Raw genomic sequence first — 144,179 nt, forward strand, 5'->3', positions numbered from 1 at the left:
CTGTACTTGCTATCAAGGAGAACCTAAGTGTCCATCGACAGATGAATGGATAAAGAAGATGTGGCACATATATACAATGGAATGTTACTCAGCCATAAAAAGAAACGAAATTGAGTTATTTGTAGTAAGGTGGATGGACCGAGAGTCTGTCATACAGAGTGAAGTAAGTCAGAAACACAAAAACAAATACTGTATTCTAATGTGTATATATATATATATATATATATATATATATATATATATATATATATATATGGAATCTAAAAAAAAAAAATGGTACTGATGAACCTAGTTGCAGGGCAGGAATAAAGATGCAGACATAGAGAATGGACTTGAGGAGGACACAGGGTGGGAGGGGGAAGCTGGGGCAAAGTGAGAGTAGCATCGACATTTATACACTACTGAATGTAAAATACCTAGTGGGAAGCAGCAGCATAGCACAGGGAGATCAGCTTGGTGCTTTGCGATGACCTAGAAGGGTGGGATAGGGAGGGTGGGAGGAAGGCTCAAGAGGGAGGGAATATGGGGACATATGTATGGATATGGCTGATTCACTTTGGTGTACAACAGAAACACAGCACTGTGAAGCAATTATACTCCAATAAAGAGCTATTAAAAAATGAATACATTAAAAATTTGTGTACATACATTTGGGTGTATATATTTACACAAGCTATTTACTTATAAATACAGAATAAAAAGTTTGAAAAGACATGGCTTTAAATGTTAAAAATTTCTGAATATTTACATTATGGGCTTTTAAGATCTTTTTCCATTTTTTATAATTTGTAGACATTTAAAAATCACAAGCATGCTTCAATTAAAAAAATAATAAAAAAATTAAAGCATACACAGAGTCCACATTACAGAATTACAGGTTATAGTTGCTGAATGGAGTGTAGAATTCATTAAACAATATCTAGTTCAAGAAACTCTTCCCTTTTACAGAAGAGGAAATTAAGACCCAGAAGGAAAAATATCTACTACTCAGATTTATGACTCTCTCCCATCATTCTCCCACATAAACACCCAGGAAGGTGCTCAGCGCACTAGGAGATTGATGTAATTGGTTGATATTGATGTGGAGGAACCTGAGGGTGATCTCATTCCACTGTGGAACTGCGGTAGAAAATTTCACAGTGAGAACAGAAGCGGTTCAACTTTTCCCTCTGTACCAATTACGAAAGCCTCTGATTTACATTGATCAGGACATCTTTCTGGATGGCAAAGGAGTTGATAGAAATTGCTAATGTAAGATTTCCTCTGACTGGGAATGTATTTAATTACTCTTACCCTCACCAGCCATTGTTCAGTGTTCACTGAGGGAAACGTTTGCCCTAAAAACACATTTTATTTAGACCTTGTTAATTATTTTATATAATCTTGATTAGAGGGACTAGAGCTGAAGTTGATTATAAAAATACTAGATATGAATTGTTAATTTTTCTCCATAATTTTGCAGTGTAAAATAATGTGCTGTTCAGAAAGGAAGCACGTTGATAATGAGGAGTTTAAAAATTGTTTTCTAAAAGGGCAAAAATGCTCAGAGCAGAAGCTCAGATTCCAGTTGTAAGTTCAACACTGGGTTTGTGAAGCTTATTTTTGTGATCTCTTGATGATGGTGTAGCCAAAAAGGCGGGGGTCGGGGGGACAGACTGTTAGAGCTTCATGACTGTCAAAAGAATGTTAAACTTTTCAGCCTGAAATGGAGCATAACTCTTGCATTTTTTCCCGATTTCCCTGTTCAGTGGTTCACCAAGAAATAATCATAAGTTAGGGTAACCAGCAGTAGCATCTTCTGTTACCTTGCGTTGGCCAAGAACCAAAAGTCACATGATCCTGTGCATCCTTATCAAGGAGTTAACAGAGAGACAGAAAAGCCTTCTTTTTGCCTCAACTGCAATGGCACTGGACATCAGTGGAGTGTTTTGCACATAACAGGGAAAAAAATAATGATCGTGGGGGAGAAATAACTATCTACCATCATCTTTCTTGACGACAGCTTACTGCCCACAAAACTATTATTCAGAGACAGAAAGTTTTGTATTTATTAGGTAAATCAGAGCCAACCCAGGAGGTGTTTGACAGGAGACATTTAATTTCCTCCTCAGTAGGACATCTTATTCAACAGACGGTGGCTCAGCTGATCCTTTATCTACTACCTTCTGTGGAAAAGTGGTGTGAACTATATACTGATTGCATTGTCACCAGAGCACTGAACTTTGTTGTCCTCGGTTTGTTTTTCTTTCTTTCCTTTCTCTTTTTTAACCTTCTACAGAATGAGTTATCTCCTCAGCAGTGTGATTCACATGTTGTGCCCTTTACCTTTTGGGACATTATCTACTGTGCAAAAAATATTCCAGTATGAAAACTGTCGGGCTCAAAACATGGTTCAAATGCCATTGCTCTGAGGATAATTTTAAAATTTTCAGTATATCTCATTCTCTTGAAATTATGTGGCCCTGGAATATATAAGCACACTAGAAGCCATGATAGAGCTGAATGGGAAGTACAATTTAAGAAGTCTTCCCTATATATTTTACTATATGCCAATCATCTTTTCAATCAACATAATTATGCAATATAGTATAAAGAAACTTGGAATGGAAGACAAAAGACCTGAGTTCTAGTTTCAACTGTGATTCAGAATAGCTGTGCACCTTTGAACAACTGACTGTATTTAGTTTTCCACGTCTGCTATAACAGATTACCACAAACTTAGCCACCTAAAATAATACAAATTTATTATCTCATGGTTCTGTAGGTAATAAGTCCAGTAAGCTTGACTGGTTTCTCTGCTCTGGGTTCCACAAGGTTGAAATGAAGGTGCCAGGCAGCCAGGGCTCTCACCTGGATACTCTGGGGAAATATATGCTTCCAAGCTCATTTGTTCTTTGTAGAACGAATGTTTGCAGAATTTTGCTCCATGCAGTTGCAGGACTGATGTTTCCTTGCTAGCTGTCAGTCAGGGGTCATTCTCAGTTTCTAGAGGTCACCTACATTTCCTGACTCTGAGTCTCCTTTATTTTCAAAGCCAGCAACATGAGTCCCTCTCAGGTTCAAATGTCTCCTGCCTCTTCTGCTTGTGCAAGTCTCTGAATCTACCAGAGAAGGTTTTCTGCTTTTAAGAATTCTGATTAGATTGAAATAAAAATAATTCAGGATAATCAGGGATAATCAGGATAATCTCCCCATCTCAAGGTCCAACTTTAAACATATTTGCAAGAGGAGACCTTCAAGATGGTGGAGGAATAAGACGTGGCGATCACCTTCCTCTCCAAAAATACATCAGAAATACATCTACACGTGGAACAACTCCTACAGAACACCTACTGAACGCTGGCAGAAGACCTCAGACCCCCCAAAAGGCAAGAAAGTCCCCACGTACCTGGGTAGGGCAAAAGAAAAAAGAGTAAACAGAGACAAAAGAATAGGGACAGGACCTGCACCTCTGGGAGGGAGCTGTGAAGGAGGAAATGTTTCCACACATTAGAAGCCCCTTCTCTGGCAGAGACAAGGTTGGGCGTGGGGGAAGCTTCGGAGCCATGGAGGAGAGCGCACTAACAGGGGTGCAAAGGGCAAAGCGGAGAGATTCCCGCACAGAGAATCAGTGCCGACCAGCACTCACCAGCCCAAGAGGCTTGTCTGCTCACCCGCCGGGGCGGGCGGGGGCTGGGAGCTGAGGCTCGGGCTTCGGAGGTCAGACCCCAGCGAGAGGACTGGGGTTGGCTGCGAGAACACAGCCTGAAGGGGGCTAGTGCACCACAGCTATCCGGGAAGGAGTCCAGGAAAACATCTGGACCTACCGAAGAGGCAAAGGACCATTGTTTTGGGGTGTGCGAAGAGAGGGGATTCAGAGCGCCGCTTACAGGAGTTCCAGAGACGGGCGCGAGCCGCAGCTATCAGCGTGGACCCCAGAGACGGGCATGAGACGCTAAGGCAGCTGCTGTAGCCACCAAGAAGCCTGTGTGCAAGCACAGGGCACTATCCACACCTCCCCTCCCAGGAGTCTGTGCAGCCCGCCACTGCCAGGGTGCCGTGATCCAGGGACAACCTTCCCGGGAGAACACACGGCACGCCTCAGGCTGGTGCAATGTCACTGTGGCCTCTGCTGCCGCAGGCTCACCCCTCATCTGTACCCTTCCCTCCCACCAGCTTGAGTGAGTCAGAGCCCCCTAATCAGCTGCTCCTTTAACCCTGTCCTGTCTGGGTGGGAAGAGATGCCCTCAGGTGACCTACACGCAGAGGCGGCTCCAAATCCAAAGCTGAACCCCGGGAGCTGTGCAAACAAAGAAGAGAAAGGGAAATCTCTCCCAGCAGCCTCAGGACCAGCAGATGAAATCTCCACAATCAACTTGCTGTACCCTGCATCTCTGGAATACTTGAATAGACAATGAATCATCCCAAAATTGAGGTGGTGGACTTTGGGAGCAACTGCAGACTTGGGGTTTGCTTTCTGCATCTAATTTGTTTCTGGTTTTACATTTATCTTTTCCTTTTTTCTTAGTTTAGTATTTACAGTTTATTATCATTAGTAGATTTGATTATTGGTTTTGTACTCTCTTCCTTTTTTTAATATATAGATATATACATTTTCCCTTTTTCTCTTTTTGTTGAGTATGTGTATGCTTCCTTGTGTGACTTTGTACAGCCTTGCTTTTACCACTTGTCCTAGGGTTCTGTTTTGGTTTTTTTTTTTTTTTAGGATAGTTTTTAGTGCTTGTTATCATTGGTGGATTTGTTTTTTGGTTTGGTTGTTCTCTTCTTTTTGTCCTTCTTTTTTATTACTTTTTAATTTTTTTAATTTTTAATAATTAAAAAAATATTTTAATAACTTTATTTTGTTTTATTTTATTTCCTTCTTTCTTTCTTCTTTTCTCCCTTTTCTTCTGAGCCACGTGGCTGACAGGGTGTTGGAGCTCTGGCCAGGTGTCAGGCCTATGCCTCCTAGGTGGAAGAGCTAAGTTCAGGACATTAGTCCAACAGAAACCTCCCGGCTCCACATAATATCAAATGGCGAAAGCTCTCCCAGATCTCCATCTCAACACTAAGACCTAGCTCCACTCAATGACCAGCAAGCTCCAGTGCTGGACACCCCATGCCAAACAACTAGCAAGACAGAAACACAACCCCACCCACTAGCAGAGAGGTTACCTAAAATCATAATAAGGTCACAGACACCCCAAAACACACCACCAGACACGGTCCTGCCCACCAGAAAGACAAGATCCAGCCTCATCCACTAGAACACAGGTACCAGTCCCCTCCATCAGGAAGCCGACACAACCCACTGAAGCAACCTTAGCCACTGGGGGCAGACACCAAAAGAAAGGGAACTACAAACCTGCAGCCTGCGAAAAGGAGACCCCAAACACAGTAAGTTAAGCAAAAGGAGAAGACAGAGAAACACACAGCAGATGAAGGAGCAAGGTAAAAACCCACCAGACCAAACAAATGAAGAGGAAATAGGCAGTTTACCTGATAAAGAACTCAGAGTAACGATAGTAAAGATGATCCAAAATCTTGGAAATAGAATGCAGAAAATACAAAAAACGTTTATCAGGGACCTAGAAGAACTAAAGAGCAAACAAACAATGATGAAAAACACAGTAAATGAAATTAAAAATTCTCTAGAAGGAATCAACAGCAGAATAACTGAGGCAGAAGAACGGATAAGTGACCTGAAGACAAAATAGTGGAAGTAACTACTGTAGAGCAGAATAAAGAAAAAAGAATGAAAAGAATTGAGGACAGTCTCAGAGACATCTGGGACAACATTAAATGCACCAACTTTTGAATTATAGGGGTCCCAGAAGAGGAGAAAAATAAAGGGACTGAGAAAATATTTGAAGAGATTATAGTTGGAAACTTCCCTAATATGGGAAAGGAAATAGTCAATCAAGTCCAGGAAGTATAGAGAGTCCCATACAGGATAAATCCAAGGAGAAACATGCCAAGACACATGTTAATCAAACTATCAAAAATTAAATACAGAGAAAAAATATTAAAAGCAGCAAGGGAAAAACAACAGCTAACATGCAAGAGAATCCCCATAAGGTTAACAGCTGATCTTTCAGCAGAAACTCTGCAAGCCAGAAGGGAGTGGCAGGACATATTTAAAGTGATGAAAGGGAAAAACCTAAAACCAAGATTACCCAGAAAGGATCTCACCCTGATTCAATGGAGAAATTAAAACCTTTACAGACAAGCAAAAGCTAAGAGAATTCAGCACCACCAAACCAGCTTCACAACAAATGCTAAAGGAACTTCACTAGGCAGGAAACACAAGAGAAGGAAGACAAGACATAGACAAGACAAGACAAACACAAGACATAGACTGGCTGAATGGATACAAAAACAAGACCAGTATATATGCTGCCTGCAAATGACCCATTTCAGACCTAGGGACACATACAGACTGAAAGTGAGGGGATGGAAAAAGATATTCCATGCAAATGGGAATCAGAAGAAAGCTGGAGTAGCAATTCTCATATCAGACAAAATAGACTTTAAAATAAAGACTATTACAAAAGACAAGGAAGGGCACTACATAATGAACAAGGGATCAATCTAAGAAGACGATATAATAATTGTAAATATTTATGCACCCAACATAGAAGCACCTCAATACGTAAGGCAAAAGCTAACAGCCATAAAAGAGGAAATCAACAGTAACACAAGTATAGTAGGGGACTTTAACACCCCACTTTCACCAATGGACAGATCATCCAAAATGAAAATAAATAGGGAAACACAAGCTTTAAATGATGCATTAAACAAGATGGACTTAACAGATATTTATAGGACATTTCATCCAAAAAGTACAGAATACACTTTCTTCTCAAGTTCTCCTGGAACATTCTCCAGGAGAGATCATATCTTGGGTCACAAATCAAGCCTTGGTAAATTTAAGAAAATTAAAATCGTATCAAGTATATTTTCTGACCACAACGCTATGAAACTAGATATCAATCACAGGAAAAAATCAGTAAAAATTACAAACACACCGAGGCTAAACAATACACTACTAAATAACCAAGAGATCACTGAAGAAATCAAATAGGAAATCAAAAAATACCTAGAAACAAATGACAATGAAAACACGATGACCCAAAACCTATAGGATGCAGCAAAAGCCATTCTAAGAGGGAAGTTTATAGCAATACAATCCTACCTCAAAAAACAAGAATCATCTCAAATAAACAATCTAACCTCACACCTAAAGCAATTAGAGAAAGATGAAAAAAACCCACCAAGTTAGCAGAAGGAAAGAAATCATAAAGATCAGAAATAAATGAAAAAGACATTAAGGAAACAATAGGAAAGATCAATAAAACTAAAAGCTGGTTCTTTGAGAAGATAAACGAAATTGATAACCATTAGCCAGACTCATCAAGAAAAAAAGGGATAAGACTCAAATCAATAGAATTAGAAATGAAAACGAAGTAACAACTAACACTGCAGAAATACAAAGGATCATGAGAGACTACTACAAGCAACTATATGCCATTAAAATGGACAACCTGGAAGAAATGGACAAATTCTTAGAAAAGCACAACCTTCTGAGACTGAACCAGGAAGAAATAGAAAGTATAAACAGACCAAACATAAGCACTGAAATTGAGACTGTGATTAAAAATCTTCCAATGAACAAAAGCCCAGGACCAGATGGCTTCACAGGCGAATTCTATCAAACATTTAGAGAAGAGCTAACACCTATCCTTCTCAAACTCTTCCAAAATATAGCAGAGGGAGGAACACTCCCAAACTCATTCTATGAGGTCACCATCACCCTGATTCCAAAACCAGACAAAGATGTCACAAAGAAAGAAAAACAGTATCACTGATGAACATAGATGCAAAAATCCTCAACAAAATACTAGCAAACAGAATTCAACAGCACATTAAAAGGATCATACACCATGATCAAGTGGGGTTTATTCCAGGAATGCAAGGATTCTTCAATATATGCAAATCAATCAATGTGATAAACCATATTCACAAATTGAAGGAGAAAAAACATACGATCGAGCTTCCCTGGTGGCGCAGTGGTTGAGAGTCCACCTGCCGAAACAGGGGACACAGGTTCGTGCTCCAGTCCGGGAAGATCCCACATGCCGCGGAGTGGCTGGGCCCATGAGCTATGGCCGCTGAGCCTGCGTGTCCAGAGCCTGTGCTCCGCAACGGGAGAGGCCACAACAGTGAGAGGCCCATGTACCACAAAAAACAAAAAAAACCCAAAATAACATATGATCATCTCAATAGATGCAGAAAAAGCTTTTAAGAAAATTCAACACCTATTTATGATAAAAACCCTCCAGAAAACAGGCATAGACGGAACTCACCTCAACATAATAAAGGCCATATATGAAAAACCCACAGCCAACATCGTTCTCAATGGTGAAAAACTGAAACCATTTCCTCTAAGATCAGGAACAAGACAAGGTTGTCCACTCTCACTGCTATTATTTAACATAGTTTTGGAAGTTTTAGCCACAGCAATCAGAGAAGAAAAAGAAATTAAGGGAATCCAAATTGGAAAAGAAGAAGTAAAGCTGTCACTGTTTGCAGATGACATGATACTATACATAAAGAATCCTAAAGATGCTACCAGAAAACTACTAGAGCTAATCATTGAATCTGGTAAAGTAGCAGCATACAAAATTAATGCACAGAAATCTCTGGCATTCCTATACACTAATGATGAAAAGTGTGAAAGAGAAATTAAGGAAAGACTTCCATTTACCACTGCAACAAAAAGAACAAAATACCCAGGAATAAACCTACCTAAGGAGATGAAAGACCTCTATGCAGAAAACTCTAAGACACTGATGAAAGAAATTAAAGATGATACAAACAGATGGAGATATACACCATGTTCTTTGATTGGAAGAATCAACATTGTGAAAATAACTATACTACCCAAAGCAAACTACAGATTCAGTGCAATCCCTATGAAACTACCAATGGCATTTTTCGCAGAACTAGAACAAAAAATTTCACAATTTGTATGGAAAAGCAAGAGACCCCCAATAGCCAAAGCAATCTTGAGAAAGAAAAATGGAGCTGAAGGAATCAGGCTCCCTGACTTCAGACTATACTACAAAGCTACAGTAGTCAGACAGTATGGTACTGGCACAAAAACAGAAATATAGGTCAATGGAACAGGATAGAAAGCCCAGAGATAAACCCACGCACATATGGTCACCTTATTTTTGATAAAGGAGGCAAGAATATACAGTGGAGAAAAGACAGCCTCTTCAATAAGTGGTGCTGGGAAAACTGGACAGCTACATGGAAAACAATGAAATTAGACCACTCTCTAACACCATACACAAAAATAAACTCAAAATGGATTAAAGACCTAAATGTAAGGCCAGACACTATAAAACTCTTAGAAGAAACACAGGCAGAACACTCTATGACATAAATCACAGCAAGATCCTTTTTGATCCACCTCCTAGAGAAATGGAAATAAAAACAAAAATAAACAAATGGGACCTAATGAAACTTAAAAGATTTTGCACAGCAAAGGAAACCATAAACAAGACAAAAAGACAACCCTCAGAATGGGAGAAAAGATTTGCAAATGAAGCAACTGACAAAGATTAATCTCCAAAATTTACAAACAATCCATGCAGCTGAATATCAAAAAAACAAACAACTCAATTGAAAAATGGGCAGAAGACCTAAATAGACATTTCTCCAAAGAAGATATACAGTTTCCCAACAAACACATGAAAGGATGCTCAACATCACTAATTATTAGAGAAATGCAAATCAAAACTACAATGAGGTATCACCTCACACCAGTCAGAACGGCCATCATCAAAAAGTCTACAAACAACAATGCTGGAGAGGGTGTGGAGAAAAGGGAATCCTTTGCACTGTTGGTGGGAATGTAAATGGAGACAACCACTATGAAGAACAGTATGGAGGTTCCTTAAAAAACTAAAAATAGAACTACTGTATGATCCACAATCCCACTATGGGCCATATACCCTGAGAAAACCATAATTCAAAAAGAGTCATGTACCACAGTGTTCAGTGCAGCTCTATTTACAATAGACAGACATGGAATCAACTTAAATGTCCATCAACAGATGAATGCATAAAGAAGACATGGCACATATATACAATGGAATATTACTCACCCATAAAAAGAAACGAAATTGAATTTTTGTAGTGAGATGGATGGACCTAGAGTCTGTCATACAGAGTGAAGTAAGTCAGAGAAAAATAAATATCGTATGCTAACCCATATATATGGAATCTAAAAAAAAAAAAAAAGGTTCTCTAGAACCTAGGGGCAGGACAGGAATAAAGACGCAGATGTACAGAACAGATTTGAGGACATGGGGAGGAGGAAGGGTAAGCTGGGACGAAGTGAGAGAGTGGTATGGACATATATATACTACCAAACGTAAAATAGATAGCTAGTGGGAAGCAGCTGCATAGCACAGGGAGATCAGCTCAGTGTTTTGTGACCACCTAGAGGGGTGGGATAGGGAGGTTGGGAGGGAGATGCAAGAGGGAGGAGATATGGGGATATATGTATATGTATAGTTGATTCACTTAGTTATAAAGCAGAAACTAACACACCATTGTAAAGCAATTATACTCCAATAAAGACGTTAAAAAAATACATTTGCAAAGACCCCTTTTACTCTATACGGTAACCTATTCATAGGTTCTGAGGATTAAGGTGTAGACATTCTGGGGGGAGGCGTGTCATTATTCTGCCTATCTCTCACCTCTTTGGGCTGCCTCAGCTTCTTCACCTCTAGAAGGGGGCTGGATGAAATCAGTGTTCCTCAAAGTGTGTGGAAGCCACAATGTAAGTTTAGGTGGGACCAGAATCTGCATATGACATTAAATCACACTGAATCATACACCGAGATAGTATTCTCCTGTCAGTCTCTTTCAAGTCTTCATATTAAGATAGGGAAAATGTCTCTTCCGTGCTAGTACTTCTTTTAGACTGCTGTAATACTTGCTTATTTCCTTCCTCATTAGGGTGAGGTTTAGAAATAAAGAGAGATAGAGGAGAGAGAATGGAACTTAATCCACCTAGTTAAATTTAACAATGTGATTTTGCTATTATTGTATTCATTTAACTGCTACCTTCTGTTTATGGCAAGTTCACATTCGTTTTCCCTTTACAATACTCATAAAATTTTAATTTTAAAATCGATATACAGCATGTAAAAAATAAAATGAGTCAATTTAAAGAAAAATATCAAGTAAATAATAGCAGGCATACAGATAAGACCTATACTGTAAAGGTGGTACAGGAATGAAGGAAGATGCAGACATGCTGTACTAGATGGATGAATGCTTAAGTTCCTTCAAGCTCTGAAAGAGTCAATTTAAACAATAGGAAAATGGGCCAAACTTGAATAAGTACTACAAAAAGGGGCTCTCCACATGGCCAATGAACATATGAAAAGGAGCTTAGCTTTAATAATAATCAGGAAAATGTAAACTAGAACCACAATAAGACACCATTACACACCCAGCAAACTGACAAAATCAAAAGGTCTGACACTACCAAATGTGGCAAGATGTACATACACTACTATATATAAAATATATAACTAAGAAGAACCTGCTGTATAGTAGAGGGAACTCTACTCAATGCTCTGTAATGGCCTATATGGGAAAATAATCTAAAAAAAAGAAAAGAGTGAATATACGTATACGTGTAACTGATTCACTTTGCTGTATACCTGAAACTAACACAACACTGTAAATCAACTACACTCCAATAAAAGTTAAAAATATAATAGAATATATAGGAACGGGAACTCCCATGTACTGCTAAGGAGTGCAAAGTGATACTATGGGGAGAAATTGTAAAAGACTTTGATAAGAACCAAAAAGATTACTATCTAGTGTCCCCTTCCAGATTATTGCTGTCTTTCATTGTCTTTGAGCTATTTTACAGCTCTGTGAACTGCACAAACCTGATAGCAATACAAATGATTCTTCTTCATAGAAATGCAAATTGTGTCCAGTTGAATGGCATTAATGATTACCCAATGTATATTGACCAATTTTGCATCTATTTGTCAAATCTTTTCAGCATTTTTGATGCTTATATATTTGTGTGTTCTTTGGATTCTTCTTTGAACTGACTGTGACACTCAGTTTCCTTCATTGATTAATGAGTTAAATAAAATCTTTCATATGTAATAATTTTATATTTGTATGAGGATCATGGTTTTATGTTAAAAAATATCTTTTAACAGTAAAAACTAGAACATAGTTGAATATTAACAGGTAAAGATATGCATAGCCCAGAAACTCCACTCTCTGTATATCCTAGAAAAACTCTTTCACACATTCGACAGAAGGCACATACGAGAGTACTCAGAGAGATTATTTATAAAAGTCTAGAAAAACCCAAATGTTTCTCCACAGAAGCAATCAATAAATTATGATATATTCATATGATGGAAAGCTATAAAATAAAAATAAATGAAGTACAACTATACACAACATGGATGAATAAAGAACATATGTAGTAAGAGAATTCAGACCCAAAAGAATATATACTTATAATTCCATTTATGTAAGCTGCAAGAGGCAATGCTAAACTATAAAGTCTAGGGATGCACGCTTAGTGGCAAAACTATGAAGAAAAGCAAGGTAATGGGCATCACAGAGGTTAGGATAGTGGATACCTCTTTGATGGGCTGATGTGCGGTCTTGGTAACATTATATCTTGGAAGCCAGGTGGTAGATACTTAGATGTTTCCTTTACTATTACTCTTTAAAATGTACATGAACATTTTATACTTTCCTAAATATATAACATATGCTTTACCAAAAAAATCAAACTCAATCAATCTATTATTCCAGGTCTTTTGGATAAGAAAATTGCTAACTGAAATGTTAGAACAAATGACCTCAGAGACCATCCTTTGAATCCTGAAGCTAGTATTTGATAATTATTCCTTCCTGGTGATAATTTACATTACAAGGCCTGACCATAAGTTCTGGCCCCAAATAACCTGTAATGCAGAAGGTCTCATAAACACCACTATCCCTACTCTCTCTTCCATATTAAATTGTGGGATGAAGGACAAAGTAACAGGAAGCCCCAGGAGCAAGTAGTGGCTTCAGTCTATGCCCATTCTGGAGGAGGATGAAAGCATCTCTGCAAGTTCTTTTATCAAGAAAGAATAAAAAAAAAAAAAATAGGGGGATAAAGGAAAAGGGAAGAGAAACTCTGGGTTCCAATTTGTTTTGGAGACCAGATTTTGAACATACTCTACTGCTTGAGATAATTAACTTATTCTATGACAGCAAAGGATATGCTAGATTCTTCCCTTCACTCTGCCTCTCTACTTTTCAATTCCCATTAGTTTTGGATATTGTTTACTAAAATATCAATAGATTTTGATCTTCGATATGAATGCATTTTGTAACCTGTAATGTATAACACAAATGGTACAACACAGTACCTGGTACCATGAATGTACCTGTTCAAATCCACCAACCCTCATTTGGGTAGTTACATGAAAGAAATGGTTTTGACTAATGAAATTTGGGCAAACTTCGATTTTAAAAAGGCATCAATATTACCACTAAGCCCGTATATTCATAAATATCCCTAAATATACACCTAGGTAGAATGTAAAGAAGGATCTTTTAACTTTTAACACCTAAAAGGTAAATCAAATTGCTGTGGATGTTAATAATAAATCATACAGAGCAGAACTCTAGCTCTGTTTCAGCCCAACCCTTGATAGAAACTACAAATTTCCTGTAATCTAGAATTTCCATTACTGCTTTAGTTTAGACTACACTAGAAAAATTAATAAACAATCTGCAGGATAAATGAACAGCTCTACTTGAAAAATCACAAAGTAGAAGGTCACTATAATGAGATTATAGCTAGAACAAAGAACAGTCTCGATAAATGGTCGTTTATCACCCCATAGAAATAACATCCTAAAGGAACAATCACCAAATTCTAAAACTGCTTAATTATTCAGAACAATTCCTTAATAAGGGTGCCTAGAAACCTTAAACCTCATGACAATGAACTCTATTTTGTCTCAGAGAATCCCTAATATTTGTTCAAAGAGATCTTTCTTTAGCTGTGTCATATGCTGCTATAATTACTACTATTGATTCCATGACAAGTATGGTTACTACTACTAATTTGCTACAGCTCTCATTTGTCAAGCACTAAGTGTACTCTAAGCTTTATATGTGAAGGTTTGAACAAAGTAGATGAGCCATTTAAAGCCAGCATCACCTCCTAGGCAGAGTTAGCTGCTGATGGTTGCATGTAAGTTGAAAACTGATGAATAGTTAAAAGCACCCTTGAAATTTCTTTAAATCACCCATTTAATGTAGGTGATATTTCTGTCTACTGAACCATCTCTTAAAAAGTCAACAAAGGCAGTTTTCCCTGCAGCATTGGAGCTAATCACTCTTCTGTTACACGAAGTAGTAGGATAGTTTGGGGGGGCCATATGTCCAAGTTAAATGTGAACAGGATATGATTCTTTTTAACATCCTATACTGTTTGGTAAGTAGTGATAAATCCACCCTTTCTCTCTCTTCAAGTTGGATTCTCTGCATAATATAATTCTTGTTTGGAATCAATTAATTTATATTTTAGGGAATTTGCAAGCTTAAATGTATGTGTTTGAAATGAAAGAGTATTCACATCTTTTGAGGACCCACTGGCTTTCTCATGCAAGGTCGGATAGCTTATTTACGACTCAAGTCAAGATCTCAGGTATTAATTTGGTTGGCTGGAGACCCTGGGATTTAAGCCAGTGATTACTGAGTCTTTAAATGACTGGCTGCCTGTGTGTAACTCCCCAGCTCAGTACTGTCTTATTTATTTATTTTTAAACACACCTCAACAAGACAATAAATCTTACAGAGAAGACTCTGTAAAGAGAGAAATCACACCCATTAGAACATTTAGAATATTGACTGCCATTCCCATCTCAATGTTCTCATAATAATTATATAGTGATTTTGAAAAGGTACAAGATCATGTATGCTTTGCAGACCATGACTTTGCATACATTTCAGTCCAGGAAGAACCTCCAAGTTCTGTCTTACTCAAAACTAACAGGAGAGAAAAGCCTTGAGTTCTGCACATAAAAAAAAGAAAAGAAAAGAAAAGCAAAACCCACAATACAAAGTTCTCTCTTCTTTCCAAGTTGCTGGTTTTGCTTGTGTGGCTTCCTCTTGGTCTCAGTTTTGACCAAGGACTTTCTCCAAACTACTGCTCTTTGAAGCATTCTCCTGTTGAATAACACTCAGAGCAATTTAGATTTGTGGAGCAATTTTAACTTTTTCAAACACTTCTGCAGCAGCGCCCATCTTACCCTCCCAATGGCCAAATATGACTTTCCTTATTTTATCAATGCAAAACATATTTAGATGAAGAGATCAAGTGTCATATTTATAGTGTAGATATTCCATATCCGACAGGAATCAGAACCCAAATCTAGCTTCTAATTCTGCGTTCCTTCAACCAAGCTGAGCCCTGGTACAGATTGGTTGCAACGTTCTTCTCTGAGTTTCTGAAGTTATCAAGAAAAATCTTATGAGAACTATTTTGCTATGCTCCAGATTCACATGTCCAACAGCCTACCTGACCTCTACTTGGTGAATAAACATCTTACGTTTTTGCAAAAACTTTTCCTCTACCCTCTTAGATTCAGTGCTGGGAGACTTGTGAATTACACTGACAACAGACAGATTAACAGGAGAAAAGGCACACAAATTTACTAGTTTTAATTTTATATGCACAGGCACATCAGAGAAAGTGAGTACCCAAAAGAGTGGTGAGATTTGAGAGCTAACGGGGAAAGGGAGGAACAGAGGGGCATTTGTGGAAGAACAAATGATTTCTTAGAAGGAAGGGGAGAAAGGGACCTTATGGTAACACAAATGACTTTTTTGGGAAGATAAGTGGACCATTAGGAGAATAGGTGGGAGATAGGATAGTGATAGCTTGTGACAATGTCTGTCTGGGTGTGATGCTGACTTCTTTCCCAAAGAGAAGATTAGAGTTGCTCCTGAGGAGGGGATTTATGACAACTGAGTTCTTTTGGGACACTCTGCTTTCAGGCAGATAAGGGATTTCAGAAACTCAAATGCTTTCAGTACCAAATAATTCTTATGCCGAAGTGACATATTTTGGCCTGGTATATCATGATCCCTTTCACAGCTTTTATAAATACAGGTTTATTGAGGTTTAACTAACTCACTGCACATATTGAAAGCATGTAAGGTGATGAATTTTAGCCTGTGTATACATGTATGAAGTCAACGCCACAATTAAGATACTGAACTTATCCATAACCCCCCGAAGTTTCCCTGTGACCTGTTATAATCCATCTTATATCCCCCTAACAGGAATTTTCATTTGAAGCTCCAAGCCTTAGCTATCCCTATTGTAGCGGACTGTATTACCATTCACACTGTTTTTAAACCTGATGCCCTGCTCCTCCATATAGGGTACCTATCAGCAAGCCCCAGACACTCTGCACCCATCCACTTCTCATCTCTCTGGTCGCCTCCCTAGTCCAAGCCACTGGGTCTACACTGTGGATGCATAACTGGCCTGCACGCTTCCATTCTTGCTTGCCATAATCCATTATTAATACAGCAATGAAATGATCTGTTCAACAACAAACCCAATCGAGTCACTCCCGTGCTTGAAACCCTCTAATAGCGTGTCACTGTCTTTGGAATAAAACGCTTATTTGTCATCATAACAGATAAGGTGGGTGGTCATCAACGGCTACCAACCCCTCTGATGCTACCCCTTCCCACTCCACTACCCTCCCCTGCATCCACCTCCCCAGCCCGACCCCAACTGCCGGCACTCACTCCACTCTAACGTTTTCAGCTTTCTCTCAGTTTCTAGAATAAGAAAAACGTATTCCTGCCTCTGTGCCTTTGTACCTATTCCTGTCTCTGCCTGCAACACTCATTCTTCAGTTTTACATGACTGGCTCCTTCCTGTCATTCACATTTCAGCTCAAACGTCATCTCTTTGGAAGAGCCCTCTTAGACCTCATTATCTCTACTTCTCATCTCCAAGTCATCCCCCTATTCTATTTCTTCACAGAACTTCTGGGATTTGGAATTCCTTATTTATATTTTTACAGGTTTATTATCTGGCTCTTCCACCGGGATGTGAACTCCTGGAGAGCGACTGTTCACTCCACTCTTCCCCACTAGAACCTTCTAAGCTTTTCATTCATTATCTCATTCCATCTCCATGATGCCCCTATGAGAGAGGACCATAATCATCATTGTTTCAAATTCAGGAAACTGAGACTTGGAGAATTTAAGCAATTTTCTCAAAATCGTACAGCTAAGAAACAGAGAACCCAAGTAGCCTGGCTCCAGAGTCTTCACTTCAGCCTCTCTGCACGTTGCCCAAGCTAATGAATTTCTTGCCTCACTCTTACAGGTACTAAACAAGACTCATAACATCCTGATTGTGTAGTTCTGTACAAGTGGCAGACTTAACCTAATTTGGCTTTTTCATCTGAAAAATAGGAGTAATGTCAAATGTAACTCAGAGGATAATCATGAGGTTCAATACTGATCGGCTAATGTGTAGGTTAAATGCCAGTAGGCCTGTGGTCCTCAAAGTCTGATCTCTGGACCAGCAGCAACAGTATCACTTGGGAGGTTGTAAAGAATGCAATTTTTCAGTCTGATACCAGACCTAGTGAATCAGAAATTCTAGGGGTGAGGCGCAGCAATCAGTGTTGTAAACATTCTTCCAGGCAACTGTACGCACACTAAACTTGGAGAATTATGGGTAAGAAAATCTTTTAGTTAGTGTCTGGCATAAAATAAGTGAAAATAATGAGGGTTATTGTTAATACAACCAGGTAAATAGTCCTATGGTGTTTCACTAGGTACATAACCGAGGTTTTAGCAGGAAAATTTCTTGTTACACAGGATTGTTCCTCACTTTTCAATTTTTAGCATCCTTGGACCCTGGGCCCTAAAATCCTCCAAATTTTGTAACAAACAAAATATGCCTCCCCTGCATTTCCAAAAACTACCTGTTGTGGGCGAGGGACTCAGTTCCATCCCCAGCTAAGAACCATAACTCACTCATCAGAATGGTCCTCTGATATGCTTTCTTGTTCAGATTACAAACGGACTTCTGTGAAAGGGAGATGTTGGGTACGCATTAGAAGAAATTTGAGTGGCAAAGCAACACTGACATTTTGGATCCTCTGAATTGCCTATTTATCAGACTCTGCAGGGAATACAAAGATGAATTAGAAATGGTTTCTGCCCTCAGGAGTTTCAACATAATTGGACGAGTTAAAGTAATTGCAAAAACAATTATATCACACGGAATAGTGGAAGTCTCTAAGAGATGCCAACCGATATTGGAATTCTGAAAGAGTAACCACAAACTGTATAGGGAACTAGGATAGATTGCTAGATGAAGTCAGTATTTGAGATGATAAATAAGTGCCTTTGGCTAAAAAGAATTTAGATTTCCTCAGCTTAAGTGGAAGTGAATAATGACACTATGTCAATTTTTATGGATAAGAATAGACATATGTATGAGCGTGAAAGAGAAAGTGAGAGACACAATTAGGAGTGAAGCAAGTATGAGTAAAAAAAAAAAAAAAATCCTTTCAGAACTAATGATCCACTGTTTCCCAATACAAACCAAGTGACAAAGTTTTCAAAAATGTGAGCACCATCGCAACAATTCTACCAGCTCTCTGCAAATTCTTATCAATAGAGATCTCCATGTCTGCTCGTCAATCAGTGAGAAGTTTCAAAGCCTTAAAACAAATGCTGCCTCCCTCATCAGAGATGGAAGCAGATGTTCCTATAGAATTCTAGACGTGTTGACAGACAAGCCCAAATATTTTCAACTTTCAAAATTCTCATGTTGTCCCTAGTTCTGGTGTCACTGCAGAAATCCCAGGGAAGAGGTGGTAGGAGGTGAGCAATGAAGACAACCTGCGATGCTCATTTGGGACGTTGGGGTCTCCTTAAAGCTGGTATGGCAAAAATCTTGAGTGCCACACTAATCAATTATTAATGGCTATCTGGAAAGGACTGTGAGGCCACAGTTAGCAAGAAAGAATGCCATAAATAACTAGCAATGTCTACCATGAAAAAGTGTTAACTTGTGATAGGGAACAAAGTTCCCATATAGTTTCTATGCAGTGGTAAAAATGTCTTATGCTATTTTGGAGGGAATATTACTTAATCAACAGGATAACTGAATCTGTATTAAATTGGAGGCACTTGATACTGGAATTTTGCTGAAGTATTTGATTTCTATTTAGACACACAGATCTTTGAAACATAGTCTTCCATCCTAATAGCATGTTCTCTTCTCCATTTTGACTCAGACCAGCAGTAATAAGCTGTACTTTATCTGTTAGTTCATTCATTCATTCAGCCTGTCCTTCACTGTCCTGGTTATCTACTCCTGTGTAACAGATCACACCCAAACTTGGTGGTTTGAATTAATAATAGTCATGTTACTACTTCTCCTAGTTTCTAAGGCTCAGGATATTTACAAAGGCTCTGCTGGGTGGTTTTGGCTCAGGGTCTCTCATACGGTTTCAAGTCAGATGGTGGCTAGAGTTGGGAGAGTATAGAGCTGAAGCAGCTGGAGGATAGATGGGCACCTCACTCTCTTCATATAGTTTCCGGGCCTCTCCCTGTGGGTTAATTTGGACTCCAAAGGCAAGATGTATCACCTTGTATGACCTAGCCGCTGAAGTTACGCAGTATCACTGCCACCATATCCTACTGGTGATAAAGCCAAAGAAAAGCATCCCCCACCTCCCCAAGATTGAAGAGGTGGAGACTAACTCTCTACCTCTTGATGAAGATGTGACTAGGGTTTAGGAGAACATGTGGCATGGAGGATATTATTGTCATAATGTTTGGAAAATATGATCAGCCATAGTCACAAATATTTACTGAGAACCTACTATGCATCAGGCTACACACATACTGGGAATACAGTGAAGAAGACAGACGACCTCCTGTGAGGTTTATGCTCTACTGAGGGTAAGTGAAGAGATGAATAGTAAGTAAACAAACAAGGAAGCTAATTTGGGATAGTGATAAGTGATATGAAGAATATTTAAAAATTAGAGTAACTGAGTTTGGGGGAGCTTTTTTAGAGAAAGCTGGTCAGGACAGGGCTCTCTTAATCAGAGAACTTAATGATAAGAAGGAACCAGTCACACGGACATCTGGGGGGAACCGAATTCTAGACAGGTGGAAGAGCAAATGCATAGCACGTGAAGTAGCAAGGAGTCTGGCATGTTTGAGGAACAGCAAAAGGCAGGAGCACAGTGAGCAAGGAGGAAGGTGGCACAGGATGAAGTCTGCGAAGCAGGCTGGGGACAGGTCATGGAGAGCTTCAAGGCCAAGAGAAGAAGCACGGATTTTGTCCCAGTCTTCATGAAAGTTCCACGAGGGGAGGCACTTACCCTACTTATTCACTTTTTGGCACCACAAGACCCAGAATTCTAACATAGCTGGCATTCAGCGGAGATCTGCTGGACTGTGAATGAATCAAGAACACCAGACCTCAAGTCATCACCCACACTCAACCCAAGGCCAGCTCCACGTGGCGGGGACATTTTCTAAGGTGACAGAGTGGTTGAGATCTTGCGTCAAGTCTTTAGCTCAAGACTGCCTGGGCTACTCAACTGAATCTATTACCACCTAAACGAACATGCACAAGAGAGAGCTAATTATAATGTGTCTTGCCCTGTTCCTGAAGAATTAAATGTTTTATTGTGATGTTACAACTTGAATTTATTATCCTTTGCTGGGGAACAAAATTAAACATAATGAGGGCTGTTAGTCTCCTCACAGTTCTGCCTGTATCCTGTACCTTATATCATTTTTACCACTTTGATTAACGGGTTTAATTTACTTTGACTAGCGTACGTAGCAATCAGTGGGGGTGTGTGTGAGACTATCAAAATCCCTTTAATTAGACTAATAATGCCAAATCTACATGAGTTAACAAGGGTGCACCGTTAATTAGCTTTTGTAGGTGGGTTCTGGAAAGGTAGCAGAGTAGCTCTGAAATAGCCTCGGTGATACCAGGAGATCTATTAAGTTGACAAACAGAGTGTGACATTACATACTGCCTCAAGAAGAAGAACCTTTGGTATCTCAAGGTGTAGAGAATTGCACATGACAGATGGACACATCCTTAACTTGTTGTGTGGGATGACCTCCATTTACCACTCCAGGTCCACTGTTTTACCCTCTTCCCTCTACTCTCTGCCCCAGGGCCGTGCTGCATGGACCGGATCAGTGGGGCTCCCAGGCACTCTGCCTGTTGGTTAGATTCAGTTAATGGAAGCTCAGCAGGAGATCAGGGTATTTATTCCTTGGCTTCCCTCCTTTGAGATCACTAGAGGTGGTTGTGTCCCTGGACCTACAACCACTTTACCTCAAGACAACTCTCCTTACTCAACGCTCTCCCTCTGTGTTCTGCTAACATCTTTCTACTTTTGTCCCCTTCAGATCTAGAAGAGGTAATAGCTCTCCCTCCACTACTCGGCCCAGGTCTAGCACCACCTCTGTGGCTCTCCCACACGGTAGCCTCACCTTTGTAAATAGTTCCTTTGAAAATGGACCCTCCCTGAAATAGCCTGCTTTGAGCGCACTGTTTCTTGTTGGAACTCTAATTGCTGCCCTCTTACTAATGCTAGTGTTTGATTTTTTATAATTGTGTACAAGTTTCATGAAAATTGACTACATCATTTAAACAGGTTTCTGTATTCTGTTTTTAAGATGAAATAGGATTACATTTAAACGATTATGCATTTTCATATTGTCAATATTTCTCTACTGTCAATATTTGTTTTGAAAAACAATCAAGAGTATTTTGGGTGGAGGGTGGGTGGAATACCATCTTTAATAGCTGAAAGAGTGCTTCTAAAAATAAACCATTTTTTAAAATTAAAATTTTCCAAGATATATGAAATAAATATCATAATTCAATCACCACCAAGTTTGCTCCTGGGTCAATATTTTAAAAATAGCACACCAGTTATTCTCTAAGAGAGGAGTGCACAGGCTTCAATGTTTATGTGAAGAAGTAGATATTAGAAAGTTATATTCATACAAAAATCCATGTACATTATACACATGCATTTATAAAAAGTGTTCTTTAAGGTTTTCAAAATTCCAATTATTTGAGTAGGAAAAGGTGATGAAGCTTCATAGCACCAAATTCTGGAAGTTAGTCATAAATTTCTTTTTACGTTTGCCAGAGTAAAGCTGGCACGTGGGTCTCTGCGGGAAGAGTCCTTAGGCCTTGGTCTCCTTTGCTTAACTTTCCACTGTCATGCCCACAACCTTCTGCTCCAGATAAGAGGTTCCTCCTCTGAGACAGCGTGTTCCTCCTGTCTCAGCTGCAGGGGTGATGGAGCCTGCTAGTCTACCCAGTACTCAGTCTCCCCTTAACACTTTGCTGACAGATTTTACTGGGATTGGAATCGAAGCTGGCCGCATAATGAGTTTTGGCCACTGACATGTAAGCAGAAGTTGTTGGGTAGGGTTTCTGGAAAATATACTTTAAGCATATGTCTTTTTCCCCTTGTCTTCCTATTTCTCACCTGGAAATCAAATGTAATGGCTGGAGCTCCAAGAACCATTTTAGAATCATTACCCTGAGAATGGATATCATATTCTAAAATAAAAGGGGGCAGAAAACAGGAAAAATGCTAGGACATTAATGAAGTCATGGACCTAGAGCAGCCGCCCTGGGTGATTCACCACTGGCTATGTTAACAGCTCTCCTGTAGAGCCCACTGTTACTTGTACCTTAATGAAATTTCTAAATAATACCCAGAGGAAACTACTCTGGGTACCATTTGTGTCATCCTCGAGACTGGCTTATTTTATGAGTAAGAGAAGTTTCTGAACTGTAGGCTTAAGCAAGCTTTCACTCCTGAAATGGGGTTAGAATATAGACCCAGCTTTGCTCTTCTATCTGAGCTTTTGTACTAACCACACTAGAAAATTCACCAATTCTCAGCATTCCCCTGTAAATTTCTGTGCCTAGATCTTTCTCCAAGTTCTTGATATACTTTTTCACCCTAATGCTTCTTTCATATGATTTATAATTTTTTCAATAGTCTTACTAAATATGACATACTATGTTGGATTCTTTACAGACTAATATGTGTAATTCTACTTCTTTTTAAAGTAGAAATTCACAATCTTCCCTGCTAGATTGTGAATCCGTGAGTGCAGCGACCATGTGTATTTTCTTTCCCAGGCACCTAGTACAGCTGCCTCAATAGACATACGTTGAGACAATGAATGATCAAAAGAATAGGGCAATGAACAAATAAAATAAGTTAGAAAGACTTTTTAAAAGTTGAAGCAATGAGGGAAACTATAAAATACAGTTTAATTTTGACTAAGGGAGGGTGGTAGGGAAGGGGCTACCAACTGCATCCTGTGTGTTGTGGGGTAAAGAAGTTAGGAGTTTGGGGACCACGAGACAATGTCTGTGAGCTCTATTTTGTCTTGTTCCAGAAGCCAAACTGTGACAAAGACCGCAAACAGGCGGAATGGCCTCAACAACCCCAAACGACCTCTAAATTCTGGACAAGAGTATTTAGGCCCATCACGACAAGAACAACAAAAACATTTTTAGTCACTCTTCAATTAACAAATAACTCCAATCAGTATGTAGTAACAGTGGGGAAATGCAGGCAACAGTAACTCATTTCACAAGTGCGCCCACTACCTTGGCCCCTCTGGCCCCTCTGCTGAGATGTGCTAATTCTCTTCAATCTGACGCTCCCAACCCAGGACCCAGGCACACCTGGAGAGTGTCTCCTGGGTTTGACAGTTGTACCTTTAAGCATCCTGGTTTCTATAAGCATTCTGCCTTCTGGTTTCTCGTTCCACTGGCTCACTTATAATAAGTATTATGTAATCATTTGACCCTGAGCCAAGGACACAGGCCCGCAGAGGCCGTGGCTGATGTGGGAACAAAGCTTTCAGCTTTGTGACGCCGAGTGTGCTGGGCTAAGCAGCACCCTGGGACCTACACAGGGCTGGTGTTACTCATGTGCAGTTGTTCTGTTATTGGGTTGGCCAAAAGGTTTGTTCGTTTTTTTCCGTAAGATGGCTCTAGTAGAACTTAGTTGTCTTTAACTTCATTCGAAACTTGTTAGATTGTACGTGACGGCTGTCAAATCACCGTACATTTAAAAAAAAGACTTTTCAAAATTGGTGAATTTTTGTGTAGCCATTTTAATACTGAAGATGGAAGAAAAAAAGCAATATTTTGGGCATATTATGCTTTATTATTTCAAGAAAGGTAAAAATGCAGCTGAAATGCAAAAAAAGATTTGTGCAGTGTATGGAAAAGGTGCTGAGACTGACTGAACGTGTCAGAAGTGGTTTGCAAAGTTTCGTGCTGGAGATTTCTTGCTGGACGATGCTCCACAGTTGAGTAGACCAGTTGAAGTTGACAGCAATCAAATTGAGACATTCATTGAGAACAATCAACGTCATACCACGTGGGAGGTAGCCAACATACTCAAAAATATTCAAATCAAGCATTGAAAATCATTTGCACCAGCTCGGGTATGTGAATTGCTTTGAATGTTTGGGTTCCACGTAAGTTAAGTGAAGAAAACCTTCTTGACCGTATTTCCACATGCAACTCTCTACTAAAATGTAATGAAAACGTTCTGTTTTTAAAACAAATTGTGACGGGAGATGAAAAGTGGATACTGTACAATAATGTGGAATGGAAGAGATTGTGGGGCAAGCGAAATGAAACACCACCAATCACACCAAAGGCCAGTCTTCATCCAAAGAAGGTGATGTTGTGTATATGGTGGGATTGGAAGGGATTCCTCTATTATGAGCTCCTTCTGGAAAACCAAATGATTAATTCCAACAAGTACTGATCCCAGTTAGACCAACTGAAAGCAGGACTCGAAGAAAAGTATCCAGAATTAGTCAACAGAAAATGCATAATCTTCCATCAAGATAACACAAGACTGCATGTTTCTTTGATGACCAGGCAAACACTGTTACAGCTTGACTGGGAAGTTCTGATTCATTCACCGTATTCACCAGACGTTGCACCTTCGGATTTCCATTTATTTCAGTCTTTACAAAATTATCTTAATAGAAAAAAATTCAGTTCACTGGAAGACTGTAAAAAGCACCTGGAACAGTTCTTTGCTCAAAAAGATAAAAAGTTTTGGTAAGATGGAATTACGAAGTTGCCTGAAAAATGGCAGAAGGTAGTGGAACAAAAGGGTGAATATGTTGTTCAATAAAGTTCTTGGTGAAAATGAAAAATGTGTCCTTTATTTTTACTTAAAAACCGAAGGCACTTTTTGGCCAACCCAATATACTCTTTTCCTAAGAGACGAACCAAGCTTTGCAGATGAAGCAGTTATTTCCACGCCCCCAGTTCCACATGAGCTTGTTTATAACATACTACCAAAATGTGTTTCACATGGAATCCTGAGCTTTGTGGAGCTTACATGGTGATGGATGTATTCCTCTTGTCTGGAGTTCTGAGCCACTCTGTGATTTGAGTGAATCTGCTTTGCTCTCAGATAATAAAATCAACTCTACAATTGGTCAGATTTTCTTTTCTTACAGGAGTAACTTTGCTTATATTCATTCTTTTGTGCCTGATACCAGGCAATGAGTAGACCGGCTATAGCGGGCTGGCAGTAAAACAGACAGTGAAGTGTAAAGGACACTGAATTAAAAGCAAGGATGCCTCTGTTCTGGGGCTTCCTCCACCATCACCCAGGTTTCTGATGCTGAGAGAATGCTCGAGCAACTCTCCCTTGGGGAAACTTCCCCTGACCTCACCACTTCCTTCCCTACCCCCAGTCTGGGTTTCATACTTCTCCTCTCTGCTTCTGTATTATCCTGAGCTTTACTTGATGAAGATTTGCTTCAGATAAGATAGCAAACAGAGTAACAAACTTTTGACCTTGGAACAACTTTAAAGCGCATACATACTGGAAGGTAGAATGAGGAGGTGATGAGAAATACTCCCTTTTGGGGATGTTTTATATCCTCATTCTTTGAATTTGCTCATCAACAAGTATGTTTTGTTCATTCAAAAGTTTGATCCTTTAGATCCGTTTAGCATATATTTGAAAGGAACAAGATTGGTAACTGTATTTTAATAAAGTGTTTAAATACTTAAACATGTTAACATTTTATTAATAAACATTAGAGTGTATTCTACTCTAGGTCCAGGTTATTATAACTATTTTTGTTGCTTTAAAATAGACTAGGACTTCAAAAGAAAACCTTGAGGAACTTTAAGTCCTGTTTTTCAACTTGTTTTACAAAGAAAAATAGATTTCATTTGCATAATCCACTAGTCATATTTAATTATACATACATACGTTCTGAAGAACATATTTGCCTTGAGCCAGGGAAAACAAAATCCTAACACAGTTCATATTGAATGCGTGCATCCTAGAACACTGCACAGAGTTTGACATATGCATTGGAATTATTCATACTGCTTCTATGCTTTGGAGGACAAACATCTTGAAGATAAACTCAGAACTTTAGCAAGTCAAATCTAGATTTTTTTTTGTTCAATAACTGAAAGCAGAGGGGTAAATAATCCAAAACAGCAGATAATCTAGAAGAACTTAAATTTAACTGTAAAATATGTTAAATATCTAACCCATTCCAGAGGCAGCTAATGATGGTTCACCTAAATTTATAGTGAAATTAAATACTTTTAAGTGAGGGGCAAGCTATGGTATCAGGTAAGAATGAGTTTGCAGTAAGATACACAGGCAAAGTAGATTCAAAATTCAGATATAATTCTGTTGCTTTTTAACTTCCTGGCAAGCCTATTGTTTTAAAGAACCACACTTTTCACACTATTCTCAGAGGACAGGTCTGTTTTGTTTGTTTCAGATGTAAGTGACTCAAATGTTAAACAGTCACAAAATACAGTCAAATGCTAGCTTTTATTTTATCAGTTCACATCTACAATTTGCCCACCAATATATTTCAACCAAATTTGACAATATGAACTTGTCCTAAATGACCTACAGTTTCCCAACTTTGTGTTAAACAATTTTCTTTGCTAGACACACTTTCTCTGCTCTTGTCACAGGATTCAACTCAGGAGGGTGTCGTAGAAATGGCTTCTGAGGTTTGGAGTCTGATAGAAATTAAAAAAAAACAAAACAGTGATAATAGTCAATAATAATTGAGCCCTTCCTCTATGACAGTCATCGTGGTAAGTGCCCAACATATGTCCTCCCATGACACTTTGCACTGTGTTAAGGTTTGGAAACTGTCAGAAATATTTAAGGCCCTACGGAGCAAAGGCAAACTGAGCTTGTGTCTTGAAACACCAGAAAGTACACTACACTCTTATATTCTGGGAAATCAAAGCCTCAGAGCAAGGCAGAGAGAAAGAGAAATAATAATGTTAAGAAAAAGAGTTAGGCACATCATTTACTTTAAGTAAATAAATAAGGTGCAATTTATGAGCTATCCCTATCTTCCACATTCGCCTTGCTTTGTGACTTCATGCCAGTACTAAAAGCTTGTTTTACAAAACTTGGAGTCAACACAAGCCTTGAAATTAAGGGAAACACATTTCAGAAGCATTAAGCCTAGCTCTGAGGTGCAACAACTGACAATAAAGTCTTTGTTTCTTTATACTGGACACTGGAAAACACAACAAATAAGATCTGTAACTGATAAGCAAAGACAGAACATAGTCACTAAATTTTACTAGAGACCATTGCAACTTGTTCTACCTTTATTGTCACAGTGTTTTGCTTATTCTTTCACCATGAATGCCTTTCTGCGTTGTAGGTATACTTGCATGCTTGTCTTAATCTCCCTACTAAACTCTAAGCAATTGAAAATAAGGGATGGATTTATTTCTCCCTAAGAAAAACAATGCCACAGCAGTTAGCCCAGTGCCCCACACATGACTGAATCTCAATAACTACTTATTGAATTGAATTTCGCCTGCAGATCATGAAGACACAAACACACTTAACAGTCATTTAAGAAATGGTGTAGCCCAATGGTCTACAGCAAACTGCCTGGGTTCAAATCCTGGCTGTGACACTTACAAGCCATTTAATCTTGGACAAGTCTCTCTTTGCCTCATTGTCCTCAAAAGTAAAATTGTACTAACGACAGTGAGTCTTTAAAATGTCAGTATATAGGCCACAACAGTGAGAGGCCCGCGTACCCCCCCCCAAAAAAAAGTCAGTATATAAATAATACCTCAAACAGTGCCTGGCATGCATATAGTTATTATTATTACTATTACATTATTTCTAATTTAATCGTTCATGAAAACTACATTGGGTTGAGGTTCCAAAGGAAGAGGAAATAATAAAAATGTTTCATGCTTCACGAAGGATATTGTTTGCAAGGGATCACAAACTTTTAAATCTTCCTCTTCCTTTTGCTCATGGTAAAATATGGGGAACCCCCTATGGAAATGCCATCTCCTATTCTCTACAAAGAGAGCTCCATCCCCCGCAAATACTCATTACTCATGCATATTAAACAGACAGAACTTATGCAAAAAGGGACAAAGTATGTTTTACTTCTCAAGATGACTGTCTGAATTTTTGTTGGGCTTTATTTCTGATTTCACTTTAGTTTGGCTTCCAAGATCCAGGAATGTTTTGTGGTTGGTGCCTGATAAAGGATAGAAAACAAATCCAGTGGGTAACCTATCTCATCAGAGAGCAGAAAATTATGACAATTTAAGAAGGCATCAGCCTAGCTGATTAACAGTCTACAAATTACTATTTATCTTTCTAGTGCTGATTAGTAATAAGATGCTAGCCTCACTTTCAAAAGCCCAAGGTGTTCCACAAACAGGTCAATATTGACTTTCTTATCAAGACTTCCTTCCCTCTTCCACCCTTCTCTCTCCTCATCTCACATCTTACTACACTTCTTAACATCTGTGAGGATGCCCAAAGGGGCCAAGTTCACCCTTTTTCTCTAACTCCTCCTTGAATAAAGCCCTTGTCTAGCTTAAACACTTCATTTACCATAAATATTCCTCAGTGGAGCTTTTAACACACTGTGTTCAATCTTTAGCAGATCAAGCAGACCAAAAAATAAGGATACAGAAGAAAGGAGAAATAATAGATAATTCTGGTTTTATAGCTATGCATTAACATTTATTCCCTAGAGAGACTACACATTTTTCACTAGGCCACAAAGAACAGCTCAACAAAACCTTCCAATGACTGTCAGATTAGCAGAGAGGAAAGTAGGTGACAAGCTCCAGGCTGAGTAAATTCTGAGAGGGCCCACCCATGTCAGGGTAGAGGAAAGTTCCTCACAACAGGGCCAGGGCGAGTGAGAGTGAGCATGGGGCACAGCTAATACATTTTGCGGAGGATGGACACCTACAAAATGGCACCATCATTTGCTTACCTTCCCTATGGGTCTGAGGACAAAGACATGTTTCAGTTGCAAAGTTCCTGTTTTCTCTACCATCTTTTCATCTTAGTCTTAATAAATATTGTATCAATATATTACTTTAAAAATTGTTAAAGGGCGTCCCTGGTGACGCAGTGGTTGAGAGTCCGCCTGCCGATGCAGGGGACGAGGGTTCGTGCCCCGGTCCGGGAAGATCCCACGTGCCGCGGAGCGGCTGGGCCCATGAGCCATGGCCGCTGAGCCTGCGCGTCCGGAGCCTGTGCTCCGCAACGGGAGAGGCCACAACAGTGGGAGGCCCGCGTACCACAAAAAAAAAAAAAAAAAAAAATTGTTAAGAGGTGACAGTTTGGACAAATTTGCTCTAGTGGAGCTCCTGGTCCACCACCCCTTCCACTTCCAGCCATGCATCTGGGTCACTTCTAAGAGCTTTGAAAGGAGAGGAAGAGGGTAAAACATAGCTAAGAACTGAGCTGGCCGACCAATGGAAATGAAATTTTGCTGAATAAAGATATTTGGTTATTATAGGCCATTCAAATACTTCCTCTCAACACTGGAAACATGATGATGATTTAAATCTGATTTTGCCCTCAGTGTGGTATAGAAGAAAAGAGAGAAAGTGAGAAAAACAAATAAATAGAGTCCAATCCAGAAGTGGTTACAGAAATAGTACAGGACCAGGAAGGGAATGTCAATTAGTGGGGAAGTAAGAGGTGGGGAAAGGGGTTATGTGGGATACAGAAAAGAGGCAACTTCTTGGCTGGTCCAGGAAGAGAAGGGTGAACAAGAAGGCAGTCCTGACTGAGGGCATAGCCTTGGCTAAGTTTTGGTAACAAGAAACAACACAGTCTGTGGACAGCTTGGGGAGCTCTAAGGACCTCCAAAGTGAGTAATCCAGTGACTAGTAATATTTTTATTAAAATAGTAATACATTTAAAATATATTTAATATATTTTTATAAAAATAGTAATATTTTATATTATAATATATTAATATTCAAAAGTGATGTTTATCCTAATGCTTCCTTGACACTCCAGAGGAAACAACCTAAACCTTTTCTCTTAACACATCTCAGTAAAAGCATCTAAGATTTTTTTCCAAACTCAATGGTAGAAACACCACATATTTACCAAAACTCTTCAAGCTTACTTAAGAGAGGAAGCATTTGTTTTCCTCTGTTTACCATAACATTCCTAGTTGTGTTCATTTTAGCTCATGAAAAGAAACATCTTATGATTATAAAAGTAATACTTACTGGGAAAACACAGCAAAGCATTTAGAAAAAAACCCCAATACAGTCAGTCACAACTTCATCACCCAAAGATAGCCACTCTTAATATCATGGTATATATCTTCCAACGCTTTTTCTGTATATATATAATGTATATTTTAAAAAGAACTTTAAATCATAAACAAAATTAAACATATACATTTAAGAACCTGCTATGTCTCATTGTCATCGAATTTTCTTCTACAATATTATTAATTTTGCACGGTGTTCCACAGTATAGATATTCTACTTTTAACCTGTTCACTATCTTTGACCATTTTTTGCCTAATTAGAACTTCTCTGGCCTTCCTCTTCTTGTATGCAAAGCCCCTCAGGGTCTACTCATGTAGGGTTGTCTGGGCCCCCTCCGTCTGAAACCTAATAAATTAGTCCACCTAACTGAGCTTGCTGAAGGTAAATCTGGAGCTGGGCAGCTTTCACTGTATAACAAGCAGTGTCTGTGAGAAAAGAGGATCTATTTGGCATTATATGATTTATTGACTAGTATGTCTTATGGTGGGAAAACCCCTCCCTATTCCCCTATTCTCCCTTTTCTCTAAATGCTCTCTGACTGGGCATGGAGCTCCTTCGATCTGAGTTTTATTATGTGATAGCTGCTGGCTTTTCTAAACTAGAAATGCCTGTGACCCAGCAGTCAGATAACCATTGTCCTGTGGAAACTTTAAGGAAAAAAACTCAGGTTATATGAAGAGCAGTGTGAAGCAATACTTGGCTATAAGAATTCTCTTACAAGCTGAGGTCCAAAATGCTATACTGAGTTAAATAACCTGATCAGAGTTAAGTAATTAATAACGACTAAGAGAGAGACTGGCTAGAGAGATGTTATTTCAGCCCATTCAGAAATGAGATGAAATGTCACTCATAGGAAAAATACCCTTATATTAATTATCCAAATAAAAGAAGGAAAAAAAATAGATGAAGTTGGAAGAGTATGCTAGAAAAAGGGGATATATAATTTTAAACAAAACATGTTACACAATGGGATCTGATGAAAGGGAGCAGGTGTAAATTGTGTGAGCAGTTCTGGGCTTCTTGGTTAGACCAAGGATCTGCAAACTCTTCCTCGTAAGAGCTAGACAGTAAATATTTTAGGTTTGGCAGGTCAGACAGTCTCTCTCACTACACTACTCAACTCTGTTGTTGTAATAAAAAATAGGTGTGTCTATGTTCCAATAAAACTTTATTTATAATAAAATCTGATGGCAAGCTGGAGATTGCCCACAGGCCATACTTTTTTAGACCTTTGGTTGAAATGATCAAAATGGATGCAGCTCTCAACCTTCAGTTCCTTTCTCTATAAAATTAAAATGAACAACGATACTTTCCCAGTTTTGGTCGTTAGAAGGATTAAATAACAATTGTAAAGATCCCAACCTAGTGCCTGGCCCAAGATCTACACTCAAATGTTAACCCCTCGCCCTGCCCGCCTCCCAACCTTCTTCAAGTCAGGGGTCATTATCCACAAAGGAGAATTGCCTCAGATAATCACGCATACAAATTAAAGAGAGAAAAGCAGGTAGAAAAGAACGAGATGATTTTGGTTGTGGTTATTGATTTTGGTTGTGGTTCTTCTATACACACAGCTTGGGACAAATCATTGAAAAGCACTGTCTTGCAAACAGAAAAAACAGAGCAAAGTACAACAGCAAAACCAAATTGAATCCCGCTGATATAACGTAATTTCCATGACAATAAGCTCATTTTCCTCCTTGTCTTTTTTGAGGTTTTCAACCTTTTAAAAATACTTTTAAGAAATGAAAATCAAATTAAAAAGTAGAAGCAGAAACTTATTGGTACAGATGAGTTGTACTTCACTAAAAGTGTAAAACAGTTTATTTAAGATTATTAATTTCAGTCAGGATGACATCTTAAGTTTGACTGGAAGTGGAGTCACGGTGGTTTAACTTCAGAAGTTCTCAGCTGACTCTCTACAGAGCACTACTACAGATTTTCTGAAGCATTTCTAAATGAGATAATTTTACTTTACACGGGGTTTCTTCTAAAAATTATTGTCTTTCTGTACATCTAATTAAAGTAAAGACATAATAAAGAATTTACCATTTTAATTAGGGCATAGATCTTAAAGCAATTATGGCATCATTAATAATTCTTTAACAGACTTTCTTGCACTACATGAATGAAAAATTTTTACACCATGAAGAATCAATACACATTACTCATTTACATTAACAAAGCTACACACACAATCTCAGTCTTCATTAAATTATTTCTCCTGTAAACTAGAGGAGTTTTGGAGAGTCCTGAGCTATTAATAACCTAGTGGAACTTCACTTAAAAGGGAGAAATCTTATCCATGACTAGGTACTGGTATCAGCGTCATTTAAATGCAGAACTAAATAATAGCAACATGTTAGTGAGTGGAAACAGACTGATAAATTCTGTAAGGAGAACTAAATGAGGAAAGATAGCTACCATCAACGTATTATAATATAAAAGATTCAATACTCTATTTGAAAAGTCAACATCTTAAATTTCTTTCATAATGTTGTGACTAAGGTTCTCCCACCACCACTCTGTCCCTCCTGCCACTCCCTCACCCAACACACACATTTGGGCTCCCTTTCAGACAAATGGGCATCTAGAGGACATGAAGACCAGTGACCTTACAATACAATCATGAGGGCATCTCAGGTAGTATTTTCAGAATTTATTATTTTCTATAATTTCATCTAATACTATAGGAAAATCTGGAAAGGACAAAAAACAAAACCAAAAATACTCCAGATAATTTTTCGTTTTTTTCTTTATTTTGTAAAAAGAAGGCTATGTTGTTATAAAAAGTCATTAAGAGGGGAAAAAATATATGGCAATTTTAATTTTAGCCACATTATCCCCAATTGATAATGTGGAGGCCGATGTGGACTCCTCTACATAAAGTCGGAAGGCCCAAGGTCACACAGTGTCCAATTCCCCTGGGGAAGAACTGTGTAAGGGATTGAATGAGCAAACGCGTAACTGCACCAGTGACTTTGGGTCTTTGTTCTGTCTGACTTGTTTCTTGAGCCCATCAAAGTGACAGACGATGGAAAGGATGTTAACACAAGCTCTTGTTGGGTCATTTAGTAAAGCTCTCAGTTAGCATGGCCGGTTGTGATGAATGGTAAGCAATGATAACGAAATTAAGACCATTAGTAAAACCAACAAGCCATCAAACCAGACTGTGAACTTATGGATAAATGAGCTGTTCCTGGGGCCTTGTGATAAACTTGCTCCCTGAGCCTTACAAGAATTTAGAGAGAATTTGTGAATTGTTTACCAGATTTTCAAGATTTTGTAGTTACTTATCTTAATTCTCACAACTAGGCCAGGAAGAACCCTACTGGGGTGGAGGTGAGTGGATGGGTCTACAGCCACCTGGAAAGCTCTGCCTGTGGTTATCCTCCCAATATCTATTCTCCAGTTCTTTCCAAGTGAGAGGACCCATGAATTCTAGATGAGCTCATAGCTGAGTACAGCCTGGTGTGTAACTTCTGTCCAATAATATGTATGGAGAAATCTCAGGAGGTATCTTCCTTAAAAGCAACCAGAGCACACCCTTTATTCTCTTCTTGTTTGTCCCACCTTCCTTCCTGCTTCTAGAGTGTGGATGCGATGGCTGTGGCTGAAGCAGCCATCTGGAAACCTATACTGACTGTGGAAATGGAGGCAATACACACAGTGAATCAAGATAAAAGAGACTGGTCCGTGAGAAATACAGCAGGAGGAGAGGTTTTGCAGAGCCCTTACTGCTATTGTAGCCTGGCTGCTAAGTGAACGAGTTCATGGGTCTGCTGCAGCAAGAGAGGGTTTGCATTTGGATTCTGCAAAAATCCTCACAATAACCACGGTCTGCAGCATCAGCGATGTATTTTCACTTATGATGGACTTTTGAAACTATTGTCAAATTTTCCCATTCCTTCCCTTATAGGTTCTGAGGTTTTTTTGCTAAGGCCTTTTCAATATTTACTGAAAATAAAATTATCCATAATTTTTCTCAGAACTGTTTGGTTTTCTTTTTTAATATTTAAAATTTTTATCCCCCTGAAATGAATAGTATTGGAGTTGTCTATACAGCAGAGTACATGTGTAATTTATGTACAATGATCCTCAAGTAAACATTTTTCAGTACCCCTCCCCACCCTGGCTACTATAGTCAATTTTTTTATTCTCCGAAGGACATGAATTTACACTTCACAGAAGAAACAAAAATAATCGATAAACCTATGGAAATGTTTATATATTTATTAGCAGTGCTAATAAAAATGTTTTACTTATTAAATTAGACAAAATTTAAAAAAACAACCGTGCTGACTTGGGTACGCTGAGACAGGTATTCTCTTATCCTGATGGTGGGAGTGTGAATTACTTTCTGAAAAGCAATTTGGCAATATATTGCCAAACCTTAAAAAAGTTAATAGTCTCTAATCTAGTAATTTCACTTTAGGAAATCTACCCTATGGAATTAGTAGTTTGGTATTTTGACAAAGAAGTTCAAGGATATTCATCTCAAAATTATTCTTGGTGTGAAATATTACTAAAAAAAATAAATGTCTCACAACAGAAAATTGATTAAATTATGCCATACTTATCCCTGGGATGTTATACAGCTATTATGATGGTGTTTTTGAAGAATTTTTGATAAAATGGGGCAGTGGTTACAATATAATGATGAGTTAAAAAATAGCATATATACTTTCATCGTCAGTAGGCAGAGAAAAATGACTCAAAGGAAATACACTACATTATCAGTTACTTCTTGGGAGGTGAAATTATGGTTAATATTTATTTTCTGCTTTGTATTTTCCTGCATTTTCAATTTTTCCACAATGACAATGGATTTTTATTTTAATTATAAAGAAAGATTAAAATATAAATATGATTCTGGGTCTCAAAGCGAACAAAACAGGAAGCAGCATTACTTACAAAAAATCGACTTAACCAAGATATTTCCTCTCTGTGTCTGCTACATGTAACATTAGTACTGTTTGGCTGCCAAATCCAGCATTATTTCTCTCATTAATAACTTGATGAATATGAAACAAGTTATAAACTAATTATATAAAACTCAATACTGCCTAATAGACATAAAAATAACATCAACACAGAAATGCATCTATTTGTGCGCTGGCAACCTTGATGATCAAACTGCCTGGAAAAATGAAGCTCCTGTCATTTAAATATACCAAATCTCACCAGAAACTTAGTCACTTCATCATCGGGCAATACGGTCTCTTGGTTGGTTAAGTACTAAACGATCATTAAACTTACTGAGCACAGACTGGTTTTACCTAAAGGGGTCTGAAAGTTCAGTAACTCAAGAACACAACAACAATATTGACATTCTGGTCATCTAGAATTGGATTGATGGCCTCAGTAAAGAGTGACACAACCTTGGAAAGCATAACAGTCTATTGATATGGTTGAGTACAGAATAAAATAATAGTTTATTCTGATTAATTATAGATTTCAAATCGCTATGAAATCCCAGCAAATTAATTTAAAGTGACCTTAAAGCATGCCTAAAGATTTATTTACAAAAGTATTCCATCTAGCAATATTTATACTGATGAAAATAGGAGAAAATTGATCTAACAATTGACCTTTTTAAATATAAATTATGTTTTTATATAATGAAATCTTATGCCATCATTAAAAAAGATGTTGTCAAGCAATACTGAGTGAAATGAAAAAATGGAAACATATATTAAGTAAAGATTGAAATCTTTATACATATAATATACATATATAAATATATGTATATGTAATTTTCCCATTCCTTTCTCTTTATATATAAATCCATGTATTTGTACACACATACATAAAACAAAATTTTGCTCCCAAACATCATCTCTAGGTAATAGTATCATAATTTTACTTTCTTCCTTTTTATTTTTTCCTGTTTCCAATTTACTTGCAACAAAAAAGATGACCCTAAAGTCTTCTTAGTCTTCTCAGCCATGAACCCATTAAATAAATTATATTAATAATAAAAACACACTTTAGTATGAATTAAACCATTGTAACTGAGGCTAAATCTCAGTAATTCTGAAATAGTTATTTATACAAGTGGGGACAAAAAGCAATTTTGAAACTCCTAGCAGTTTTTCTGTTAGTGATAGTGTACTGTTCTTCCATAGAGAGAAAGGGGAATATCAGCCCTTCAAAGAGACTTTTGATTATGCAAAAGCAAAACCTTACCAGAGCGGCCAGGACTTGAAGTGAGATTAGGAGGAATTAAACTCTTCTGCATGACACTGCAAAGGTTTGTTTTTACTCCGTGTCTACTTGTCCCTCTGAGGTTCTGTTTCACTGAGAGGTAAGCACAGAACGTGGAGGAGGGGATGGTGAGGGAGAAAAGTTCCTCTTTCCTAGTTGGATGGAACGGGGCGATGGGTGGAGGACACTTAGATTCCAAGTATGCAGAACACAATCAAAGGCATTATTATCAGTGGGAGAGATGATCAGAAAATTCCTGGTAAAGCCTTGGCTTTCCACCTTCCAGAGCTTCCAGCCTATTTTGAAATGTAAGACACGTAATAACTCCTTGTCAAGGAATATTAATGAGCTAAGGTTGCAGAGGCCTGATGTTACAGAAATAACCTGGGGGATTAAAAGTCACTTAGAGTTAGAGGGCAAGGCAGAAAAATGTTTGTCTGTTTCTTCCTCATCATCTAACATTATCTCCTAAATGAGGTAGGAAAGTGTTTAGCTGCAAGTAATAGAAAACCGAATTAAGAGTGGCTTAGGCAGGACAGACATATAGTATTCCATGGAACAACAGGGAACTGCTGACACTGGTCTAGCTATTCAATGATGTGACCAGAAACTCAGTCTCTTCCTCTCTTTCCATTCTGTCATCCACAGCATGCTGGAGTTTTGGCCTTGAATTTGCTGCCTCAGAATTAAATTACAAGGTGGCTGCCAGACCCTGACATTATACTTGCTTCCAAAGACAGAATAAAAGGAAAAGAGCCAACTGCATTTGTATCTTTTAGTAAGAGCAAAAACTTTCCCAGGAAGTCCATCCTTACCAACAGCAATTTTCTATTAGATCTGTCACGCAGACGCCCCTGGCTGAAAGAATGGCTGAGAACGTATTTCAATTTTTCTAACCCTTTAGGGAGGTGGGCCAGGGATAGTGGCCTTCAAAGTGATTCTTTATAGCTAAACAAGGTCTCTCCCACTTCTCCTTGTGGCTTTTGCATTTACATGACAATTTTTCTATCATTTCTGGTTGTTCCTTTGGTTGCTCCGCACAATTGTTATAGAATGTCTCTATTTTTCCATTTTTGTCTGATAGGTCCAGGCATATAAACACATAAACCGTGCTAACTTGGAATCTTTAAACACAATGAAAAATTTACTGATGATTTTGTAAGTCAGAAAGTGCAAAAGGGCAGACAAAGCCCCTGGACAAGATAACATCAAAAACATTTCTTTCTGTCTTGGTGATGGGAGGATCAGAGGATGGAGCACTGCCCAATTACAACATCTGGCCAATATTATCTTTTATCTGCATCTCTTGTTTTATTTACCTTAGGACACTAAGAGGATACACCTGCTAGAGAGATGATTCCTGGTGCTGGAAACAGTGACTACTCAAGGATTAGTCTATAACCAGTGTTTCTCAAAGTTTTTCCTTATTGTCCCCCTGAGAACCTTTTTAGATATTTTTTTCCGAATTGTCTCCTCCATAAAATTTTAATAGAAAAATATACTGATTATCTGTTTATGTTCTGTATGTGTACCTGTACGTTATACACAAAGAGGGCAAGATTTTTTACCCGCCCCCCTGAACTGTGAATCAACTTTTGCTCCCTTGAGGATAATATTGTTCCCACCAAGAATGCATGTTTATGTCAAAAAGAATTCTTTTTAGGAGAGGTGAATAGAGGGAATTAAGGGAATTATCTGAACTGACTCTTGGAGGATGGAAAGAACTTCACAAACAGAGACAGAAGGGAAAGAATTAGATGCATGGGAATGCAGGAATAAAGCTGAGGAGGTAGGAGTTGTTAGAAGTGGGTAGCTCAGCTGGTGTCACAGGTTTGGATGGGCAATAAAGAGAAACCATCCTCAAAGCTGTGGAAACTCTCAGGTTGTATACTCGGGAATCTTAATGCCAGGCTTCAGAGTATAAACTGTGACAAGTGGTGAATTCACTAAAGGGAAGGGAAATCATCAAGCAGTCACGGTTTGGCTGACGATTTCCAACTTGACTGGTCTCCACACCTTTGTTTTTTTACTTCTCAAAATAACTGCTTCCAAGTTAGAACAAGAGAGTCTACCTTAATAATCCTTACTAGTGCAGACCAGTATCATTCTTAGTCCCTACTGGGCAAAAAGAATTTAACTTGTACGGATAAACAATGACTGGATATCTACTGAAGCGGTATTTGAAGACATAAGAGTGTTGCAAAAAATGACTGAGTCAGGAAAAGTCTGTATAAATTATCAAATGGTAACCCCTCCCCTAAGCTTCTTACCACAAGGCAAACACCTAGAAGCTTAGACGTGAACAAAGTTGCTTTGTGTTGTACATTTCTTCTCTAATGGTCATAACTAATTTTGACACAAATACACAAGAGGTTAAAGAGGAATGGCACCATGCTGGTGAGAAGACCAACCCATTTTTGGCTAATACACTGGAGAAATACACCTAAGCCATCCACCCATGTGAAAGCAATCTTTCTAATACCTCCAAGGTCAGGAAGACCTCTGCCATAAACAAACTAAAAAGCTGTTGAATGAATGCAAATACACCAGGTTCACATTATACATTTAAGTTAACCAACATTTCAGACAAAATTATGTAATAAAAATGAAAGTGAAACTCAAAGACCTCTTTCATTTGCTTTCTCTAATATCATTTCATCCCCCTTAGATTAACCCCCACTTTGAGAAACACACACACACACTCACAGAAGAGGATAATTTCAAGAGGTGTGCATTAAAAAGAAAAGTGAAATCTATCTTGGGAGGGGTCAATTAACACATTACAGATAGATAAATTCATTTTGTCTTTGGGGTATTAGATCAATAAATCAAAAAAGAGGAAATCTAAGTAGTTATTTCCCCAACAAATTTATGGCTCTGGACATTACAAAGAAATTTAGAGTTTATCCTATTGTATTGATTGCTCCTTTTTTCTTTAGTGAGGGAAACAAATCTGCATAAGGACTGTGCCATTCAAAGTTCAGAGGCACCCAACTCCTCCTTTCTGAATAGAGGAAACCATTAAATGAGCTGCAGTATCCTTTTACTCCCTGACCAGAATGCAAGACTTGTCAATAGGGGTACAAGTTAAAATTTCTTAAGTTTAAAAAGGGATTTCCCTAAATTCAATTTGGTATCTTGGAGTGGATCCCAGATAAAAGATACTAGCAGAAAAAGTGGTGAAATCCTTATCAAGTCTGTAGTTTAGTTAATATTAATGTAGCAAAGTTAATGTCTTATTTTGATAAATGTACTTTATACAGGTAAGATGTTACCATTTTAGGAGAAACTGAATTAAAGCTATGTAGGAACCTATGTATTATTCTCACAACTTTTTCTGTAAATCTAAAATTACGCCCAAATAAAAAGTTTATCTAAAAAAAAAAAAAAGAAAGACTTCTCTCCAGTTTCCCAGTCCTAGAAGTTCTCCTTAGTATTCCCCAGAGAGAACCATCTCTTCTGGTGACCCTAACACATCAGGAATTATTTTGCTCTTCTTGTATACAGAATCATTCAATAAATGTTTACTGCATTTAGTTCTACAAATGGCAGAGCAAAGTTGCTCTGGACTTAGAATTGGAAGTCCTGGATTTGGATTGTCATGAGCTGCGAGATCCTGTGCACATCATTTAACCTCTTAGTGGCTCTCCCTCTCCACTTTAAATCCTCTGAGGGCAGGAACTCTCCTGTGCCTATCTCTGTAGCTTCAGTAAGCCCACCCGGAGGAAAGGGCGTCAAGAAGGGGTTCCAGAGTCAAACTCAGTTTACATTTCCAGCTCCCCCACTAACCAGGCATGTTACTTTGGGGCAAAGCATTTAACATTTCTGAGTCTCTGTTTCCTCATATGTAACATGAGCTTTTGGGATCATTAAATGAGGGGACAAACATAGTGAAGGGTAGCCTGTTTCTTCTATAGAACAGAACCATTCATGTGGAATATTTTTTTATTTTTAACTTTGCAACACTCTTCTAGTACCTATCATGTGCGGGACCCCCTTCTAGGTGGTTTTCAAATAGTTACTCCTTTTATCATCCTGACAACCTTACGAAGTAAGTATTATTATTATTTTCCTGTTTTACAGATGACGAGATGGAGGTGCTGGGAAGTTAACATACTTGCCAGCCCGTAAAGCTACTAAGTGGGGATCTGCACCCACACAGCCGGCTCCAGGATGTGCAGTCCTCAGACACGAGCTGTCATAGAACATGCTCTATATGGAGATGCGGAGGATCAGATACTGTCTTGCCTTCTTCACTGGCAAGCTCCTGAGCGTGCCCAGCAGGCTCTCGAACGCATACGGACAGACTGAATGAAAGCACAGCAGCCCCCCCAAGGACAGGAGCTGAGTTGAGTATCTGCCAGTCTCTCTCTCAGCATCCCCAGCACTGTAGGGGAAGGGAATCGACATTCATCAAGGCTCTCCTACGTTCTAATCCACTGTGTTTCAAATGTTAGGTTCCCATTCAAGTCTCAAAACCAACCTATAAGGTGAACCACCATATTTCCTTTTTCCACCTGGAGAAATCAGAATACACAGAGAGAGTACTTAACTTCTCAAAGCCATACAGCTAATCAGAAATGCAGCCAGGACCAGAATCCCAGGATTCCTGCTTTCAAAGATCAGGCTTTTTCCAATATACTTGCAGCCTCCCAAATGAGATCATTCCTGGGTCTCTGTTTTGTCATAGAGTAGTTCTTTCCCTCTGCTTAAATACCATCTCAGAGCGACTTTCTCTGACCTCCCCACGTAAACTGTACCCCATTCACTTGCCATCCTGTTTCTCTGCTTTATTCTTTGTTGTATTAATATTTGACATCATATTACATTGGTTTGTTTACCTTCTGTCCCCCAACTGAACTGATGAACTGGTAGGTTCTAAGAAGGCAGCGAATTGTCTGTCTTGGTCACATTGTATCCCAGAGCCTAGAATAGTACCTGATGCAGAGTACATACTCAAAAAAAAAAAAACCAACTGCTGAATAAATGAGATAATAAATAGATATGTAGGAGATACCAGTAATAGTTTGTTATTATCCTTATTATGATTAGTAGTATCACCTTTTATCAGTTAGGTAACTCAGTTAAGACAAAGGTTTATTTCACAAGAAAAAACTGATGGGAGACTGAGGGAACAATGTTGGTTTCAATCAGATCAAAGCACAAATTCCAAACAACACCATTAATAACTAGGAGACCGCACACTTGGGACAAGGATGTCCTCCGAGCACAGAACAGCTAGCACCACTGAGTCGCCAAACACAGCCCGTTTTCATTGTTCCTAAATCCTCCTTAGCTCACGAATACCCCTCTGTTGCTGATCATAAATGTTCTTAATTCATCTCTCATTTTTCCATCAGGAAACAATTGGCCTTGGTTTATTTTTATCACTTTATTTCCATGTTCTCGGCAAGACTGAAGCATTGATTTTCCTAAAAGATGGTGTCAATAGGCTCAATAAACCACAACGAGCATGTATCTTAGTGCCACTTGTTCAGCCCTAGCCTGAGGCAGTTCGTGCTGCAGGTGGACAGCCTCTGCTGAAATCCACCCAGCTCCAGGGATTCTGAAGGTAGCAGGAAGGCACCTCTGCTTATAAATTTTGAGTGAGCTCAAGCACTTTGATGACCCAGATAACATGCCAAACACTGCACAACTGAGAACTATGTGGGGAATCTGGAAGCCTCAAATCATAAAGTCATATTTGAAAAGTATCTCGAAATAAAGCCCACGCTAGGCACAGAATATGTGGGAGAGGGAGCCAGGGGCGGGGGTCATGCAAAGGGTTAGCTCCTTTGTTGGAATCCTGTTCTGAGTGATGGGGTAAATTGGAACAAGCCATTTCCCTGGAGTGTCTTACCTTTCATCTGCTTTCAGAAGCTTCTAGTTCCATCGTGTCCAATGCAGGCAGCGAAAGGGGGCCAGAGTGCTCACTGCTTAATAGCAGAGCTCCTTGGGCCTTGCGAACAGGTTGTCTGAACAACGTGAACGTGGTCTCTCTTCCTGCTGTCTCCAGACTCCAGTGCCACCTAGGCAAGCAGGTTTGCCATCTTGAAAATACACAGGCCAGAGCAGCCCCTCTCACTTCAGTCACCTGCGGTGTGTGTCCTAGCTTACTACAACATGAACCGCTGAGCCCGACTCTGGCAAAATCAAGCAGAGTTGCTGCTAAAAGCACACACCTGGGAGCAATAGAGAGCCACACCCCCCCGCCCTTCCCCCCGCCCCTCCCCCCCCACCTCCCCGGAGCTCCTAATCACTCCACTCACCCTGGTTCCAGCTCTAGAAGTGCAGTAGACTCAGCTGGTGAGCTTTTGAAAACTGTAGATTCACCTGCTTCACTTCAGACCTACTGGTGAAGAGATGGGGCCAGGGAGAGCATTAATTAGGGTCCGAGAATCCATGTTTTTAAATGCTCCCAATGGATTTTAATAGGCCCCTCAGCGGACGTATGTCTGAGAACCATTTCTTCAAAATGCCAATGGTTCTCAAACGTGGCTGCACATTACCTGAATTATCTGAGAAGCTTTTAAACAATATTGATGCCTGTCTCTCGCTCTAGATTAGGGTTTCTGTATGGCGGGGGCTCAACTCGGGTCCCTACCCAGTGATGGCCAAGCATTCTCCCCTCCCAAGCAAAAATGTCTCCAGACGTTGCCAAACGTCCCGAGAGATAAAATCCCCTGCCGTTCCTCCCCTGGTGGTAATGACTTGTCATCTTATGTTTTCCAGCACGTTTTCATGTGCAGTCTTTTCTTACCTCATTTTCCTTACATCCATCCATGCCCTTATAATCCCTGGTCAGGTTGATATGTGTAGCTTCAGAATACATGGGCACATGTGTTTTAGAAAAATACTGAGTCCATAGCGTGAGCTCTAGGCCAGCTGGCCTGTATATCTTATGTTACATGTTCACAGCCAATATTTGCGTTTGCATTGACTTAAACAATTCACAGAAGGGGATGGGCAACTGATAATATATTACTAATGAGGTTAGCAATTAAAAAAAAAACAAATTAATAGGACCCAGAACATTTTTTTCTCTACCATTTTGGCAAAATGGACTCACTCATTAAGTATCTTATGAGTGTTTACAATGGGCCAGGGAGGGAGCAACACAAACAAGGTTGTTGCGACGATGCAGCTTATTCTCTAGAAGGGGATAGAAAAACAGTGTGCAGGATTACACACCAGGCAAGATAATTTTACATAATCTTAAGTGCCATGAAAGAAACAAAAGAGGGTGACACGGGTGGAGAACCTGGGGCAGCAGTAGACTACTGTAGGGCATCAGAGAAGGCACGGCGGACGTGACTTTGAGCGTAAAACCGGTGCTGTCACCCTCTGCTGGTGACACGAAAATTGGTGTAGTCTTTTAGGAAGGTAATTTGTCAATATATATCAGGGGGTATAATAATGTTCATATTATCCAATCATTTAACAAATATGAGACATCTCTGAAAATATGCCCTATCGATATCACTGCTGGGACAGTAACCACTATGAAATAACCCAATACTACAAAAACTTCATAATATTTATAAAATTATCAGCTGCTGAACTGTCAACAAAAGGGGATGGTTGGATGAATTCTGACAGATATACTAAAATGCTGAGGATGCTTAGGATATAATGTAAAAATGTTATATAAGTTGTAGAATGCTGAAGATACAGTCAAAAAAAATAAACAAAAGTTACAAATGTGTCTATACATATTGATTGTATGTAAGACTAGACAGGTAAGAAAGATGGAAAGGAAATTCAACAAAATAATAACAATCATTGTACCGGAGGGGGCTTTTATTAGGGATTTTTTCCCCCTGCTTTTCCAAGTTTTCTGATTCACTGTTCAAACAAATTTCTAAAATAATGCTTCTGACTTTTGATCCTGACTTTTCCTCAATTTTTAACCTATGCAATCCAAGTCTGATTCCTCTTTTGAGGGTCGCCTCAAATGCTACATCCAATCAGCCTCATCTGACTGCCTTGACCCCAGTAATAATTCATTGTTTTCTGTCCATTGCTCCAAAGAACATTTTTGCCTTTCTGTTATGGGCTAAGTTTTTTGTCCCCTCCAAATTCCTATGTTGAAGCCCCTAACCCCCTAGTGCCTCAGAATGTGACAGTATTTGGAGATAGGGCCTTTAAAGCAGTGATTGAGTTTAAAGGAAGCTGTGAGGGCAGGCCCTAATCCAATCAGACTCATGTCCTTATAAGAGGAGGAAATCTGGATGCACAAAGAGACACCAGGGATGTGAGCACAGAGGAAAGACCACGTGAGGACACAGTGAGAAGGTGGCCATCTGTAAGCCAAAGAGAGAGGCCTCAGAAAAAAACAACCCTGCCAACACCTTGATCTTGGACTTGTCTCCAGAGCTGTGAGGAAATAAATTTCTGTTGGTTAAGCACCCAGCCTGTGAAATTTTGTTATAGCAGCTCTAGCTGACTATTACCTTCTTACTGTAGTTCTAACAGAATTACCACTAGCAGTGTGCTTATCTTTCTCTTCCACTAGCTAATTTGCTGATCGAGCAATGGGCTCTGTCTTACTTGCCTTTAGGGTAACTTCAGTGTCTTTTACAGTTCCTTGCACGTGGTAGTCATTCAATAAATGTTGGCCAAAATGAATTATCTGAACTTTTTTCCCTTAACTAATCTCGGGACAAAGTGTCTACAGAATTTTAATAAGCAGTGTCAAAGAATACGAACTTTCAGTTATAAGGTGATTAAGTTCTGGGGATCTAATGTATAGCATGGTGATTATAGTTAATAATACTGTACTATAAACTTCAAAATTTCTAAGAGAGTAGATCTTAAATGTTCTCACCACAAAAAATGAAACAGTAATTGTGTGAGTTACATGATGGAGGTGTTGGCTAACATTACAGTGGTGATCATTTTGCACACCTTAAACTTACACAATGTTGTATGTCAATTGTATTTCAGTAAAGCTGGAGGGAAAAAAATTTAAACAAGCAAAAAACTAATTAAAAAAGAAAAAAGTCAGCTCAAAGGGGAAATTGATATGTTATAAAAAAAACAGCAACAACAACAAATAAGCAGTTGGTAGAGATTCTCTATGAAATATGGACTTATTTCTACTCCAAAATAAGCACCTGTTATGCTTCAAAAACTAGTCAGCTCACTACAAAAAACTCCAAATTTTTGTGGTGAGTTTCAGGAGCATCAAATTCTCTTTCCAATGTCTATATTAGCACCATAGATGCATTTTCAAAGGGATAATTTGGCAAATAATTTGCTCTTTCATACACTGAAATCTCACTTTTGAGTATGTTCTAAATTTTGACAAACTTTCAAATATTATGTGTATATGATACACATACAAAGGTGTGCCTTTATATTTTCCAAGTGTGTACCTCAATTCAAATAATGGTCTATGAGCTCAGTATTTTAAAATATTTTAGGTCCTTGCATTTCAAAGTTTGGTCTGTGAACCAAAAGCTTTATCATCACTGCATTTGTTAGAAATGCAGAATTTCAGACTCCACTCTGACCTACTGAATCACAGCTTGCTTTTTAAGGAGATCTCCAGATGATTAGTATGCTCATTAAAGTTTGAGAAGCACTGCTCTAAAATATGGGCTCTCAAGATTAAATGACACGTTCAACTTCTCTATCTTTTCTATTTATCGGATAGATTAAAGGATTAGACTTTCCCATAGTTAGAACCAAAGCTATTGTAAAATTCTTCATGGTCTTTGTTTCCTATTTAGGCAAAGGTAAGGACAATCAGTCAGAGTCATTTTGAATTTAGGAAGTATATCTAGTTTAGTTTTTCTGTATTTACCTCTAACTTGGAGACAGTGTCCTAGGTAGGGGGATGGATGGCATAAAGAAATCCAGTGTCCTTTAAATAAATCACAAAGTCAATAAAGAAATAGGTAAAGGTTCAAAGGTTCTTCAGAATCTTCCTGAAAAGACTTAAAGCCAACCTGAACATGACAGTACAATTTTAAAATAATAGGCAAGTCCTGAGTTTCAAGGGTAACAGTGAAGGTGATTGCCAGAAGTCACTCTTCTTGAACCTGAGATTAGTCAAACGCATTTTAAAGAAGGTTTTGTGCTCTAATAGTAATTGTAAATAAATATTCACATGGATGTGAACAAACATCTCTGTGATACATAGACACAAAATATTGACTCCTTTTCCCCTACCTTCAGGCACTGATTTCACAGAAGAATTCAACTGTATTTATTATGGCTCATGTACAAACATAATGGTAAAAATGCTTTATGGGTATAAACACATTGCTTCCCAGGGGCTCAAACTGCTTTCTAGACATTATCTCATTAATTGCTCCCTTAAATCTTTCTCATTGATTTTTGTATTTTTTGAACCAACAAGTTCACTATTGTTTGCATATGAAAGGAAGAGTTCACTTCAGTTAGAAATTGAGGTCTTAAGCATTTTTGTAACTGTGATGTTATGTCTTAACTGACAAGGAGTTACTGGGAACTTTTCAATGGGAACCACATTTTGAAACCAACCCCAGCACCGTGGCTAGACCAGAAGCCTTGAAAGGTACTGCTTCTGCTTCCTGGAGAGACTCCGACATGTGTGAGTCTCTCATGAAAGCAAACTTGGGCACCAAGAGGCCAGGCTGCAAATGTTTACTTTACTGAATTGTTGATTCTGGGAAAGGTCTCCCTTTTTGCATATTGCTGTATTTTAAAAATCAGTTAGAGACCAAATGGTAGAATTAGAAAAATACCGACTTTTGATCTACAAATGAAATAACTGATTTGGATAACAGACATCCTTGGACAAAACTACTAGATGAAAGGTACTAGATAAAACTACTAGATGACCAAGGGTCAGATCGCAGAAACTCTGTGAAAGGAAGGTGGTCTGAGGCCTGGAGATAAACAGGAATACAGAGCAGCTTGAGGCAACTGTTCAGGTGCAGTGAGGCCCCAGGGGGTGGGGGCAGAATGGTCACCTGAGTCCTGTAGATCTTGAACATAAAAGACAAACATTTATGTTTAATGACATTAACAACAAACACTCCAACTCGGCAATGCCACCCCTTAGGAATTTCTTCTGGTTGAATAAAGGTAGAAACAGCCCAAATATCCAACCATAGGAGATTTGCTTTAAAACGGCATTAGATCCATACAATGGATCACACTCCAACTATTAAAAACATAGGACTATATTTACTGACTTTAAATGATGTCCATTAAATATTTAAGTGAAAAAACATGAAGTTAACTACCAAATGCATGCTAAATTCTATTTTTATATAAAATGGCTTATTTTCACAGAGAACATCCTGAAAGAATTTATACTGAAAGACAATAGCTGTTGCTAGGGGATACTGTTTCTTGTGTTCTATATTTTCCTTTGCTTATTCAATTTTCTACTTTTCTAAAATGTATTCCTTATATACTTTAGAAAAGGTACACAATTGTCTCTTGTGGCAAATCTACACATTTAAAGAAGAAATAGTGCATCCTAAGTGACAACAGGAGAGCTGGGCTTCAGGAAATAAAGGAGTGGGTTCTAATGTCAACTTTTCTTTCAGGTACCAAAGTGTATAAAGCAAGGTTTCCCCAACTGCTTCCATGGGATGTGAAGAAATTTATTTTGAAGGTGAAGGAGGTATGTCTCTGTTCAAAAAATACTAGAAAAGAACTGAGGAAAATAAGTTTAAATTGGTTTCTTCACTGCAGAATTTCTCAGAACCTGAGAAATTAATATATTCTCTGAATATGTTAATATATTAGGATTTATAGTTGTAATAAATTTCAAGACAAAGAAATACTTTTTGATCATAGAAACGTTTTCTTTCTCACACACATTAATAACTCATTGGGACACAGTTTGGGAATCCCAAGAAAAGACTGAGGCAGGTGTTACGTGAAGCAGTGATTCTTTTTAGATTCAGCTTCTTCATTTGTAAAATGAGAGCAGTATAATCTGACTTTATATTAAGAAAGCAGAAAACTTCCATTTCTGTAAGGCCTTCCAATTTCTGAAGCAACTTTTTTTTTTTTTTTTTTTTTGCATATGCTATCTTAGGTGATGTTTCAAAAGCAATCTTTCTAAAAGGGCTTTGGAAATCTGAAGGTAACATGAGGTAAAAATGTTTAATAATAGTGACAACACTAATGATATACTGTCATCTAATCCAGAGGTCAGTAAATCATTTCTGGGAAGAGCCAGATCACTGATATTTTAGGCTCTATGGGCACGCAGTCTCTGTCACAACTACTCAGCTCTTCTGCAGCAGCATGAAAATACATAGTTGTATGCAATGTGTAAGGCAGTCAGCGTGGCCATGTTTTACAGAGACTGTGTTTTTATTAAAACTGTCAGTGGGCTAGACTTGGCCCATGGGCTGGAGTTTGCCAATCCCTCATAATCCACTTTGGGGAGACACCGAGAACTTGTTTTTCTCATGGGACTCATGGGATCCGAGCATTGTTTATATTTCCAGAGAGAGATAAAGATTCTTTTATCAAGTCTACTTTGGAATAAATGTACATCTGTTCTGCCATCCCCTTTAAAAGAAGAAAATGGGGGGGGACCCCAAATGGTGATGAGGAACATGGGGACGTGTCCGCTAATTTAGACCTAATGAAACCAAATTAAGGCTGTTTTTCTGATTAAAATTAGGAATGTTCGATAATTCATGCTGGTAATTTGGAGAAGGACAACTCTCTATGTTTATTTCTAACATCATTACTTACCATTTGTGAAGGGAAAGATACATAAAAATTGTCATCTCAAGTAATTAAAAGCTCCTAGAGGGAAAAAAAAGATACAGAATTTTGGAGAAGTGCTTTAGTCTGTGTTGACATGTACTAATTTTAAGTGTTAGATTGAATTAATTAAATATGGGCTATTTAGCCAAATTAGTCAAAAATGTCGAAACCCTTTTTTAGTTTCAACACGTTTAAGTTTTAACTTTCTAAAACCTTAAGTGCAGACTCACAGCTTGTAAACACATATCTTCAGACTGAAATTCCCTCTGGCTCTAACCTGGCGTTGCTTAGATGATACTTGATTTATGTGTTTCTGTGATAAAGCCAGTTGATGTGCTCGGTGGAAATACCAGGTTTTGGTTGAGACAAATAGAACAACCATTTCACATTCACCAATGTGTACAGTTTAAACATTCCTGACAGAAGAAGTTGAGCTGTAGTACCCATTCTATTTCATTAACATGAATAAACTCACTCATATAAGTTAATTTTAAGGACTTCAACATTCATTTGGCTACGGTAGAAAGCCTAACTACCCATTCTACTGTTCAGGGCCCTCCATAACCAGGCTGGGGCTTTTCAACACTTTTACCCCCTCCCTACAGCAAGCTCTGTGAGGCAGCCCATCACTGGTCCCCGCATATGCCATGCTGTCTGACCTCTTTGCCCTTCTTCCTCTCCTGTGCTTGTCATGCTCTAAGCATCCTTCCGTTCCAACTCAAATTCTTCCCCTAAGAAATCTTCATGGATGACCCCAGCCCAAAGTGAGTGTTTCCTCACGTGAATTCCTAAAGTATTTACTCTTGCTATGGGTCATTTGTCACATAACAGATATCACCTTTGAGGTTTTGTTCTGTTTTGTTTTTATTAAAAACTGTATATGTTTAATATATATAATTTGGTGAGTTTGGACATAGGCATAGTATTTGGGAACTATGCAATGATAGTATCCATGTGGTGTTAGCATCACTACAGTCAAGGTAATGTTCGCACCCATCACCTCTAAAATCTCCCTGTGTCTTTGTGTGTGTGTGTGGATGTGCCTGTGCGTGAGGATATGTGTATGTGTGTGTGTATGTGTGTGTGTGTAAGAACACTTAACAGGTAGTTTACCTGCTTAACAAATTGGCAGGTTCACGACACTGGTTGTTAACTGTGGGCACAATGTCATGCTCAGATCTCAAGAAATTATTCAGCTTGTATAACTGAAGCTTTATACCCTTGGAATAAAAACTTCCCATTTCCCCCTCCCCCCAGCCCCTGACAACCAGCATTCTATTCTCTGTTTCTATGAGTTTGATTATTTTAGATACCTTGTATAAGTGAAATCATACAGTATTTGTCCTCTGAGAACGGTTTATTTCTCTTAACATAATGTCCTCCAGGTTCATCCATGTTGTTGTAAAGGGTAGAGTTTCCTTCTTTTTAAGGCTGAATAATATTTTATTGTATGTACTTACCACATTTTCTTAATCTGTTCTTCTGTTGATGGACGTTTGGATTACTTCCATATCTTGGCTATTGTGAATAATGCTGCAATGAACATGGGGGTGACAGTGTCACATCTCTAAGTTCCTAGAGGCAGGTACAATCACTTTTAAGCTTGTATCCTCAGGATCTAGCATATTACCTGCATCTTATGGCCATTTTCTCAATAACTATTTGTTGTCAAGACAGCTAGGTGAATGAACAGGTCATCAACCCAGCAAGGTTGTAAGGGCCAAAAGTGGCAATTAATATATAGTGATTGGGATGGTTACTTTTATATCAACTTGACTGGGCTAGGAGATGCTGCTAAAACATTATTTCTGGGAGTGGCTATGAGGGTGTTTCTGGACGAGATTAGCATTTGATTCAGCAGACTGAGTAAAGAGATGTGTCCTCCCCAGTGTAGGCAGGCATCATCCAACCCATTGGGGGCCTGAATAGAACAAAAAGGCAAAGAAAGGGTGAATTCCCTCTTTCTTCTTGAGCTGGGACATCCATCTTCTCTTGTCCTCAGAAATCAGAGCTCCTGGTTCTCAGGCTTTCAGACTCTGGGACTTAAACCAGCAGCCCCTCCGTCCTCAGGCCTTCGACCTAGGATTGGGAATTACGTCACTGACTCTCCTAGTTATGGAGCCTATGAACTTGGACTGAATTGACCACTAACCTTCCTAGTTCTCCAGGTTGCAGATGGCACGTTGTGGGATTAGTTGGCCTTTATAACTGTGTGAGCCAATTTCTATAATAAACTTCCTCTTACATACATCTATATATATCCTATTGGTTTTGTTTCTCTGGAGAGCCCTGGCTAGTAGTGATTTAGTTGAGTTTTATACTTATTAAATGATAGTGCCATCTCATGATTTTAAATTCTAAAAGTGAATTAAAGATATATACATTGGATATCAGTGAAATGAGAATTCCAAACTAAAGGTCCAAGATTTAGATAATCTATACTGAAAAAATGATACATGGAACAAGAATTTTAAAAAGTGATAAATAACCCAACACTTTAAGTTTATAGAGCATTAGAACATTTCCAATAAAAAATCATTAAAGATAAAGAAATTATACTATACAAAGTTTTGTAAGAACAATCGTTTAAATTTTTTTTAAAAAGTTCAAATCTACAAATGAAAATCAGTTGGAGTAGGGAAGCACCTGTCCAGATATTTTGGCAAGAAAAGTTGCTATCAAGGGGGACTTATGAGCAGTGAGGGGCATGGCAGAAGTGAGGAGAGCAAAGTACGCCATGACCAATGATTCACACTAACCAGTAATGACACTGTTTTCTACTTTATCTTTACCCTCATCATTGGTCTAAAAATTGTCACCTAGATGAATCCGGTGGAAGGAAAAACTGTATTTGTAAGCATAGCATTATGGTACTGCATTTTTCTTTTCCATAAGGAATTTTTTTTTTTTTTAACCAGGAGAAATTCTATTGCTAGGTTTTCATTTAATTTTACAATTGACAGAATTTTTGAACATTTTCCACTTCTTATTCTTTATCAAAATGGATTAAAAAACTGGGAAACAAGAAGTTTCATCCCACACTGAAATAACCTGAAATAATTTACTGATTTTGCCTTTTGCTGAAGCCTTTCAAAGGACCACACAATCGAATCATGGTTTAACTTAAGCCTCAGATGTTTCATATGACTATAAACCACCACACTTGTTCAACTTCTCACCTTGTAGAGTTCTGTACTGCAGAACTGCACAAATGCATACATAAAAATAAAAGCAAGTAATTACAACATGAATACAAATAAGGTTTGCGGTCTTATGGATAAGGTAGCTGAGATGATCTTATATTGGAGACACCTGTTTTGCTCTTCTGAGGCTGCATGATAAATACACAAAACCTGTGTCCTTGCTTCTGAAAAAAATCAAAAATAGAACATCCTACAGAGATAATATGAACCAGGGTGGGAGATATATGCTTGAGTTCACTGCTTTGCTTTATCAAGACAGAAAGGCAGAGTTTCTTAACATTTTTATCCTTCCTAAACTCACTGAAATGCAGGCCTAGAAACAACTAGAAATTGTTTAATTTGTAAGCAATTGGTGAGCTCTGCTTTGGCATGTATTTTTCCCTCTTAATGTCTCTTCCCCAAGAATCAAAAGAGGAGAAAGTTTAAAACCCTGAGAAGGATAATGCAGTGAGTGGGGAAGGGCAGGCTGGCACAGTGATAATTAATAATTTAATAATTTAAATGTGCTCTCCCAAACTGAGCACCTGATAGGCTGCCCGGGCTCCATCAGCATAGAGGCAGGTGTGAGCCAGGGAAGACAATTCTAGGAGGTTGACTGAGTCCCTCTGGGGAAATCCTGATCAAAGGAATGATTAAGGGGGGTTTCAAGGGGTCAAACTGAAGTCCTTTGTTCTTTTTATTACAGAAAAATCACCCAATTTGGACATTTTTGTTAGAATATACATTAGCAATTAAATATGTATTTGCCTAGCTGAGCAGAAACTATAATTTTCTCTTAATCTTCTAAATTCAGCTTTCTGGCAGATTTAAATCAGAGGATGTCACTAAATATAAGTGTAAGTTCCATTTGAGCGTCATGAGTGAGTCTGTCCAGATTGTCCCGCCCTCCCCAGGAGCTGGCACAAGGCTTGGTACAGAATATGTTCTCATGTTCAATTGATACATTCATATATTGCTTGATACATTCATGCAATACATTCAGAAATAAGCTTTAAAGCTGGAAGGAACTTTAGATAAAAATAATTCGGTCTAATCCCCCACATTTTGCAAAACTGAGGGCCAGAGAAGCTCAAAAGTATACACATAAAAACTTGTGCATTATCAAACGTGCAGATAAAATAAAAGGGGAAATGTGAAGTCAGGTTTTCTCCCATCAAGATTAGTGCTCTTTCACTACCTTATACATCCCAGAGATGAGAATTTGAAAACGTCCCTTTATGTACCAAACGCCTACACCATGTTAAATCTTCTAAAATGCCCCACATTCTCAAATAAATGATTTCCTTAACTTCTGGTCAGTGGATTCCGGATTCAAATCACACTCTCTCCAAAATCAAGGTCAAGGTCAGAGGACCAAGAATTGCAGCTGCATACAGGGACTTCTGAATCTCAGGTCCGGAGTCTGGATCTTCAACTATCTGAGCTAATGTTGAAGTGTCAACATTAGCACATTTGAAGTAATGGAAAGAGCTTACACCTTGTTAGCACTAGTATCACTATCAGAGTGCCAGGACCATTATTTTATGGTTGTAGATGATGAGTTTTGTATTTTACTGATTGATTGATTCATTCATTCATTTATTCAGCTTCTGTTGTAATCTAGCACTGGATGCAGTAGGAAAGGTAGATAAGAAAGCTAATATGTAATAAAAATTTATAATCAAGTGAGAGAAGGCTTCATAATCCAGTGACGGTTCCAAGGAGGTAGTATCCCTAAAGGTCAGGATCTGTAGCATGAAAGGTTCATGGGAAGGTCACCAGACAGAGACGTGGATGACAAGTCAGGGCACTCAGGCACATGTAGGGAATGGAGCCCAAGAGCTCCCCCACTTTGTAGGCATGGTGAACATGACACACAAACCCTGTCCTGCTGGGGAGCAGCCCCCTGTTCATACTGGCTAGAAGAGGACTTAGGAGAGGAAGGAGGAGGGATTAGGGTGGGTGTGGCAGTAGGCGCCAGATGGTGCAGGGTCTGCAGTGGCACACCAAGAAGTTAGACTTTTCTTCTTTTTTAGTAGTCAATATGAAGCCACTGAAAGGAGTAGCATGACCCTAGGAAGCTCCTCCTGGCAACCCCTTGAAAGCTGGAGTCTAGGAAGGAGTTAAGACAGGGCAGGGACACCTAGACAAAAAAAATCAGGCCAACTATTTCAGTAAGATCTGCTGCTCCAAAAAGATCAGAAGTGCCTTGATGCCAGGGCTTATGTCATACTCAACAATGTACCAAATGTCTGGCATATAATAGGTGCTCCATAGATATTTTATCAAATAAATGAGCACAGAACTTTATTTCAGGTGTCCCTCTAGAAGGAGTATTTTTTCATGAGGTCACGCAGGCTGAAAGCTTCATACCCTCTTTTGAACTATAAATTAGATTTTTAATCATTCTAAGGGAAAAAACAGGGCCAAAATGAAAGCAAAAGGTATATTAATTTCTCTAATGAAGCATAGCTGTTAGCAACAGTCCCCTAAATATGGTGCATGGAAGGAGGTGACAAATTTCCTCCAGGAAGGAAGGGGCAGTAGGTTTTACTTAGATAAGAAAGATAGTCCTACAAAGACTTAGACTCCAAAGATAGTCACTTGGGTGGTTCTGGTAACATTGAGGCTTTGCTGTCATCATGGTTAGAGGCTGAGCAATCATTGCTCCTGTCAATCTAGCCATCAAGATGGTCTAGGAGGTCTCAAGCGCTAATTCAGTGCTGCAGGAGTGTAATCAGAGTGTCTGTGGCTCATCAGCTGCTCAGGGACAGGTGTGGGATGCTCCAGCTACTGGTTTTTAAACCAGAGCCTAGCCAGTGCTTGGAGAGAACTAACGTAAAGGGACAGGAAAATAATACTAATAGAAGTTACTCTTTCCTGAATGCTGACCATGTCTAAGGTACTGTGCTTAACATCTTAAAGGCATTATCTCACTTAGGCCCCCCAAAAACCTCTATGAGGTTGGGACCATTATTATTCGCAGTTTACAAATGGGCCAACTGAGGCTCACAGAAGTTAAATAATTTGCCCAAGGTCACATAGCTGGGAAGCGGCAAAACCAAAGCTTGGATCCACTCCCAGATATCTGCCCCTGAAGCCCATCCTCTTTAACCACGAATGCAGACTGGACTTAGCAAATAGTAATGATGTGCTTCATTTTGGTAGCACTTGACTTCTCGCTTTGGGCCCCTGTCTTTTTTTCACTGAAATCAGTAATAACCTTGTGAGCTGGGTAAAGCATGGGTCATGGTCACCTTTTGACAAATTAAGGAACTAGTGCTAGATAATATGGCATAGACCTGAAGAGGGCTAGCAAGAGAATTGCTTGGGTTCAAGTCATAGCTGTGTTACTTCCTGGCTATATGACCTTGAAAAAAGTTGCTTAGCCCCTTCTGAGCCCGAGTTTCCTTATGGTTTAGAGGATTAAATGTGACAATGCATGCACAAACCCAAAACAGCTACTATTTATTGATTGCTCAATAAATGTTAGGTATTCATAGTATTTCCCCCAAACAATTAGCTGATGGTAAGTGTAGAGTCAAATAGTTTCAATTCAACTCCATCCAATGCTACTGATTTCAGCTACTGATTATTGGACAACCAGCAGGTGACAGTGTCCCAGGTACGTGTATTTTGATTCCTAGGTCTGTGTAAATTAATTACACTTAACATATCCATCTCCGAAACCCACCTTGAGTTGAGGTGAGCAGCCCATGACATTAACACCTTACATAACTCTGGGTGGCATTTACTGTTCTCCAAATAACGCTTCTTCCTTTTTGCTGTTTCTCTCTACCACTGACCTCTTCTTAGACAATGTGGAACTTTCCACCCTCTCTCCTTCCTTTTGCCTTTGGAATCTATGACTTAGGGCACCACTGGCACTCGGAAGCCCATGGGACATTGCTTCGCCCCGCTCATAGCCCCTAAAATAAGAAGCCAGTGACCCCAGTAATTTTCATTTCAAGGAGTGCAGCTGTTTGAAAGCTGCACGATGGAAAAAGCTCTAAGATGGCCATCCATGTGGGAATGGGAGTAGACTGCAACTAAGAAATGAGTCAGAGCCAGCGTGGCAGTCTCCCACCTGATGTGAGGCATGAAACACAGCATTTAAAACCATCACTGAGATCTATAGCCAGGCTCTTCGGTGGCCTCCTTCTGGCTGATAGGCTTTCAGTTGAGCGCTCTGGTTCATGCAAGTTTGTTTAAGATAAATAATTCATTAAGGGTACTTAGCACCACCCTTGAATAACTTTTCACTTCCACCTGCTCAGAAGCATTTGATGGACTGACTGCATGTCATAGGAAGATCACTCTTGAAATCTGTTATTATCACACTTTATGGCCAAGGATGGGCCACTAGCTACTCATGGTTTCATTCTCTTTACTCCTTGGTTGTCCCCTTCAGATATCTGTAAAAATATGTATTCTTGGCAGGTTCTTACCACTCTGTGTGTAGTTTCAAACAGAGTTGAAGACAATGAGAGCATCTCTGAATTAACCACATTTCCATCCACCATCATTATGTCAGGAAGCAGGAACTAATACTCATTGTTTATTCCATTAAAATAGGGAGAGGGAGATTAAAAAGGTAGAGCATAAATTCAGCACTGCTCCTAAGTACTTTGGTTTGAGTTGACATGAGCAAGAAAACGATCTCCTTGGAATCTAGGAGGCGGCCCCAGAATATTTGTCATTCCCGATGCCCAAGGATGACATAACAGTCAATTTAGAGGTGATTTATGGCACTCCTGGCAGGACTGATAAGGAGTAGCTGCACAGTAAGGGTTATTTGGGGGAGGCATTTTTAGTGCTCTAACCTGCCCCAAATATCCTTTTCTTAGCACACTTTGATGATTTTTTTTCAGTATGACAATACGAGACCCTTTAAAACAATCTGTCAAACTAAGCTAGAAGACAAACATAACTTCATGCCCTGAAAAACTTTATGTTCTGGGTCAGCCATAAGCCATTACTACTAATGGAACCCTGACTGTGGTACTTTTCCAGCTGGTCATTGTATTTCAACCTAGATACAGGTCAGATGTGTAAAAAGTAAGTGAAAGCAATACAACGGTCGTTATTAGCTATTTTTTTTTTAAACACCTTTATTGGAGTACAATTGCTTTACAACAGTGTGTTAATATCTGCTTTATAACAAAGTGAATCAGTTATACATATACATATGTCCCCACATCTCTTCCCTCTTGCGTCTCCCTCCCTCCCACCCTCCCTATCCCACCCCTCTAGGTGGTCACAAAGCACCAAGCTGATCTCCCTGTGCTATGCGACTGCTTCCCACTAGCTATCTACCTTACGTTTGGTAGTGTATATATGTCCATGCCTCTCTCTTGCTTTGTCACAACTTACCCTTCCCCCTCCCCATATCCTCAAGTCCGTTCTCTAGTAGGTCTGTGTCTTTATTCCTGTCTTGCCCCTGGGTTCTTCATGACCTTTTTTTCCCTTTACATTCCATATATATATGTTAGCATACAGTATTTGTTTTTCTCTTTCTGACTTACCTCACTGTGTATGACAGACTCTAGGTCCATCCACCTCACTACAAATAACTCAATTTTGTTTCTTTTTATAGCTGAGTAATATTCCATTGTATATATGTGCCACATCTTCTTTATTCATTCATCTGATAATGGGCACTTAGGTTGTTTCAATCTCCAGGCAATTGTAAATAGAGCTGCAATGAACATTTTTGTACATGACTCTTTTTGAATTATGGTTTTCTCAGGGTATATGCCCAGTAGTGGGATTGCTGGGTCAGATAGTAGTTCCATTTTTAGTTTTTTAAGGAACCTCCATACTGTTCTCCATAGTGGCTGTATCAATTTACATTCCCACCAACACTGCGAGAGGGTTCCCTTTTCTCCACACCCTCTCCAGCATTTATTGTTTCTAGATTTTTTGATATGGCCATTCTGACTGGTGTGAGATGATATCTCACTGTAGTTTTGATTTGCATTTCTCTAATGATTTATGATGTTGAGCATTCTTTCATGTGTTTGTTGGCAATCTGTATCTCTTCTTTGGAGAAATGTCTATTTAGGTCTTCTGTCCATTTTTGGATTGGGTTGTTTGTTCTTCTGATATTGAGCTGTATGAGCTGCTTGTAAATTTTGGAGACTAATCCTTTGTCAGTTGCTTCGTTTGAAAATATTTGCTCCCATTATGAGGGTTGTCTTTTGGTCTTGTTTATGGTTTCCTTTGATGTGCAAAAGCTTTTAAGTTTCATTAGGTCCCATTTGTTTATTTTTGTTTTTATTTCCATTTCTCTAGGTGGGAGGTCAAAAAGGATCTTGCTGTGATTTATGTCATAGAGTGTTCTGCCTGTGTTTTCCTCTAAGAGTTTGATAGTATCTGGCCTTACATTTAGGTCTTTAATCCATTTGGAGTTTATTTTTGTGTATGGCGTTAGGGAGTATTCTAATTTCATACTTTTAATGTAGCTGTCCAGTTTTCCCAGCACCACTTATTGAAGAGTCTGTCTTTTCTCCACTGTATATTCTTGCCTCCTTTATCAAAAATAAGGTGACCATATGCATGTGGGTTTATCTCTGGGCTTTCTATCCTGTTCCATTGATCTACATTTCTGTTTTTGTGCCAGTACCATACTGTCTTGATGACTGTAGCTTTGTAGTATAGTCTGAAGTCATGGAGCCTGATTCTTCTAGCTCCGTTTTTCTTTCTCAAGATTGCTTTGGCTATTCAGGGTCTTTTGCGTTTGAATACAAATTGTGAACTTTTTTGTCCTAGTTCTGTGAAAAATGCCAGTGGTAGTTTGATAGGGATTGCACTGAATCTGTAGATTGCTTTGGGTAGTATAGTCATTTTCACAATGTTGATTCTTCCATTCCAAGAACATGGTATATCTCTCTGTCTATTTGTATCATCTTTAATTTCTTTCATCAGTGTCTTATAATTTTCTGCATACAGGTCTTTCATCTCTTTAGGTAGGTTTATTCCTAGATATTTTACTCTTTTTGTTGCAATGGTAAATGGGAGTGTTTTCTTGATTTCACTTTCAGATTTTTCATCATTAGTGTATAGGAATGCCAGAGATTTCTGTGCATTAATTTTGTATCCTGCTACTTTACCAAATTCATTGATTAGCTCTAGTAGTTTTCTGGTAGCATCTTTAGGATTCTCTATGTATAGTATTAAGTCATCTGCAAACAATGACAGCTTTACTTCTTCTTTTCTGACTTGGATTCATTTTATTTCTTTTTCTTCTCTGATTGCTGTGGCTAAAACTTCCAAAACTATGTGGAATAATAGTGGTGAGAGTAGGCAACCTTGTCTTGTTCCTGATCTTAGTGGAAATGGTTTCAGTTTTTCACCATTGAGGACAATGTTGGCTGTGGGTTTGTCATATATGGCCTTTATTATGTTGAGGAAAGTTCCCTCTATGCCTACTTTCTGCAGGGTTTTTATCATAAATTAGTGTTGAATTTTGTTGAAAGCTTTCTCTGCATCGATTGAGATGATCATATGGTTTTTCTCCTTCAATTTGTTAATATGGTGTATCACATTGATTTGCGTATATTGAAGAATCCTTGCATTCCTGGAATAAACCCCACTTGATCATGGTGTATGAACCTTTTAATGTGCTGTTGGATTCTGTTTGCTAGTATTTTGTTGAGGATTTTTGTATCTATGTTCATCAGTGATATTGGCCTGTAGTTTTCTTTCTTTGTGAAAGCTTTGTCTGGTTTTGGTATCAGGGTGATGGCGGCCTGGTAGAATGAGTTTGGGAGTGTTTCTCCCTCTGCTATATTTTGGAAGAGTTTGAGAAGGATAGGTGTTACTTCTTCTCTAAATGTTTGATAGAATTCGCCTGTGAAGCCATCTGGTCCTGGGCTTTTGTTTGTTGGAAGATGTTTATTCACAGTTTCAATTTCAGTCCTTGTGATTGGTCTGTTCATATTTTCTGTTTCTTCCTGATTCAGTCTTGGCAGGTTGTGCATTTCTAAGAATTTGTCCATTTCTTCCAAGTTGTCCATTTTATTGGCATAGAGTTGCTTGTAGTAATCTCTCATGATCCTTCGTATTTCTGAAGTATCAGTTGTTACTTCTCCTTTTTCATTTCTAATTCTATTGATTTGAGTCTTCTCTCTTTTTTTCTTGATAAGTCTGGCTAATGGTTTATCAATTTTGTTTATCTTCTGAAAGAACCAGCTTTTAGTTTTATTGATCTTTGCTATCATTTTCTTCATTTCATTTTCATTTATTTCTGATCTGATCTTTATGACTTCATTCCTTCTGCTAACTTTGGGGGGTTTTGTTCTTCTTTCTCTAATTGCTTTAGGTGTAAGGTTAGGTTGTTTATTTGAGATATTTCTTGTTTCTTAAGGTAGGATTGTATTGCTATAAACTTCCCTCTTAGAATGTCTTTTGATGCATCCCATAGGTTTTGGGTTGTCGTGTTTTCACTGTCATTTGTTTCTAAGTATTTTTGATTTCCTCTTTGATTTCTTCAATGATCTCTTGGTTATTAAGTAGTGTGTTGTTTAGCCTCCATGTGTTTGTATATTTTACAGAGTTTTTCCTGTAATTGATGTCTAGTCTCATAGCGTTGTGGTCAGAAAAGATACTTGATACGATTTCAATTTTCTTAAATTTACCAAGGCTTGATTTGTGACCCAAGATATGATCTATCCTGGAGAATGTTCCATGAGCCCTTGAGAAGAATGTGTACTCTGTTGTTTTTGGATGGAATGTCCTATAAATATCAATTAAGTCCATCTTGTTTAATGTATCATTTAAAGCTTGTGTTTCCTTATTTATTTTCATTTTGGATGATCTGTCCATTGTTGAAAGTGTGGTGTTAAAGTCCCCTACTATGATTGTGTTACTGTCGATTTCCCTTTTTATGGCTGTTAGCCTTATGTATTGAGGTGCTCCTATGTTGGGTGCATACATATTTACAATTGTTATATCTTCTTCTTGGATTGATCCCTTGATCATTATGTAGTGTCCTTCTTTGTCTCTTGTAATAGTCTTTATTTTAAAGTCTATTTTCTCTGATATGAGAATTGCTACTCCAGCTTTCTTTTGATTTCCATTTGCATGGAATATCATTTTCCATCCCCTCACTTTCAGTCTGTATGTGTCCCTATGTCTGAAGTGGGTCTCTTGTAGACAGCATATATATGGGTCTTGTTTTTGTATCCATTCAGCCAGTCTATGTCTTTTGGTTGGAGCATTTAATCCATTTACATTTAAGGTAATTATCAATATGTATGTTCCTATTCCCATTTTCTTAATTGTTTTGAGTTTGTTATTGTAGGTCTTTTCCTTCTCTTGTGTCTCCTGCCTAGAGAAGTTCCTTTAGCATTTGTTGTAAATCTGGTTTGGTGGTGCTGAATTCTCTTAGCTTTTGCTTGTCTGTAAAGGTTTTAATTTCTCCATCGAGTCTGAATGAGATCCTTGCTGGGTAGAGTAATCTTGGTTTTAGGTTTTTCTCCTTCATCACTTAAATATGTCCTGTCACTTCTGGCTTGCAGAGTTTCTGCTGAAAGATCAGCTGTTAACCTTATGGGGATTCCCTTGTGTGTTATTTTTCCCTTGCTGCTTTTAATATGTTTTCTTTGTATTTAATTTTTGATAGTTTGATTAATATGTGTATTGGCGTGTTTCTCCTTGGATTTATCTTGTATGGTACTCTCTGCACTTCCTGGACTTGATTGACTATATCCTTTCCCATATTAGGGAAGTTTTCAACTATAATCTCTTCAAATATTTTCTCAGTCCCTTTCTTTTTCTCTTCCTCTTCTGGGACCCCTATAATTCGAATGTTGGTGCGTTTAATGTTGTTGCAGAGGTCTCTGAGACTGTCCTCAGTTTTTTTCATTCTTTTTTCTTTATTCTGCTCTGCAGCAGTTACTTCCACTATTTTATCTTCTAGGTCACTTATCTGTTCTTCTGCTATTGATCTCTCCTAGAGAATTTTTAATTTCATTTATTGTGTTGTTCATCATTGTTTGTTTGCTCTTTAGTTCTTCTACGTCCCTGTTAAATGTTTTTTTAATTTTCTCTATTCTATTTCCAAGATTTTGGATCATCTTTTTTTTTTTTTTTTTTGCGGTACGCGGGCCTCTCACTGCTGTGGCCTCTCCCGCTGTCCAGACGCGCAGACTCAGCGGCCATGGCTCACGGGCCCAGCCACTCCGCGGCACGTGGGATCTTCCCGGACCGGGGCACGAACCCGTGTCCCCTGCATCGGCAGGCGGACTCTCAACCACTGCGCCACCAGGGAAGCCCCCTGGATCATCTTTACTGTCATTATTCTGAATTCTTTTTCAGGTAGACTGCATATTTCCTCTTCATTTGTTAGGTCTGGTGGGTTTTTACCTTGCTCCTTCATCTGCTGTGTGTTTTTCTGTGTTCTCATTTTGCTTAACTTACTGTGTTTGGGGTCTCCTTTTTGCAGGCTGCAGGTTCGTAGTTCCCATTGTTTTTGGTGTCTGTTCCCTAGCTATTGTTTATAATGAACATTCACTTAAGAAGTTCAACAGAGTGTGCATCTATACTATTCCTTCCATTAACTCCAAATGGTAGATTCTCTTACTATCTCCATTTCACCTCTGTTTCCTCATCTATAAGAAAATTTAAAATATAGTTGTACCAGAAGCAGAAATAATACCAATTAAAACAATAATAACGATCACCTTTTACCTAGTATTTACAAGGAGCTGGCGCTCTGAGAAACCTCTCATCTCTCAGTTCATTATTTTTTTAACCTTGACAACCCTGAAGTATGTATCATTATCATTATCTTCCTTTTTCAGACAAGAAGATGAGGAGTTGGGGAGGTCAAGCACCTTGCTGAAGAGCACACAGCTTATTAAGTTGAAGAAAGGACCTGAACGCAGGTCTGGGAGACCCTGTCGATAAAACCAGACATTTGCTTGCCTAGAAGGGCCCTCAAGAAAAACTTCTCATCACAGTGTGGATGGCAGAAACCACAGCAAAGGAGATGCCACACTGAATGCAGATTTTAGTTACTGAAAAAGAAAGCTGCTGATTAAATCCACTAAAATATGAGGAATCCTAATGTCAAGGTGAGTGGCCTGGCAGTTTCCCTGCCCCATGGTCAGCACCTGAGTTAAGGGCAGTTTGGCCTTTGCTGAAAGGTGGAAGTTGGCACCTGCCATGGGCCTCAGTCTTAAAGGGTCATATACTGGGTGCTGATTTTGCCCTTTAAAGGAATTTTATCATCCCACGTAGAATGAAATAAGCCTTTTCTGAGTTAGAGAAGGACATTTTTTTCTGGCTGGTTTGACTGCGTTCCTTCATGCAAAGCTGTCAGTTATTAACTACTTAGTAACTGCCAGTCACTGTACCTAGAAACACTCTGTAGACATGATCTCAGTTAATCTTCAGGATGGCTTGAGGAGATAGATTTTCTTATTACTCCCATGTTTGCCTTTCTTTCAGGCCCCTCACCTGTTTTTCTAAAGATTTTCAAAGGTTATAGAGGAAACTTTAAAAATTCTATTGCTTGTGTGAACTGAGCACACAGACTCTTTATTGCTCTCAGCCTCCCAGATGAGGTGGGGCTCTTGGAAAGGGTTCACTGAGCACAGGCTGGTAGAGAGAATAACTAGGTAAGTAGCAACACTTAAAGCTAGACTCTTCTTTTGACTGGTACCCAAGCCAAGAGTTGTTTTCACTGAGTGAGATCACTTAGAAAACACCGGAAAACTGAATTTGGTCAATCCTGTTTGGGGGTATGGTCCCCATCTCAACCCTTCCTGATATCATCTGATCTGTTTTCAGAATGCGGTGAGGACTTTGGGGTCATAAGCCCTAATTTAAATGTCAGTTCAGTCAGTGAAATCTTCTTACCCCCCTCATCTTCTTATCTTCAACTTCCTCATCTGTGAAATGGGATTACTGTAGTCATGACAACAGACATTTTTTGAGTGCTTATTGTATGCCAGATACTAAGTGGTTTACATGTATTATCTCATTTAAATATTACAACAATCTGATGAAGGAGGAACTATAGGGACTTCCCTGGTGGTCCAGTGGGTAAGACTCCGTGCTCCCAATGCAGGGGACCCGGGTTCGATCCCTGGTCGGGGAACTAGATCCCACACGCTGCAACTAAGAGTCCACATGCCAAAGATAAAGATCCTGAGTATCGCAACTAAGACCCGGCACAGGCAAAATAAATAAATAAAATAAATAAATGTTAAAAAAGGAGGAACTATTATTGCCCTGCATTATAAAAGAAGAGACAGAGGTATGGTGATGAAGTAACTTACTAAGTTTACACAGCTAAAGAGTTGTAGCATTGGGATTCAAAACCCAGTGGAATGAATCTACAGTTCACCACATGTCCATTACCCCTGGGGTCCTCCAACCTGAGTGTGCATCGCAATCACCTGGAAAACAGATTTCCAGGTAACTGTACAGTGAGAAGCCCAGGGCTCTGTACCCAGGGTCAGTGCTGCAAACGTGATGATGGCAGTGGAGTCAAGGGTTTGCAACTAAGGACAGCAGTTTATCAGAATCGCAGAAATAAATGTGAATTCAATTCAAAAAGCAGACATGTTAGTATTTAAAGCAGTGGCTTGCCTAATGTACAAAAATAGACCTAAATGAGTTTTTCTTACTATCAGTAAACTTGGGCTGTAATATATACTTATGAATCTGTTGGTCTGGAATATTTCATACTGAATGAGCAAATCTGGCCTATGACCAGTGGCCTCATATACAGAGCAGGCTTATTTTTGCCTTGAGGAATAAATATGATTTTTGACACCAAGCTTCACCACTAATAACTGGGATATTAATCTAATTCTACTGAGATATCCTTTCAACTGAGATAGGGCTAGTGACAGATCATGTGTGAATTATGAGGATCTATGTACATTTCTATAAAGACTCCCTCCTCAACTCATCTCACCGGCAGACTAAAAAGCAGATTTCCAACAAGAACACTTCCTACAGCTGTGACTCATACTAACAGTATTACCAGCTCTCATGTATTGAGTACTTACTCTGCACCAGGCATTGCCTTAAGCACTTTACATCTCATCTAATCCTAACTATAACCATAAGAGGTAGTTACTGGGATGATTAATCCCCATTTTACAGATCAGAAAATTGAGGCAGAGAGAAGTTAACACACAGGTAATAAACGTCAGAACTAGAATTTGACTGAGGCTGAAAGTCCCTGGAACTCATCATTTCCACCATTTCACTGACTCTCAGAAGTTTTCACTACCCTCTTGATGAGAAATGCTATATTTTAGTGAGAAATGTTACATGGATGGTGGATTAGTAACAATAACAACAACAACATTCATAGTTAACATTTATTGTACTCCTATACCCCTCCCGATGTGCCAGGCAGTTTATCAATTAATACTTTATCAAATTGATACCCCCATCTTACAGATAAGGAATGTAAGGTTTTCAGAAATTAAATAGCTAGAAATTGGCAGAGCTGGCACTCAAACCCAGGTCTGCTTGAAGTAAAAAATAATACATACAGAAAGTTTAGCTCCCAAGGTCATCCAAAGTGGGGCAGCATTCCTGCCGTATCTACACAGTACTATACATTGGAAATGGAATGGATAGATTCCACATTTTTGCTCCTTTCCCCAGGTGAAAGCACTTTAGAAACCACTTTTTTTTTTTAGCTCGCTGACTGTAAGAACATGTTTTAGTTGAGTGACCTTTGGCATGGTATTCATGAGTAGGGGCATTTTTGCATTGCATACTATATGCACAATTTGCCCTCTTGGTCATGTACCACAATGTTCACTGCAGCTCTATTTACAATAGCCAGGACATGGAAGCAACCTAAGTGTCCGTCGACAGATGAATAGATAAAGAAGATGTGGCACATGTATACAATGGAATATTACTCAGCCATAAAAAGAAACGAAATTGAATTATTTGTAGTGAGGTGGATGGACCTAGAGACTGTCATACGGAGTGAAGTAAGTCAGAAAGAGAAAAACAAATACCATATGCTAACACATATATATGGAATCTAAAAAAAAAAATTGGTTCTGAAGAACCTAGGGGCAGGACAGGAATAAAGACGCAGACGTAGAGAATGGACTTGAGGACACGGGGAGGGGGAAGGGTAAGCTGGGACGAAGTGAGAGAGTGGCATGGACATATATACACTATCAAATGTAAAACAGATAGCTAGTGGGAAGCAGCTGCATAGCACAGGGAGATCAGCTCGGTGCTCTGTGACCACCTAGAGGGGTGAGATAGGGAGGGAGGGAGGGAGACGCAAGAGGGAGGAGATATGGGGATATATGTATATGTATAGCTGATTCACTTTGTTATAAAGCAGAAACTAACACGCTGTTGTAAAGCAGTTATACTCCAATAAAGATGTTAAAAAAGAAAAAATTTGCCCTCTTGGAACTAAATGGCATCTTTCAAATGTCCAAATAGGTGAGGACCAAATGCAGAAAACCAAAGGTTTTCAATTAAAAAACGTTTTTCTTATCTTTCTCTGCTTCCAATCTTGCATAACACTCTTCTGGGGTATCGCCAGACCTCAGCCATCTTCTTTGAGCTCTCCAGAAGCATACACTCCAGCAGGTATGTGTTAACACCCTCTCCCCTAACCCAGTTTGCTTACCACCTCTGATTAGATCAGAGATGACATCTGACTCAAGGTGAGCCAATCAGGACTCTCTCCTAGGAATTCTGAATTAGCTCCATGGTAGAAAAGAAAATAGGAAAATTCAGAAGTTTTGTCCATGGATACAATGGAGTGGGACAAGCCAGTCCACAGAAAGAGAAGAAGCAGATGTGCAAAATGAAGTAAAAGTAAGAGAACTTGCAGCTCCAGAGGAAGAGCAAGATGGCTGTTCACTTCCTAGTTCCAATTCGTCCCTCTGCCTCAGGTACATTCCTGGCCTTGAGAGACATCTCAGGGTCTTTATGATTAAAGCCCCTCACTTCTCCTTTCAAAAATGTAATCTAGCTTAAGTGGGTCTTGTATTACTTAGAACTAAAACGGTCTTAACTTGGACACAATCGAAATAGATTTATGCGCAATTAGTTCCAAATTAAAGCAAGCATAATTCCCTAACATTTGCTCGAAGGGAAAACAGTTTCATTGCTTTTTCTCCTACTTAAAAGGACCTTCTTCAAGTTGTAGTGCCTTGCTTCCCTAACGTAAAAAGCTGAACAAAGATTCTAGGTGTGGGATCCTTAGAACTAGACCCTGAGACAAGGATTTGAGTGGAAGTAGTTTCCCTGGGAGGTGATTCTAGGAAGCACTGTAGGGGAGGTGGAAGTGAGACAGGGAAGGGAAGGAAGGCAACAAAGGGTGTGTTGTCAAACTGTTATTATCATGGGGAAGTGAAGCTTAACCCTCTGGGAGAACTCTGGGGGGGTCAGCATAGACCCCACGTCTCAGAGCCATCCCACACAAGGATGCGGAGCTGGGGTATCCATAAGTCAACTACCATTAGAAACTCATTGAGGACTACTGGTGCATTTCCAGCTGCTGGGTGGTGGCCAGAAAATCTCTCAGGGGAAGAAATGCAGGTGCAGGGAGTTGGAAGACCTGGAGGTATGCAATCAAGTTGTAAAAGCAAGTGGATACGGGTGGGACACCCATAGCATCTGCCGCTGGCTTATGTGGAAAAATAATACAGCTGGGAAGGATTTTAAAGTATATGCTCAATAACAAGTTTGTTCTCATCCACTTACGGGAAGGGAATGATGAAGGATGACTACCATTTGATATAGTTTTCAGCATTTTGTTCCTTGCCAATTCTCTGTTTGCAAAGAGTTATTTTTCCATTAACAAGTGGGACTGGGCAAGAGATGTGGGCTGTGAGGTCCTGTTTAAATGGTCTCTGATGAAAACATTTTGGACTCACACTTGGGCTGGAGGAAATCATTCCAAGTGTCCGCCTGCACCACCTCCTCTTTCAGGCCTCCCAGCTGAAGGAAGGGTGACCAGTTGAAGAATCATCCCCCCACAGACGGTAAAAATATGTATTCAAAGAGGCCACAGACAAGGCTGCAAATCTTGCTGTGCTTTGTACATACGCTGAGTAGTAGAGGGTTGAAGAGGCTGGTGGTGGAAGCCAGTGGTTGGAAGCCCAGGGAATGGCAATTTTTCTTTCCTAACTTTCCCCTTGAGGAAATATTGCAAAAAGCTCCTTGCTTGCTACTTACAGGGCCTTGGCAAGAAGGGGGAAGTGGGCATGCAGGGCTCAGCAATCATCCTGGAGAAAGGAAGGGGAGGCTCATATAGACTTTATCCACTGTGCTGAGCTTGACTCACTGAGTGGGTGTCGGGCCGCCCGGAAGTGTGGATGCCACCTCTCTGCCCAGGAGCTTGCTCTTTGCTTTTCTCTGCTGCTCCACATCTCACCTCCTTTCAGACTCCACCAAAGACCCATGTCTTCAGATCCCCCCAGCCTCCCTGCCCCACCTTCTGCTCCCCGGTGGTTCTTCTTGTGTGTGTGCTCACATAGCATCTGACCTGGATGCTGTTCTCTATGTGGGTTTTCCAATGTGTATGCCTAGTGCCTCTGCTAGTGAACAGATAGTTTGGGCAGGGATGGAAGTAAGCAAAGCTAAAAGTATAGAGAAGAGAATAAAACAATGTATTATTTGTTACCCACTTTCTGTGGTTCAATATTCTACAGTAATAGCATTGTGGTCAAGTGTGGATCTGAAGCCACATTTCCTGGACTTGTGTGTCAGCTCTGCCTGTGATGCTTAGAGCTCTTTGCTGTATAACCTGGGCCCCAGTGCCTCGCACAGCTTACGGTCAGTAAATACTGGCTGAATGGATGGAAGAATGAGTAATAGGATGAATGAATGAAGGGGAACATGATGTCCCGTAAACGCTGAGAATTCAAGGAGCAGGCCTACCTGTAACATTTGCGGGGCCTGGGACAGGAGAACAACTGGAGGCCCACACGTGGCTTCATCCCACACTATAAAGGGACCTTTCATAAACGTGTTTGGACATCCCATCCTGTATGTTCAAGCTCTCTTCTCATCTCTAGTAAAAAGCAACCCCTAAGCTATCAGCTAGGTCTAGTGGGATGTGGTCTGGGAAAAAGACCTGGGGAAGAGGACCAAACAGGACCTGAAGGTGGACTCAGGGTCATTTGGGCAGAAAACCTGGAATTCCAGGTTCTCAGAAGAGGCAAGAGCACGGAATGTGCACATCCCTTTGCCCTGCAGATTCCCTACCTATGCAGCGGTTCACCCAGATTAGGGTCAGAGTGGTGACCCCACAACAGGTGCGTTCACTTTGCGAACATTCATCAGTCTGTACGCCTAGAATTAGTGCATTTTTTTTGTAGGTGTTCTTCTTTGACGAAATTTTAATGAAGTTAAGTAGGTATATAGACAGCAAAAATAAATGAAAAATGTTAACGATAGTGGAATCTAGGTATTTAATGTAAGCATGTACCTTGTATTAGTCTTTCAATTTCTGTATGGGCTTGATTTTTTAATAATAAAAAGCTGGAAAAATTACAACAGTGGTAAGTACTATAAAGGCAAGGTCAGTGATGCTATGAGACCTCATAACAGGGGCATGGAACCTTAGTGTGAATTAGGAAAAGGCTCTGGCTCCAGTGTGTTTGCCCTGTGGACTCACAGTGTCACAAGTAAACTTGTAAGAATTAGAAAAAGGCATACCTTCTGCCAGGCAGACCAGTCCACGCCAGGGCACCTGGATTGGGAGGCAGGCGCCCTAGCATCGTGAACAAAATCCACCATCATGAACAGCGTCAAGTGGGACAGGACTTGATGAGAGGTTAATTCGGTGAGAAGGAGGAGAAGGAACTTCCCCGGCAAAGGGGTCGCCATAGAGCAAGGTCCTGAGGTGGGAGCGATCATGATCCAGGACTCTCTACTCTCAAGAAAACATGCAGGAGCTTGGTGTGACCCAAGGCTGGAAAGATAGGCAGGGAAAAGAAGATCTGTGAAATGGAAGCACTGAAACTATCCAGGGCCAGGGAGACATGTGAAATCCCTAACCCTAACCCCAACTGGGCTCTGCAGTTGGCTAACTATGATTTGGGGCTTAACCTGTTTAAGCCTCAGCTTCCTCATCTACAAAATAAAAACCATCTATATTAGAGGGTTAAGTGAGATTTGGCAAGTAAATACACGGAACACAATATTTAATAAGTGTTCATAGCATTTCTTCTTCATGTTTATCTCTTCTAGCATTTACCTGGTCATCATTACCATCACCACTGTGTCATGGTAGCTAATACTTACAGCCCATACGATGCACCAGGTACTCATGTAAGCACTTCCTATGTACTAACTCATTCAATCCTCACAACAGCCTTTTATGATATAGGTCCTATTATTGTCCCCATTTTACAGATGAGGAAACTGAGACATGTGGAGTAACTCGGCCAAGAAAGATCACAAAAAAAGCAGCTGAGCCAGGATTTAACTAGGCGACTGGCCTCTAGACTCTGTATGCTTAAAACACTGTGCCGTATTGCTTCCTTCACAAATAAACAAGAGGGGAAAATGCACACATTTAAAAGGCCAGACGCCCCCAAATTTTCCATTCTACGTCATACCAGCTCTAAGATACAGTCTTGGGGCATGAAGCGCCACCATATTACTAAGTTTGCTATGAACACTTTTCTATTTACAAATCCCAGGGGCTAAGATGCTGCTTTGGACCTTTTTCTATCCATTCCAACCATTTCCTCAAACTTGAAGCAAACCTGAGTTGGGAGGAAAATGAAATATGCTCTCTGGAGTGGCAGCATCAATTTTTAACCACCTCTGGCACAGAGTGGTAGAGTTGCAAAGCCTAGGGAAACGTGGATTGGTCATGGGCTCCTTGTATGACACAGGGTTGTGAAATTAGTCCAGGGTTTCAAAAAGTGAAGCGATCTGTTTTCTTTTTTTTTCTCCTCCCAATCTGAAGGCGCCATTCAATGTATCTTACTGCTGGAGCTCAAATGAAACGGAATGATTTTCTTAATTTTGGGCTCTGTCAAGTCAGGGACCAGTTGGAAGATAGAAACATCACTGGCTAATTGAAAAGAAACATTTTAATGTAAAAAGTGTAAACTAGGAGAAGATCATTAACTACAAAAAAAAGGGTAAAGAGATTCTAAGAGGCCCAGAAGCAGGAGGTGCAAAGAGTGGCTCCTCACTCTGGGCTGAGGAAGCGTGGGCAGCGAGGAAGAAGAAGGGGCTGGTGGAAGAAGAAGGCCCGGCAGCCCCAGCCTCCCTCACAGGCAGGGAGAGCAGCACATCCCCCAATGTGGAGGATGCCAAGAAGGGCTGGAGGGACTGGGGATCAAAAAAGAAAGAAAAAAGGCCAGATGCCCCCAAAGTGCACACAAGGCAATGTCTCCGCCCACAAGGCAAAATGCAAACCCCTTTGAAGAGGGTGCACCTACCAGAAAGCGTGCAGTCGGCTGATGGAGAAGAAACTTGCCAGAGGGCAGAGATCTGTACTGGCCTCTGGAAGTGGCCTGCCACTGTCAGGTCTGGGCAGTCAGGGGTGAGAGCCTTGGCCTGGGGGCTCCACTGGAGCTGGTCTGTACACATCACTCAGGTTCCACACTGCATAATAAATAATAGGAGACTGAAACTCTGAAGGGAGGTCTTCCTGCCTCTAGAGCCTTGAAGGATCATTCTACTGTTCAGTTTTGACAAAAGCTAACATTCTGCTGGTCAGCAAAGGGAAATGTTTACAGGGTCTAGCACCAGTATCACAAAGCAGCGCAAAGAAGGGGGATTTGCAGCCAAGGGATAAAGAATTGTATCATACATGAGGCAGTTAGACTGGGTCCTTTTGAGAGTATGTATATCTATTTCTGTCTCTTTAGAAGAAATGCAGGAGTCCAACAGTTATACAGATGCTGCGTGCCAATTTCTTCCTTTGCCACCATTGTGCTCAAATCTCACAACTCGTGTGTGTGTGTGTGTGTGTGTGTGTGTGTGTGTGTGTTTGTAACTGATGTTCTAGGGAGGTGCTCTGCCAATTCTATGAAGCAAAGACTTTGTTTCACTCATCATTACACCCTAGTGCTTAGTATATGGCTCTGCATGCAGGAGATACTCCATGAGTATTTACTGAATGAATGGGTGAATGAATGAATAAGGGAATGCTATACCCTTAACTTACTCTGTGGAATATACTGTGCTATATTCTTGAGTAATTCAAGGAGGTTACACCCATCCCAATTTTGAAAATCAATGGAGGAATGAAGTGTTGGCTGATTATGCAGAGTTGGGAACTTGGGGCTTCACGGGCCAGGACCTTGGGAGTTATCACAGCCTCTCAGCCGGACTGCAACCATCACCAGCCTGGCCTGGCAAAGTGCCTCCTGGAGTATGGCTCATGGATACTCTTCCCTCAGCTCATCTCATAGCTGTTTTCTTCTCATCTTTAAGGTCTGACTGAAACATTACTGCTCCAGAAAGGCCTTCCTCTGACCACCTTATCGTAAGTGGCCTCCTCACCCTGCCCCTCAAATTATTTTTTATCATAATGATCTCCAAACTTTGCTATCCATTACAGTTACCTGGGGACCTTTTACAAATCCTGATTATAATAAAATCCCAAGACAATGTGGCCCTGGACATAAGGATACATATAGGGATACATGGAACAGAATTGATAATCTGGAAATAAACTGTTAAATGTATGATCAATTGATTTTAGACAAAGGTGGAAAGATAAGTCAATGGGGAATGGATTTTTTTTTCAATAAATAGTGCTGGGATGATTGGATGTCCACACCCAAAAAGATGATTTAGACCCTTACCTCATACCATACACAACAATTTACTCAAATGGATCACAAACTTAAATGCAAGAGCTAAAACTATAGAACTTTTAGATAAAAACATAGAAAAAAATCTTTGTAATCTTGGCTTAGGTAAAGAGTTTTAAGAAACCAAAAGCATGCTCTATAAAGGAAAAAACTGAGAAATTGGACTGCTTCAAAATTAAAAGCTTTGTACTTCAAAAGATATTGTTAAGAAAATGAAAAAAGAAGCCACAAACTGGGAGAAAACATTTCAAAAGTACATATCTGATAAAGGACTTATATCCAGAATATATAAAGAACAATGAGAAGACAAATAACCCAGTTAAAAACAGGCAAAAGATAGGAACAGACATTTCACCAAATAAGATATATATACATTAGCTCTCTCTATATATATGGCTAATCATCACAGGAAAAGATGCTCAACATCATTAGGCATTGGGGAAATGCAAACAAAAGCCACAATGTGATACTACTTCACACACACAAGGACGGCTATAATCACCGAGACAGTAACAAGCGTTGGTGGGGATGTGAAGAAACTAGAATCCTCATACATTGCTGGTGAGAATGTAAAATCGTACAGCCACTTTAAAAACGGTTTGATGTTTTCTTAAAAAGCTAAACATAGAGTTACCACATAACCCAGTAAATACCCTCTTAGATATCCCCAAAGAAAGGAAAATATACACCCATGTAAAGACTTATATGTGAACATTTAAAGCAACATTATTTACCAAAAAGTGGAGCCAGCTCTGATGTCAGTCAACTGGTAAATAGATAGACGAAATATAGTATAGCCATATAAGAGAAGCAATTGAGCAACAAAAAGAAATGACGCACTGATACGTGCTACAACATGGCCAAACCTCAAAAACATTATGGTAAATGAGAAAAGCCAGGCACAAAAGACCGTATATTGTATGATTTCATTTATATGCAATGTCCATAAAAGGGAAATTGATACAGAAAGAAAGTAGAACAGTGTTTGCCTAGGGGCTGAGGGTAGGAATAAGGATTGACTGCAAATACAATGGATGTTTGGGGATGACGGGAAATATTCTAAACTTGTATTGTGGTGATGTTGGCAAAACTGTAGCTATACTAAAAATCATTTCCTTGCATACTTAAAATGGAGAATAAAATGAATGGATTTTATGATATATAAATTACCCCTCAATAAAGCTGTTTTATAAAATTCCCAATGTCCAGGACACTCTGAGTCAAATTAAATGAAAATTAGTGGAGTGAGATTAGGCATCAGTAAAGTTTTAACTTCCTCAGGTAACTCCAGTGTGCAGACAGAGTTAATCATCAGTGGTCTATCACCATGCTACTCAATGTGTGGCCCAAGGACCAGCAGCATGGGCACCACCAGCATCTAATGCTGGTTAGAAATGCAGAATCTCAGGCCTCGCCCCAGACCTCCTGGATCAGAATCTGCATTGAAATAAGATCCCTACGTGATGGAGATGTCCATTAAAGTCTGAGAATCACTGCTCTATCACAATGCATTTATCATAATCTTGATTGTTTTATGTATTTCTTAACTTCTTTGATGTACCTCCAGGACAGTTGCTACAACTCCACACAGAATGCCATGTGAATAGAGTCTCAAACCCAGGTCTCACAAGGCAGTGTCCCTGTCTATCTTGCTCACTGCTGCTTTTCCATGCCAAGCAGAATTCTTGTCACATAGCTGGTACGAAATCGCACGTTTGTGGAATGAATAAGCAATTATTACCCTCTACCCCATCCCCCTTTTCTAACTATTGAGCTCCTACTAATATTGAAAACACAGATGAAAGTTGCCCTTCACTAGCTCCCCAGGAGAAGCCTGTTTCCCCCTCTCGGTGACCATGCTCATCCTCTGCTCACCCACCAGGACAGCAGGGAGAGCACTCAGCCTCCCCCTCCCCACCCCCATCCCCAACTGAGTGGGCATCATTCACCCATGGAGGCATCAAACAATTGCAGTTTTCTGCACAAATTAACCAGTTAATACGTAGAAAGTATTCTATTGTTATGAGGGTGCTACTTAATAATATTTTGTGTCTACCTTATGAGGACACACTGGTGAACAAAAACAGAATGACCCCTTGTCCTCTTTGGGAGTTACACTTCACCATGGGAAAGAGACCCTAAGCAAGCGTGAAGATGTTGGCCATCTTTGTATGTTAACAAATGTCAACCTTCTCCTTTCTTAGGTTCACCCACCTAGTTTTCTTTGCTTTTGGTATGCTTCCTAGGGAGAGTCAACGCTTCCTGGTAAGGCAAGACCCAGGGCCAAATGCAGGCCCCCAAATACACAATCTCATAATCTAACTTGCGCACCCTCCCTACTGCATGGAGGCTGACTGTCTTAGTCTGGATTCTCCTAAAGCAGAGGCTGAGAGGAGAATTCCAGTGTAAATAATTTATCAAATAATTTATTTGGGAGGTACCAGGAAACACCAAAGGGGAGCAGGTAAGTGAGGCACAAAAGGAGTGAAGCACATAAAACAATGCGCTATCAGAAATCAAGTCAGACGGGACTGTGGACACTTGGAACACAGCCCCACTGGGAACTATAGGAAGACTACGGAACAAGCTTGAGAGAACTGTCCCAACAAAGGCGCAAAGAAGCCGGAGTGTTTTCCACTGACCTCCCATTTGTTACCGGCTGCAGGCTGCTTCTGGAACCAGTAACTCTCCAGCATTTCAGATTTGCCAAGGGTGGCGGGGAAAACAGAGATTGGCAGGTGTTTAAAATAAGCAGCTTTCCATAGATAGAGTGCATGCCGAGACGTTCAGAGAATATTGGGGAGCAGGCGAATGACAGATTCTTTACCCTGAGAACTAGGGTGTGAATGGACACTTTCAAGTTAGCGACTCACTGGGGCTAACTTGGAGGACCGAGGTATTCATATTCAGAAAGGCCTGGTGAATTGCAGAAAAACAACCTTGCCTGAGAGGCCCAGTCAGTGGCTGGCAGCACGGAGAAAAAGCAAATTGAGTTAAATGGAAATGACATCTCATTTACCTTGCCCTCCGCTCTGAGGGCCACCTTCAGGCCCTCCAAGGAAACATCCAGGGACCACCGGCCTTGACCTTTGTTCTTAGGCTAATGTTACAAGCTTGTGGATGTAGCTCCAAAGCTTATCTGGAATGTTCGCTTGGCACGTGTAGTGTTTGGGGGAGGAAGAGGCAAAATGGGCACTCTGGGGCCCCACAGGGAGTCCAGGACCCAGCCCACGAATAAGGCCGTGACTAAGTATAACTGAAAGATCGAAGTCAGCCAAGCTGTCCTCTCATTTCAATGTGGCAGTCTTCCCAGCTAAGGTCTTTGGTGGCAAATCAAATATTCTATTACATTATTTTCCAATTTCAGGCATTTCCCCAGCTGGACTCTCAAGTGGTATATTTTCCAAAAGTTCAGAAACATTGTCCTGCTCACCAGCTGCCTTGATGGCCTGACATATTGGACACTGACTCTGGGACCAAAACATGTGTGGTCCAAGGACACCATCCTGCTGCCGGCTTATGGCACCGGAGAGATGGTGGAAACACAAACCTCTCAATCCAGCAAACACTGTGACCCCATGCAAACGCCCTCTCCAGGCTTGCTGGGTTTTATTCAGCACTTGTTAGGTGAATGTAGATTAGATCCACCCTAAAAACTTCACTATCTTCCATTATCCAATGAGTAAGATGACAATTTGGCCTTTTCCAATATGGTTATGCAGCATCTGTAAGATATCGCAGGTACTCACATGCAGCGTTTTAGTACCAATTTGACCTGATTAGGTGTGTTGCCAACAATTGGACCTTGAATCCTAAGCAGGTGGTTTGTTCTTCACTCTTGCTGTGTCTCCAGCTCTCCTGTGAATCATTGCCTAAATTTTGGGGGACCACATCTAAGAATAATTCACGTTCTTTAAAGAGAGCAAAGAGGAAGGGGCACAGCTGGAGCCAGAATTCTGCAGCTGTCTCAGGAGCTAGCCTGGAATAGTGGAAAGGAACTCGAGGCAAAGATTCCACACCCATTAGGCAGTGTGATGAAAAGTGATTAGCATTTAGCACAACCATGGCAGCCTTTAAATTCAAACAAGCCCCTGCTCCCAGCTCCCCGTAAACTTGCTCAGTTTCAGCTCTTCCTGATGCTGATGTCACTAATTGGTGACACAACTCATTTCCGAGTTCTCCCACCTCCATTTCCTACAGCCCCTGGATTTGATCCTGGAGGGATGGATTGGTGTGTGAGGCTGAACGGAAACCAATGAAAGTGAGACAGGAGAGGGGCACAGGAAGCAATGAAGATGGAGTTGTAGCTAATCCCCTTGAATCCTGAGGACATTTAAGGCAATCTGGACCGCTATAGGCCTGGGAATTTTGTGACTGAGGCAGTGCTTCTTCCGACGGATTGGTTGGGTTGAAAGGAAGTGCTTGTGTGTTGGTTGACACCAGACCAGTGCTGTTTTTATTCTGATGAACAAGGCATGGTTATTAATCACTGAACCAAGGCATTGTGGAGTAAAAAGCTTGGTCTATTCTCATTCTCAACATAGGAACCACCTTTACCACACTCAGGAGGTGGCGAGCCACCACCGCTGCTTTAGTCAAGGGCAGGAAGCTCAGCTACCTTCAGGGGCAAGGAAGGTTAAGATCAATGAGTGAAATGGAACTGAGTCTAGAACAACAGGGAGAAGTGGGGTCTGAGGAAAACTGAAAAACACGTGTTTCATTGAATGGGAGCAGCAGTATCTCCAGTCAATTGTTGAAATGCAGAATGGAGGTACCCTGTGTGTGTGTGTGTGAGTGTGTGTGTGTGTGTGTGTGTGTGTGTATGAGAGAGAGAGAGAGAGAGAGAAAGAAGGGGGGGTGGAGAGAGAATGCACAATCATCTCAATTAAAAATTTTTTAGAAACACCAAACTTAAAGAAAATACTGAATGAGCAGAAAACAGCCATCCATATATAAGTGATGGTCCACCGGCCACTGGTTTACAGCCCTGGCTTAAGCAGATAACAGGGATCACATCGCATAAAGCAACCCGCTGCATATATCAGCTTCCTTCATCTCTTTACAAATTTCTTGTACTCATTCATCTTTTTAACTCATTGAAAAATTTGTATTAAGCACTTCCTATGCTCTAGGCATAGTCTTCTCCGCTAAGGGTTACAAGGAATCCCTGGGGATAAACCAGGGAATAAGACAAGCTTTCTCATGGACAGTTCATTGTACCTGTTGGAGGATAATTCCCTCGTCCTGAAAGTCTTCTCTTTCTAGATCCAACAGCCCATTTTCTCCAACCCTTCCTAAAGTATTAGGGTTTTCTTTGCATTTCCAGTTGGTTAGTATCCTTCGGAAAATGTGGCAAATCAGTGTAAAGTACTAGTTATGGAGCCCCCTTCTGAATGTGTTACAATTCACAAATGTTCTTGAATACTTTGCTGAACATACGTGAATGTATCGCCGTTCAGTATGCCTCCCGCCATCTAGGGCTTATCTGGACTGTGCAGCAGGCACACATCTTCATTTGTAGGAATCTTGAGACACAGAGTGCTCCATGGACGTCTCTGCGCGCAGCAACTACAGTCTGTTTTCATATCATTCATAACTTAATGGAGCACAGGATACGCTCAGCCTGGCTTGTTTGCTTTCTTGCGCCTGCATTTCCAAAGGTCACAGATTTCATGCCAAAGTGCCACATGATACAAGTATTTCCAGGAACACGTGAGGAAAATAACATTAATTGCCTGAGACTCTAATTGGCTTTAGGACAGTAGCCAGGCCAGTGGCTGGGAAAAGACACCCCAGAACAGCTGTCAAATACAAACCTGGCAGAAAGGCATCAAATGCCAAGAGCCCTTCCTGCATGACACTGACATTCCACAGGCCCACACAGACCCAGCGATGAGAAAAAATCTCCCTCCATGTGGTGATTTTCAAACTCACTTAATTTCAAGTGGTTTCCATGGAACACGCCAAACATGCCCCATTTCGGCTCTGGCTGGCAGTTAGCTACACTTAGAGAAGCAAAACCCCAAACCTACTAGTCATTAGCTGAGTGTTTACGAATGTACACAATGATTAGGCCACAATTACATTATTTCTCCAGACTTTGCTAGGCATTGATTTTTGTAATTAGAGATGATCTGGAGAGAACCAAATGTAAATCAACAACCTCGATCTGCCAAGAACAACATGCTTTAGCAATCATACAGACATCCTCGAACGGCTGTCCTATTTCTCTCCTATCTGAATATTCATTAGAGATTGGGCATGAGCTCTGTCCCTTATGGTAGGCTTTCACCTCTTGATTAGATATGAGATGAAAAAGCACAGGCCTGTAAGAACTGTGAATGTTGGGGGTTAGTCATCCCCCGTCAGGGTTTGTCTTCCTGGAGGAAAACCAGGTTGAGAACTGGGAGATCAGGATCTGAATCTTGAATCCTACTGCTTAACTGTGACCAAGTACCTGAACCATGAAAACGATTTTCAGGGAGATTCAAGTGCACATATAGAAGTGACCTGAAAAATATGAAGCACTACACAAAAGTATTAAGCTGCTATCATTATTGCAGTTCTGGTTCCCAGAAACCCCTATTCTAAAATCTTAACGAATAGTTTCAACAGTCTCCCACCATGTTCTTTCTTCTTTTAAAACTGGAACTACAAGATCAGTTACCCAAATTCAATTTCACTCTCTTTCACAGGGTGCAAACTACAGATCCATGGGCTAGATTGAGCCCACAGATATTTTGACTTGCAATGTTGTGTTTGTTTCTTTTTCCTTTTTTTGCGGTACGCGGGCCTCTCACTGTTGCAGCCTCTCCCGTTGCGGAGCACAGGCTCCGGACGCACAGGCTCAGCGGCCATGGCTCACAGGCCCAGCCGCTCCGCAGCATGTGGGATCTTCCCGGACCGGGGCACGAACCCGTGTCCCCTGCATCGGCAGGCAGACTCTCAACCACTGCGCCACCAGGGAAGCCCGTTGTGTTTGTTTTGTTTTTTAAATTGCCATGCTTGTCAGCATTTTATATATGGGATTTTTCAGATTGATATTTTCACTGGGTATTTTCATATGTAAGTTCAAATTTCCTAGTTCTGAGGAAAAATGGGAAGATTTGGCAATATTGGCTTGGATTCCCTATAGCTGCAATTGCTAGAGCCAAGGGGTGGCTGCCCAGGGGGTGTGTACTCTCCATGGCCCCATGGTCCCCACCTGACCTGCCTGCCTCACTTACGTCTTCTGTCTAAATCCCATAGACATGTGGATGTCAACTCCTGCTTTTCCCTTTATTTTCAGAGACAAATAGCTCTTTAAAATATTAAAAGAGAGAAAAGCAAGAATACAGTGATGCAATGAGACTGAATAACCAACTTATTGGATATTAATAAATATTAATAAGAGCAGAGATATCAAACGGCTGCTATGAGAAGCAGTAGAGCAAAGTGGTTAAAAGTCTAAATAAATTACTGAAGCAAGGTCGAATCGTGGCTCCTGCCCTTACTAGCTTAGGAGAGTTATTTAAGCTCAGTTTCCTCCTCTGGAATATGAGAATAATAATTATCATTTTTAGAATTCATTTAAATAGCAAGGATTTACTAAGCACCCACTATGTTCTAGAGACTTGTGTAGGCACTGATGATGCAACAGTAATCCAAACAAAATCTGTATTCATGTGGTTTACATTAAATGAGTGAATCCATGTTAAGCATGTAGAACACTGTCTGGCACAATAATAAATTCTCAGTACGTGTTAGCTATTATTATCGTTATTATTCACAATATGCTGTCTGCTCAAAGGGATCCTTAAATCAGGAATGATAAACCTGTTTAAGCTTGGATTTTATTTCCTGATAATAGCTACCAGAAATAAATACAGTGTTAAGAATGAGTCTGAGGCCTTGTCTAAGCTCAGCAGAAAGGGGTGCAGGGATTGACTATGGATGTCTGACTTGGGCTGATGTGTGCGGAAATCTGCCTGGAGGTTTTGCCATCCTGGGTTAAAGAATCCCTAATTTCTATAAATTAAATTTCTATAAATGTAAGTGTCTCTAAATTTCTGCCTCTCTCGTCTGTGTTGACAGTCTTTCTGAGACTTCTTGTTCAGGGAGAGACAAAAATTCAAGAAAACTTTTCCAAGTTTTCTCTTTTCAGCAGGCAGCTCACAAGGGCAAGGCCATGCTCTTCTGCTCTTGCAGATGTGCTGAGAACATGCAAAGCTCAAAGGGCTACCAGCCTGCGATTAGGGAGGATTTGAAGATGTCTGTTCCAATAATCAGCTCTAAAGCTGAACCTCTCAGAGCTACAGACCCAATTCAAGAGAACTGAGATACCGGCTCGGGGAGGGTACATTTCTCTTCAATAAAATATTTAAAAGTAAAGAAAGAAGGAAAAGAACATTCCCCTTATCAAACCACAAAACCCAAGAGTTAGCCCTTGGCAGGCCTAGAGGCTGAACCCCTTTGACACAGTGCCTCTGCCCTCACTGACGGCTCAGGTACATCTATTCTCATGCAATTCCAGACTAGGCAACAGTGAAAAGTCACTGCAGGTTTCCTCCTTCCCAAACAAGCCCATATGTACACTTTGCAAACTCCTGAGGGGCAAAAAAGGAAATGAAACCTCTCCCAACAATATTAAATGTGAACCTACCGTACTTCCCTGAAGCTTGCACCTGCCGCCCGAGCCCAGGGCTCCTCTCTGTTGTCAGTCAGAATCACACATGGCAGCCAAGTTCACAGGAACAAAGACTTCGTAGTCACGGGCTGCTGATGGGAGAGGTCACCGCGTAATGAAAGAGACGGATGTCTGGGCCTCCAGGTTAAAGGTGAACAGACAAGGTGGTATCCTGTTATTACCAGACATGGGCAGTAACGTTGGAGGGCGACCCTGCACGGCAGCTCAGATGTGGTCTCCTGGATCACCTCCCCTGACACCAGGGATGCGGGGTGTTTGAAAATGATTCTTGCCAGGCTGCTCACCCATACATCCATTATAATTCCAGAGCATCCCTATTGTTCCTGTTGGGGTAGAACAAAACCAGTGTTATGCCCAGGTGGGGATACTGGCCGTATTCCTATACAACCTTATTTATAAAAACAGGTGGTAGGCTGTATTTGGCCTATGGGCCATAGTTTGTATCCCCTGATCTAGTGCAATAAATCACTGATGAACCTGCATTGAGTATAAAATAAGTATGTTCATTTCCTTGCTGCATCTCAACAAGGACTAAAAACAATAGTAACGTGTGGGGATTAGAAATCAGAACAGCAGGGAGGGAGCTAGGTCCTAGAAGAGGGCCCAGGGCACTCCTAGGATTGGCAATGTTCCGTTTCTTAGTCTGGGTGCTGCTTACACAGTAAATTACTTTGTGAAATTTCATCAGGCCACCCACTTAAATCTGAGTACTCTTCTGCACGCATGTTATATTTATTTATTTTTTAAATAATATCTTAAATATATATAATATTTATATATAAATTTTATTTACATAAATAAAATAAATAAGGGCTAAAGAGAGAAAGCCAAGCATCCCTGCCTGCTAGCTTTGAGCTCCTGTAATGACAGCTGATGAAAATAATAATTCTCCACCAATTCCGAGTATAGACCTAGAGGATCAGCCATACCACCTGCTGGCAAACAGAAGCTAAAGTGTGGCTGTTTAGTCTGTCCATTCCACAGATAAAGTATGCTGATTATGAAATGACCTTTGAAAACAAAGAGACCTGGTTTCTTCGGCCTCTATGAGCCTCTGATTTTTCATCCCTAAAATAATTGCGTCTATCCCACAGCTCTGTTGTGAAGGTTGAACTAGATAATGGATATGAAATGCCTGGTATTAGTTAAAGCCCATGGTTAGTACCCAATGAACGTCAGCTAACTGAAAAAAGAGCATAATGTAAAGGAGGTGTGTTGGGTCTCCTTCATTTCCCCCCTCATCCCTTCTCCATCCATCTCTGCCCCCGTCCTGAGGTCACCCAGCCTGGGCCATGTCACTGGGCCCACTTGCCTTTTCTGGCTTCCAGTATGAGAGTGGAGGCATGAGAGAGAGTCAGGTCAGGGCATTTGTTTCTCCCAGTTCCTCCAAGCAGCATTCTTCAACAAAATGGGTATAAAGCATCCCTTTCTGCACAGCTGCTTCGTCTTCAAGTCCCCAGAAATGCTCCTCCCCTTGCTTCCTCAGGCCATTGGGAGGTAACTGCTCCCTGCTGATGTTAATTCTGGGGTACCGGAGTATTCCTGTGGTTTCCCCCACAATATTTCCACATCTTTGTCCTCTGTTTCCAGGACTCTGACTAAAGCATCAACCACACATTAGGAAAGCGAATTCAAATACGAGCAAGGCAGGAACATTTCTGAAAATAGTAAATTGTGCTTCCTTTTGGCACACCTATGGGACTTGGACAAACAAGGGCTATTTTTCTTTAGGCCCACCCAGCACACAAAGGTTATAAGGCTTTGGTTGTCAAATCCGGGCTTTCTTGCTTCGGTAGTTCATTAAGTCTGAGTTTGTTTTTCAGAAACGAAAAGAGCAGTTACCAGCTAACCTAGACACACCATTTATTTGGGCGAGGATGCTCAGGGAGGTAGGCTGGGGCTGGGAGCCGTCTGGCTTGCAGGCAGTAGTGACAGGGGGTTCTGAGGGGGCCTGGGAGCTCACCGCACTCCCAAGAACAATACATCTGGGGAGTAGCTGTGGATGCCAAAGGCCTGAAACATCAACCCTGGGGCTTTTGGAACCTTGGCAAAGAGCTCCCACTCCAGGCCTGCTGGGGAAGTATCTGAGCTGCCTTCTTTAAATGCACACGTGGGCCTGGACAATGAGTCCTATAGCAGCGACCGTGATGTGCTGACAACTAGAGGCCTTTCTAGTGAGAACAGTTGGGTCCATGTAAGCCCCCTCAGGATTTCCGTATGATCTCAAGGGAGAATAAAGTGCCTTCTACACCATAACTCGATATGCACAGGCTGTACTTCGGTGTTTCTGATTTTTTTTTTTTTTTTGCGGTACGCAGGCCTCTCACTGCTGTGGCCTCTCCTGTTGCAGAGCTCAGGCTTCGGACGCACAGGCTCAGCGGCCATGGCTCACGGGCCCAGCCGCTCCGCGGCATGTGGGATCTTCCCGGACCGGGGCACGAACCCGTGTCCTCTGCATCAGCAGGTGGACTCTCAACCACTGCGTCACCAGGGAAGCCCCAGTGTTTCTGATTTTGTATGGCTTGAATTGGGCCCCTACACTGCATCTTTAGCGTGTACTCAGGGATGCCTATGTGAGTAGTCCAGTGAGCACAAGGCACTACTATACTTATCCCCATTTTACAAAGGAAAGAAATGGAGCCTCTGAGAGCCTAGCCTTCACCAGCTCAAGATGTTTGGGGTCTAGGCCAACAGGTTCAGCAAGGAAACCTAAACAAATTGCCCTTTCTGTATACATGAAACACATTTATACTCACTTTGTACTCACTTGAGAAGCTCAGTTCTTATTATATTCTGGGGAATCCTGCCCAAATCCAAATGTTTGCAAAATTCCAAGAACTAGGCTACCTTCTACTTCTTCCTTCACAGTCAAGTAAACTGGAGCTCTGTAGCTAGAACAAACTTTTCCCCAAGTGCTTATTAGGTAAGACTGGTCTGGGGCACTTAATCTGTGAAGATGCTGAGCAAAACCAAGAAATGTTTCCCATCTTGCTGTTAAGCACCAAGCTTAGAAAAATCAAGGAAAACAATCAACGTGGCCACTCACAAAGTCAGCAAAAACGTTTATCTAGTTAATCTTCATCATGGCAGTACAGTCACAACATTAGTGTCAAATGTATCCAAAGAATAAATGTAAATTACAGGTACAAATCAATTTATGTGTTCACCACCAATTCCACTTGCCTCCGCATACACACTTAATAGGTGCTTGAGGCTTATGAATAAATAGTTACTGGTCTTCAGAAAGATGCAGGTTTGCAAACTGAGATCCAAGATAAAACAACAACAACAACATAGCATTATCGCAGCACCACAGACATCAGGAAATGCCCAAAGAAGTACCGGGAGCGAAGGTTTCAGTACTCCCTGGGGAAGAGGGGAAGCATCAGCCTGGATGCTCACTTACTCTTTCTACCGCTTTCTGTTGCGGAAGGTAGGATTTTGGAGGGACTCCCAGGTAAGGAATGAAGCCAGACTCACTTCCATTCCAAACTGCAGTGGAAACGGATTCTCTTTCTTCTGTGAAATGCGAAGGGTCTTAGGAATTTCCTTTCTGATGCCCTGGAGAAAAGAGAAACGTTTTAAAAGAACCTGGAAATGCAAAGATCTTAGAGTCAGGTAAAATGTCTTGGACAATTGTAACTAAGAGAGTACCCTCTGTGTGAAACTGTGTAATACAAGTATATTTCCCCCCAAGTTCACTTTTCAATTATCTTTGTCTTTTTGGCTGCTTGAAGACAGACGGAAGTAACTGGCTTTCTCTACTTTAAGAAGTGCTTACTTAATTTTGACAGCAGTTTCCTTTGAACTGTTAATAAAAGTCACAGGCATTGATTGGGTTCAGCCTTCCCACCCTCCCTTTTCCATCATTCCCTCTGTCCCCCATCTAAACGTATTTTTTCAGTTTTCCCATGATGCTTATCTTTAAGTATCATTATGGTCCTAAGAGTCTCATTAAGCAAAATGCCTGAGTGGGGGTGGGGGGGAATTCTGATCAACTGAGTGCCAATGAAGAAAAATTTTTAATCTTTCAGATAAAAAAAGATTGTTGAAAATCTTTCTCTTAAACGTTTTTCTTCCTTCCCTCCTTCATTTCACTCTCATTTCTACAGTTGAAAAAGAACATAATTACCAGCACACAAATAACCAAATTTATATATAGATAAATTAATATAAGCAATCATGACTTAAGCAAAGGGGGTGACACTGTATCAGGTTTCAGATTCATGCAATGATGACTATGATGTGGCACTAAATTTAGCTCTGAGCTACCTGGCAGGCAAAGCAAAATAAGAAATAGATCCGATTTGCTAATTAAACAAAGCAAAGTAGTTCGTAAGGAAAGATGAACTCTTGGGGGAACATGGGCCACTAAAATCTAATAATAATGACCTGAAGGAAAGGTTTATGTGACTATTCCATTTGTGAAGTTGGACCCATCTGGTTTCACATCATTGAACCACTGTGATTTTGACAGAATGAAACCTTTTCCCCTATCTTCCCACCCACCCCCTCCACACAGTTTTTTACTTGATTTTGTTAACTCTTTTGACTAGAAATTGAACCTATTATGAGATTGTCTTGATTTATAAAGGTAGACAATGGCAAATCAGTGAGATTATGGTTCTACCTCCACCCTCTGTTAACTGTCCCCCTTTTTGAAAACAAATATCTTGGCTAGTTTGACATAGCAACCTTGACATAATCCTCTGAAAAATCCTTCAAAGATCACTTGATTATTCCAATATTAGTCAGAGATCCAAAGATGAGTCAAGAATGAGAGTACCATACTGGTCTGAGGAACGACAGGACTAACGCAGCAAACTCTATTTTCTAGGAAACTTTAAGTGCCGCAGGCTGATTTTTCTGATTTTCAGATTATGTATTGCTGAAGGAGATCATAAATTATGCTACAGTAAGGACCAATCAATTCTTTTCAACTCATATCCAAATCTCAAATATTCAGTTTCATTTTCCCCATAACTAACAAACTGTCATAGAAATTCACTATCTTAACATCTAGACTTTTCTCTTGCATGCACTAAAAGCATAATAATCTTGGTCAGATTATATGCCCTGATTTTTAGTTTATAGCCTGGTGAATGCGTTCATATGCCACGTAAGTGTTCTTCATTCTTCTGTAATACTAGCCCAGGAACTGTATACCTCAAAAGGTTCCTGTCTTACTTTCTTTGCTTAAATTTCATCCACTGTAATGCCTTTAATTTCTAATTTCTCTCTTTAATCTTTGGGGTTTCTAACTTCTATCTTCTAATCTTTAACCTTTGGGTTTCAAAATCTGTCTTTTGAAAGGCAGACCTTCTCAGCTACTACAAATGGACAGCTTTCATATTTTAATTTGGAATCACTGGAAAACCAATTATATTTAGTGGAAAAGGCACATGACCCATATTTGATTCCTGGCTCTCCCCGTTACTGCCCACTCATGGAATATATTCAAACTTCTTAGACTTTTTTTCTGAACCTGGAAAATGGGTATAACAAAACTAATGCCTCCCCATTAAGATGGATGTGAAGATTAAGTATGCACATATAAGAAAGTCTGTCAACCATAACTTATTTACTTCTTTTTCATTGTGATTATTAGGCCAAAGTTGTTTTCTGAAGATAAACACAGACAGTCATAATGATAACAGGAAACTTTATGGAATGCTTACTATGTATCAGGCATTCTACTAACACTTACTTATTTGAACCTCACAGCAACCCTAATGCAGTATTATTATTATTCCCATTTTTCAGAAGAGGAAACTGAGGTTCAAAGAGAATAATAAACTTGTCCAAGGTCACACAGTCAGTAAGTAACATAGCTGGGATTTAACCTAAGCATTAAGCCCATAGGCTCTTAATCATTTTACTGTATGTCCTCAGCACACAGCTGTGGTAAGTACTCTATATTGGGGATATTAATAAATGTTATACACATACAAAAAGGATTCCATCATCAATTAAGTTTAGGAAACACTCGATTAGAGAAAGTGAAATAGGTTTCTTGACTGAATGACTCCTCAGATCCTTTAGCATGCACTGTGAATCTCTAAAAATGAACCATGGTGGGCAGCACTTCCTAAGACCAAATTGAATCACCGCTGTTTCTTCATGAGCATCTCAAAGGACTATTTGCACAGAACACATTTTGACAAATATAAGTAGCAATGACATACCACTTGAGGGTATGAGAGACAATCCTTTGAAGTAGCGGAGACAAGTGTACAGTAACTCCATTTATACATGATCCCCATTTTATATATGGCCTAACACATTAATTGGGTTACCCAAAGTAAAAAAGGTAAGCATTGCAACCCTCTTCCAAACATGCATGTGTAAAGGATGCTTTTGACTTAAAAGAGTTACAAGATGTATATATATATTTCCTCCTGAGGATGGTTCTCTAAGGCTGACATTTAGAAAAGAAAGAGGCACACGAATGAGCTGAGCTTTCACACATCTTCCTGGCGGGAGATACTATAGATTATGCCAGGGCAGGACTGAGGGAGCTCCAGAAACCAGTTGCCTGCAAGTGATTAATGACAGCAAGGTGATCCGTTCACCCGTCCCAGGCACTTCTCTACCAGCGCATCTGGAATTACCTCCAGGACATATGGACAGAGAGGGAATGAGAATGGTTCCAAATCACTTAGAGTCTATGATACCTTCACAGAGACCCCTGCCTACCGCCCAACCCCCACCGCCCATAAATGAATCTTTGCTATTGAATTCTTCAGTTTCTGTTACTACTATCAACTTACCATCACTCTCAACTCCCTCCCCACCCCCAACACACATACGTACTCTACTCCCAATCAGGGAGGAATCACGGTCCAGCTGCTACTAGCTTAACAGAGAAACTAAAATAAAACAGCTTAAAAATGCATGGATCTGGTCAGCTTCATTGAGTTGCAAACCAAAGGAAAAGGTGGTGGTGAACAAATATTTGACCTACTTTTTAGGACCCCATGGGGCCTTATAAGCCACACTGGATGTGGCCCGCCAGGCCATTAGCACCAGCCCTATACCATCACTCAACCCATCCCATAATATATGGCTACCCTGAATAGTCACAGTTACGTTAGGACATTACACTGAGGTGAGATGAGTACTTCCAAAGTCTGGAAGTCCATATGCAGTGGATGGTGCGACCATCCTCATCTGCATTTTTGGACACATGATGCCACTCCTCTGAGTGACTCAGATAACTAAAGGGCAGATTTTATTGTTATTATTCTCATTTCTTCTTTCAGTCTTCTCAGCCATCCAGGTATCTCTTACCTGAAGTACTTCACTTCACTCTTTGACCCCCTCCTTGCCTAAGCACAGTTTATGGACCCTCCTCTCATATTCTAACCTTTTTTTTTTTTAAAGAACAGTAAAGGTATACCTGGAGATCACTCTCAAAATAAACACTTTCCATTTAGCATTAAAATGGCTCAAAAAACTGCTTCTCCCTGCATGGTGTCTGCTTACGTGGATGCAGATTGGCACCTCTGGATGGAATCGATGAATCGCTTCCTTGCAGTACATTGTAGGAGATCAATGGTGTCTGTAATATAGCATTTGTGCCCTGATGCTATTGAGTTTACCCAGGCAAAATGCCTTGAGCCTCAATAAGCCTTGTAGGAGTGCTATGAACCAATGGTTTCCTGAACCTACTGATGAATCTGTTGGGCACATTACTTCAGAGGTTGAAATAAAAACTGACTCCAATGCTGAAATAAAATCTTTAATCTTTCTAGAAGGATTACAGAAGCAGCATGGAGAGAAAGTAAAATAATTGGATTGGAATGGACACTTTTGGTTAACTCTGGTGTCAGTTGGGTCCTCTGGAAAGTAGATGCTAAGAGTGAATCAGGAGCACAGAAGAGTGACTGGAAAGTAACACTTGTGAAAGGAGAAGGGAGGAAGCAGAATCAGACAGACACCATCTTGAGACTGTATTTAGGACACATGATGCCACTCCTCTGAATGACTCAGATAATTAAAGAGCAGATTTTTCTGGCAGCGCTACAAGACTCTGCAGAGTGTAGATTGCACTTTAGAGGAGGCTTCCACTGGGCAGACAAGGTTAAGCCCTGGTACTACTGTGCTGCTCAGTCATTGGCTGGGGCTACTCTGCAAAGAGCTTGATCTTGGTTCAAAAGCTAGGGTCGACTGAACACGAGGTAACAGCTGGAGGCTATCGGCTAACCACACATCTTGCAGTTAAGCAAGGAGTCCTTCTGGAAGGGGGATCTGAATTAGACATGTCTGCTCTGACTCTCAATGTGCATTCCATCTCTTCCTCATTGTGGAGCAGATAAATGATTGGAGTGAATACAGAAGAGCCTCTGATTACGCACTCTCAACACTGGAACTCTCACTGACGCAAGCTGCTATAAATGGGAGCAAAGACACACAACTGATCAAAGGCACATTAAATATGGCTACAAAAGGCATTAGTGGTCTCTCTGACTTAATAATAGAATCTTTCAGAACTGAGCCTACTTGTAAGTAGAGGGGCTTTCTACATATAGCCTATGGATCAAACAGGCCAAACTGTGATCTGAAAACGTTTCATTTTCACCCTGGAAAAATCTCTTCCAGGCCTTTCCTATGGTATCACTAAACTCAAGCTACACCATCAGACTATCACCTCCATTTTCAAACCTTTGGATACATCAAGGTTTGGTTGAATCCTGACTTTTATTTCTTTATATAGGCCACTTTAATGCCTATAGTTGCCTTTCAACAGGAATACAGAACTTGCTTTAAAATCACAATAAACTTTTGTAACAAGTCATCACCAAACGTTCTTATGGCACCACTGCTTCATCGATTACATCCAGCAACTACAGAGGCAGCCTCCCATAATTCCTGGAGTGTGGCAGCTTGGAACTTTCTGTACTAATTCATTTTGCATTAGCACTTAGCAGCAAGAAATCTTGATTCCTGGCACAGAGAAGTAAATTATTTTTGGAGTACTATACTTAGATGCTTTGAGTTTAATTACCTTGTAATTTCCCGGTCATGTTACTACCATGAAGTTACATGATTTTGCAAATTTATTTACAGCCTATAAAAAGAAAATGACTTAGGAAATGAATGTTGCTAAATTGGTCCCTTGCAAGTAGCTCTTTTGTTGTTGTTTAAAAAAAATAAAAAGCTTTCCTACCTGAAAATGTGAGCTGCTCAAATGCCTACTCTCTCAAAAGTCAAGAATCCAAACCTTGGGTTAAAGATGTCATTAAAGTAAAGGGGTCAGATATAAGAAGAACAATCATATCAGGGCCAGGAGTATGGTCAAAGTCTGAAATATTGGTAATATTTAGGATCCAAGGTCAGAGGTTTATAAACAATTCACAGTTTTGTTCAGTGGAAATGTACAAAGGTCTGGGATGACCTGAATATTGTACTTGGTAGATACTATTCTATGCTATCCATAGTATATTTATATAGCGTAAGGGAATTAAGTGAGGCACTATTTGTCTGTAGGGCAAGTCAAGACTGTTTCCTTCCTTTTTCACCCCAACCTGATTCCTACCTCCCTAGGATCAGTAGCAAGAGACTTGGCCTCCAAAAAATAGAAGAGTTGCTGAAACTTTAGGATACTGATGGACTGACTTTCGGAGGGGATAAACTTTCATGTCACATGTGGCATGGCCTCACTTCTCTTTCCTCCTTTCACCCCAAGGAGATGGTAATAGCCTAGGGCTATTCCTGCAGGGCCTGGAATCTGTCTCTCCTTAAGTGCTCTCTTTCCTTCCTGGTGGGTAGCTTTGGAAGGGAACCTAGGGCAGCTTGGTCTAGCTCCATTGCCTACTGTTGGTAGATGTCAGACATCTCTTGTCTCATGGTGACTGAACCAGAATCCTGTGTTTGAGCATTTGGGATATGGGGTTAGAGTCAGAGCCATCCTCACGACCTATTTTATCTGAGTCTGATTGGGCTTAACTGGTTTTGGAAAAGGAAATTCACCTTGGTCAAGTATCTTACTAGAACTCTGCCTTGGTGTTTAGGTTCAACCATAATGATACTAGGCATCCTATCACTAATAACTATCCCTGGGCATAACTCTGTCATGAGGACCTCAGGGGGAAAATGGGTGGCTGGCCCAGGGCAGAATAGTTATGTTCCTGGGGCCCTTGGCTGTGGAAACAACATGTAGAAAACTAGACTTATCCCAAAGTCCAACAGCCACTCATTGGTAGATGATCAATGCCTACGAAAATATGCCTTATTTTTCTCAATCTGTATTTTCTCACTAGGGACATTTTCCTCTTCCTTTGCCTCTAAACTTTGGCCTCTTCCTTTTCACTACTTATTCCCCCAGAAGTCATACACTACTTTTTCCCCAAACCTACCAGCTACTCCACATTATTTCTTCTTTCTCACCCTTAACTTCCAGGCTCTATTCAGCTGCTGATCATCCTACAAGTTTCTTTCTTCCCAAGCAATATCAGGGACATTTTTACAGCCCATCTGAGAGCAAAGAAAAAGGATGTGCTTATCGGTGAACAAAATGAGTTTCACCATCAACCAACAATTGATTATTCTGACTGACACTGACCATTTTCTGACTGAAATGTTTAAAAGGAGCATTTCCAAATTTTCAAAAACCTTTTAAGAGTACAAATCCTACTTTTAAATGACATTACATGCTTTTAAAAGTTCCTAAATATTTAAAAAATGACATTACAGGATCCAAATGTTGCCAAAAATAATTTAAAATAAATAAGTATTTTACACATATTACTCTATTTACTCTTTGCCTGCATTTCAGAAACAGTAAGCAGTCAGTACGCGTATTAAATTCTGGAAACAAAAAGGCATGGCATATTTAGCAGCTTGATGTTTTATTAAAGTTAAACCAGCTGGTGGCAGTTTGGTAACTGAAGCTGTATCCCAACTCACTAAAAAGTCTGTACTATTGCACTGCACTCAAGGCAAAAGAGCCGTCATGTGAATTTAAGCTCCAGGCAGAGGTTATGTAGTTCTTGTTGCCCTTCAGGCTAGAATTTTATTTGGGGGGCTAAGTTTTATACATGGCTGGCTATACAGATTTTGTCATTTCCGCATTTCTAAAAATTAATTTCTATAAGATTATGTTCTCCTAAAAAAGTGTAAATTCACTGAATCTCTATTTTGTAGTAATTGTTGTTACTAAGGACCTCAGATATGGATGCCAAAGACAAACCTAAATATGCAGTGATAGAAATTATGATGAGACGGTGTTCCTCAAGGACGAGGAGGTAGCATCCATGCAGCCAGAAAAGCTACAACGATAGTGAATAAGCCATGGTCTCTTCCATCAAGTTGAGCCCCTTTTAAGGGATATATATGTGTAAGCATTACACTATATTAATTTCGTATGCTGCTATAAAGCACTATGGAACTACAGGGGAGAAGCAACTAACTTTGCCTAGTTAGTTGAATGGCAGGTATGGATGATGTTAATGGTTCAATAAAGGCCCCAGAGAGGGGGTGACATTTAGGCTGAGCGTTGACATATGGATTGAAGAATGCCATGTGAAAAAGCAGGGAAAAGAAATATGTACCACAGGTACCAAACAAGAGGACTAGAAAAGGTCTGTACAAAATGTTGCAGTAGTCTATTAGAAAAATCTATCAACATTCCCTGCTCACGGTCCCTTCTGGAAAGGCTGTCCTACACTCAGCCCCTGGAAGGGACAACCCTGTGTACCTGCTACCCGTTTAGTGAATGCTGATCGGATCAAAGATGGATGCCTTATCCAACACATGGTTGTTAAATAACCAATCAGACTGTCTTTAGAGAATGTGAACTAACAGACCAGAGATACTTCAGCTGGAAAGCTGAGACATGAAAAGCCATATTGTGCCCCCTGTGGTGACTATCATAGGCCATATGCAGGGCAAGAAAGCAGGGGGAGCTGGTCCACATGTAAACAAGAATGAACAGAAAAGGCAATCATGAAAGAACTACACAGAAAAAGGCAATGATGAAAGAACGACATGAATTTTGTTTCCTGTCTTCTGATGGTGTATTAGTCAAAATATACCAGGTTATACTATATCAGGGGAGGGCAAACAATAGCCCTTGGGAGAGTCCAGTCTAGGGTCTGTTTTTGCACAGCTTGAACTAAATTTTTTTTTTTTTTTTTTTTTTTTTTTTTTTTACCATTTTTAGGATCATAAAGGAGGAGGAGGATCAACTACCTATGTGGGCCCCAAAGATTTTATAGAAAAATATTTGCCAATCCCTGCACCAAATCTTTGAAGCTTTTAATGAGAAAGGTTCATTCCTTACTCATGCTCTCACCTTGGAGCTTTGCTCTGAGTCCCCTTGTTTGGGAAAGGAGGCTGAGAGAGCAGGCACCGTGCTGAATACTGTTACACGTTGTGGCAGAGGGAAAACACTCCAGAAAGTCTTGCACCAGTGATCAAATGCTTCAGTCTGGAAGTGACCCACATCACAACCATGCAAAACACACTGGCTGGAGCTAATCACACAGACCCAGCCAACACAAGGGGAGGTACAATCCCACCACGTATCACAAAGGGAGAGAACGAGAAATATTTGACCAACAGTGCTAAAGATTAAAACAGATGCCTGAAAATAGTTGTATCCACCCTGGAACCACTTTTGAATAAGGTTCTGTTCCTTAGAACAACAAAAGGACTTGAATAGAGGAAAACCGCCAGCGAGGAGCCATATAAAGTTAGGAGGAGTCAGATTAGGAAGGGTCTTATATGTCATGCTAAAGAGTTTATAGTTTTTTCTGCGTTCAATGGCAAGTCTTAATATAATTTAGTGAATAGGAAAAAGGACCAATGTAGGTTCTAACAAAGGAGTTACATGATTAGACCAGGATTTTAGAAATATCACTCTATTGACCACATGGAAATATAGATTGGAAGATGTACTGAATGGAGGACACTTAGGAAGCTATTGTAGTGGATGAGGCATGAGGAGATGTGAATTTGAAATAAAGCTGTGCTCAGGCGTATGCACAGACAGCAACACTGGGGGGAAAAAAAGCACAAGAAGTAGGATTTATAGGATTGTTGCCAAGGAAAGGGGGAGGCAATAAGGAGTGAGGAAGCCTGAGATTTATGGCTTGCACAACAAAGTATTAAAACTAATAACTGAGATAGGAAGGTGGAGGAGAAAATAGGTCACAGGCCCTGCCCATCAGGTGTGTTCCCTAAAGATTCTGAGATTAACTTTTGATCTAACAACCTGACTACATTCCTCTTTCCTTAAACTTTTCTTTTTGGATAAGTAAGGAATAAACTTCACATCTTCAATTCTCTGGGACTCCTTCTCCTGTTAGATTCTCTAAGTGCCAAATGGACAGTATTTCTAGATTTCTACACTGCAATCTACCATTTTGAAATAAATTGTGGCACACAACAGAGTTTATACCCAATTTATTTCTTCAACTCATACTGACCGCTATGCCCTCAGTTGCTCGTCATGAAATTGGGTATGTGACAATGGAAAAAGTTTACTTTGCTGCAGCTTAGCTCAGATGTTTTCTATGGAATAAACTGGAGATGGAGTTTAATGCTCAACAGTAGCTAATTAAATAAGTTTATGTATATGAGGCAGATGGAAACATAGATGACTGTTCTAAAAACAGACTGAACATAGTTCATTTGGGATGCGCTTAAAATGCAGGTGTATGCAATGAAAATCAGAGGCACAAGTCAAGAGAGACAACAGATCTCAGATTCCTGTGTAGGGTTTGGTGGAAACGCATTCATGACCAGTAATGTGGCAATTTTCATACTGCATTGAACTATGAACTACTAATGAGTGTCAAAACTTTGAACATATCATTCAATGTCATTGAACATAGGTACTATAAGGTAATATCAATAAACCATGCGTTGTATATATTCTTTTGTTTCCAGACTTCGTGGCCCCTCTGTTTGTAATCTATAATAATTGTGATTATTACAGATGTCATTTACCTTTAGTGTCTATACTGATCATTTGCCTGGTTGCTCTCAGATCCATTTGTATACTTTCTCAGTTCTGCTCTGCAACACAGGAAGTGGAACCCTGAAAACTACAATTCCCAGGGTCCTTTGCAACTGGTATCTGGCTAGGTTCACCCAATGGGAGGAGATGTTGAAAGACTGGAGGGCAGGAAGAAAGGAGCAGCCAGGATATTTCTCCCCCCTTCTCTGCTTTACTTGGCATCTCTTCAGCGGCTGCATCTCCTGCGTGTTCCCAGTTTCTACTGGATACCTGTTCCCTCTGTGCTCCTCGTTCCCTCTGGGAAACCCCTGCTTTAGCCCCCGTTCATATTGAATTCTCCAGAATTCCTGCTTTCAACTGACAGTCCCAGCCACAGAGTCCCCCTGTCCAGTTCCTCCTCCAAGGTTGCAGCTTCCTCCAGGCGTCCCTGACTCCTGGACTCTGCCAACAGCATCTCCTCTCCTAGTCGCTCCAGTTCTAGCTGTAGTAGAGCCTTCTTGCACTTGTTAAACTCTGGGTTGGTTCACCTTTCCCTGCTTCCTCTCAGCTCTTCCAACACCTCTGTAACTAGATCCCTCTACCTTTTTCTCAGCTTTATTACTAAGATGTAGTTGACAAATAAAACTGTCATATATTTACAGCCTGATGATGTGAAAGGATCCCCACAATACAGTTTACTAACACTAGATCCCTATATTAATCTCCTTCTATTCAGTACCTGGCAAGGGTTCTCTATACAGTCCATGAAGATGAGCCCTAGCATGAAAGATGGCTTCCAGGAGACACCTAGAGTTAGGAGGCTAAGTCAGTTACAGGCATAAAGGGACAAGATTCTGAAGCCAGACTGTGTGGGGAAGGAAAGTCTACACTTAAGAGGATCTTTTATTTTATTTTATTTTATTTTATTTTTAGGATCTTTTGCTAAATGGATATTAGAGAAGAAAGATGAAAAAAGGCCCAGGGTGGGCTCATATTCCTCTTCGTGCCCAAGCCCCTCCCCATTCTCAGGGTGCAAAGTCTCAAGCAATAATAGAAACCCATTAACAAGCTATTCTCCATATCCTCACACTAAAACACACGCTGAGAGAAAACTTGGCTGCTTCCTCTGAGAATAAAATAGAAAAAAAAGAGACATTAATAGATTAATAAATTATTGAGAGTTAAATCAGTCTGTAAACAGCATCCTTTAAAAGCAATCTTTTGATAACTTTTGTAGGACTGAAAAAGGAGCTTACCTAACCTCAGTTAAGTTGCCTGACTCTGGATATGTTTGCTTTTTTTTTTCCATACAGGAGAGAGCAACACATTTTGCTAGAATCAAAGGGTTTAAGAAACCCAGGCAACATGAATGCAGAACATAAACAGAGGCAGTGGAGCCTAAAGTTAACCTTATGAGTCTAACAGGCCTGGGTTTGAATCCTAGCTCTACTGCCTACTGGCTGTGCCTCAGTTTTCTTAACTGTAAAATGGGAATAATAGTACCTCTCTCTTTGTATAGTGGTGAAGATTAAATGAGATAACTTTTGTGAAGTACTATCAAAGTATGGGAACACATCCCATTTGGCTACAGAGAATAAGGAACAAATCCCAATGACTACATTTATTAGCAGGGTCAAACTTCTCATTTATTTGTAAGACCACCATATCGTCCCACATGATAAATGCTCTGGTGATAATGGAGTGAGTACCATGGTGAAGGTGCACACGTTTGGAAACTCAATATCAGTTTAAGTGGATACAATCACTGGAAACCATTTACTTTCTTTATTTAAGGGTTTGATGTTTTGTTTTGTTTGCTTCAACTGGCAACATTTGTTAAAACTGTAGAACCTGGACATTTCAAACTTGCAAGGTTTTGGAAGGACTCTCTTAGAAAGCCATAAGGCTTAAAGGAATAAAAAGAAAAGCCACAGATGGAGAAAATATTTGCAAAACACATATCTGAAAAAGGACTTGTAGCTCCAGTATACAAAGAACTCATAAAACTCAACAATAAGAAAACAAATGACCCGATTTAAAATGAACAAAAGGTCTGAACATACATCTCACCAAAGAAGATATACGAATGGCAAATAGTATGTGAAAAGATGTTTACTATCATACATCATTAGGGAATTACAAATTAAAACAAAATTTAAATACCTCTATGAACCTATTAGAATGGCTAAAAGTTAAAAAAACAAAAACTGACAACACCAAATGCTGGCAAGAATGTGGAACAGTAGGAAGTCTCATTCATTGCTGGTGGAAACTCAAAATAGTACAGTTACTCTGGAAAATAGTTTGGCAGTTTCTTTTAAAACTACATATAGTTTTACCATATGATCTAGCAATCACACTCCAAGGTATTCATCCAAATGAGTTGAAAACATGTCCACACAAAAATCTGTATATGAATGTTTATAGCAGCTTTATTTATCATTGTCAGAACCCAGAAGCAACCAATATGTCCTTCAGTAGGTGAATGGATAAACATACTATGGTATATCCATACAGAGGAATATTAGTCGGCAGTAAAAAGAAATGAACTATCAAGTCACGAAAAGACATGGAGAAACCTTAAATGCATATTCTAGGTGAAAGAAACTAGTCTGAAAAGGCTACATACTGTTTGATTCCAGGTATGTGACATTTGGAAAAGACAAAAAACTATAGAGACAATAAAAATATCACCTCAGTGAAATTATTCTGTATGATACTGTAATGGTGGATACATGACAATGTACTTGTCAAAATGTAAAGAATGGTACAACATGGAACACTAGTGCAAACTGTGGTTTCTAGTTAATAACAATGGGTTAATATTAGTTCATCAATTGTAATAAATGCAGCACAGGAATGCAAAATGTTAATAATAGGTAAACTGGGTAGGGGAGGTATATGGGAATTCTCTGTATATGCTGCTCAGTTTTCTATAAACCCAAAATGTCTGTAAAGAATAAAGTCTATTTCTTTTTTTAAAAAAGTAATTAGGCAACTATGATCAACTACTTGTTATTTTTATACAATAACTCTTGAACAGTGTTACTTGGTATTTTGGGGGAGAAAAATGTCAAATACTAGTGCTAGTGATTGAACTGCAAAATAAATGAAGTATTTGCATGTTATGAGGGAAATCATAATTTTGGAATTACAAATCCTATTTCTACCATTTTGCAGGCTGTGCGATCTTGGACAGGTTAATTAATCATGCTGGGTTTATATTTTCCTACCTCTAAACTGGAGCTAATAATGAGACTCAGAGGGTTGTCATAAAAATTAGAGAATATATGAAAAGTTCTAAGCCTTACGACAGGCTCAAAAAATGGCAGAGACAATGGTCATAAAAATGATAAAAATGATGCCTAGAGAAAGAGAAGAAGGAAAAAGAAGAGAGGGAAGAAATAAATAATTTGAGGATTTAAGAGGGCTTCAGAATATTGCAGGTTTTTCATATTCAGTTACTATCATTGTTACCATCAGCAACCTAAGACTCTAGATTCAAGCATAACCCTACAGGTTAGGAAAAACGATAGGGAAAAAAGTAGACTCTTTAAAAATAATTTCAAAAATAAATTCAAATTGTGTATGAATCACATTGCAACTCCTTCTTTTTATAGCAAAGGGGAGAAAATGCCATTTAACTAAGGCTTAAGAAATATGAAAAAAAAAAAACCCTGAATATTTTACCAAACAAAACTTTGCCTCAGTTTCCACCTTTGCTTTCACTTTACATATCTTTGAAAAATAGTTAAAACCTAATCAGGACATATCAGAGAGTTTGGATTTTGTTTTGTTTTGTTCTGTTTAAGAAATTCTACTTGCTTCTTTTACAACTTATTTTTCTCCCTGATGTGAATGATACGTCAGATAGAAGCCAAGGAGCCAGGTGGAATGTCCCAGTTTCCACAGGAAGGCTGAAAATCTTTAATTGCCTTGAATGAGGAGTCCTGTGCCCTGGATTTGCTGGAGAACCTCTATTTTAGGCGACTTCTCTTATTAATCCGTTTCGGGGACTCTATGTTTCAAAGCCCTGATTTTGCCTGGATGCCAAACTATAAGAAGTCATATGATTTGGGGCTGCATCAGGTCTAGTATTTAAAATGCTAGAGGAGACTTAGCATTTTAATAGAAAAGACTTAGAAACACATAACCTCATTTGACTGGGGATAAACTGAGGTCCAAAGAAGGGGGATTATTGGTCCCAAGCCCCACAGCTAGTACTCTATGAGCCAAGATATACACCCAGATCTGTGTGAGTTCAGAGACCTTACTTTTAACCCCACATTTAATTTCTTGGTTCTTTAACCCTGACACCCAAGTGGTTCAGTCTTTGGGATGAATCCCATTCTAAAAGCACAATTCAGTGGGCAAAACTAATTTAAAAAGAATCCCATTCTTTGCTCAAATCTATCAAGAATATTAAAGAAGAGCAGATGCACGGTCCAAACACACGAAATTCTCATTCCTCTTCCACCCTCACAGCCAACAACTGTCCTGTAATAACCTCCAAAGTACAGTCCCAACTGCTCCTTTAACCCAGGACAAAGTGCCCTTTTCTTCTTCTCACTCCCTTTGGTTAAGTAGACCAGCTCGTGACTGTATGCCTAAATCCTTTATCTTTCCCTTCCTTCCTCCCAATTCACTCTCTACTTCCACCCCACTGTGCCAGCCCCATTCTCCCAGGTCTGCATCCCCCAAAGCCCAAAGAGCCTGTCTTATGAAGTCAGAGCTTCCCTAGGCAAAATCTATCTCAGAACTTTTATTTTAAGCAACTGTGGGAAGGAAAGAAGAGTGGAACATTCTGAAGTTGTAAATGTTAATATTTTGCCTTCTTTTTCACACTGGTGAGATCTCCCAAATCAGGTCCTAAATCTCACTCATTTCTGAATCTCCCATAGACAGTTTCTGGTTGCTGGTCTAATTACATTGCAAGAGACAACCCTACTTTCTAACATTATATATTCAGGCTTTTGTGGTAAAGCTTTGTACACTCAGAAACTTAATAATTAACTATTATTTCCAGCTGTTATCCTTAGGATGCTTATTAAATTTTTATCATCCATTATGGTAGATTATATTTTCCCCCAAATGGCTGCAATAATATATATCTCATCCCATATGCTCTTCTTACAATGTGTCTTTGACACTCCTCCATCAGGAGGTAGCGTTGGTGTTCTCTCCCCTAGAACCTGGGCAGACTTTTGTAAGTGCCTCAACCAGCAGGATACAGTGGAAGGGGCAAGTGGCTTCCAAGGCTAGAACATAAAAGGCATTACAGCTTCCACCTTTCTCTTGGATCGCTCATATTGGGGAAGGCAGCTGCCATGCCTTGAGGATACTCAAGCAACCCTGTGGAGAGGAACTGAAGCCCCCAACCAACAGCCAGCACCGAACTGCCAGGCATGTGAATGAGTCATCTTGGAAGTGGACGTTTCAGCGCCAGTCAAGACTTCAGATGATTGTAGCCCCAGCCAGCATGGGACTGAAATTACATGAGAGACTCTACCGAGAACTAACCATCTGATACATTTCCCGAAATCTGACCAACTGGCAGAGAGAATATATCAACATTGCTAATGAAGTCACTAAATTTTGGGTTGATTTTAAGTAGTGATAAATAAATAAGGCAGCCATTAATGCCTAATCTTAAATTTGTCCCAGCATTGAGTAAGTCAATCTAGGCTAATTTCAGTGTAGCTTTCAGAGAAGGAAGAGTGTCAAAAAAAGTTAAGGCCAGCGTGGAGGGAGCGGGTTCTTTTTTGGCTCCAAGAAAACAGGGGGGACTGGGACCAGAGAAAGATGCCCTAAGAAGATGAGTGAACTCAGAAAATAGACTACTTCTCAGCCTTATTTAAGAGACTGCCTGAATTGATACATTTGCTATGGCCAAACCTTAATTCTCTGGATGAGGAAGAGCATTTGATTATCAAAGTGAGAATTGAGATCTTTCTCACTAGAGCCCTGAATGGACTCTTAATCAGGGATCATAACATCCACATTCTGTGACTTCCCTCCTGTTTTGGAAGAAAAATCCATCTACCAAATATAGGAAAACAGGAGCTTCTGGAATCCTACTGTTAAAGAATTCTGGGAGCCCTGCAGTCACCTGATGATGACTTCAAGTTCAAGGAGGCATTGATGCTATTTTTGGGGACACAGGTTAGGCTGGCAACTATCAGGAGATGTAAGTCTCACTGCAGGAGGTATGTGGCTTGCTGTCCAGAAGATTCTGACAGGTTACAGGGAAATGCATGATATTCCAAATAAGCCATTTGCTCATCAGGAAGGAAAGAAAAGGATACTCTTATGTTTGTGGAAATATAATTTTTGCTTTCCCTATTTTCCTCCCTTCTCCTGAGAACCCACCTGTCCTTTCATTGGCTCAGGTTCACACTCTGTATTGCCCAGAATGTCTCACAGGAAAGGGAGCCTGCCAGATACCATTAGAAAGAAAGAATTGGAGCTGGTAATTCATTTTCTGAGGCACTAACTTCCATGTGTAATTGGGTAATTCCCCCTTTGACGTGAAGCAGCAAACAGCTGTTTGAGGGAGACTCATTTTGAAATATGTTTCTGAGTCAGTTCGGCCCCTCTTAGCTTCAAGGAATAAAGGATCACTCAGCTTTCCTCAAGCCATGGGGCTTATTATAAAAATAAATATGGAAATATGCAAAACAGCTTAGTAGATGAGACTTTGCCTCTTGACACACAGACACAAGAAACATCAAATTCCTTACTTTTTCTAAGTAAAATAAAATCTAGTAGCACTTTCTCCCATGCCCCACCACCATATTGGTAGAAAATCTTAATCTTTTTGGAGAAATGGATGAATAAGTGCCCTGGAATCTATGGAAGTCCAGTAAACTTGGGAAAGAGCCTCTGATGTGCATACGCATTGTGGGTGGCAGCTAGGATGTTCCTTGACTAAACTCCTATAATTCATTCAGAGATGCTCATGGCATCCACTCCCTTTTGGATTTCAGCTCCCAAGGCCACAGCATATAGTGCTCACTCGGTAGACACACACATGCCGCCTTTATTATAGGTCTGCCTCCTGTGAGCTGTGTGGGAGAGGATGGTCCTTCCCTTATCATCCCAAGGAAGAGGAGCCCAGCTCCTGCTCATCAACCCCACCATCAACCCCGAGAAGCCTGACAATGGCGTACCAACGTGGCCTGTGTGAGTACAGTCCCAAGACAGGTAATGAGAAGGTGCCTTGTCCATAAACCCTGTGAAAACAATAATAACATGCACATTTTTGCTTCTTTATGATCACCCGGCAGGCAATTTAAGAATACTCATCTCGGGGCTTCCCTGGTGGCTCAGTGGTTAAGAATCTGCCTGCCAATGCAGGGAACACGGGTTCGAGCCCTGGTCCGGGAAGATCCCACATGCCACGGAGCAGCTAAGCCCAGGCGCTAAAACTATTGAGCTTGCGCTCTGGAGCCCGCAGACCACAACTACTGAAGCCCGCGCACCTAGAGCCTGTGATCCGCAACAAGAGAAGCCACTGCAATGAGAAGCCCGTGCACTGCAATGGAGAGTAGCTCCCGCTCACCACAACTAGAGAAAGCCCGTGTGCAGCAACGAAGACCCAACGCAGCCAAAAATAAATAAATAAATATATTTAAAAAAAAAAAAAAAGAATACTCATCTCTTCCCAGGGGTAGACCTCTCCTACTGCTTATCCTTGGATGCCTCTGCCTTTTGAACAATCAAACATTATGTCCCTTTGAGCACAGGTTTGGAAAACATTAGTTTTCCTCTTAACTCTCCTGCTGCAATAGAGATTTCAACCTTGTGAACACGAAAAGCCTTATAAGCTGGTGTCATGGGAGGAACAAGAACTACAATACATCTGGCCTCAGGGGATGAGAACCTGAGTAGTCCATTCAATCCTCATTATTCTTGCTGCATGGCACTTTCAACTGGGCTGCCTTTGACGCAGGTGCCCACGTCAGATCCCATCAGCGGCTGAAGTAGGATTATAAGATACCCCAATGTTGACTTCTGTGGAAGGAAACCCATTTAAGTGGGAGGGAGGCATGGTAGCTATTGTGAGATTTAGCCTATACAATAGAATTTCAATTTGCTGTGGCCTTTCAAGGTGGGAAGTGGGAAGTAGGTCAGGGAAAGTGATGAGGGCATACTAGAATGGCATACCCCTGAGCTCTCTGAATGGTCTTCATGTGTGGTCCAGACCTCTGAATAAGGCCATGTGAGGTCAGTATCCAGGTCCAAATACCTGCTACTGCCTTGGGGAGAAATCTCTTTCTGTCTCTTAATCTTCCTACCTGGAAAGAAGAAATGACACCATCAAGAGAAGCCCCAAGAGAATGTCTGAAGAGACAATTAAAAAGGAATAAGTGAATTCAAGAATAGAGGATACTATACGTATAACTGATTCACTTTGCTGTACACCTGAACCTAATACAACACTAAATCAACTGTACTCCAATAAAAATTTTAAAAAATAGAGGATACTTATCTATTTCACAGCATAAGATACATAGTTTATTTCATAGCTGTTACTAGCTTAAGTTTCCATTTAGTAAGGAGAAAAGACTGAATTTAAATCAGTGCTACTTAGAGTGTGGTCCATGAACCAGCATCATCAGCATAAACTGGGAACTTGTTAAAAACCTTTATTGTTAGGAGCTGTTCATTACTGCAACATATCTAAACTATCCTGACCGATATAACCACAAATCAAGACTTGCAAAATGGACCAAAACTAGTACTTCAAGAAAATGTGTAGCTCTAGATGCTTACATAATAAAAGAAGAGGCTGAAAATTAATGAACCAAGCAACTAGTTAAAGGATTTAGAAAACAACAACCACACGGATTTAAGGAAAGTAGGAGGAATTTTTAAATGACATAAAAACAGAACGTTTAAACAAAGATCATTTGTTAAGCCAAAGTCAGTTCTTTGAGAAGACTAATAAAGTCAACAAATCCCTAGTGAGGCTGATCAAGAGACAGAGAAGGCAAAAATCTGAACACAGTCATTTGAATGGAAAGAGGCTTTATTGATGAGGATAGTTAAAACCAGCACCCAAAACACAAATCTCAGTGACCTAAAAGCAGTCCAGTGCTGGCCAACTGGTTCTCTTCCCTGTGGTGATGAAGACTGCAGAATTGTCCCCACTGACACTGAAAAGGAGCAGGCAACTGTCACCAGGAGCAGGCAGGACCAGGGTGGATTTGAACTGTGGGTCTGGACTTCCAGAACTCTAGCCGATGAGCTTTTCAGTTTGCACTCATCATTTCATTAATCTGCAAGGAACGTGACCCTGCATTTTATGTGCTTGAATTTTTTTGGACAACATGTATTGGTTATGATGGGGTTGTGTTATGTTAGTGAAAAAAGTTAAGTCACAGAACTACTTCCAAAATGTTACCATTTATAGGACTTGAAAGTAAAAATGAAATAATATATCGCTTAGAAATATATACAAAGGTACTAATACTATTTGGTAAAAAGCAGAGGAATAATAAACACAAAAAGTAGGATAGTAGTTAGCTCTGGGGCTATCTACAGGTGAATACAATGGTACGAGTACTGGTCTAGTCATTTTGTTATTGTATTTTATGTCTTTCTGCATTACATGTATTCTTTGGTATGTATTAAATACACCCTCTAGGTACCCTCAGTTTCCACTTGAATTTTTAGATCTTGGCTTTTCCATTCTTTAGCTTTTTCATCTACGAAATGGGCTAGCTTTTATTTCCCTCATTAGGTGAGTATAAATGAGTATTTTGAGATCTTCATGCCAAAGTTTCTACCCATTCCAATTTCCTTGGTTTCTCCAAAAAGGAGGCAGGCTTACGACAGTGGAGAAAGGGCAAAGGAAACTTGAGGGATGCTTTAATGTGGCTGCCTAGTCATGTGCTTATGATTCTCATGCGGAACAGGCTTTCCATCCTCTGGTGGCATTTTGTGGAGGTGGGGCACCCTGGGCTGTGTCACACGTGAAAATTCATTAAATGAGTTTCTCATATTCACTTGAGAAGGGAGCTGTGAAACAAGAGAAAAAGAAGGAAAGAAACAGGGACAAGATAGAAGGGATGTCTGGGCCCAGGATGAAAAGAAGACGTAAACCAAGTGGCTTCAACGGCTCTATTCTCCTCCTACAAGCTCCAGGGGGCCCGTGAAAAGCTGAAGCACATTCACTTTCTGACTTGCCCACCAAGAACTAGCAATTCCTTTAAGTGATAAAGGGGTCCTCTGTAACAATGACCTGAAGTCAGGGACTTGAGTCCAAAGATCTCTCTCTCCACTCCGAAGAATAAGCTTCAGGGATCCCAGAGAAAAAAATGATTTTTTAAAATATTAATACACAAAAGCAGGAAACAATCCTAGTGCGTATTTTCCAGCTAATTCTAGCACAGAGAGTTAACGAGCAATAATAGTTTTTTTTAAGCTAGAGCAGCTGGGGCAGTATTTACTCATCTGAAACAGCCTAAGAAATGTAAATGATAAAACAAAAGGCACTGCAGATTGGGGAAAATAAACAAGCAGCCAGTGAAGCTGAGTGGAGCTTTTCAAAGAAGCCATAAAATGCACCCCAACGCATAGGAGGAAAATGAAAGATCAAAAGGAAATTATCATATTCAAGCAGTTCTGCTGAACACAGACTCACCTCTCCTGGACTTGGAGGGGAAAGCAGTCAGTGGTAATAATTAAGAAAGCCTGCACTTGTTTTTTTAATAAATATTTCATGATATGTCATCTGCATCCACGAGGAGCCATAACACACCACAGCCACTGCATACTTAGCAGTTGTGGAATGACAAAAACTGGGCTAATTATGCTAAGATCATACACATTTAGAACTGAAGGCAGTGGAAGCTGACAGGCCATGTCAAGGGCTATGAATTTGGAACTCGGGGAGTTAGCAGTGTCAGCGCGCTATGCGCCAAGCACCCCAGCGGGTCTTTCTCACAGGGGCACCCTTGCTGAGAGTTCTAAAAACACTTTTTTGGCAAGAATAGCACTTCAGGGGCTTTCAGAAATGAGTGGACCAAAACCAGATGGGCCTGAATCCTGCCTTTCCCCATCTCTGAGAGAACTTAAGCCTCAGACTGCCTGTTTAGACCTTTGTGAGTGTGGACAATTTCTTGATCTCCATGAGGTTTGGTTTCCTTATTCACTGATTCCAAAAATATGTATTGGGCATCTACTAAGGGTCATGGACAGTTCTGGACACTGGGGACACATTCGTTCTTGTGGAGTTCTCATCCTAGAGGGAGAGACAGACTATAAACAAAGGAAATAGGTAATATTCTAGGCAATGATGCATGTTAGGAGAAAGGTCAACAGGGAAGGGGGTTGGAAGTGGAGTAGGGTGCTTTAGGGCTGGTGTTCTAGAAAGCGGGGCCAGGACAGGCCTCGCCAAGAAAGTGTAAGACGAGCCTGAAGACAGTGAGGGAAGGAGCCACACGGTTACCTGGGAGCAGAGAACCTCAGGCAGGGGGAGCCGTGAGCACAAAGGTTCTGAGGAGGAAATGTGCCCGGTGTGTTGGCTGCAAGAAGGCTGGCGAAGGGCCAAGGAGGTTCAAGGCTGGTAGGAGATGGAGCCCGAGGGGCCAGGGGGAGGCAGCAGTCATGTCGGTCCTCATGTCACGTGAGGACTCGGAGTTTACTCTGATGAGATGGGCAGCCATCAGAGGGTGCAGAGCGTGGGGGGTATGTCTTCTAATCACCTTCCAGCAGCATCCCCCGAGATGATGTGTGGAGAACAGACCATCATGGTTCAAGGTCAGAAGAAGGGAGACCAGTCAGGAGGTTCTTGCAATAAATCCAGATAAGAGATGATGTGGCTTGGTCTAGGGGGTGGTGGTATGGTGGTAGAAGCCCAGACAAGAGGGGTCTAGAGGGAGGGCTGACAGGAGTTTTTGATGGATTGAACGTGGGAGGTCAGACTCAAGATTCAAGGATGACTCCAAGGGTTTTGGCCTGAGCAGTTGAAAGAACAGAGTTACTTACCGAGAAGGTATAGCTGGAAAAGAGAACTTTTAGGGGGAATATCAGGGACTCACCTTAGGCCATGTTGAGATGCCTGTTAGATACCGAGTGGGCAGTGGGTCCCAGGTTCAGGGGAGTGGTTTGGGCTTGATATATTAAGTTGGAAGTCCTTAGCATCCAGATGGTGTTTAAAGCCATAAGGGCAGATGACAAAAGGGCTGAGAACTACCAAGGGCTGAGCCCCAGGGTTTTCCAGTGTTTCTGTAAAATGGCAAATGATCGTACCTGCAGAATGGAATAATACTGCACCTCACTGAGTCTTCGGGAGTGAACACATATAAAGCATCAAGACACAGCGTATAGTGCAAATACTAAGTAGATTTGAACAAAACTGAATTATCCTGTTGGAGACTACAATAATTCCCATTATCCAGAAGCAGAAAATAAGGCTCAGGGGGGTTTAAGAGCTTCCTGCCTAAAGTCATGCAGCTAATGAGTTTGGAGAAATTCATTGTTTGGAGATGAGATTTGCACCTTGTTTTTCCAACTCCAGATCAAATATTTTATCCTCATTTGCCACATGCTTTCTTGCTAATGAACAAGTCACATGCTTGTCTTCAAAGAGCTTATACTTTAGTGGTGGGAAATGTAAGGCAAGAGTGTATAAATTAAAAAGATTTAAGTGGCAATCCAAAATGGGGCCGGGTGGTCCTAGAACCCATGTCCTGGGAGCCCTGGTTGTGGGAACCCTTGGCCTTCTCCACGTGTCAGGGCTGTGGGGTCTGGCCCAGCCCAGTGGATGCTGCCTTCTTGGTAAGGACCTCAGGGTTACTCATGGACAGAGTGTTCCAGGGAAGATTCCCCCTCCCTAGCCCTTAGGCCAACCAGAATACAGGCCTAGGCATTATTCACTGCACTACCTTGGAATTCAAGACCTTCCTATGTAGCCACAAATGACCTCTCCTACTTAAGCAGAGTGCCTGGCCTAGTTAAGCCTTCACTGGAAACCCTTTACCTTTCTGAACACCTCCTTGGTGCTCTGGTGGTGTGTTGGTTGGCGGACTGCCCGCACCCCCCACACACACAGAGGGCAAGGAGAGACCAAAGAAAGACGCAGACCACTCCAGGTTGGTAGGTGGCAGGTTTTAACAAGCAAGGGAACTTACTTTGTGAGGCTTGTCTTGAGTGAGCACAAGAGAAGTAGATCTCTGTACCCACCCACCAAATCTTAAAAGGGTATATAGAAATCTTAACTAGATTCAGTCACATACTCAGTCCAGATGGTTTCAACGACACCTTACTCTCTCAAGGCTATGTCCTTGGAACATTTCCCACTGTGGGAGAAACAGGGCGAAGAGACATTCCAAGGATAGAGGAGGGCATGAGGAGCCTCAGTCTGCCCGGGTCCAGTTCACGGGTCAACTGGTGGTCACGTGCTCAGTGTGACCTCCTCCAACATGGGACAATGCCTACAGACAAAGTTTTTCCTTTTACTCTAGGGACAGAGTTAGTTTGGCTTCGTGTGAATAACAACAACAACAACAAAAAGCAACTCATTATTAAATGACGCATTTCTGAGTTCTCAGATCTTCCTAGATCAGAACTAGAACCACAAAGCAGCACCAGTTCGGGGTCAGTGCCAGCATTTCACACTGTAACCACATTATCTACATCTGGCTTTATGACAACATGGTAGAGGTTGTTAAGGCTTGTACTTACTGTCAGTATTCTCACTTTATCGAAGAGAAAACTGAAGTTCAGAAAAGTTCTCTGACTTGGTCGTGGTCACATAGCTAAGGAGTGGGGGAGCAAGGATTCGAACACCAAATTTCTGTTCCTACATCACCAGCACTTACCACACTGACAGACAATTGTCTGCAATTCTGTATTTTGCTGTTGTTGCATAGCAAGGTAGTAACAAAGTGACGATTTGAATCTAAACCTTCTGATTCCTTTCTTCAATCTCTCAAGAGTTAAAATAACTTTTAAGAAAAGGCTTAAATGATTTTTCTAACTAACCTTCCTGGGATGGAATTTAAGATGGACTCATTGGATTCTGAAATTTTCTCTACAGCAAAAAACAACATAATTTTGAAGTTCTAGCATTTCAAAAAGGTTGGTTTCCAGTGGTCACATACATTCCCTAACACCCAGAAATACTTCTCAACAGGATCCTATGCTATCTTTCTCAAAAGGACAGATCAACTCATGGATTATTTTTTTCACCAAATTGAATCAGTTGTTGACTTGGCATTACTAAATGCCAATTAAAATGCCTACATGTATAATTGCTACATCTGTAATCCACCCCAGATAAAAGTTCTCAAATGTCAGCAGTCACCCACATGCTATTCAAAACCCCAGATCCACACTGGTCCCACACTTTCGTGACTGCCTCGCTCACTCCACATGTAAACACTCGTTGTTTTCTAAATGTCCTTGTTATGCCAGCCAAAAATAAGTCTTCACTCACAGCAACCCACTCACATAAAGTTTTCCCTTCAATTTTCCTTCCAAATGCCCAAAAGGGATATCACAGAATTTGGGCCCCAGCAACTGGTTTTTGTAAAGCCTTTCTTTTTCTGCTTCCAGATAATTGGTTAAGGAAGAAATATAAGCATTGCCCTAACTACAAACCTACGCAAGATTACTTAGTATATCTCAAGTAAAATTTGTTCTGTGGAGAAAGAGTATGCCTGGGGACTGTGGAACTTGATTTTGGGGGAGGGAGGGTAGAAACTGATGGAAGATTTGCACCATGGGGTCAACTGCCATATCTTGCCCATCACTCTGTGCTTTAATATACATTGAGGAGAGGCAGGGAAACCAGAATTCTCTCCATTAGTTCTTCCCTAGAAACACTCTACCATTTTACAAATGGGCCAGAAAGTGGCTTTGAACTGAAAAAGCTGAAGTTCTACAAAGACATAACCGAGCTATTCAATACCTCCCAACTAATTTCTGAGCCTTGGAATATCTATCTAATGAGACAAAGAAATAACATGGCACTGAAGATGCTGTTCAACTTGCTGGTAAATAGCCTTCCTCCTGATTTGCAGTGGAAAAGGAGAAACATTGAAATGATCTCTCTAGGTCCTTTTGTCTGCAGAGAAGTGGAGGAGCCAGAAGAACTAGTTTTCCCTCTGCTGCCAAACTCCCACCACACCACCAAGTCCACCACCCCTGATATCCAATGCTATAGCCACTGCCACCACCTACAACTGCGCCTATTTCTTCCCTCCCCTTTATCCTGCCTTTTCCCCTCCTTCCCTGTATTCTTGAGCAAATTTAGCAATTAGATACCATCCAGCTATTAAAGTTCTCATTTTATGCTTTAAGAAGATTATTTATGGAATGGGAAAAAGTTCGTAACAGACCATTCATGAATAATGGGTTTCAAAATTGTAGGTGATGCATGATCCCAGTTTTATGGTGGAAAATAAAGACTATCAAAACATTAACAGTGGTCGTCTTAGAGATCATTTAATCATGATTGATTTCAATAGACTTCTTTTTTGCTTCAACTAAATCCTTCTCAATTTTATTAGAGACACGTGTTACTTAAAGAAGGATGTCACTTTACATGGTATGTCATGTCTCCTTAGGCTCCTCTTGGTTGAGACAGTTTGTCAGACAGACTTCTCTTTTTTTTTTATGACAGTGACAGTTTCAAGGAGTACTGGTAAGGTATCTTATAAACTGTCGCTCAGTTGGTATTTGTCTGACTTTTCCTCATGATTAGTTTGAAGTTATGGTTTTTAGGAAGAAGATCACAGAGGTAAAGTGCCATTTGCATCATATCATGTCAACGGTATATACTCAGTAAGACTTATCATTATTGATGTTAACCTTGATCACCTGGCTGGCTGAGGTACTACTTGTCAGGTTTCTTCACTGTAAAGTTACTCTTTTCCTCCCTGTCCACAGTGCAAATACTCTTTGGAAAGAAGTCACTATGCACAGTCCATACTTAAGGAATGGGGAGGTATGCTCCACCTTGTTGAGGGGAGAGCACGACCATAAATTATTTGGAATTCTTCCACATGGGAGAGTTCTCTCCTTAATCTCTTCTCCCTATTTATTTTATTCTGTCCTTTACGTATGCCAGTATGGACTTATGGATATCTACTTTATACTGTGGGTTATCATCCAGTACTACTTTATTTCTTTTCTTGCTCAAACTGTCTTAGCTTTGGCCCCTGGGAGCTCTTTCAGTGCCGCTTTGACATACCTTCATCATTGTGGGGTTTTAGGGTGTTTTATTTTTGTGTTCTTCCATACTTTCTGACAGTACAAGATGCTCCAGGCTCATCTTGTATATTTCCTGCCCCAGCCCTAAAATCAGCCATTTCTCTAAAGATTTCCGGTTCCTTTTACTGGAGAATGGTATTCGACACCAAGATCTGGGTCTAGGTGTACTTGTTGCTACTGGGGTATCATTGCTTCTAGGTCCTCTTAGCTGACACAGCAAGGATGTATATGTGAATATATATGCATCTATCTGTTTATCTATCTGGATGAAACTGTCTTTGTACTAAACCAAACATAAGTTCATACCAATGTCTCTGAGTCGGATTGATTACTACGTGGATCGTTCTAGCTTACTCCTCTGCCTTATTTGTAAACTCCCCCTCCAATAGTGAAGAATCAATAAAATCAGACTCTCTGGTCCTAGGTCCAAGGCACTGACATATTTTAATGCTCCCCACCTCCTCCCTCCTCCACCCCTCCAGTGATTGTAACATGCTGCTAGGGTTGAGAACCACTGCTCTGGTCAGATTACATTAGTCTTCACTCCTGAATCCCCAGTGCCTAGTCTCTGGTTCACAAAAAATACTTGCCGTTTACCTGAAGCTGAGACTGAGGTTTGAAGGGATATGGACGTGCTGTGGGTGTGGGAAGGAAGGGAGGGGTGAATCTGAGGGATAAGGCAGGAGATGCTGCCTGAAAGATAAGAGACAATTAGAAAAGTTGGAGAGTAGAACAGAGTGGAAGCAACTATCCTCATACCCATGGATGAAATACACGTCAAGGCCTCTGCTCTATGTTTTCTCGTCTACGCAGAGGCAAGAGGAGAGAAAGCAGGCCAAACTTCCAGCAAGTATGCTTAGCTGTAAGGAATAGTGTCTTCCCTGTAAAGATGTAAAAATAGAGAGCAGTCTGTGAAACACCAGCCCCTGTGGATCTATTAAAAACTCCTGTAGACACTGCTACTGAATTAGGTCAGCTGAGAAAAGCAGTCTGGAAAAGGAGTTAGAACTCTTAAGAAAAAGGCTTCCAGCCTTTCTTTTGCCAGGAAACAATTAATTCCTTACTGAATCAAGACCCCCACCCCATGCCAGCAGTGCAGTCACTCACTGTGGGTTGCACCTGTAGGTAAGACGGGCAGGCTACACCAAATCCCCTGTCGAGTTTCCCCACTTTCTCCCCCACTCATCCGACACATCCCTGCGAGTCCCACAATCTCATCCTATTCTCCTGTGACAACTCAGAGCATTGCCTGGCGTGGGGGCGGCCCACTCCAACATGTGGATGCTGCCTACCCTGTCTGCAGCTCCTTGCATCACTCCCCCCAACCCCATATCTTCCCTCAATACACACTGACCTCCTCCCTTCTTCAAATATCTCATGCTCTTGCACACTATGAGGCCCTGGCACAGCTCTTTCTTGCCCCACCTTCATTTAATTAGCTTCTTTCAATCTCAGCTCAAGCATCACTTCAGGGGAACCCTCCCTGGTTGCAGAACCTAAGTCAGAGGCTCCTAGTTTGATGCTCTCACAGGTGTTCTTATCCTGCAGAGCAATAATCTCATCATATAGATATAAGTTACCAGCTTTAGTCTTTGGTTAGTGTCTGTCTCCTCTTCCAGACATTGTAAGGGCATTGTCCCAGCGATTTATTGCTGTATAACAAGCCACCCCAAAATCTGGTGACTCAAAACAACAGCGATAATTTGGGTAAGAGCTGATGGGGACAGCTCACCCCTGTTCCACGTGGCGTCAGCTCTACTGGTGCTGGAGGATACACTTCTGAGATGGCTCACTCACATGGCTGGCAGGTGACGCTGGCTATCATTTTGTCTGCACCGGACCTCTCCATGGTGGCATGGTGACTGGGTTTCAAGAGGAAACATCCCAAGAGATAAGGAGTGAAGGCTGCAAATTTCTTAAGGTCTGAGACTAGAAACTGCAGCATCATTTCTGCTGTAGGCTACTTGTCAACAGTCACAGAGCCCAGATCAAGAAGAGGAGACACAAATTGCCCCTCCCCCTCAGTGGAAGGCATGTCAAAGAATTTGGGGGCCATACGGTAAAAATTCCACAAGCATGATTTTTGTCTAAGTTTCTTTCCTTTTGTTCCCTGAGCATCTAGCACGAAGCCTGGCACAGAAAAGGCCTCAAGTTGAAATGAGGAAATTCATTCTTTGTACTCTTTGTCTATGGGCCAGGGAGCCTGTACTTGGCCACAGTATTTCTGAGCTGATTCCTAGCTCTATGATTGTCTGAACTTTGCCTACGAGCCAACCTGTGGCACCAAACCGATACCTCAGTACCTCACACAGGAGGAAGCCAATTCATTCAATCCCACTCCTCAGTTCCCGACTCAACTCTCTTAGAGTTGTGAGGGAAGATGGCAAACAAGTCATTCTCACAATTAGCAAAAATGTCAATTACAGACACTTGCCTGAAAACACAGTGGGCTTTAAATTAGTTACACATGACTAAGGCATAATACCCACCTACAGTTGACATTCACCACCACCCACAGCAGAGCTCACAGCTGCTGATCTGAAACCACTGGGGAAATCAGCTGTGCAAAGAGCCTGCTTGGGAGCAATCTACCCAGTTATAAATACTGCATTTAGGCCCATTAGTCTTTCATTCATTCATTCCAACCCAGCTTCCCCTTCCACTCACAGGCCTGATTAGAAACAGAAAACCCTTACTGAACGCTTACGAAGTGCCAGGCACTTTACGTGTGTTAATTTGTCAAAGCCTCACAAAAACCCATGAGACCATTTCTGTTGCTATCATCCCCCTTGTGGACGACAGGCAGTAAGATGGCCGCCATAGTTATACATTTGTGTGATCCCTTCCCCTCAAGGATGGGCGGGACCTTGGACTGGCTCCTAACCACTGTTACATGGCAAAGGGGATGGGATGTGCTGATCACACTGCAGTGCAATCTTGTTGGAGTCTCTCGGTCTCTTTCTCTCTACTTTGAAGAAAGTGGTTTTGAAGAAAAGTAAAGGCCACGAGTCCCACAGCCTCGGGAAATGAGTTCCACCAACAGCCTGCGGGCGCCTGGGAGTGAACTCGCCCCATGGAGCCTCCAGGTGAGAGCCCAGCCGGGGCCGACATCTTGACTGCAGCGTGGCAGAAGATCCAGCTAAGCTGTGCCTGGACTCTCGAACCAGAGAAACTATGAGGTGACAAATGTGTGTAGTTCGAAGCCACTAAGTTTGTGATACTCTGTTTTACATCAGTAGATGATGAGCACACCCATTTTACAGGTGAGAACAGTGGGGCTATTAAACACGTTGCCCAGGGCCTCCCCAGGCTTTAAGTTATTCTTTCCATTGGATTCTAAAACAGTAACAAAACCCACCTTTGGGGGGCACTTACGACACGCCAGGCATTGTGCCAGGTGCTTCACATGTGTCATTTCCTTTAATTCTCAAAAAACGCCCGTGCAATAGGAACCACTATCATCTTATCTTATAGCTAAGTAAACTGAGGTCACAAAGGTTAATTTGCCCCAATTCACAGATATTTAGTGTTGAAACCAGGGTATGAACCCAGCCACATTGAATCCAGAGCTCACATTTACTCTTAAATCTGTACTTACTGCTTCTTGGAACTATGCAACATAACTGCAGGTGTGTTCTGATAAAGTGGGAAGGTGCCGGCCTCTGACCTAGGCTGGGGTTCGCAGAGCTGAAACTGGGCGAAGAAACTAAACGTGAGGCTGGACAGTGTCTCTCAATGTGCAGAGAGCACAGAGCTAAGTCAGTGCTCGGTGAAGAAGCCTCAGGGAACAAAACAATCTGAAAACAGTGCCACCGTGAGGACTCTGGGAAGGGACTTCAAAGCCTGAGTGAAGGAAGAACTTGGTGATAGCATCTTCATCAGGGACACATCTGGGCACATGTGTGGTTGCTAGACCTGAGATAGAGGGTACATTAGACTTCCTGTAAGTTCAACTGCCTCCCCCAAAGCTGCAGGCTCAGCCTTATGGGGGTAAGTCTAGAGCAATTCTGCAGGTAAATTCTGCAGAAAGGCCCCAAGAAATTTGTCTCCCAGCCAGAAGAACCCTGTCAACCGTGTAGTTATGAAACAGACAGTGTAACATTGGAGCAAAGCACAGAATACTCAGACCTGGGAGGGTGGCCTTAGGCCAGCTCTAAGGTGGACCCTGCCATCATCCTATGGCCTGGTCATTTCAAAGATACTGCAGGAAAGCTAAAGAGAGAAAGCCAAGTAAAAATGGGATCCAGGGGTTACATATCTCAATTTAGCTTGACCTAGATTCTGTTTTGACAGCGTAACAGGCTCTGTGCCCAAAGATGAACAAGACGTAGTCCCTGCCCTCAAGGAACTCATAGGCAAGCAGAAGAACTCACAGAACTCAGCAAACAACCAGAACACTGCAAGGCTGACGTAAGCTATAGCAGAGGTCCACACCAAATACAGAAGAAACACTAAAGCAGGAAAGACTGAGTCCCAACTGCAAAACTGAAGAAGGACTCACGGAAGGTGGCATTTGGCATGATTCTGGAAAAAGGTCTAGGTCCCAAATAGGTAGAAGTAAGAACAGCTTGTTCCACAAAGAGGAAGTATTGTGTTCAAGAATATAGAGGTGAGAGATACCAAGTGTATATACAGAAGAGCAAGGGACAAATTTGACTGCTGTGTGAGGGTCAAGGAAGGCTATGTACTGGGTCATACAGGGAGAAAATATGAGATGAGATCATCTGTGATTTTGAATGCAGATAAATAAAGGCATTGATCATTACTCTATGATTAATGGGGACAATGGGGAACTCTAAAAGATTTTGGAAAGGCAAATATTTAAATCTGCCTGACACTTAAAGAAATGTCATTTCTCCCTGTGTAAAAGAGTTCTGGATAAAGAAGGGCATTATTTCTTAGAGTATTCTAAGGAACACTGGCCACAGGCAAGTTTCCATAAAATAAAGAGTCCTGTGGTAAAATAAATATCAGAAATGCAGGTATTCCTTTCTTGAAGATCTGAAATGCATGTTAGGATATTAGAAGCCCCGGGAAGTACTGCAGGATGAAAAGCTACTTAACTCTGTATCACTCGGTGTTTTCCCAAGTATTTCATTACTGATTTTTCTCTTTGAACAAACACATTTAACACTTCTTACAACTATAAGATGTATTGTTGCCAAGGGTGCATGGTCTGTGTGCTTCAGTTTTTATGCCAAAGAAGAGCTTTGTTAGGGAATGTCCAAGTCCTTATTACTTCCCACAAGAGAGTTGAGAGGCCGATTTCTCTTCTATGTTTAATGAGTGAGGCTGGTTAAAAGGGATGAACTGAGGATGACTCTACAAGGTGGGCTGTCATCTCAGAAAATACTCTACTGAGTCTGTCTCCTCTGCTTCAAGGAACAGAAAACTTGCCGTATTCATTGTTGTCTCAGCTTTTCAAGGCCCCAGAAGGACTTGTGTCGAAACAAGTATGAAAGCATTCCACATTAATTACAAGTGTCCGTTAGAAGGCCCAGGAGATGTTGTGCAGGCAAATAAATGGGGCCAGAAAAGATCTGTAAAAGCACCTACGATAAAACCAGACCTAAACTGCCAGAGGGTCTTCCTTGGAATCAGGAGCATAATTCAGCCATAAAATGAGTCATAGCTGCTCCTTCTCTCTCCTTCCACATAAACATTCCGTGCCTCGTGGAAGGATTCTTTACCATCTATTCCGGGCAACAGACCCAAAGATACCGCACAGAAAGGGAGGATGATTTGTCTATAAAAATGTTGTAATAAGTGATTTTATAGAACTGAAATGCCAGTTCCTTTACTACCTCCTCCCACTCATTTTACAACCAGTTAATATTTTTCGGAACTGTTGTGTTGTATTCCACTCAGCCGCCTCTGCAATCTTTGTTGCCTATTTTTCTGCCAGAGCCACAAGAATAAAGCTGTCAGATGGTCTGCGAAGCCATTTGTCTTGTCTGGCGAATTGTCTAGAGGCGACCATAACCTCCTACCTGCTCCACTATATAAGAGAAGTAGCCTATCTTAACAAAGCAGAATTTAAATATTCTTTCGATCTGTGTTATCTACAAGCATCTAGGATGAAATCAGCGACAATCTATTTCCCTGACAGTTTCTGACCTTGTTCCCGCAGGAATGGGGTAGGTGTTCCTATTAAGCAGGGCCTCATATTGACCTGCTTACAGAGATGTTACATTCCGGCAGGAATACTGCAAGGTGTGTGAACTGTAATAAGAAATGTGACTGCTACAAGAGGAAGGATACAGCATGAAAGTGCCCCACAAGAAGAAGATTAAGAGCTGTACTGAGCTAATGGCATACAGTGGTTGGGCTTTGAATGTGATGAGGATTTATGGTTTCAATTAGGGCTGGAGAGCAATTTTAGAAAGTTACTAGCAGGCGACTGGCATTCTCAAAGATGGCTCATTTGTGTATTGCTCAAGATGAGCTGGGTCTTTTAGTTGTTTACAAACACACATGGCGGCTTGCATTGAATGTGCGGAAGTGACTGCAATATTGCATATTCAGAACTCTTTAGCAGAGCTGAAGGCTGCTGCTTTGGTTTCTGAGTGCTCCTGTGTGGGCCAAGCAAAACTCAATTTTGCAGCAGTTTCTGCATCGAAAAGAAAAGTTGAGTTTCCCCACCTGTCCTAAACTCTGATACACTATTTCAAATGAACAGCTTCGCCATTCAGCATACTCCCTCATATTTAAAATTCTTAAATGCCTCAAATACTCCATGTTTGTGCTGCCTCGAATACAAACAAATTAATTTTTAAAATCTCCCCACTGGAATGTTTTGCACTGAAACCCATAAATCTTTGCGTCGAAGTGCTCATGTTTTTCTCTTTTAAAGCCTTGGGGCATTATTCATGAGGTGCAAAAATCTCTCAAATAAATTAGAATACTGGTTGAGGCATCTGCAAACACAACAAAAAGCACTCAATCCCAGATTATGGAAAGCTGTGCATGCCCTTGAAAGCTGTACATCATCTTGAACCAGCAGACCTTGATCTTGGCATCCCATGGAGCCCTGAAACAGTTTACCTAGCCTGTTCATACAGGAAATACAAGGTAACCCTTCCCACACATGGTCCCATTAGGATTTCTCATGAACAAGTCCTTGGTCTAGGGAACATGTTCTCACTGCAGATAGTCTCTGCTTTTCATTAGCCTGTTCTATATGGCCATTGAAGGTATGGTTCTTTGATCCCAATTTTCAAGTGGGTAAGAAATACCCATTTCCTATTTTCCCTACTTACTTATATCCTAACTATTTGAAAAACAGATATTTTAAATTAAAAATATATTTTTCTCAATCAGATTAAGGTACTCAAACCTTTATTCCTCCAGCTGAGGGAAACTAGTGTGTGTGACTTGAGTTCTGGGAGATTTATCTGATAGAAAACAGGGGCAGGGTCTGCTGACATCAACCAGCTCTATTCCAATTGTTGATCCATGAAGTTGACCATCCTTCTACTTCTCTGTCAAGAGACACACTGCTATGCACCCATTCCTTTCTGAGGTCCATCTCCTTGTTCCTTGACCTTCATAAATGAAGTCAATGAATTCAGGTATTTACACAACATAATAGGAGCAGAGATTCCAAGAAGATTTTGGTTTTAGTTCTGCCAAAATCCAAAGACAAAGAGAGACCATGGCTCTCTGTTTGGAATTGAGGAGAGATAAGAGATCTTGGAAATGCAAATATCTCTAAAAACTTATCCTGCCTTCAGGATAAGAAGTCAAGGGTTCCATTCTTTACCTTTCCTTTCTAGGAAACGAGCATCCTCCTCTCAACTTTGATTATCCTGAGCCTTGGCTGGAGGAAGCAGGAATGTTCTCTGAGAAGGTGGGATTAGATTCTGGGCCACAAGGAGACAAGGACACAGTTTTGATGGTGGGTGTGAGCAGACAACCATGATGTTAATTCCATCTGTAAGAGATTATGGCATGTACAATGGTCAATCAGAATGGACACCCATAAAATTAGTGCTGTTATAGAAATGATATGACTGTACTGGTAAACACTGGCTGAATATTAGCTCTGGAATTATATAAATATTGGGTGATTTTATTGAACACATTAGAAGAATGTTCTAGGACTGAGCCAGGGAGGTACTAAAAAAATACTCCCCCACTTAAGTCAGAGATATATAACAACATAAAACAATATAAAAATATTATGAATAATATAAAAATTATGAACTGTACATGGATTTATATGAATATTTTATGTATATCCATTCATGTATACATGTATTCATACAAACACATATATGTATACATATGTGTATACACACATGTATATATCCACATGAAGGTAAATAACAAATAATGGCTCGACACTGATAATTCAAGTCCACACTTCAGAGATTTGTCAACCAAGGGGAGACGGAGATGGGGTTTTGATCTACCAACTCCCATCAGTCACTGGTGGAAAGCTGCTCTGGGAACATGAACTCTCTGGCACTTGAAGCCTATCCTATAAACACACCAGCTGAGTGGACTGGCTGCAATGGCCAGAAAAAGCCCTGAGGGAGAAAGACGTAGTGGCTTGCAGCCAGAAGCCACTGGGTCTATGAACAAGGAAATGGTGAGAGCTTCAGGGCTACGAGCAAGCCAACACTGTTTGCTTTAGCAGCCAACTACTCCAGGCTGACATCTGCTCAGCTTCAAGTCCAATGGATGAAAGATGACCCTCCCTTTCTAATAATTTTAGTCATTCTGATAAAAGTTCTTGAATATACATCTTAAAGCCTCTTGTAGGTTCGAGTGCAATACTGTGGTTTGTCAAGCCTGGGTCATGTGACAGCAGCCAAAAATATGAAGAAATAAGAGATCAGCCAAGATGGCAGAGTAGAAAGACCCTGGGCTCACCTCCTCTCATGGGCACACCAAAATCACAACCATTTACAGAAAAACCATCAATGAAAAAGACAAGATCCCACCAGAAAAGACCTTCTACAACAAAAGACATAAAAAGGAACCACAACCAGATGGGTAGGAGAGGCTGACGCACGATATAGTCAAGTCCCATACCCACAGGTGGATGACCCACAAACTAGAGAATAATTAAGTTGCAGAGGTTCTCCCAAAGGAGTGAGAGATCAGAGGTCCAAGTCAGGCTCCCCAGCCTGGGGGTCCTGCACCGGGAAGATAAGCCCCCAGAATATTTGGTTTTGAGCCCAATGGGGCTTACTTTTGGGAGTCCCAGAGGGCTGAGGGAAATTGACTCCACTCTTAAATGCCACACACAAAATCTCCCCCCCTGCCTGGGACCCAGGGAAGAAGCAGTAATTTGATAAGAACCTGGGTCAAACCTAGCTGCTGATCTTGGAGAGTCTCCTGGCGAGGCAGGAGTCAACTTCAGCTCACCCTGGGGACACAGACTCTGGCGGTAGCCATTCTTGGGAGCTCCTGCTACCACATGGACACTGGTGCTGGCAAGTGCCATTGTGTAATCCTCCATCTAGCTTATTGGCTCTAGGCCCTAGCCCTTCCCTGGCCCAACAGCCTGTAGGCACCAGTGCTGGGATGTGTCAAGCCAAGGAACCAATTGGGTGGGGACACAGCCCTTGCCATTAGCAGACAGGCTGCCTTAAGACCTCCTGAGCCCACAGCCACCTCTAGACATGGCTCTGACCACCAGAGGACCCAGGACACAGCTCCACCCACCAGTGTGTAGACACAAGCCCCAGAATACCCTGGGCCCCAACACTGCTCTCCAGGAAGACTACTTTAGCCACTAGACGAACTTCATCTACCAGGGGGCAGAAACCAGATGCAAGAAAACCACAATCCCATAGCTTGCAGATCCAGCCTGCCCAGCAGCAGGCCAGAATCTGCCCTGAGGCCAGCTGGGCTCTGACCCTACCCACAAGCAGGCCAATACAGCCTTCAAGACACCCTGGACCATGTTCCAAACAAAGGAACAAGATAAAACCTCAGAATAAGAACTAAATGAAGTGGAGATAGGCAATTTACCTGAGAAAGAGTTCAGGGTAGTGACAGTAAAGATGATGAAAGAACTTAGGAGAAGAATGGATACACAGAGCAAGAAGATAGAATTTTTTAACAAAGAGCTAGAAAATATAAAGAAAAACCAAACAGAGATGAAGAATACAATAACTGAAATGAAAAATACTCTAGAAGTAGTCAACAGACTACATGATACAGAGGAAGGGATCAGCATGCTGGACGACACAGTAGTGGAAATCACTGATGCTGACAGAAAAAGAAATGAGGACAGTTTAAGAGACCTCTGGGACAACATCAAGTGCACTAATATTCACATTATAGGGGTCCTGGAAGGACCCCTATAAGAGAGAGAGAAAGAGGCTGAGAACATACCTGAAGACACAATAGCTGAAAAATTCCCTAACTTGGGAAAGGAAACACACATCCAAGTCTAGAAAGCACAGGGAGTCCCATACAGGATTAATCTAAAGAGGAACACACCAAGACACACAGTAATGAAAATGACAAAGAATTACAAATAGAGAATATTAAAAGCATCAAGGGAAATGCAACCAATGACATACAAGGGAACTCCCATAATGCTATCAGGTGACTTTTCATTGAAACTCTGTGGGTCAGAAGGGAGTGGCACAATATATTTTAGGTAATGAAAGGGAAAAACTTACAACCAAGAATACTCTACCCAGCAAAGTTCTCCTTCAGACTTGATGGAGTGATCACAAGGTTTACACAAGAAAAAGTTAAGATTAAGAGTTCAGCACCACCAAAAAAACTTTCCAAGAAATGTTAAAGGAACTTCTCTAAGCAAAAAAGAAAAGGCCAAAACTAGAAACATGAAAATTATAAAAGGAAAAAGTTCATTGGTAACTGCACACATACAGTAAAGGGAGGAAATCATCTCATGCACAAAGCTAGTAGGAAGTTTAGAAGACAAAAGTAGTAAAGTCAATTATATCCACAGTAAGCAGTTAAGGGATACACAAAACAATTAGATACAAAATATGATACCAAAAGCAGTAATTGTGAGGGGAGGAGAGTACAAATGCAGGATTGTTAAGATGCATCTGAAATTAAGAGATCAGCAACTTAAAACAATCATGAATATATATAGATTGTTATATAAAAACCTCATGGTAACCAAAACCAAAAAGCTATACTAGATACACACACAACATAGAAAAAGGAATCCAAATATAACACTAAAGACAGTCATCAAATAACAAGAGAAAAGAACAAAAGAAGAAGAAAGGACAAAGAAGACCTACAAAAATAACCGCAAAACAATGAACAAAATGGCGATTAGAATATATATATCAATAATTACTTTAAATGTAAATGGACTAAATGCTCCAATCAAAAGACACACTGTGACTGAACAGATACAAAAACAAGACCTGTATATATGCTTCCTACAAGAGACTCACTTCAGCTTTAAAGACACACACAGACTGAAAGTGAGGGAATGAAAAAGGGTATTCCACTCAAATGGAAATCAAAAGAAAGCCGAGGTAGCAATACTTATATCAGACAAAATAGACTTTAAAATAAAGATTGTTATAAGAGACAGAGAAGGACACTACATAATGATCAAGGGATCAATCTAAGAAGATTAAATAATTGTAAATACATATGCACCCAACATAGGAACATCTAAATATATAAAGCAAATATTGACAGACATAGAGGGAGAAATTGACGGTAACACAATAATAGCAGGGAACTTTAACACTCCATTTACATCAATGGACAGACCATCCAGATAGAGAATCAATAAGGAAACACTGGCCTTAAATGAAATACTAGGCCAGGTAGACTTAAATGAAATACTAGGCCAGGTAGACTTGATTGATATATATAGAGCTTCCCATCCAAAAGGAGCAGAACACACATTCTTTTCAAGTACACATGGAACATTCCCCAGGATAGATCACATGCTAGGTGACAAAACAAGTCTCAGAAAATTTAAGAAAACTGAAACCATATCAAACAATTTTTCCAACCACAATGCTATGAGACTAGAAATCAATGACAAGAAAAAAACTGCAAAAAATATAAACATGTGGAAGCTAAACAACCAATGGATCACTGAAGAAATCAAAGAGGAAATTTTAAAATTCCCGGAGACAAATGAAAACACAATGATCCAAAATCTATGGTATGTAGCAAAAGCAGTTGTAAGAGGAATGTTTATAGCAATATGAGCCTACCTCAGGAAATAAGAAAAAATACAAACAAACTAATCCTACACCTAAAGGAACCTGAAAGTGAACAAACAAAATCCAAAATTAGTAGGAGAGATATCATAAAGATCAAAGCAGAAATCAATGAAATACAGTAAATAAATAATAGAAACATCAATGAAACTAAGAGCTTCTTCTTTGAAAAGGTAAACAAAATTGATAAATATTTAGCCAGACTCATCAAGAAAAAAAGATAGAGCCCAAATCAAAATCAAAATGAAGAAAGAGGGCTTCCCTGGTGGTGCAGTGGTTGAGAGTCCGCCTGCCGATGCAGGGGACACAGGTTCGTGCCCCAGTCTGGGAAGATCCCACATGCCGTGGAGCGGCTGGGTCCGTGAGCCGTGGCCGCTGAGCCTGCACGTCCGGAACCTGTGCTCCGCAACGGGAGAGGCCACAACAGTGAGAGGCCCGCGTACCGCAAAAAAAAAAAAAAAAAAAAAATGAAGAAAGAGACATTATAACCAACACCACAGAAATACAAAAGATCATAAGAGACTACTACAGATAACTACCTGCCAATAAAATGAAAACTCAGAAGAAATGGACAAATTACTAGAAATGTACAATCTCCCAAAACTGAACCAGGAAGAAATAGAAAATATGAATGAGCCAATTACCAGTAATGAAATTGAATCAGTAGTTTAAAAACTCCCAACAAACAAAAGTCCAGGACCAGAGGGCTTCACAAGTGGATTCTACCAAACATTTAGAGAAGAGTTAACACCTATCTTTCTTAAACTATTCCAAAAAATTGCAGAGGAAGGAATGCTTTCAAACTCATTCGATGAAGCAAGCATCACCCTGATACCAAAACCAAAGAGAGATTTCACAAAAAAAGAAAATTACAGGCCAATATCACCAACGAACATAGATGTAAAAATCCTAAACAAAATATTAGCAAACCAAATCCAACAATACATTAAAAGGATCATATACCATGATCAAGTGAGATTTATCCCAGGGATGCAAGGATTTTTCAGTATCCACAAATCAATCAATACAATACACCATATCAACAAATTTAAGAATAAAAACATATGATCATCTCAATAGATGCAAAAAAAAACTTTTGACAAAATTCAACATCCATTTACGATAAAAACTTTCCAGAAAGTGGGCATAGAGGGAACATACCTCAACATAATAAAGGCCATATATGACAAAACCACAGCTAACATCATACTCAATGGTGAAAAGTTGAAATCATTTCCTCTAAGATCAGGAACAAGATACAGATGTCCACTCTTGCCACTTTTATTCAACATAGTATTGAAAGTCTTAGCGACAGCAATCAGAGAAGAAAAACAAATAAAAGGAATCCAAATTGGAAAGGAAAAGGTAAACCTGTCACTCTTTGCAGATGACAGGATACTACAGAAATTCTAAAAACACTACCAGAAACCTACTAGAGCTCATCAATAAATTTGGTAAAGTTGCAGGATATAAAATAAATATACAGACATCTGTTGTATTTCTATATACTAACAATGAAATATCAGAAAGAGAAATTAAGGAAGCAATCTCATTTACCATTGCATCAAAAAGAATAAAATACCTAGGAATAAACATACCTAATGAGGTAAAAGACCTGTACCTGGAAAACTATAAGACACTGATGAAAGAAATTGAGGATGACACACACATATGGAAAGATATACCATGTTTTTGGATTGGAAGAATGAATATTGTTAAAATTACCATATTACCCAAGGCAATCTACAGATTCAGTGCAATCCCTATCAAATTACCAAAGGCAGAGAACTAGAACAAATAATTTTAAAATTTGTATGGAAACACCAAAGATCCCGAATACCCAAAACAATCACGAGAAAGAAGAACACAACTGGAGGAATCACAGTTACTGACTTCAGACCATACTACAAAGCTACAGTATGGTACAGGCACAAAAACAGAAACGTAGATCAATGGAACAGAATTGAGAGCCCAGAAATAAACCCATGCACTTATTTTCAATTAATCTACGAGAAAGGAGGCAAGAATATATGATGGAGAAAAGATAGTCTTCAATAAGTGGTGCTGGGAAACCTGGACAGCTATACGTAAGAGAATGAAGTTAGAACATTCTTTAACACCATATACAAAAATAAACTTAAAATGGATTAAAGACCTAAATGTAAGACCGGAAACTGTAAAACTCTTAGAGGAAAACATAGACAGAACACTCTGACATAAATCACAGCAATAATTTTTTTAACATGTTTATTGGAGTATCTGCTGTATAACAAAGTGGATCAGCTGGACATATACATACATCCCCACAGCAATAATTTTTTGATCTGTCTCCTAAAGCAAAGGAAATAAAAGCAAAACCAAACAAATGGGGCCTAATTAGACTTAAAAACTTTGCACAGCAAAGGAAACCATCAACAAAATGAAAAGACAATCTACTGAATGGGAGAAAATACTTACATATGATATAACTGACCCAAAATATATAAACAGCTCATACAACTCAACACCAAAACCAACCAAACAAACTGATTAAAAAACCGGCAGAAAACCTGAATAGATATTTTTCCAAAGAGGAAATGCACGTGGCCAATGGGCACATGAAAAGATGTTCCACATTACCAATCATCAGAAAAATGTAAATTAAAACCACAATGAGATATCACCTCACTCCTGTCAGAATGGCTATCATCAAAAAGACCACAAATAACAAATGTTGGCGAGGATGTGGAGAAAAGGGAAACCTCATATGCTGTTGGTGGGAATGTAAATTGGTGCAGCCATGGTAGAAAACTGAATGGAGGTTTCTCTAAAAACTAAAAAACTAAAAATAGAACTACCATATGACTCAGCAATTCCACTCCTGGGTATGTATACAAAAAACCCAAAAATGCTAACTCAAAAAGATACATACACCCCAATGTTCATAGCAGCATTATTTATAATTGCCAAGATATGGAAACAACCTAAGTGTCTATCAACAGATGAATGGATAAAGAAGAGGTTGTATATATATGCAATGGAAAAAAATGGAATAAAAAGCCATAAAAAAGAATGAAATTTTGCCATTTGCAACAACATGGATGGACTTGCAGGGTGTTATCCTAAGGGAAATAAGTCAGACAGAGAAAGACAAATACTGTATATCACTTACATGTGGAGTCTAAAAAATACAACCAACTAGTGAATATAACAAAACAGAAACAGACTCACAGATATAGAGAACAAACTAGGGGTTACCAGTGGGGAGGTGGGGAAGGGGCAACATAGGGGTAGGGGATTAAGAGATGCAAATTATTATGTATAAAATAAATAAGCTACAAGGATATATTGTACAACACAGGGAATATGGACAATATTTTAGAATAACTATAAATGGAGTATAACCTTTAAAAATCACGAATCACTATGTTGTCCACCTGTAACTTATACAACATTGTACACCAACTATACTTTAATTTTAAAAATAGAAAAAAAAATAAGAAAAGTAGGGAAGAGTGAGTCCTCTTAGAATCTCAGGTGTTGGCATATCAGAGTGGATATAAGGCAGAAAAAAATAAACGCAAAAAAGTGACTCAATGATGTCATAAATATTGAAATACAAGTACAGTTTTCTCATTGCCATTCAGCCATGAGTGTGAAGTCACTTGGAACACAGGACAGTCTGAATCTCTAAAATGCCAACGGCGAGGGTCATAATTTTACCTAACTTTCTACCAGACATAATTTCTTTTCCGCCCTGGGTTTTGACTGTATTGGTTGAGAGACCTTGGACAAAAGAAATTTAGGAACGAGGGAGTCAAGAAATAAACCAGAGGCAAACACCAGCCTCGTTGTTCTTTCATACCACAAAAGGGGAGAGGAATTTTAGGAAACAATTGAGTTCATCAGTGACTGTATTTAAGATCATCTACTGTATATTTGCAATATAAAGGCCAAAGCAATTACAGACGTGATTTCCGTAAAGAAACAAAAATAAGGAGAGAGAGCTAGACTTGATGACTGTTAGCACTGAAAGACATCTTAATCAGCTTAATATATTAACAGTTCCGTGTCTGATCAATCACAGAATGGGCTATTTCATTTAAAGTTCTTTGTGAGACTTGTACAATTGTAAATTAAGAGAAATGCAAACTGTATGTTTGCGTATTAAAGGAAAACTATATTTTTATCAAAGCAAGAATCTCCCTTCCCAATAGTTCTGATAAAAGCATTGATCCTCAGATGCTCTGATTAGGACAAATGTTTACTTCTGAACCAACCATAGTGTCCAGGGGCCAAGGGTTCTTTGCAAATGGAAACCTCTAATTCCCAGGACACTTCGGGAAACTTCAGTCAAGTGAGAAACACCAGTATGAAATTGTACTCGTATTCCCAAGCCTGCGCTGGCATTTAATTGTCTGGTTTTGCTTATATGTGGGGATCAGGGTGGGTAAAAATGCTTTTTAACCTGAAAAAAATGTGCATTTGTCCTCATTACATTTATCACTGATAAATGGCACTTCCTGATGGAGACAGCATTACTAATCTGTGAGATTTTGTGTTGCTGTGTGATACATGTAGAGAAATACACCTCACATGTGGATTTCACATGAGTACACTGGATTCAAGTGCACTGTAATATTATGTGAGATCAGCATATAAGCTAAACAAAGCTGAGATCTACTTTGTGTACTCTGAATTTTAATATGCAGAGAACAGCAGGCTGTCTACCCATACAAACTGGCTTTAAAAACCAAGCAGTTAATATCAAGGCAAATAATCTGTTATTTTAATAATTAATCCAAATTCTTTAAAAAGATGGTTAGGAAGCCAGTTACCAAGAGTTTTAAAATACAGTTATTTTATTGGATTCAACTTTCAGTGAAAGTTTAATGTTTAAACATAGACAAGTGAGGATATAAATGTTTCAATAATAGGTTTAGATTATTTTGGTAATGAAGTCAAAAGGCCATTAACGATAAGCTTGCAGCAATTGGTAAAATAATCAAGGTCTTATTTGAGTCTTCCTACTTTAAGAGCTTAATTTTCTTGCAATGAAGGTCAAAGGAAGATTCAGAATGGTAGATGCAGAGGGCATTCAGAGAAAATGGAGAAAGAATAACATGGAAATGAAATGGTCAAGATACAACATTTATTTTCCTTGGTTTTGTATCAATTTCCTTTTATTTTTATTGCGATAAGAGTGTCCTGAAGCATGTAAAAAGAATTTAACAAAACAAATTTCTCAGTGAACATTTATTGAGAGAACTCTTTTGTTAAAAAAAAAAAGTTTAAAATACAATAGGTAAAGACCAACAATACCAGAGGGAAGGAACTAGGTAGAGATTCACAAAGTCTAGGTTCTAGATTCAGTTCTGACATGCTATAGAAAACTTTGGACAAGTCTTAACCCCACTGTATCCCAGTTTCTTTTGAATATGAAAGTTATGAACTAGACAATCCCAAATATCCCACTGGGCCTTAAATTATGTGATCCTATACAGCACTTTTTAAAAAAAAGTTAATGCATTGTAATTCCAACAGAAATCCTAAATCAGAAATCAGTAGCAATTGTGAATATTGAAATGTATTCATATGAGAAATAAAATCAAGTTGTAAACAATTAAACATTCTCTCAAGCTAGTTTCATATTCTCCTACCGGCTGCGTAGTGCTATTTGAGTGATGTTACTGAATAGAGATTAAAAGGCAATAACAAACATTTTTAAGAATCATATTATTTCCTTTGATAAATGTAATGTGTGTTTGGAGGCAAGAAAAAAACATTTCAACTCTACTTTCTTTCTTCCTATTTTCTTCTTCTAAAGTCTATTGATTTTCCTTTGCCTTTTTAGGGAATCTAAAAGAAACAAAATCATGTCTAATTCACATCCAGAATCTCCTTTTCATTGCTCTCTTTGCCTATGTACTGGTTCTATCCCCGCAGGTTAGCAGATCAGGGAATAGTATTTATTTAACTCCAGGTGCTAAACTGGTTCAGACACAGAGTACTTTATTAAAGAACCTGTATTCTATAAAAAATAATCTCTGTTTTTCTTTTATATCCCTGTCTTCACAGACATAAGGAAACCTGGGACTACATTCAGAATGCTTTACTTTGTACTGAGGAGAATGGTGTCACTAAAGATTGGAAAAGGGAAACTTAGGTTTCTGGCTTGTTCACATAAATGGTGATGCCAAATTCATTAGCTGGAGAATATTAGAAAACGACCAGATGTTGGGGAAAAGATGACAATTTCAATATGTTTGTGTGCATTTAAGGGGCCTTGGAGAAGGCCAAATGGAGATGTTCTCGGAGCACAGAACATGTGAACCTAGAACTTAGTAAAGGGGTCTGGGCTGGAGCCATCAATGTGGAAGCCACTGGCATGTCCTTATGATTAAATAAAGCAATGGGTCCGTGGAAAATAGTCTCTGAGCAGAAAGCACCATGATACAGATCTCTCCCATGCCTCGCCTCATTTACACTCTGCAAAAATCTAATGGGTGAATATTAACCTCATTTTACAGATAAGGAAATTGAGGATCACAGGCAAGCAGATGAGAGCTTCTCCCATGGTGAAACATTTCTTTTTTGCTTCATCTTCTACTTTTTCTTAGATCAAAAGGATTAAATGTGGCTGTTCCCTCCCCAGCTTTCATCCTAATCAGAATAAGGACTGATGAAAAATACAGTTGCTGATGGAAATCACTCAAGGAGAAGTTTCTGCCCATGGTTTCTCAATGAAGACCTGTGTGATTTCTACTCTGAAGGATGGATGCTGTAAGATAATGATTAGATAACAAATTTAAAGGAAGAAAAGCTATAAGCTATCCTCCTTGATCAATCAGCCATACAGTGAGAAAAGTTTGATATTTGCATTATTATTTCTCATTCTTATTTGAGTCTTCCTACTTTAAGAGCTTAATTTTCTTGCAATCCTTTTTCTATTATTATCTTTCCATTTTTATTAGGTGTCTGTCACTGGACTTCTCTGTGGACAGAATTCCAATGCCTCATGTAGTTTTCAACGCCAGCTCAGACTTGGGAATTATTCAAACATCATGGGTTTTTTTTCCTTATTGACCTGTCCAGCTCTCTCCTTCCTGTCATGTCAACCTTGACACTGGAAGGCTGGAAGCCACTCACAGACACATACACAAGTATTTATCTCTGAAAATGTAGGCAGGATGTTGGAGCCAGCTGAGGTGGAGAGGCTATGCAAGTCAGAAAACTGCATAGCAAATACTGTAATAAGTTGAATTTTGTGCTAACAGACGTTTCCCAGACCCAGATAGTCCCCATGGAAACAGGGCTTTGCTCTTGGCAGTTACATCAGAATTCTCTTCAGTAAATAATCAGTGATAGCACATACTTTCTTTCCTCATTGTCCTTGTGACAATGGTGAATCCTCAACTGGAAAGAGAAAACAAAAGGAGAGGGATACCATTGCTCCTGAATGACAGGCTGCAATGCCTTCCAGAGGACCCCAACAATAAGAAAGAGGGGCAGCAACGGGAGTTTAAGCCTGAAGTGTTTTTTAAAAACCACACAACAATGGATAAGCACATTTCTCTCCAGGATGGTTGGCAACTTGCTGATGATCATTGCCATGGATGAATATTTACTGTGTCCCAATATCAAGGCTTTATAGTAGACCCTGACCAGAGGCAAGTCTAAATTCTGTAGGGCCTGGAGCTTATACAATAGGCAGAGGAAGCAGGGGCAGGGGGGGAGGTGTCTTCGAGGCAATAATGTAAAATCTTGAATACAGAATAAGGTACAGGGCATTGGAAGGGCCCCAAGCAAAATGAGGGGCCCGGAAGTTTAAACTTCCCTGGTTTCTTGGTAAATCCATCTCTGATCCTAGAAGTAGAGTGATAGATAAGGATAAGCACAGTAACAACAACAGCAGCAGTAGCAGCTACTCTATACTGAGCTGCCAACACTGTACTGAGCACCTCACATGCATTATCTCATTCAATCTCACCACAACCGCAAGAATTAGATACCAAATTTTGCAGATAAAGAAATGGAGGCTCAATAACTTGCCAGTGGACACAGTGGTAAAACTGAACTCAAAATCAAAGGTTCTGACTCTAAGTTCTTAATCACCAAAGTACAAGGTTCTTAAGAAGTCTTAGTAGTTTTATGGCAACGTTAAGGGAGGTACCTGAGACAGTAACAGAAAGTTCAGAAACAGTTTTCTTCTGGAGGGGTGAACACATAAAGAAGCATGTCTCAACCCTTGGCAGGATTGACATTTTGGGCTAGATAATTCTTTGTTGTAGGGGGCTGTTCTGAGAATTACAGGTTGTTTAGCAACATCCCTGGCCTCTACCTACTCGATGCAGTAGCACCCTCTTCTCAGCTGGGATGACCATAAATGTCTCCAGATATTCCCTAAGTCCCCTGGCTGGGAACGGGGGAGATCACTGAACTGAGAACCCGTGACTTAAAGATGGAGTAAGAGGTAGGGAGGTGAGGAAGTGGGGGGAGGGGTACTCCTGAAAGAAGTCATAGCAAGTACAAAGGCAGAACAGTGGGAAACAGCCTGATAGATATGAGGAAGGGCAGGCAATTTCATGTTACTTGAGGCCAAAGGGGAGGCTGAGGATCACTTGGTGGTGAAGTAGGAGGAGGTCAAATTACAGAGGCCATTAAATGTCATGCCAAGGGGTTAGAGTATTATTTCCTATCAGAGGGGAAGGGATACAAAAAACTATCATAACATTTGGTAATGACATGATCGAGGGGACATTTTCAAATGTCACTCTGGTCTCTTAGTGGATAATATATCTGATGAGGACAAGCCTAGTTCAGTTAACTTTGTCGTTTTCTATTTTAGACATGTGTTATGCCCTCTAAGAGGTCTAGAAATGACCAAAAAGCCCAGAGAAATTAGAGTCTGGATGGGTTACTGACAATTCACTTCCATCTTCAGAAGACAGAAATCTCAACACAACCCCACCAGGTAGTGGGCTGACAGTGCCATCCTCCAATACAATGTGCTGGGAAAGCCTTTCCTGCTAAACAACATGTGCATCAGTTTCATTAAGGGAAACAGGTCATGGAACAGATGAAGGCAACCATGTAAAATATATATGAAATACCCACTCTCTCTTTGGTTGTGCTTAAAATAAAGAAGGAAGAGTAAAGAATCACGAAGTTGTGTCTATGAGCATAAACCACCTGGTTTACTTCCAGATTGAACCACTTGAATGATATGAGCAGCATTTTTATAGTATAGCAGACATTGTTCACTGCCTGTTCAACATCTATTCTTCCCTTTGTCCTTACTAACAACACGCTGATTTTGTGCAGGCAACAATACTGTGTTCCCAGCTAAAGTCAACTTACTTCCTCAGACTCTGATGAAGCTAGAGGTGGCTAAGTGACCCAGGCAAGTAAGATGTATGCTGGTGTTGTTGAGTGGTGTTTCCCCCCATTTCCAATTCAAATGGAATCTTTATCTCTTCTCATATTCCCTCTATTTGTGTGTTTGACTTCTTAACATCCTCAGAATATTTTCACACTTTAAAAAATAAATTACACCTCTCCTCTAACATTGAGAAGATACTTACTATTTAGAAAAGGTTAAGAAACATTCTTTCCTGAAAAGTACTCCTACTGTCTGATAATTATTCCATCACAACTCATTTACTTTATCCTTCAATTTGAGGAATAGATATGACAGAGCATTTTAGTTTTCGTAATTGCCCTGTTGCAATTGCTGACTAGCGTCAGAGTAGGAGAGAAGAGGTGAAAGTGGCTATTGATTAATTATAACACATTTCTTCCCAGGGCAAGTCTTTGGAATTCAAAAAAAAAAGCCTTCCAACAAGTTGGGCTTTAAGAATAGTGCATATAACAATAATAGCCTGACACAACTCACAGACCCTTCCCAAAGTGCCTGTATTAGAATGAATTCAATATACAGCCTCACCTTGGTTAGAGCAGAGAAAAGCTGCAAAAAACAGAAAGTGAACAACCCTAAGAATCTTTTAGAAACCCTCTAGGTTTGACTGCTTAGCCATACATCCTACAAGCATAGGTAACAAGATAGGAAGCAAAAGAAAATCCTAAAATATCACCCCCAAGGCGAGCAACGACAGCCAGCAGCTGAATTTGATCCTCTGTACTGACAAACGGCCAGTGTGATTGCCTCCTACCATCAATTCTTCAGGTTTACCTGGGCAAGGAGAACTGGATGACCAACTTTTTCATAGCCTGACCCTATAGCCTCGTTATCTGCCTCTAAGCCTTTGGGTAAAAATGCCCGGGTCTCCAAGAAAAGCTTCCCAGCATCTCAGGTTTTCCTAAGTGACTGTTGCAATGATGATGGGAATGAGGAAGCGACGATGCCCACTCTCATCTCAGGGGAGAAAAGGTGAGGGGCACGCCCCTAACAGACAACAGGGAAGCTATCTGCTGCTCCTTTCAAAGCACCAAAACCATCTCCCAAGGATTCAAGACCACTCTTCAAAACTCTCCTTTCTATTCAAACCCATTCATTTTTATTGAGTAGCAGAACATGTTCTCATTTGTACAGTTCTAGGCACTTGTTGGAAAATCATCTCAGTTGTGAGATAACACACATGATGTGGTTCAGAAATTAAACTAGAATGTTTGCAGGATTATAAAGAGTTGAAAACTGCTTCCTCTTTCCGAGGCTCCATTTTCCAGTTATTCTAACAGGTGGTGTTTCAGAATATTCCAACGGGATGTGCTGACTCTCATTCATATTAATTTGATCCTCAGTATAAATAGAAGTATGGATAAAATATGTAAATATATTGAACAAGAGGAATAAACCACAGCAATTTCCCAACATTCTTTCCAATCCATGTGGATCTTTTCCTGTGGCTGGCATTGCATTCAAGAAAGTCCTTTTGTTTGCTTACTGAAACATAGACCTGCCAGGAGAGCTGAGCTCTAAATTGCTGTTGCATTTCTGATGGAAAGGTGCCACATAACTTAAATTTCAACAGTTCTACAGTTTCCCATATTTCTTATTTGTGACTCGACACCTCATAGACGAAGTGCATTGTACTATCATTTTAATAAGTAGTTTTTGAATGAAGGTCATTTTTCTTTGCGTCCAAATTCCATCTATTTATTTTTTCTTTCTTTTTACTGACAGATCCTGAGATCCAATAAAGGGCTTTGAAAAGTCATTTCTTTTCAAAGGTATTAGGTTTCAACAGCCAATAAACCAAATGACCAAACAGAACCACCATGTCCTCAAACTGCCAAAGAGGTGGTGACAATTCTGGTTTGTCTGTTCATCTGAAGGGAAAGGATATCGTTGATTCCTCTTATTCAGCCACTTAGTTGTGAGTAAACATTATTTTTTAGAAAATCAGTTCTCCTGGGTTTTCTCATCAATGAACTATTTTCCCCATAATGGCAGATAATTACCTAGTATATCTGGGAAAATGGAGTCCATCTTCACGATAGAGATGGTAGTTAGATACACATTGAGTCCAATTGGATTCACTGTCCAAGCTATAAAGAAATGGAGATCAAGTGACTTTTAATCTTGTATGAAACAAAAAGATTAAACTGTCTATATTACGATGAACTGCCGTGACGAGCCCTATGACAGAACCACACTCGCAGAGCTGCTTCTAATGATATGTATGCAAGGAATAGATTTTTCCTGATAACGCATGTAATTAGAGTACAGAACAAAATGTTCTATTCAAATTCATGACATGCCCAACTAATAAAGGAAGAGAGGATAAGGCATTTGCTATTTATTTGCATGAAAGAGCTTTAATATGGGATATACTTTAGAGAAATTAGTTTTCAATCTAGGTGACTAGATGAGATTTTGACTCTGAACTGTTTCTTGAGTTGACCTATGAGAATTTATGCAGAAATATGACTGTGATGCTTACAAACCAGACAGGCATTGTTTTTTTCATTAATTCCTGAATGTCTCATATAGTCAGGAGAAGCAGAAAATTGGTCTTTTTAAAAGCCCACTGTACAAGAATTTGCTTTTATGAAACATAATCAGCAAGAGTTGATAGGAATCTTAGCAGGAATGTATTCTTTTTAAATTCAGACATTCAAGAAGTTAGATACATTGATTCAGCAGTGATGATTCTCCACTGACCTGTATAAAACAGAAATCTAGGGTTATATTGTTATAAATATATTTGAGAGAACCTCTTGCTATCATAGTACCAACTCTTCAGGGTGAATTATGGACCACACAATGGATACTTGAAAGAAAGCTTTACATCAACTCCTGTGCTTATTTTTCGATGATAAACGTTAGTGTCACATCCACCGGATATACATAAGAAATTGCTTCTAAGAGTAGGAGTCTTTCATTTTTAAAAACAACAACTGATATCAACATTATCCATGCAATGTATTGCGTAACTGTAGAAATCTATACTTATGAGCCAATAAAAAAACTGCTAAGCGTGAGATAAAAGGTAAAAGTCTCACATTGTATGCTTAACATCATTTGAAACACTAACAAGTAAGAAAAACTGTTGTATTCCTTTTACAGATATGAAATACGGCCTTTTTATTTATTTTTTAATTATTATTTTTTTGCGGTACGCGGGCTTCTCACTGCCGTGGCCTCTCCCGTTGCGGAGCACAGGCTCTGGACGCACAGGCTCAGCGGCCATGGCTCACGGGCCCAGCCGCCCCGCAGCATGAGGGATCCTCCCAGACCGGGGCACGAACCCATGTCCTCTGCATCGGCAGGCGGACTCTCAACCACTGCGCCACCAGGGAAGCCCTGAAATATGGCCTTTTTAGTAAAAGGCACCAAGATCCACTCACTCAAGCCAGAAACAGAGGAGTCCTCTTTGCTTTCTCCCTTTACCTCTCCTCCCACTTCAAAGCCATCAACAACTTCCATCAATTCTCCCTTCCAACATATATCACAAAGTTTTTTTCTACCTCCATCCTGGCTCCGACAGTTATCCCTGGTTGCCGGGTCTCTTAAAAAAAGTTTCTGTTTTTAAACTTCTCTCTCTATTATCCTTGGCCTCCCCTAATGCATCTTCCACAAAGTAGGCAGAATAATAAGATTATGTTTATCTAGCTTAAAATCTTCAATGACTTGCCCTCACACTTAGAATAAATCCAAACACATTAAACTCGGAGCTTCTGGAATCCAGCCTCTGCTTCTCTGCCTAACCCTGTTTCCCATGGAGCCAGAAACATTATACCCACACCCCTTGGCCATCCTCAAGTTCTTTCCTGTTTCAAGGCCATTGTTCTCCCTGCCTGAATCACTCTTTATCCCGCTTGTTTCCTCCTATCTCAGCTAAAATAGCCTCTCCCCGAAGCGACCTTTCTTCATTGCTCTATCTGGAGATCTTATCCTGTCAAGCAATTTCTTCTGTTGTACTTATCAAAATTTGCAATGATTTTGCTTGTTGATCGTTTTCTTTGTCTATCTCCCCATGAAAATGTCAGTGTCATGAAGAGAAAGGACAATGTCTATCTTGGTTACTGTCATATATACCTAGTAAGTCCTACACCAATGTTTATTTAATGAATACATGAACTTATTGCAGCTCTGCTTTCATAGATAGAGGCCATAAAGAGGCAGAGATGCAGATAAATTTCAGGGGAAAAAATTGTCCTTGATTTGTTTTCAGGTTCAGGAATCAGCGGTTTTCTTTTTTTTCTCCATCCTAAAATAAATGTTCAATTAAATCTAACTTTCTCAAGGGGAAAGTAAAAGGAATGAATATTCTCACATATTGCAATCATGAAGCTTATTCAAAGTGTCTATATATTTCTTATCTGTGAGTGGGTGAGCCAGATTTCTCTCTGGAAGTAAGCTAAACTCTTTGGGAAGCTTTTCTATCTCTTCTGGGCCACTTATGTAACAGGAAGATACTAGAGTTTATAACACGTCCCTGAGTATTGCATTTATTGCCAAAGAATATGTAGGCTGATTATAGATTATATCCACTTGTGTGTATTCGCTGTACAAAACAAGTATAGCAGCTTGTAAAAAGTGAAAAAGTTCTTGGCTGACATTGTTGAAATCTCTTACAAATCAAGCTACAATGAGAAAGCTGAAAAAGCTATTTTATAACAATATGTAAGAAAAAATGATTTTGTGGACAAACGTATGTTTTAAGCGGACAAAATATTTTATAATGTTTTTCTATTTTAACTGAAGTACTGCTTTCTTCTGGAAGTACTGTTTTCTTCTTATTCGTTGCTCAAAGAAAAATTGGAAAGCAAGTAAAAATAGTTAATGAGAAAACTACTGTTATTAGACTGGCATAGTTGTAAAGGTATAAATTTTCTTCCATGTAATCTGAATCTTAAAACTTAGCAAACATGAACATATTAAGAGATAGAATAGAAACTTCATTTTATTTATTTTTTTAAACATCTTTATTGGAGTAAAATTGCTTTACAATGGTGTGTTAGTTTCTGCTGTATAACAAAGTGAATCAGTTATACATATACATATGTTCCCATATCTCTTCCCTCTTGCGTCTCCCTCCCTCCCACCCTCCCTATCCCACCCCTCTAGGTGGTCACAAAGCACCGAGCTGATCTCCCTGCGCTATGCGGCTGCTTCCCACTCGCTATCTATTTTACATTTGGGTGTATATATGTCCATGCCACTCTCTCACTTCGTCACAGCTTTCCCTTCCCCCTCCCCGTGTCCTCAAGTCCATTCTGTACGTCTGCGTCTTTATTCCTGTCCTACCCCTTGGTTCTTCAGAACCATTTTTTTTTTACATTCCATATACATATGTTAGCATATGGTATTTGTTTTTCTCTTTCTAACTTACTTCACTCCGTATGACAGTCTCTAGGTCCATCCACCCCACTTCAAATAACTCAATTTTGTTTCTTTTCATGGCTGACTAATATTCCATTGTATGTATGTGCCACATCTTCTTTATCCATTAATCTGTTGATGGACGCTTAGGTTGCTTCCATGTCCTGGCTATTGTCAATAGAGCTGCAATGAACATTGTGGTACATGACTCTTTTTGAATTATGGTTTCCGCAGGGTATATGCCCAGTAGTGGGATTGTGGATCATATGGTGGTTCTATTTTTAGTTTTTTAAGGAACCTCCATACTGTTCTCCATGGTGGCTGCATCAATTTCCATTCCCAACAGTGCAAGAGGGTTCCCTTTTCTCCACACCCTCTCAAGCATTTATTGTTTGTATATATTATGATGATGGCCATTCTGACAGGTGTGAGGTGATTCCTCATTGTAGTTTTGATTTGCATGTCTCTAATGATTAGTGATGTTGAGCACCCTTCCTTGTGTTTGTTGGCAATCTGTATATCTTCTTTGGAGAAATGTCTATTTACGTCTTCTACCCGTTTTTGGATTGGGTTTTTTGTTTTTTTGATATTGAGCTGCATGAGCTGCTTGTATATTTTGGAGATTAATCCTTTGTCAGTTGCTTCATTTGCAAATATTTTCTCCCAATCTGAGCATTGTCTTTTCGTCTTGTTTATGGTTTCCTTTGCTGTGCAAAAGCTTTTAAGTTTCATTAGATCCCATTTGTTTATTTTTGTTTTTATTTCCATTTCTCTAGGAGGTGGGTCAAAAAGGATCTTGCTGTGATTTATGTCATAGAGAGTTCTGCCTGTGTTTTCCTTAAGAGTTTTATAGTGTCTGGCCTTACATTTAGGTCTTTAATCCATTTTGAGTGTACTTTTGTGTATGGTGTTAGGGAGTGTTCTAATTTCATTCTTTTACATGTAGCTTTCCAGTTTTCCCAGCACCACTTATTGAAGAGGCTGTCTTTTCTCCATTGTATATTCTTGCCTCCTTTATCAAAAATAAGGTAACCATAGGTGCGTGGGTTTATGTTTGGGCTTTCTATCCTGTTCCATGGATCTATATTTCTGTTTTTGTGCCAGTACCATACTGTCTTGATTACTGTAGCTGTGTAGTATAGTCTGAAGACTGGGAGCCTGATTCCTCCAGCTCCATTTCTCTTTCTCAAGATTGCTTTGGCTATTCGGGGTCTTTTGTGTTTCCATACAAACTGTGAAATTTTTTGTTCTAGCTCTGTGAAAAATGCCATTGGTTGGTAGTTCAATAGGGATTGCATTGAATCTGTAGATTGCTTTGGGTAGTACAGTCATTTTCAAAATGTTGATTCTTCCAATCCAAGAACATGGTATATCTCTCCATCTGTTTGTAGTGTCTTTAATTTCTTTCATCAGTGTCTTATAGTTTTCTGCATACAGGTCCTTTGTCTCCTTATAGGTGGGTTTATTCCTAGGTATTTTATTCTTTTTGTTGCAGTGGTAAATGGGAGTGTTTCCTTAATTTCTCTTTTGGATTTTTCATCATTAGTGTATAGGATTGCAAGAGATTTCTATGCATTAATTTTGTATCCTGCTACTTTACCAAATGCATTGATTAGCTCTAGTAGTTTTCTGGTAGCATCTTTAGGATTCTCTATGTATAATATCATGTCATTTGCAAACAGAGACAGTTTTACTTCTTCTTTTCTGACTTGGATTCATTTTATTTCTTTTTCTTCTCTGATTGCTGTGGCTAAAAATTCCAAAACTATGTTGAATAATAGTGGTGAGAGTGGGCAACCTTGTCTTGTTCCTGATCTTCGTGAAAATGGTTTCAGTTTTTCACCATTGAGGACTATGTTGGCTGTGGATCTGTCATATATGGCCTTTATTATGTTGAGGTAAGTTTCCTCTATGCCTAATTTCCGGAGGGTTTTTATCATAAATGGGTGTTGACTTTTGTCAAAAGCTTTTTCTGCATCTTTTGTGATGATCGTATGTTTTTTCTCCTTCAGTTTGTTAATATGGTGTGCCACACTGATTGACTGGCATATATTGAAGAATCTTTGCATTTCTGGGATAAACCCCACTTGATCATGATGTATGATCTTTTTAATATGCTGTAGGATTCTGTTTGTTAATATTTTGTTGAGGATTTTTGCATCTATGTTCATCAGTGATATTGGCCTGTAGTTTTCTTTTTTTGTGGCATCTTCATCTGGTTTTGGTATCAGGGTGATGGTGGCCTTATAGAATGAGCTTCGGAGTGTTCCTCCTTTTGCTATATTTTGGAAGAATTTGAGAAGGACAGATGTTAGCTCTTCTCTAAATGTTTGATAGAATTAGCCTGTAAAGCCATCTGGTCCTGGGCTTCTGTTTCTTGGAAGAGTTTTAATCACAGTTTCAATTTCAGTGCTTATGATTGGTCTGACTATATTTTCTGTTTCTTCCTGGTTCAGTCTTGGAAGGCTGTGCTTTTCTAAGAATTTGTCTATTTCTTCAAGTTTGTCCATTCTATTGGCATATAGTTGCTTGTAGTAATCTCTCATGATCCTTTGTATTTCTGCACTGTCAGTTGTTACTTCTCCTTTTTCATTTCTATTTCTATTGATTTGAGTGTTTTCCCTGTTTTTCTTGATGAGTCTGGCTAATGGTGTATGAATTTTGTTTATCTTCTCAAAGAACCAGGTTTTAGTTTTATTGATCTTTGCTATTGTTTCCTTCATTTCTTTTTATTTCTGACCTGATCTTTATGATTTCTTTCCTTCTGCTAACTTTCAGGGTTTTTTGTTCTTCTTTGTATGAACACTTTAGGTGTAAGGTTAGGTTGTTTATTTGAGAATTTTCTTGTTTCCTGAGGTAGGACTGTATTGCTATAAACTTCTCTCTTAGAACTGCTTTTGCTGCAACCCATAGGTTTTGTGTCGTCATGTTTTCCGTGTCATTTGTTTCCAGGTATTTTTTGATTTCCTGTGTGATTTCTTCAGTGCTGTCTTGGTTATTTAGTAGTGTATTGCTTAGCCTCCATGTGTTTGTATATTTTACAGTTTTTTTCCTGTAATTGATATCTAGTCTCATAGCGTTGTGGTCAGAAAAGATACTTGATATGATTTCAATTTTCTTAAATTTACCAAGGCTTGATATGTGATGCAAGATATGATCTATCCTGGAGAATGTTCCATGAGCACCTGAGAAGAAAGTGTATTCTGTTGTTTTTGGATGGAATGTCCTATAAATACCAATGAAGTCCATCTTGTTTAATGTATCATTTAAAGTTTGTGTTTCCTTATTTATTTTCATTTTGGATGATCTGTCCATTGGTGAAAGTGGGGTGTTAAAGTCCCCTACTATGATTGTGTTACTGTTGATTTCCCATTTTATGTCTGTTAGTATTTGCCTTATGTACTGAGGTGCTCCTATGTTGGGGCATAAATATTTACAGTTGTTATCTCTTCTTCTTGGATTGAGACCTTAATCATCATGTAGTGTTCTTCTTTTTCTCTTGTAATAGTCTTTATTTTAAAGTCGATTTTGTCTGATATGAGAATTGCTAACGCAGCTTTCTTCTGATTCCCATTTACATGGAGTATCTTTTTCCATCTCCTCACTTTCAGTCTGTATGTGTCCTAGGTCTGAACTGGGTCTCTTGTAGACAGCATATATACGGGTCTTTTTTTGTGTATCCATTCAGCCAGTCTATGTCTTTTGGTTGGAGCATTTAATCCATTTACATGTAAGGTAGTTATCGATATGTACGTTCCTATTACCATTTTCTTAATTGTTTTGGGTTTGTTATTGTAGGTCTTTTCCTTCTCTTGTGTTTTCTGCCTAGAGAAGTTCCTTTAGTATTTGTTGTAAAGCTGGTTTGGTGGTGCTGAATTCTCTTAGCTTTTGCTTGTCTATAAAGGTTTTAATTTCTCCATCGAGTCTGAATGAGATCCTTGCTGGGTAGAGTAATCTTGGTTGTAGGTTTTTCTCCCTCATCACTTTAAATATGTCCTGCCACTCCCTTCTGGCTTGCCGAGTTTCTGCTGAAAGATCAGCTGTTAACCTTATGGGGATCGCCTTGTATGTTATTTGTTGCTTTTCCCTTTCTGCTTTTTAATATTTTTTCTCTGTATTTAATTTTTGATAGTTTGATTAATATATGTCTTGGCATGCTTCTCCTTGGATTTATCCTGTATGGGACTCTCTGTGCTTCCTGGACTTGATTGACTATTTCCTTTCCCATATTAGGGAAGTTTCCAACTATAATCTCTTCAAATATTTTCTCAGATCCTTTTTTTCTCTTCTTCTTCTGGGCCCCCCATAATTCGAATGTTGGTGCATTTAATGTTGTCCCAGAGGTCTCTGAGACTGCCCTCAATTCGTTTCATTCTTTTTTCTCTATTCTGCTCTACAGTAGTTATTTCCACTGTTTTATCTTCCAGGTCACTTATCCATTCTTCTGTCTCAGTTATTTTGCTATTGATTCCTTCTAGAGAATTTTTAATTTCATTTATTGTGTTGTTCATCATTGTTTGTTTGCTCTTTAGTTCTTCTAGGTCCCTGTTGAATGTTTCTTATATTTTCTGCATTCTATTTCCAAGATTTTGGATCATCTTTACTATCATTACTCTGAATTCCTTTTCCAGTAGACTGCCTATTTCCTCTACATTTGTTTGGTCAG

The 144,179-nt window shown here is 40.0% G+C and overlaps 1 long non-coding RNA gene across 2 annotated transcripts; it reads right to left on the reverse strand.

The window, feature by feature from the left end:
* Positions 1-42,757: 42,757 nt before the first annotated feature.
* On the reverse strand, positions 42,758-120,482 carry LOC132431729 (uncharacterized). 2 transcript variants are annotated; one of them, XR_009520790.1, is made up of 7 exons: positions 120,318-120,482; positions 85,870-85,950; positions 82,345-82,712; positions 51,181-51,253; positions 49,706-49,759; positions 43,261-43,343; positions 42,758-43,020 (listed from the first exon to the last, which is right to left on the reverse strand). It is a non-coding gene; the product is annotated as an uncharacterized lncRNA (long non-coding RNA). The 2 variants fall into 2 exon arrangements; XR_009520789.1 differs by having other exon boundaries at positions 85,796-85,950.
* Positions 120,483-144,179: the final 23,697 nt, after the last annotated feature.

The sequence above is a fragment of the Delphinus delphis genome, chromosome 10 (assembly GCF_949987515.2).
Source record: "Delphinus delphis chromosome 10, mDelDel1.2, whole genome shotgun sequence".
Classification (NCBI taxonomy): domain Eukaryota; kingdom Metazoa; phylum Chordata; class Mammalia; order Artiodactyla; family Delphinidae; genus Delphinus; species Delphinus delphis.